Below are 144,179 nucleotides of genomic sequence, written 5' to 3'. Positions count from 1 at the left end.
CTGCATGTTGGGTATAAAAAGGCCAATAGCCCTGCTGCATCTAACAGCAGAGAATACCTTCTGGATTCATTAGCAGATCAGGAGTAATTACATGATACTGCTCAACATCCACTAAGATTCTCAGTGAACTTTCTCCATTTTAAAACTCACCCAGCTTGTGGTATCAGGAAGGCATCTATGGATGCCACATTATAGACCAACTTTTTTTTGTTGATACATTCAAACAAGTAAGAAGCTACATTCCCTCATAGTAATATACTAATGATCTGGAGGTTAAAAAGAAATCAAGAAACACCCCAGTGCAATCTAATATAGAATTCATTCCTGAAAACAACTCATTTTAAGGGAAAACCTTATGTATTGACTACAGTTTCCCAGTTCAAGACTGCATTTACCCAAAAACAAGCAAGTATAAAAGCTGTCATTCTGTTCAGTCCTGATGACTACGCTTTTATGTGTGTTATACACAGGACTGTAGCAAATACTGTTTGTAAAAGCACATCAGCTTCCAGTACCTGGAACAGGGAAATTTGGGAAATTGCTGGGGACTGAGAGCAAGAGTATTCCTCCTGTAGGAATAGTGGTATCTGCTTCACAGTGCAGTCTAAATTCCTTTAATTACTTCAAGTTTGATACAGAAGAACTTATGATCTACTTCATCCTATGCCATGTTTGATATCCCTAAGAATGCTTCATCTTCAACTCTCAGGCTCAATAAACAGGCTTCTTATTTCTAACCTTAATGCAAGATGATAGGTATATGCCCTATATCTCTCTAACTCCCTATTATACAATACATTTGCATAGGTGAAAACATTACTCCTACAAGAATGTAAATACTGAGGTATTTTAAGTTCACCTTATAAATCTTATTTTTACAGAATAGTAACAGGTTGTTCTGAAATTAGTCAGAACTTATGGAATAGAGAAAAAGCTCTTTTCAGCTATTTATAAGAATTCGTAGTCGTCATCTCTGGATTGTGGACTCTCAAAGGTTTTAAAGAAACAGCAGAAATTTTGTCACACCTGATTTACTTTAAAATGGTCATTCTTTTAGGGCAGGCCTTAAGAAACTAACACTAGCACCACTCTTCATGTCTTAACTGGAAGGTCATTTTGCCTAGGTGAGAGTCCTATAAGAACAGGAACATTTGAGAGCTTTTTGTATTATCTGATCTGAATACATTACTCTAAGAACTCATCTCACATTAAGCAGTCATAAAACTAGCACAAGTCACTCAAATTGCCCAATGACACATTCAGAAGGACAGGAGGGCACATCAGGGCCAGGGCTTGGGCATGGTTGTGGAGCTTTCTGGCATACCAGCAAAGCAGCAAGTTACATTAATGCTTTAAAGATGGACACCCTCCTCTCCCTCCCCCTCCCCTCTGCATGTGAATAGGAGAGCTAAAGCTGATCTCTCTAGACAGGAGCACAGCCACTAGAGAATGAACTGTTATGAGCCAGATGATCCCTCTCAATCATATGCTTGCTTTGCAGGATTCATAAAACAAGATTATGGCATTTAAATAACTCTTACGCAACCAGGAATGTGTCCTAGAAGACAGAAAGCTTCATTCACTGATGACCAAATCCAGCATTTCAGCTCCACATGCATCTGTTCAGCTTTAAATTGAAGATAAGCTGAGTTTCTACTTGCAAGAGTGTCAACGTTACAAATATCTGTGATCTAAAATCACTCTGGTGCTGGTAGAAGCAAATTAAATGCAAAAAGCTGGCAGTATAATTAGTTCAGAAAAGCAGTGTGTTCTAGTTTAGAGTTCAGAAATTCTCCCGGATTGAAGGCAGTGCGACACAATTGCGCCACCTGGTGGCCATTCTCGGAGAAGCCCAGTAGGAGAGAGGAGCGCAGAGCGAGAGGCATCCCCCCCCCTCCTCCCTTTCCATTTCCCATAGCTAGCAGTGATATAAAAAAACAACACGCATATGAATATTCTACTTAAGAACTGCTCCAATAATAAAGGATTGCCTTCAGCTGGACACTGGTTTAATAATTGAGCATACCACTTCAAAACAAGAGCCTAAGAGATTTGCACTTTAGAACTGTAGTTTTACTTTCATTCTTCCATTCAGCTTAATTATTCCAACTCACATGCATTTGCTTTGGTTTAATAAGAATGCAACTGAAGTGCTGTGGACCAGAACTTGAACTCAGCTGTCGTCCATCAACCACTGTGTTCAGAGATCTACTTAAATAAATACAAGTTGTGAACCACCTCTGCTAGAGACAGCCTGCATTCTCTTCTCCTAATTGTTTTCTGAGGAATGATACAAAGTATAATTATATACAAAATGGGAAGCTAATGATCCCTCCATGCCTTTAGAAATTCATCCTCTTTATTTTGTGATATCTTCCTTCCCCCCCCCCCCACCCCGGCCTCCCCCGCTTTACAATAGATTTTCTTAGAATCTGAACTCCCTGGTTAGGTAACAGGCTAGAGGCTGTTTATCACTTCATAGAATCATCAGAGAATCATAGAATGACCCAGGTTGGAAGGGACCTCAAGGATCATGTAGTTCCAACCCCCTGCCTGGCAGGGCCACCAAACATACACATTTACTACATCGGGTTGCCCAGGGCCCCGTCCAACCTGGTCTTGAACACCTCCAAGGATGGGGCATCCACAACCTCCCTGGGCAGCCTGTTCCAGGACCTCACCACTCTCCTAGTGAAGAACTTCCCCTTAACATCCAACCTAAGTCTACCCTCATTCAACTTAAAACCATTTCCCCTTGTCCTGCTATTATTGGCACTTTTAAAGAGTTTACCCCCCTCCTGGATATAGGTTCCCTTCAGGTACTGAAAGGCTGCAATGAGGTCACCCCACAGCCTTCTTTTCTCCATTCATATACAAAGACTGCACTCTAGTTTTCACTTTTAGGCCCCCACAAAGTTCACAGTCATTAGCACTAATGAATTTTAAGACTTCTTTATTTCTTAAATCTTTTTAAATGCCCTCTGAATTCTTCACGTTATAACTGAACCTATAATATGATGTAAGAATGATGAGGCTATACACTGATGAAGTAAATGATAAGCACAGGCATAAGGTCTACCAACTATAGCACTTGTATTCATGTAATAAGTTCTAGTAATGCTGTAATTAAAACATTGATTCTAACAAAAGGAACCCAAGTTTGAGTCATTTTTGCTGATACTATCTCATGGAAAGGTGACAAACCTGAGTGTAGCTAGAGGGAAATAAAATTCTAAGTCTTGTCTATACTAGAAACCCAGCAAGGTTTAGCTGATGCCAGAAAACAGGCAATAATAGCAAGAACAGCAACATGAGAATTCCTGAAAAATGTTATGGGAGGCAACCATAAAAGTTAAACAACCCTATGCTACTATCAAAAGACTTCCAAAATAATTTGATTTACAATTGCATGTTTAGCAGCTGGTCAGAATGTGATATATACCAGTCAGACTCAGTAAGCATGCTGTAGCACCTGTGAGGGATAACTAATTCTATTTCTGAATTATTAGCTGAATAAGTTTATGATAGAGAGGAGATGTTAAATGTCTCTAAACATGCTTGTCTTGCCCCAGGATGCTATCTAGAAAAAAAAAACAAAAACAACAAAAAAAAACCAAAAAAAACCATTAAATACAGAATTTGTTCTTAATAAATCATACTTTAATTCTTCCCTAACTTAACATCAAGCTGTGTACCAGAGTGTGCTGACATTAGCAAGCCTCCATGAAGAAACAACAGTCCATTCAATTACAGAATCAGACCTAACACAACTGCAAGTGATGTTAACAATCCCTCAGGACTTTTCTTTGTATTTGTTTGAAAAGTCAGCTGAGCTCAGAACACAAGGAATCAGTCAGAGCAAAGCTAGATTTCATGCTTCTGTTGCTGCAATGCTGTTCTCCTAATTATCAAGGAACAGTAATTGCTATTGTATACAGTTTCTTTGTCAGGAATTAGCTGTAGTACTTAAAATGTTGCCAGTTCAATCCTTCACATGAAGTTTTCCTATGAAAAAGTTAGAACTGGGGTTTTAGAACTGCTCAGACTTGCTGTGTATTTTTCTTCCTGTAAGACTTGTACTGGATGTGAAATTGCAGGGAGTTTTGGAGGAGAATTGGAGAAAAATGGAAAGAACGTTACACTAGAAAGACAACTCCAGAAAGCAGATCAATACTGCACCTGAATACAAATCAGACTACCATAGGAACCATAGTACTCACTTCAATAATTCTGCAGTTTTTCCCTCCAGAAGCTGTTTCTACATAATCTTTGCCACACTATAAGTGGGACTTATAATACCACACATTTGTTTTATCATCATTATTTAACAACTAAGTTACATAATCTTGAAAAAATACACTCACTTTAGATATCATCTGCTAAACAAGTCCTTCTCCCAAAAACCACAGTGTAACACGTTATGTTTCCTGACTAGCAGAAACAATAGTTGCACTTAAAATTATCCTGATAATGCTAGATTTTCAATTTGATGCTGAGGAGAAGAGAAATACAAAATCAATTTTTCATGGAGGTTCATTTAAATGGGAAAGAAAAAAAAGAGGGTTGACTTAATACGACCACAAAAAACAAAAGTTCTTCATCCTCAGCAACAAGCTTAAGTTCAATTAAAATTGAGATAAACAATTAGTAAACATATACGTATTTAAACAGGTTATTGTCTGAGAGGTTAAGAACATGCTATGCCTGTGATATAGGCCTTCCCTACCCCTTGAAGTGTAGCCTCACATCTCTGCCCTTTCCATGTATCTCAGTGATACAATAACATCCATATCTGAAAGCAGAATAGGGAAAAGGATGGAACCACATCCATACAAAGCAAACAGGAAGATGACACTTACCTCAGTTCCTATAAGAAAAAAAACCCTTACGTTTTTCCAGTCTACAAAGTAGGATCTGTCAGTGATAAAGAAGACCTTGTGTCCTACTATGTCTTTGAAGTAGTGATAACCTAGGTCATTATCTGGGTACCAAACACAGAAGAAATTTACTCAGTCACATAGATTACTAGCAACATCAACAAAAGCACCTGAGATGCTCAACTCACTTCAGTAGTATCACTCAGTTATTTTGTTAAGTCATAAATAAAGGCAAGCAACAAAACCAATACTACTATCTAAAAATGGCTGTAATATTGCATATAGCAAGTACTTGCTTACCTCAGTAAAGCAGGCCATATGCTACACATACTGCTTTTACATAAACTTTAGCTGTCCTTGCTATAGCAGCTGCTACTACTAAGAATAAGCAACATAGCATAACCTGTTCTTTAACATACAATAAGCAAACAGAATGCAAGATAAAACTTTCAACACATATAAAAGTTACACTAAAGGTACCACACTTCCAGAACTTTCAAAATAAAAGCATTTTAAAGTAGTAACGTGACCATAAATGAATGTCACAACAAAGGAAATAAGCTTTCTTAATTACATTCAATACATATGTCATATATTCTACGCATCTATGACTGCACTGGTTGACTAACATCTAGAACACAGAAAAGTATATCAGCTACCTTGCTACATCCTTAGAGCATCCTTTTCTCTTTTAAACAACAAGAAAAAACAAAAAGCAAACAGTGAAGCCTACCACCTTATATAGGCATCTTAGCCTACATGATGAGAAGAAAAGGGGCAGGTGAGATAAACCAATTCAGCTGTGCCTCATTGGTATTCCTCATTGAGAGCAGGTGGCAAATTATTACAAATGAAAGGCTATTATAAAAAAGAAAAACAGGTACTGTTAGGGGCCTCTAAGGAGCTTACAGAATTCAGAGGTTTTATGGGTAATTGGTTCTGGACTGTGGTCCTTTGCTAATTCAGATGTGTTTGTTTCTGTGTTCTTTAGTCTTAGAGATGCAGATGTGATAGAAGATGGAAGAAGTTATATTGTGATGGAACAGGTAAGCGTATTGCTTGGTGGATTTTGTACAGGTGAATAAAGTAATGTTTCTAGCTAATGTGTTGTTGGTAGCTCTGCTGTTGAACAGAGTGAATACTCTTTAGGTACTTATGTAAATAGAGCTATACTAGAAGCTTTAACAAATGCTAGGTGTGACTAAGGAAAGACCTGCTTCAGATACAAAAACTTACCTATTCCATCTTATCTATTGTGCACTTGAACTCCTTTAAACTATTCCTTAAGTAGTTTAAACGACAAAGAGGAAATATATTTCAGTGCTGATGTCTGTAGTTTCTCTATGGCATTATGTGTTTCTGTAGAGTTTGTGATTATTATTAGGCTTTTGTTGAAGCTGTCTATGTATACAGTATCCTTGTTATGCTTGTGTTTCTAAAAGCAAAGATAGGGTTGTCTTAAGTGGTGGGTAATGAAACTTTAAACCTTGAAGTTTATGGTGACTCCATGTGATTAAGCAGTACAAATTAACCTAAAGAAATTATCTCTCTGGTGTAAGATACAGCAATTCAAGTTAAAGTGTTGACTTATCTTCAAAGGCAGTGATATCTTTCATCTGACTTGTCATATGACATATGATTTGTGCTGGCTAACTGTAATTTTATAGCAGAATTTTTCTAGTCTTAAATTATTATCTTTATGTCTTGAGATGTTGGGTTTGCTGGGAATTTTGGAGACTTTTTTTCTACTTTCTTCGAAATTCTAGTAAAAATACTTTATGTAATGGATATAATAAATAGTGCATAATTTATTTATTTATTTTTTTAGATCCTTGAATACAGAGGAAGCTTAAGAAAAACAGTCCAAATCCCTGCAGAAAAGGGATTTCAGATACATTTTCACAAGTAGTGTTTCTTGTGTTATGTAGCAGAATTTATATGTGTAACTTTTCTATGAAGTTATTATTTTCTTTGTATTTTATTATTCAGTTCCTGGTTACATAGACTTCATCACAAAAATCATCAAAACTTTTCCTAGATGTAGATTTGTTGTTATTGAGAATGGAGCCTTCTGTCCCTGGTTGCATAATAAGGCATATGCTTTGGATCAGCTGGAGGGAGTTTAACGAAGTGTGTGCTCTGTTTGCCATTATCTGGTGTTCTAAAGTAGTGTAATAAGCTTTGGAGAGTTACTACAACCCAGTAGGGTTTATCATTGGGTGGTGCATGGGTTGAGCAGGCATCTGAGCCCAGTGCAACAAAGCAATTGGAAGATTCTGGGCAGTGTCTATGCAGCCTCCTAAATAAAATAATAGCTGATCTTGCAAGCACTAAATGAACAGTAAAAACCTTTTGGAGCCTTAACCTGTCACGTTATCATGTCCTTGACAATAAAGACAAGAGCTCCCTGAAGAATGAATCCTCTATGTGTTTTCCTTCCCCTTTACTTATTAGTAATAAAAAACAAGCTTTATTACTTTCCAGTATTTGTCTGGGACTACTGACCTCCAGAGTGTGACATCTGTTGCAGGAGAATGCCACTGTAGAGATGGGAAGTGATCCTGCTGCTTTTACTTTTTTTTTTTTTTCTAATAACAGAAGCTCTGATTTTGGGTTTTTTGATGTAAAAGGAAAAAATGAATAAGCTGTCACTAGCAACCCTGGTAGGAATAATAGGAGTTAGAGGCCTTGTGAGAAGTGCGTGCTGTTCTCCTGTGGGTTCCTGAAGGGGGGGGGGGGGGCTGTGCTGTGCTGCCCTGAGGATGCGGGGAGGGTGTGGGTGGGTTTGATACATTGTACGCTCGGTAAAAACTGCGTATTCATTCCTTTGAAGGTCCTATGCTTTTTATCTTCTGTTCCCTTAAACTAAGAAGAAAAATCCCATTGAATGCTTTTCCCTTATCTGCTAGAGGAAAAGGGCGGGGAAGAATAAATCCCGATAGCCATGCTGTAAAGCCTTGGGTTTTGGGTTCGTAAAAGAAGAGGTACGTGGGTGTGCTCCTGTTTGCTTTCGTTCCTCTAGCTCTGGGCGTGGATAACCTTTATTCTGGTACAGTGTTGCTGTGTTAGATCTGGAAGGTCCCCTGACATCACGTGGCTTATCGGGGCTCCTCAGTGAATAGGATCTGGCCCTTCAGAGTCGTCCTGAATGCCCTATTGAGTGGCTGACAGGAAGCCCTGTAGCGATAACAAAGGAAGAAATGATTCAGCAATAGCCGGAAGCCTCCCTTGAGCTCCCATCTGTGCGCCCATCTACTGCTATGCCAGCTGAGCTGCCTTCACATCAAGGGAAAGGCTCTCATTGTTCTGCACTTGGTTCTTCTCTTTCTTGTTCTGTTCTAAATGTCACGTTTCCCAAAGACGGAGTCAAAACCAAAATAAAACAACTGCTAGGGTGACAGAGTCAGAAAGTATTTAATGCTGGCTGAAGCAGAAAATGGATATGTGGAGGCAAAGTGCTGTGTTATAAATGTCAGGGCAATTTCCAAAATTAGTTTAAAGTCCAGGGGATTAGGGTGTTGTTTTACAGAGCTGTGACAGACCATTGCTGTCTCCAGGGTGACTCCACTGTGGACCTATAATAACAAAGCCTCAAATCCTTTTTTAGGTAAGTTTGTAACCTTAACAAAAAGGTACCATTCAAAGTTTAAAATGGTTCTTCCTTTTTGTTACAATACTGAGAGGGCTGGAGTAACTGAGAAAATGTTAGGAAATACTTGTTTTTTTTCTCTTAAAGTAAAAGAAAGTGGCAAAGCCAGTCTCTACATGCTTCTTGCCTGAATTGCTGAGTAGCATTCCTAGCATGGCTGTTAAGCTCTGCTGTATTTGGACAACACAAACATATATACATATATATCAGGGCATTTTGATACTTGTCTGTGTGAACTTGAAACATCAAATGTTCTGATCTAGATACTGATACACACTTATGTGAGTAAACTGCAGCTTTCCATCCCCTTTTGCTTTATAACAGAGAACACAAGTAGCACAAGAGTCACATCTTTGTTTTAATACAGTCTATGATATAGAAATGTACAAATCACCTTATGAAGTCAAGGTTGTTAACTTTGTTAGTTAATTTCCTAATTAATAAACAAGCTTGAGGTATTCCTGAACTTGGGTTCTTTGCTCTGATTAAAAACAAAAGGTAAGTAGTATTTGTTCTTCATTTAAAGACAGGATCCTCTTTCTGAAACTGTTTTTTCTACATTAGGCTCTGAGTACCTCTTGTATGATTTTAGTCCCTTCCAGCTGTTTTGTTTATCTGGGATGTCTGTTTTCAATGATGCTAAACTTCTGAGGGGATTTAACTTGTGGAATTTACTTACTTTTTGTGACAAAGTAGAGGAGCAATGGTGTAGAAAGAATAAAGGGATATTTGCTGACATAGCTTTAAGAAATGGAGTCATCCTTTTCTTAAGGACTTGGGGAAAAAAATTGGCAGACTGCTGCAGAAGAGGTGTGGGGAGTCAGTCCAGGGTCAAAGCACTGGAGGTCAGCCAGGACACTTCAGGTCTCACACCTTCTGCCTTGTGAGAAGGTGACATGGCAATATTTAAAATGAAGACTCGAGTCCTGGTTTTAGGTTTTTGTCTTTGGAAACTGGTAGCAGCCACTTATCACTCCAGGACTGCATCCATTGTAGGACAGGGCTGCCCAGAGGGAGGAGGGCATATGGCAGTACTGTGCTCTCACTAAAGTGGTAGTCTTGTCAGATTTTGACAGAGTTGGTATAGATTAAGTTGTAAGTAGAAATGTTAATCTAGAAGTGAAACTTCATTCACTAAGTTGTTGAGTTTCCAGCAGTGTTATGAAAAGCAATATTTTTATTTATTTATTTATTTTTTTGTCCTGGAGAGCGCTGTGGGCTCCAAAAGCACAGGGTACCGACTGCGGAGCACTCACAGTGGTTTGTTGGGAAGTGCTGCAGAACCACTTCAGTACCTTTCCAGGTGATTTATGGGGGAAAGCATGACTTAAGAACATAAGACCTTAGCTGAGCTGCATGGCTACAGCTGTCATCCTGTGTATAGAATGTAATTCCCTATTATATGGAAAGATAGAAATGCAAGAGTTGATAAAGCTTTAGCAGCACTGAAGAGAGAATCGATCTGGCATTCAGCTGAGTGAGGTGAGGATGTAAAGCACGCAGCCATCTCTTGGGGACCTTCTATTGCTCTCCCTTAGGCTCTGAGAGCTTAAAGCTCCACTTATCCTTTTGCCCCCTTGCTGCCTCCTGTGCGTGGCTGGCCGCGGGCGCTGGAGGGCAGTGCTGGACGTCGGAAAGACAGGCTGCTGGTTGAGCTGCCAGCACTAGCAGAACAGACAAATGCAGCCCTGCGTGCATGCCTTGCATTCCGCACTCTTAATTTTTCATGATAAATCCTATTTTTCTGCGCCCCATTTCTCTCTCATAATAATATGACAGAAGTAATACAATGCCTATTTCTGTGCTTTTGCGTACTTCATCTTTAGGTTTTTTTTAGCAGCCCTATGGATGCCGGGAAGACCCAACCTATTATATTCCATTCACAGTGCAGCCGATTGCAGGAAGCTGCATATTGTGCTTTTTTTCGGGGAAACATGATGTTTTATTTTCCTTATGATTATATCTTTTCATGAACTCAATCTTGAAACTTAAGGCTGCTCTCTGAGTGTTGACCAAAGGGACAGAATGAGTGTCCTATATGAAGGAGATTATTGATCACTGAGAGTCCATGCTTAAGAAAAAAGCAAGTGTTTACTGAAGATTGCTCTTGACATGAACCTCTTCGCTGCCTCAGCGCAAGGGAGTATAAAAAAATCTCCATAAAACACTTCTGTAGCACCCAGCTTTTTTGTTTGGTGGCTCTGAGGAGGCTCAGATTCCTCAGAAAGCATCTTGCTATTTATCTTCTTGCCAGATTAGTTAAGAGACTTGTCTGTTGTTTTCATCACTGCATTTTCTCAGTGACTTTTGTTTGTGTCACAGGGAGATGATCTTTTTCTCTTAGCTACCCTTAATGCTCCCTTTCTTCAGAGTTCCCCGGGGAAGCAGATTCCCCAAGCCCTTATTCAGACAAGAAAGCGAAGTGATTACTGAGGGACTTCATTTGTATTTGTATAGATGGCTCACGTTGCTAAGAATCGCTGTGATTAAGCCATCTCTTCTGGGACTTCATACACTGTGATAAATAACATGCCTCGCTCCTTTCCGTTTGTAAATGCAGTTATTTCAATGCATAAAAGTGTGCTGTGGAAGAAGTGCATTTCCATTTTTCGTTCTCCGATGGAAAAGGTAAACATTACTTGTTTATAGGTTGTTAAACCACAAAAACCAATTGTGAATGTTTTCTTTAGCTTAGTCTCAATGATACTCACCAGCCATAGGAACCAGATAATATTTCTATTTCATACATGGAGAACTGAGGCACAGTGAATTATTATTATTTTTTTTTTCTTTAAATATAAAAGTCGTGGAAGGCATCCAAGAAGCACGTGGCAGAAGCTGGAAGGCAATCAAGTATTCTGAGAGCTATTTGTCTGCTTTGTGGACAATGGTTCTTCACTAAATTGAAAGGATTTTCTTCTACTAGTAATGAAGGTTAAGCAAAACAAGAGGCATTTAGGCTCTTAGCCCCAGCTAGCTAAAAAAGAATGTGGACCCTGCACTTCCTGAAATGTAGACATTAAATCTTTAAAGATTATACTAAAAAATAACCTGATGTAATTGTTGGAAATATCCTCAATAAATTTTGGTCAGGACGGTATCTCTGATAAAAAGCAGTTTTTATTCGCGATTGCAATGGCGGGCGCCCTGATTGCAGAAGCGCACTTATGGACATGATGTTACAGTTTTTATACCTTTTCTCCCAGATGTTTTCCCCTCCCATCTCCCCTTTGGTTGGGTATTACAATTTTACCCGAGGTTTGCATTTGTTAAATTTGTTAGTTCACTTGCTATCTTGTCAGTCGCCATCCTGCTGTTTCTGTCTCCAAGATGTCTCGGTACTCTTATCGTATTGATATGTTGATTGCCTTCAAAAGCTTCTTCCATTCTATCCTAGAGGCCTTTGTTAAACAAAGAGCCCGGGGAGGGGGTGATTCCAGTCCTTCCCGATATCTCTTCAGGCACATCCTAAGGTATGTCACGACTTGTATATTTTGACAATGCGTACAACAAAACACTAAAACATACATTGTTGCTAGTTTATACAGGCATATTGTTAGTTCTATTTCAGACAGCTGGACAGACAGGAGCTGCAGTCTTTGTACTTAATAATTTCTACCTAATAACTACAAACTGCTTCACTTATATAATGAGACCTTGAAATAAAATATTCTTATCTTATTCTAAATGCAGAAACAACATTTGATTCCCACAATCCCCCCTTTTCTTCTTTATACACTGTTGATTTCTGCAAGCTTTGCTTTTTCTTTAAGGTATTATCTTATAGAACTCTTCATCACTTCCGTCATTCCCCATCTCCTCTAATATCATTATTTTCATTACCCATCTCCTTTAATATTATCATTTTATCTGAGTATGGTGGTCGTTTCACTGGTGTTTGTTTTAATTATGCTGTCTCAATTGATCTCTGTACCAGGCCCCTTACACAGGGGATAATACAGCATCCTATGGCCACCAAGACTCTTGCTACTATTATCAAAGAAGTAAATATAGAAACAATCATCCCTTTCCATTTACCAAACCACAAGTCCATCCATCTAGTGATAGAGGTATCTGTTCCTGAATTTTCTGCCAATCCATTCGCAAGGGTAGTAAGTCCCTGCAATGCATGAATTATTGTGCCGTCTGGATCTGTTATTGCGATGAAGGTACAACAGTGGGTTCCCAACATTGCACACACACACAACTTTTCAGCTAGCATCATATCTAGAGCAATCCAATTTTCCCAGGCCATCCTACTCGTGGCATCTAGCTGTTCTGCAATTCTCTTAATTGCACCTTTTGTATCATTTATAAATCGCGGTTAATTATAATAGATGTAGTTAATCCAGTCTACATTCTTGTTGATAGTCACCCACCAAAACAGTAACTCAAATCCTGCAGCATTTTGATTTCTTGCCTTAAGTTTATCAGGGACACCTCTAGGTACCTCAATTGAATCTATATATATATTGCATCATCAAATGATACCCCTAAACTTCTTTTGGTTCTTCCAGAATTTTTCATATTCCTTTTTCAAATGCCAGGGTGAATGCTATAACTAATTGAACAAGTGCACAGGTGCCTCCCCAGTTAGATGGTAGGGTGGACCATAAAACCTTTCCCCCACAGTACCACCAGAGATCTGCCCTGGAGATTCCCAGTCTTGAATAATTTCCTGCTGAATCCTCCATAACATTCAAGACCTCACTGCACAAGGAAAAGTTTCCCATAGGCCTGGTAGCCTTCACACCCTACCGTGAGAGGCAAGCTGTATGGTTACCTACCGCTGTAGAGATTGCAGGAGGGATCTTGACATCTGTATCAGGCATTGGAGGAGACAAGAGGGAGAGAGATCTGCAGTCTCTGTTTCCCCAGGCAGTTTTCTCTTGGTACAAGGCAATCATGCATGTATTCCCTTTGGTTCCTTGGTCCATCCCAGCAGAATGGGCACCACCTGAGCTATGAGCCATCCGGATGCACAAGCATAGCAATTGCTATGGTTGAGACTCTGGACAGTATACTTAATCCATTCTACCCAGGCATTACTGTCCCCATATCCTGTTTTGATTTCAAATGTTTATCTAAGATCTTTTATCTCCTTAGCTGTCACAATTGCAGGGTTTTTAGGAAGATTTTCTAACCCCCTTTTTAAGCTCTTCCCTATCCTGGACAATTTGGATATTTTCACAATGTATCCCACACAGCTATCTGGAATCTCGCTGTTGAATCCTTTCCATGCATATCTACCCCAAGACCAAAAGTGGTATTAATAATGCTATCAGTCTTGTTAATTGTTATTTTTACCGGGTTACACTTCAACCGTTTGCAGTCTGGCTGGACAGCTCCCTTACGTGCTCATGAAGTATCAAATATTCCAGGCGTATATGTCCAGCCTCAATAGGTAGTTGCCCACCATACATCATTCCATACACTACAAGAGAGTCCCTTATTCATATCAAAAACTACCAGTTGGTCCCTCCCCTGCATTATTGCCAAATTTTACATTTTCCAGAACAGGATAACGAATATATATCAGGATAACGAATGGGATACACTCTGTTACAGCAGTAAAAACTTTTTGTTACAACATGGAAAACTTTTTCTGAGCATTAGTTCTATATAGGTTATAATATTCTCCCACTTACGTATATAATTTATTAAAATAATAATTAAAAATATATGCATATAAAAAAAAACTTTTCATGATTTCCTTCTAATTCTTATCTTTTAAAGGTTTTTCTGTGGCAACAGTTCCCACACCTCAGGGCTAGTGGATGCCTTTACCAGTGTGTAGTGAGTCCATCCTTTCTCGTTTGTCCTCACAGCTGTTTCAGTCATTAGAAGTACTTGGAATGGTCCTTCCCAGTCAGGCTGCAGCTTTGTCTCCTTCTCCATCTGGATCAGGATCCAGTCCCCGGCTTGGAATGGGTGAACTGGAAAAATAGTCCCTGGGTCCTGGTCAGTAGCAGTTATTGCATAACCTGCCTTACAGTCCCCTTGTAGCTGTTGGTAAAGCAGGCATCTTTTGCATCTTCTAAGGGCTTGTTCTTCAGGTCCAACTGACCAGCTGCAATGTGCAGCTTCAGTTGTTTCAAAGCAGTCAGGAGATACTGGTTCTCAGGAGTTCCGCTAAGGAAAGATATTTATCAAGTTGTTTGGAGCTTTACGATCAGTCCATAGCTGTGTATCCACAGTCAGCATCATCCTGTCATTCCTGAGAACGTATGGAGCTCCTTGGCAGTTTGTGGCTCAGGGGGTTGGCAGATAGCTTCTTTCCTGGCAGTCCTTAAGGTCCAAAGTCCAGCTGTAATCTCCCAAATATGTCACTTGCTGTTAGAGTTATTTGTGCTTTTCTGTAAACCAAGAAACTCAGCAAACTCACAGTCCATTATACAGTTCTCTTTTGTTGCCGTGGCATCCACGTGCTGCAGTAAAGTTCCACCCTGGGATGGAGGATCCCAGATCTCAGGCTCAGAGCTGACCAGTTCTCAAAAATCATTAAGCTGTTCTCACAACCCTGGGTAACACTGTCCTGATTAACTGAGTCTCTTCTCCCCGTATTGGCCAAAGCAGGCAGAAGAAACATCCTTCAAATCCAGAAAGTAAACACCACCTATTTATTCCTTAACTGGGTTAATAAAGTGCATGGATTTGCCACCACTGAGTGTATGCATTCAACAATTCTATTACTTGCCCTCAAGTCTTGTACCAAACAATTGTACTTTCTATCAGAAAATTTTGCAAAATTGGAGTCCAAACTCCAAAAAGTTATCTATTATTTCTTCTATCCTTCTACAGTTACATATCCTTATGTTATAGGGCACCGCTTTACCCTGACTGGGCAATCTCTTGCTTTTAACTTCTATTCAGGGCTTCATGTGTGGCCCTGATGCCCACACCCCTAAGTGCATCATATTTGATATTGCTGTGACTCCTGGGGTACAACATTGTTTTTCCCCATTTGTGCTAAAGTCTGACTTACAGTTTTTAATCAGTCAATATTGTTGGACCCTTAGCTCCAGTTTTATTAAATTTCTTGCCAGAGCAACCTGGCAGGTACAAGAATTTCTGTATTCCTACTTAGTTTATATTTAATTAATCCAAAAAAAAAAACCGTAAACCTTTTCTTGTTGGGCAGTAGCTTCTATTACTGTTACAAAACCGTCTATGAGTAGTAAGAAGCTCCCATATCCACCAGAAAATAAATCTCTTTATCCTGCTTCCCTAGATGCAATTTCCCGTTGCAGTTTGCACACTGCTTTCCTTTCAGTGGGGCGGAGCCCTCCCTGGGCACTTCAAGCCCCCACTCCCCCCACCTCTCTCTGAGGGGATCTCTGGGTCCTACGGCCCTATTCTGGCACCACAACAGTAACAGCTGTTATTATCACCAATTCCCTTACTATCTGTTTGTCAATCAGTTTTGTTCTGTTTTCATATCGTCAACCTCTTTTCAGTCTTGACATCCCTGTTATACCTTGCCAGTCCTTCCTCCTCCAGCCTGTGTCTGTCCCAAACTCTCACTTTCCAAACTCTCATCATTACATAAACTACTAACATCCTACTTCAGTTTCATCTCCTTCTCTCCAGAGGTGTCCAGTGCTAACACTGGGATTTCAGGTTTCCTACATCTCTGCACATGAAGGCTATTCTCACTTCCATTGCCCCCTCCTCCGCACCTCCCCCTTTTGCTGCTTACAGCAACAGTTTCTGTACCCGGCTCTCTCTCACTCCAAGAGTTCTTGCAAAAGGGGGGGGGAAACAATACAGGGGGTTGCTCTCATACCAGCACAGATAAACTCACTTTCTCTTTAACCCTTTTTCCTTTGTACACGATTTCGCTATTTGTACCTTCAGTTACACTTTGACACACCCTCAATTATACTTCTGTATACCAATAGCAATTACACTTCCTTATACCATCAAAGCAGTTTGTCCCATTCCCTTCAAAACCCACATATCAAACAGTACAATTTTTCAGTTTCCACAAACACCCTTAATACCATATAACTTTCCCTTAGCAATCCATATCATTCAATTCCTTGGGCTGTTCCACCCTTATCTTTATGGCCTTATTTCATTTTTTTTTTTTTTAATTTTTTTTTTCTTGATTCCCAATTTCATCTTTATCCCTATCCTTTTTCCTGGTCTTGGAATCATTTTAACCCGTCCCCCAACTTAGACACTAACCACCAATTATTACATTATTTGATGAGGGTGTTCTTGCTTAGAGTCCCTCCCGGTTCCCCAGCAATATCCCTCCAACATGCCAATATACATCCTAAGAGATTTTCTAAGGTATCTCTTTCCCTTATGTTCATACACACACGAGGAGGGGGAACAATGGTTCAAAAACAAATTTCGTAAAGTTAACATGTTAAAGCGGAGGTAACACAACCCTATTGTTTCTCTAATCTGGATCATTATCACATTTAAACCGCGGTATTTTCTACAACAAAAGCAACAGGTTCTCGATACTAATTGTGGTTTGCCTTTTGTGGGCTTTTTCCCCCACCCGACTCCATATGCACTTCACTAATATGTGCGTTACAATTGCCACAATACTAACAACAATTAATAAGACAAAAACAACGTAACAAATACAAAAACATCGTAACATGTAGAACATAGAGGCCTTTCGCATCGTCCGTCCCCGGCCGTTTCCCTCGCGGGAGGACGAACCGCGGGTCGGGACTCCGCACTCGCCCCGCAGGCAACATATTCTGATTCTTTCTTTGAAAAGGGGTTTTTGTTCTTTACACATAAATTCAAGATCTGACAGACCCAACCTTTATCAGATCCATATTTTGGCCAAAATATTGATTTTCCCTGTAGTGGCTCTCTAGGCCACATTTGTGCACAATATTTTAAACATCTTTTCCCTATCCTTGTCCATGGTTTTGGGATCATTTTTTTTCAATTCTGTAGTATCTTTCCCAAGGGGCTATCTTTGGGCACAGTGTTAGGGACCCTTTTACCCTGTTATACGGAGCTCCTATTACCCATCCCTCCGGAGTGCTACTGTGAACTACCCAGCTCACATGTCACCACACTCCGATTCTCGGATTTTTGGGCCCAATCCCTCGGGAGCACCCGCTCCGTCTCTGGGATTAAATAGGGGTGTACTGCTGGCACTTCGTCAAGTGCGCAGGGTACCGTACACCAACAGCTCCCTCCCGAGACTCTCGCTTTCAGCACCGCAGCCGCTTCGTCCGTCTCCGGCCGTGCCCCTCGCGGGACAACGGAACCGCGGATTGGGACTCCGCACTCACTTCGCACTAGAAGTGCGTCTCAGCCACACACTCTCAAGAGTCTCAACCCAAGATAAGAATTAAATTCCCTTACCTTGATCCGTGCACGAATTTTTCCGGGTCTGCAAGGGTTAACACCTGTGCCAGCCTAGCCCCTTGGCTTTCACAGAGTCCGTCCTTTATGTAACAATCTCGGTTTCCCATCGGCTGTCCTGAGAAGTCACCTCACCACCCAGACAGGACCGCTAAAATCAGCGGAGTGCACTTATCCTGTCCAGTGCAGTGGGGGACACCCCAAGAAGCGATAATGAATCCCGGACGAGCCCCCAAATTGTTGGAAATATCCTCAATAAATTTTGGTCAGGACGGTATCTCTGATAAAAAGCAGTTTTTATTCGCGATTGCAATGGCGGGCGCCCTGATTGCAGAAGCGCACTTATGGACATGATGTTACAGTTTTTATACCTTTTCTCCCAGATGTTTTCCCCTCCCATCTCCCCTTTGGTTGGGTATTACAATTTTACCCGAGGTTTGCATTTGTTAAATTTGTTAGTTCACTTGCTATCTTGTCAGTCGCCATCCTGCTGTTTCTGTCTCCAAGATGTCTCGGTACTCTTATCGTATTGATATGTTGATTGCCTTCAAAAGCTTCTTCCATTCTATCCTAGAGGCCTTTGTTAAACAAAGAGCCCGGGGAGGGGGTGATTCCAGTCCTTCCCGATATCTCTTCAGGCACATCCTAAGGTATGTCACGACTTGTATATTTTGACAATGCGTACAACAAAACACTAAAACATACATTGTTGCTAGTTTATACAGGCATATTGTTAGTTCTATTTCAGACAGCTGGACAGACAGGAGCTGCAGTCTTTGTACTTAATAACTTCTACCTAATAACTACAAACTGCTTCACTTATATAATGAGACCTTGAAATAAAATATTCTTATCTTATTCTAAATGCAGAAACAACATTTGATTCCCACATAATGAAAGAAGAGAAAGTGAAGATAAGGAAATATTACTGTAATGCTGTTTTAATTGGTAACTAGCCCATTTAAAGAATGTGTAAGCTCACTAACGCTAACCTGACAAGACCTTTGGGAGGAACATAACTCTATGAGTTTCTATGAGAAGTACTTTAGCGTTATGATTATGGACTCTCATTATTCTCTTTCTCCATGTATGTGTGGTGGTCCCACCACTACAATATATATATACTGTATACTGAGAGGGAAAGGACCGTAATTACAGGACAGGTGCCCTAGGGCCTTGTGCTTATCAGCAGACACTGAATAAAGCTTCTGATCCTGGCGGTCACACTCCTCCTTTGAACTTACTAGCCAGAGAATGTGCCTTATGATGCTGAAACTGTTTTTGCAAAACATCAAAACTCCCACTTTGGGCATCAAAAAAAACCCAGACTCTGTTGGACTGAAAACAGAAATTCTCTTCTTCCATGATCTGCTTGTTGTCTGATCTTTTGCCAGTGGATCACAGCAAGGGTCATTGTCGGTACATTCCCAATGTGTCCCAATTTTCCTGTTCTCTTTTGAGATGGGAGTAGAGTATTCCTGAGGGCTGCTAACTCATGTTCCTTGTAGCTATGCAGGGAACATTCAGGGCACTGACATTCCTGATATCATCCATCATGCGCACTAAGTTTGTACACTTAATAGCTTGACTAAGGCTAATTTACTTATCTGTCTGCACAAAGCAGTCATGTAAAGTCAGGTGCTTGTTCAAAGTGTACCTTGGTACCTGTGCTGCTACAGGAAAGGAGAGCCAGTATCCAGAAGTGTTTATACCTGTCTGGGGGGTGAATATTTTGGTGATGACAACCTGACTGAAAGATTCTGCAGAGATTCATTTTATGGTTTGGCCTTAAATGGTGAAAGAATGAGATGCATACAGAAAGAAATGCTTATTTTAAGACAAGAAATGTTCAAGTTTGCTCTGGTACTACTAGGGAGTGTTGTGTTTTTTGTTTTTTCCTCTGTCAGTCCTGCAGGAAGTGAGGAAAATATGCCAGTCCTTGTGATTTTCAAAGGCAACTGGCTAATAACTGTGACCATGAAGAACGCATGATGTCTGTGCACTGAGAAAATGCTGAGAAAGCTGAAAGGTTTCCTTCTCATTATTGGGATTAAAGTTTATGACTTTTTACATTTTGGCCCTCTAACCCCTTCCTGTAACAGAAAGGAGGAAAGAGTTCCACTATTCTAGGAAGCTTCAAGATTATAGACAAGTGTGAAGTTCTGAAGGCAAGTGGATGCCATTTCCAAAACTATTTGCTTGTATGGCAGGACTTATTTGTGCTGTTATGACCTACATACGATATTGCAGAAACCGGAGAAATATAATCAAATAGACTCAGTTTGCAGTGTAGCTGGTGGTCTGGCTGTGCTCTTGCCACCAGGAAGTGTCCTGATTAACACTAGCATGTCTTGGACAGGAAGGAGAGAGTAGGGCTGCAGTGTAGTGTTCCATGCTGGAAACACAGGGTGATAATTGTGAGTTACTGACTGAAAAGGTTTGTGATGCTTTCCAAGTCAAATTGATCAAGAGACCAATTAAAGTTACTTCTGTGTTTATGTGAGTTTGCTACCAATTAATTTTTGTTGTTGTCGTTTTTAATGAAACAAGCAAGTCTATTCTGGTAATGTCAGGAGTAACTTACTCTTTGCAATTCCAGCATTGTTTTCTATAAGCCTTTATTTTGATAATTAAAATATAATTGGAAAGCTTATACATAACAGTAATTTTTAAAAGTTTTATTTGGATGTTGAGTACAAGTTGCATCTTGCTTTCCAAGTGATTAGGCAATTATCCTTCTCTAATTATCAAAAACCTCCTTCATATATGCAAATGCTACTCTGAAAGTAATGCCTCCCATTTTATTATGTTGGCCTACAACCTCAGAGGTGGATGTTGGTGGTAAGGCAGGCAGTGGGGGTTGAACTTCTAGGCTAATATTCCACTACATTTTGTTGCTGTGCTACAGATGGCAGCAGTGGGACAGTCTGACAAAATGACATCAGACATGGAAGTATGTGTGAAGTAAAGGTGTATCACTGAATTCCTCCAAGTGGAAAAGAATGACACCCATTGTCATTATTAATGTTCTCTGAAGAGTGATGAAGACCAGACAGTGGATGTGAGCACAGTGAAGTGGTGGGTGGTGTGTCGCAACTGTGGTGACAGTGGATCACCTACACTGATATGAATCTTTATGAGCATGGTATCCAGGTTTTGTTTATGGCTGATAAAAATACACAGCTCATGGTGGTGGCTCCAGAAAAAAGTGTTTTGTAGCTGAGAATTTCCTTTATTAAATGGCGTTACTGTGCTCTTTGTATCTGCTGTAGTTTCCGTGGAAATAAATAGGAGGCATTACTTTCAAAGTGACTGTGTTTATATAGAAGTTTATAACACCTTTTGAGCAGCTACTACTTTGTAGAACTAGAAGGCGGAATACCAAAGGAGGTGGTTAGGAAGCAGGAGGTGCCAGTGGGAGTTCAGAGTTTTAGGAGAGTACTTCATTAGGAGGTTGGGATCCATTAGGAAAAAAAAGGAAGAAATTTAGGTAGAAAACCTGCTTGACTGAGGAACTTTTAGCTGAACTATGATCATGAGAAATGAGGGGGGGAAAAAAATGGAATGAAGAGTCAACTATTCTTTAGGTGTTTAGTGATGAAATTGGAGAAGTAACTGGAGATAAAATTAGTGAGGGATGTTAAAGTTGATAATAGAGATGTTATAGAAATGCTTGTAGTAAAAGGGAGGAAATGTGATTCTTTTTCAGCTTGCAGAGTTGTACAGGAACTGTTCAGTCATGGCCTGAATCATTCATTGAGCACCTGGGGAAAGGACCTGGTCAGCCCCGGGAGCATAGGTGAAGGCAATTCATCTGCATGACCGGAAGGGTTGCAGCCTGGCTGCACCTCTTAGACCTCATTTAAGGGCTGACTGCCACCGGGGAAGGATCTTTTTCTGGGGATCCCTCCTTGGTGAAGCTTTCCTCTGTGGGTCTGGAATCTTCTGATATGGTTGAGCAGTCTTCTTCCCTTCCTTTATGGCACCTTTCTATTGTGCTGGTCCTTCTGTCATCACATCTCTGTGGTAACGCCTTTCCCATTGTATTGATCTGTCCAATTGCTACAGGGGTACTCTTAGGAAACTGTAGGCTTGCTGGCTTGGCACAGGGACCACTTGCAGTCTGTTTCCAAATGTGTGGAAGACAGGAAAGTAACTGAGAGCTGTCAGCAGTTTTCAATTTACCATGGTCAAATCATGCTTGACAAACAAGATCACCTTGTATGGTGAAATGACAGGGCTATGTGGGTGAGGGGAAATTAGTTAATTTTTTTTATTCCAGTTCCCACAGCCTTCTTAGGGTATCAGATATGCTGAATCTTGGGCAGTGAGATTTGGAGACTTAGTCTCTGGTGACTTGAAATAAGCAAAGCACCTCATGAATTATTACTGGAGCTGATATGGAAAAAATATTTCTTGGTGGCCTGGAAAATTCAGTGTGTTCTCAGCATATTTGTGAGTGTTACTGACCTAGGGAAACTGAATGACAAATTAAATGGTCCTGAGAAGCCATGAAAAACTTGTGAACTGGGCCAGTAGAAGCCTCATTAAATGTAATAAGAAGATAACCGAAGTCCTGCTTCTAAGGTGATATGACCCCATCCTTGTGTCTGTACAGGCTGGGAATTAAATGTCTGAGAGATAGTCCTGTGGAGGACCTGTAGGTTACAGTGCATACTAAGTTGCAAGTGAGCCACAACAGTGGCCTCTTTGCAAATTCACTTATAGGTATTACTGATTTTGTGCTGTTATTAATACCGTCACAGGAGGACTGTGGCTAGCAGTCTGAAGGAAGTTAATAGCTTCTTCTGCTCAGTGCTAGTGATCTACCACAGTTACCAGGAGCCCAAAACACATGCTCTGTAGGGAAGTATAGGGGGAGTTCAATTGGTTTAATTTTGCAAAGAGGCAACTAAGGATTAATCTAATGCAAGTTTTGGCTACTCAAGGTTTTTTCTTTCTTAGTGGTAGGTGGCATTATAAGGGTCAGCTGCCATATTTTCTTGCTTGGGTGTCTGTGAAACACTTGTGTTATGGGAAAACTTAGTGCTTACTAGAGAAGTGTTTTGCAAGTCAGTGATGCAGCATGGAAGAAGGTACTTGGAGAGGCTCTGTAGTCTGTATCCAGGTGGTCTTCAAGATTCTGTTAGACAAAGGCATGGCTGGTTGATTTACTATTTGCAGCAGTCTTGGTTTGAGAGGGTGACTGGACTAGAGATATCCAAAGTTTTTCCTCTTATTCCAAAGAAGCCTATCAGTAGTAGCAATATTGTATATCAGCTGCTGGAGGTTCTCACATTTTCATTATCTACCTCCAAAGTGTGTTTTGTATGGTTGTAACAAAGGTGGATTTGTAGCTAAGCTGGTATTACAGGACTGTGGCTTCCATTGCTTGAGTAACCTTAAGGATTACCAACCCATTTGCTGTTTGTATAGATCTTTTTAATCAGCCTCAGGGAACAGGTGTTGGGGCTGGAGCTGAGCTGTGGGAGGCATTGGAAACAAGACAAAAGAAACAATCCACGAACTTGGTGTTCTGTTTAATTCCCATGCTTGGGAGATTGTTCTATCTAGGGTAGCTCTATTCTACCTGGTTAAGCCCTTGTAGCTCTTGTAGCTCCACAACAGCATAAACCACAGAGTTTTTCTGAAATGCGGGTAAAAATATGGGGGCTTTTCTTGTGCTAAGCAGTGAACTTTCTCAGCAATGCTGCAAGGAAAGGGAACATTATTTTTTCAGTATAAAAAGGAGTTCAGCTTATTTTTCTTAGCAAAATTAAAGCTTTAACCTCTCTCTTGCAAGTTCTCCTATTCAAAACCAGTAGAGCCAGACTGTGCACAGTGTCATGATAAAAGTGCTCCAGTGATCTTGGAAAAACAGGCCTTCTAAATAGTCTGGCATGTCCGAGACCTACATCCATACTGGGTCAGCCCGAGGACAAAGAGGATAAAAACATTGCTGAAAGCCTTTTCTCCCTGTCTCAGCTTCTAGTATAGCTGTGTTCGTTCGGGCCAAAGAATCTATTGGATTTCATCCAGACTTCTCTTGTTCTTGAGGCTGGATTTACTGGAGTTTAAATAACAACAAAATGTGAACTGATTTTTGTCAGTCCGACTGCTCTTTTGGGCTTGGAATCTTTTGTCCATTTTTACTCAGTGTTTTCCAAGAATGATACAACCACAGATCTGGTAGGCCAGATCTGCTAAAGACAAAGAGTATGGGACTCAGATCCCAGGATGGAAAAACTGCTGGCTTGTGGTCTGTGCTGAAGATCCAGCTTGGTGTTCTTTCACAAATGTCAGTAACTTTGGTTGGTGGTGGTTTATATGTTCAGTCCACTGCTCCTAGGCTCTTTCCCAGAGCATTCTCTGCCATGTGAACTGTTAAACAGCGTTATGAGCTATCAGCATAGCCCTAGTGTGTTCTGGCCTTTCTCTGTGAGCTAGTTCTAACAGGAGTGTGTGGCTCCAATCTCTAGCACAGGGAAGACTCCTAGATGACACTGAGGAGTAGGGCTTGATCAGAGGCGAGAAAAAGCAATTTGCCTCTTACTCAGGTGCCAGTCTGACTAACCAGCCAAGGACTAATTGGTGGGATGCTCCAGATCCTCCTGCCTGCTGACACCCCCTGGTGTTAATTTTTTTTTTTTTTTTTTTTCAAGTAACAGCTGCTACTTGGTTGAGTCTCCTTGTGCCCCACAGCCAATGAGATGAAGCAGTGTGATTTTCTGGGATATGTGCATATTAAGGGGTGTAAAGGTGGTAGCCAATGGCTGGACAGAAATGTATGTGGAAATGTTCACAATATTAACCTGTAAAAGCTGAGGTGACAATTACTTTCTGAGCAAATTGTGAGCATATTACAAGAGTTTGAGCATCACAGTTCCTCTCCCCTCCAACAAAATGGATGAACTGTTCAGAGCAGAGACTATGTTACAAAGGTGGCTCCTGAGAATATTCAGGTATGGGGAAAGATCTCAAAATTCCCCTTATTTGAACTTTTCCAAAATTAATACTCTCTCTCTTTGTCACTAATGTTCTTTCTTCCAGTACTGATACTGTCTGAAGCAACGCAAAGGGAAGATGTTCATTTGAATACCCATGTTTTAAGAACATCCTGATACTTGGAGTGAATTATGGCCTTTACAGTGTCTGAAACATCTATCAGAAGTATGGAATTGCTGGAAATTGTCTTATTAAGGAAAGAAAAATTTTTTATTTTTTTACAACAGTGGATGCTTCCTAGTGTATATTAAAAGGGATAAATTCAGATGGAAAACTGTGGGTTGTTGAGACTTCTTTAGTCAGCGTATGAAATGGTGCCTTGGCAGAGGATCCAAAGGCTCTAACAGTTTCTTTGGCAGAGTTTTATCAGTGTGAATTATTCATGGTCTTTACTCATCAGCCTGGTGTTCCTTGTCCTGAGAATTCTGCTTTATATCTATAAAGCAGATTCTGAGGAGACAATTTCCTGGAAGGTACAGAATTTCTATAGAATGATGGCTGTTAGAACTAGGGGAGAACTTGAAAAGTGGAGAGAAAATGGGGGTGGGAAAGGTCTGGTCTTTGCTTGATTTTTTTCCTGGAAAAAAAAGCACCATTTCTAATATTCATCTAGCACCAAATATGGCTGATAGTGAGTTAAGTGGTGAGGAACCTCTATGGTCAAGAAAAGGGAAAAATATGGGAATATTTACTGTACAGGAAAGAAAGGGCAAGTTCAAACACTGTCTGCTGCAACAGAAATACCACTGTATATTTTGCTTTATCTTGTATTTATCAGGAGTTGTCTAAAATATGACACAATGGAACTATGTGGACTCCAAAGCAATGTACAAAACTTCAACAGAAGGCTAAGAAAAGTTTTCTTGCCTTTTTAGTAGAGTAAAATTTCATTCACTGTCACATGTTAGTGCATATTTGGCAGCTCTTGCCTGCTTTTTCACTGGCTTGAGTGAAATGTTGAGGTTGGGGGCTGGGGATCCATGACTGTGAGATTGCTGGCTCTGGTTTCTGTGTACCAGCAGAGCACTGTTCACAAGCCTTTTCCCAGCTCCCTCCCCCTCAGTATGGAAAGGAGTGAATGGCTTCTGTGTTCTGTAAACACAGCAGAAGTCATAAAAATATACGGTACTAATATTAGCTCCTGCTTCTGGGCCCTTTCTGTCTCCATATGATTGTGTAACAGCAAGGAAAATGCTGTTTGGTCACATCTGTATGAAGAGGAACTTGTTGGTAGGTGTTATGTTTGTTTCTCTGTCTTTCCAGCAGTACAAAAAGCCGTAACAAATTTCTGCTCACAATTTTACCTGAGCGGTCAGAAAAAAAACACAACAAAGACCCATCTGCTTGTGACTAGATATGACTGTTCTATACGTAATTGTTTCCATACAGTCCTCACTGAGAAATGTGACTGCAGTGGTAAATCTAATGGCATCTAAACATTTAATAGCACAGACCTGCCTTGTCCCACGCTGGTAGAGAAAATAGGTTTTATTCTATAAAAGCAATGACAGTAATTCATACTCTTTCTAGAACACTTAATGAGCTTTTCCTAGAAAGGTATTCAGTAGCCTCTAAGTAATATGTTAATAAATGGGAGTCAGGTCTATAAAACTGAGCTCTGGTTTTCCATGGCGGTCACTTACTTCCAGGCTCTGGGCTCAGTTTCCTCAGGGCTGGCATGCAGTGAGGATGTCTGTTTCTGTGAAGGAGCAGACAGCTTGGTCTGTGTGCAGGAGGTGTGTTTCTGCCTATGTTACCATGTTTTTGCTTAGATTCTGGTAAACATATACTCTGTGTGTCAACAATGTAAAAACACAGGAAGCTGTTGCTGCTGTTAAGTTGTACCCTCCCCCACGGTTTGAAGACAGAAGTGTCTTATTTGACCTCTTTGAGACCATGAAGTGTGAAAGTACTAACTTGCTACAATCAATTTAAAAGCATTCTGTTACCTCACTGGAAATTGTAGTGTCAAAGCAGGCTGTTAGAAAGAACCATACCCCAGAATGGCAATTAACATTTCAAACCCTTTATTTCAGAGTCTTCACTGCCTGATATTTTATTGTTGTGAGGTTTGTTTTGTCTTGTTTCCTTTGTGCAGTTGTGAGGATGGCATCCTCCTTCCACTGCAGTCTATGGTGGAGTACACAGTTGGTGTCAGTAGTAGGTTTATGGGCCAGTGTCATGTCTGTATGAGCACTTCTGCAAACAAACTAGGTCATTCTCCATTTTGTTACTCTGCTGCTTCTCTAGAGTCATCTAGAAGGAATGGCTTAGCTTAACTTTTACCTTTTGCCAGATTATATCCATTTTATTTGGCCCTTAAATTTCTTTTGCACTCATCTTGGTCCATCTCACAACCTCTGGCTTCCTTCTTAATTCTACATTTGTTTTGTGACAGATTTCAGATTCAGACCATTGCACATCAGAGACTCATCTCTCCATCTCCTCAAAATCTATCTATCTATATTTTTTAATTAAAATAGCATGCAAGAAAGGAGGGAAAATAATACTTTATGTAAGCCAAACTTCAGTTCTCCCTGATTCTCTTTCCTAGATGGTGATGTCAGCAGAAGATTGAGGATTGGGAACACACATCAGATTTCAGTAGCTGGCCTGAAGTTACCCCACAGAGATGCAGTGCATACCCTTCTCATTCTCTGCCAACTAAATTCTTAAGAACTTAATAGATACACACACACACACAGTCCAAAGAAGTCAAGACTTCTGCTAAACTGAAGTGGATGTGGCCTTGTGAACAGGGGGCACAATGTACAGCTGTGTCCTATGGCAGGGAGTGTTACTACTCTGCCTGCTCAGAATCAAGGATGTGGTCACATCCCCCAGTACTGTCACAGCTACAACTCCGCACTGCCTAATCTAGATTTGATTTTCATCTGCTTTAGTTATCTGTCTAGTTTCTCCAGCTTTGCACTCTGCCCGAACACTATGAACTCCTGAGGCGTTTCCTTCCTATCTTCTCAGGCCATCAAACAAGATGAGCATTGCTGCTGTGGATCCTCTTGCACACCTGTGTGCTTTAAAGGTTTGAAATGTCTGAGGGTCAGTGGGGAGTCTTGGTTTCTTTGGAAATTGAATGAGTCTCAAGTTTTTTTTTGAATAATGATGAATGAATTGCAATTAGGCTTAATGTAAAATGGAAGCAGTGGTGTGCTGCTTTTTTTCCCTTAGATTTCTATATGCTTATTATAATATATAAGAAATATAATAAAAATTATATTGTTATATATGTTCTAATTCCTGCTGTATTTGTGTTAGATAAGATGGTCACTTTTGACTTAACCTTTCCATGGGAACCATCTGTCATCTATTCCCACCATTAGTGGGATGGAGTAATTCACTGTGTGATCCAGACCTGGCTGTGACCTTCGTGGAGCCACCCAGTGGCAGTAGTAATTAATGCCGTGTTGCCGGGCAACACTTCCACCGTTAACTGGGTTGAGACCATAAGTACTGTCATGTGAATTGCTAAACAGCCATAACATGGTAGCTTAACTGTGGCCTCTGCTTTGGCAAGACCTCCAGCCTTGCCACTGAGGAAAAACGACATCCTGTTTTCATCTGTCCTCTGGACAGCTGTTAAATTCCCTCAGCAACTTTGGTCTACAGTGTGCACCAGAGAGAAGTGCCCTAGGAATTGCAGTCTGTCCCTGACATGAATGTGGATAATGAGTATGGTTAGGTGATGATGAGGGAAAAGATGTCAGGCCCAAGTGGCAGAAGCTCATGCTGAACCCTGGAAATGTTTGTTTTATGGTTTAATGTTTAGATAAGGGGTACAGAATAGGGGGAGAAAAAGTGGTGAAGCAGGGTTAGCATCTTTCAAAATTCCCAGAAGAGACAGGCTAACATTTTAATGTGTTTAATTCTTCCTTGACCTGTTTGGTATGGCTGTGCAGTACAACTGTGCGCATGGACCTGTGGGGAGCTGTAGGGGGAATACTGAGGGTGAAGGATTACTTGAGGTTGTAGAGGAGTGTGTTTTCTCAGGGATGTTTACGGAAGACAACTTTCTGGGTAACTGAGTTTTGCCGCAGGTTAGGGCTCTGGAATCCCTGCCCTCATTGCCCCTGGAGGTGACATCTTGAGCTGACGATGACACTTCAACCAGAGAAGTTTCTCTGCTTTGTGCAGGAATTGAAAATCTCAGTTTTAAATATGGCAGTTTAGTCATTGGTTGCTGAAGTTGGCCAAGTGACATCTACCCCTGTGTTGATGTGTTTATTACATGAGAGGAAAAGAAGAAATGAAGGTGAATCTGTTCTCAGAGGTTAGTGGGGTTAAGGGAGTTATTACCTTTAATGAGAAAGTATCTTCTTGCCTGTAGTCCAGAATACTCATTCCTCTGGTGTTCTTAAATTACAGTTTGGTGTCTATCCTCAGGGGCCGAAGTGTTTGCTTTTACTTTTAGCTATTTTCTTAACGCTTACTGCACTAAATACTTAAGACAGCTCCTACCTGTTTGCTTCAAGGCACATCTCATTTGATTGGTGAGAATTTCATGCACCCTAAGAGCATGTCTTGGCTGCTGGTCTTTCACAGAAATCTGTACTACATTCAACATGATCCACAGCAGCTGGCCACAGTTAGCATAAACTGTTTTTGTTATAATAATCATAATTAATGTTATTACAAGAGAGAGCTGCTAATCAATTTTGATTTTTAAGCCAAGTCACAGTGTAACAAGTGGTCTCACTAATGTAATATTAAATAAGTCAGCTCCTGAAACTTTATACTGAGATGTATTTTTGTGTTCTCCTTTTCCAGTGTGTAGTTTGTTTCACCATGAGAAATCAACTGTTTTCCAGCTGAAGCTTCAGAACTCTCATTGCCTTTTTCATAAGGAACTTATTCTGTAGTCCTGGCAATATTTTGGTTTGTATTTATGACTGATGTTCTTACAGTTTTGTTTTGTTTTTTTTTAAATTTGGGTTTCTGTACTTCATTGAAGTTGTGCTTTGCAGACTGCTGCTGTGTAACACCTAACAATTTCAGACTGATTAATTTTAGTGAAGGATAAAGTGATCCTATTGGTATGTTGTTTTTCTGAGGTACTGCTGGCAAAAGCTATGTAAATATAGCACAGGACTGCACTGTTTATGGCAAACTAAACTTCAGCATTTGTCAGCAACATGCCCTGTTTTCAATTAAAATAGAAGGGTTTCATGCTTCTGTGAATTGGGTTAATAATTAACAAAAACTAACCGGCAGAAGTAGCTGGGCTGGATTGAATGTATGTGGCAGAAGGCTCCGCAGCAGGAAGGAGGCAACCTTTGGAAGTGTTAGCTCTGCAGAGACTTGGAAGCTAGATAATTTTTTTAGCAGTGACTTGTGGTTTAAACCATGTCAGTTTTGTTGTTCCTTCTACCTACAGTGTGTCTCTCCAAGATCATAGCTGTGTATGATAGCACCCAGGCTGAAATGTGCTATGTTCTTGCACTGATGTCCCAAACCAGGAAATTTTAGGGAATTCATGGACCATGGGGGAAGAGCTTTATAAAGCCTTTGACTGGTGGAACCATGATTAAAAATTCTATGTTTCTAAGCTTTATTTCACTTCTATTTTCACCTTTCTAGCTTGTGTTTAATGTAGGTAGCCTCTGTAAAAAGGCAGACTAGGATGACCCACAGGTTTTGGGGGTAGACTGAGCTAAAACAGTTGGCATCTTTGAGCTAGAGTGTGAGCTTAAAAGGAAGGAGAGTTCTCTAGCTGATGGTACATCAGTTGAGGGCAAGATATGTGTAATGGGTTGTCTTGGATTTTCTGTCTTCTAACGGATTCTCCTTGACCGGCCCCTGCATGTTGCTTTCTGTATTTAAAACATAAAAAAGCTTATGTTCTTCATTATCAAGGGCAGTGGAAATTCTTCAGAAATCTGGGACTAGAAAAGCAAAGCAGATGAAGTCAGTGGGTGGTCTGTGTTCACTGTGATGTCTAATCGAGTGTCTGGAAACTGAATTTATTGTAATCACTTCTGGTTTATAAGCATATATCAGGGTGGGAAGGGAGTAGGGGAAAGAGGAATGTAACAACTATTACTTTACTGAGACAATATGTTCCTACATGAACTGACTTTAAAAAAGAAAGTAAAGATGTTTCCAGAAAGGAAACAAGAAATAGTGTATTGTTAGGAATCCTATTATTTATAATTTTGCATCACAGCCCAACCCCAGTGCTTTTTGTGTCACTGTATTTAATTTCATCCTTATTCTTGCTTTTGTTTCTTATTTAAACTCATATGTTATGTATGTTTGGTTGCTTTAAAAAATGCTGACCAATGGTAGGTCAGAAGTTAATGGAAATTTAATCTCATTGTTGGGGAGGATGGGTGGCCTTTCCTTCTTTTTTTTGGAGGAAGTGCCTTTATTGCTGCACACCCCCAGCAGCACAGTGGGCTGCAGGGAGGACAGTTAGATGCAGCAATTCTTTGCATGCTCCCAGGCAGGTGTTCCTAGTGGATATGCCCTATAATCAACACTAAATCTTTTGTTTTCCTTTTATTTTAGGAAGGACAAGGAAACCATTATTTTTAAAGGAGAGTGGAGAAAGCCATTTTGTATTTAATGTGTACCTCTGTACAGGGGTGCCATCGCTTTCCCTGCACAGCAAATGTAGCACTGGTGTCTCTTTGACCCCTTCAGTTCCCAATATGTGGATAGGGATTCTCCAGAGGGAGATTTCCCTCCCTTCTGCCCCGATGTTCCATGGAGGTGTGTTACCTGGAGATGCTAGTTGAAAACATTCCTATTTTATTCAACTGCTCAACCTGATGGGTCTTGTGTGCTGGACACCTTTCCTTGCAAGGCTGGAGCCAGGCCTGGTGGTGCGTTCCCTTCTTGCTGGGTAGGTTGTGGGCAGTGCTGCACTTTCTGTCATGTGCAGCTTGGGGTGAAGAGGGGGGAAGGTTCCACAGTATACAGTGCAAATACAGTCTGAGGTCTGCAGGGCAAGATCTGCTGTGCAGACTCCTTATAATTCCACATCTGCAAATGCCTGCTGTACTATATTACTCTCCAGATAGTTATGGCCTTCTGCATAGCTGGTTTTGTGTTGCTTGGCCACTGGCAGAGCAAGCATTCAGCTTAGTGTAGTTGTGATTAGAGATTTTTGCTCTATGGCTGTGGGTATTGCTTATGTTACTGACAGTTGAATCTGACTGCCTTGCAAAAATCATGATGTAGGAAGTTCCTCAGATAATGTAACATTGTTTCCTGTTTGTTCCAAAGCAAGAGCCAGGATTTTTTTGCTGCATACTCCTCTTTCCTTTTGTTTACTGGACAAAGCTGAATTGAATCAACAAATGTGACTACTTCACAGATGGGTGAGGCTTGTTGCAGGCCTGACCTGTTACAGGACCCATTATATTATTCAGCTCCCTCCTGAGATTGTCTCAGGCATGTTAACATGCTTTTTAAAGTATATTTTTGAATATCAAAGTTCCACTGCAAGGTGCAAGGCTGCTCAGAAACATACAATGCAGTGTTTACGAAGCTGAGCAAACATTTCCAGCTGCCCATCAGCAAGTGGGAAAGACCAAGTCCCAGTTTTGAGACCATTCCTTCTGGGGCCTAGAGTGATGCAGAAGCAACTTCCAATTGCTTTGTGCTATCTTGTATACATGCAGGGCTGTGCCTGCAACCTGTGCTTTTTCACATTAGTCCTGCTGCATTTTAAAAAGCTCTTAAGAAGCACAAGAGAAGATATTTGCTGTCTGGAGAGCTGTTCCATTTCCCCTCTGTGGAAGCAGTGGCAGATAAGGTAGGAGCAATCCATACTTTGGAAGTAGGAGACAGGTCATTATTGCTGAACAATAGTAAATTGAATTCTAAATATAAACTTCATTTTCTTTGTAAAGGTTAAATGCCTATTACATATTCCTGCTAACATAGGATTTCAAGACTCAAATGTTTTTTTAAACCGTGCTGTGAATGAATTATATGCTGAGCTTTATGCTGTGGACTATGTAACAGCTAATTCAACGTGTCCCACTGCTTCTCAGGAGAGAACGAATCTATATGAAACCTTACATATAAATCTCCTTACCTCAGGTGCAAGGAGTTTTCTTTAATAAAAACAACTAGTAAGGATCTGTACTTTTTATGTCATACTATTGCATCTTAGAGTACCTTCCACAGTTTGAACGACTCCTTCCTTGCATAATTTCAGTTTTTAGCACTCTTTGTATCATCAAAAGGATAAAGAAGAGCCATAAGATGAATGAAGACTAAAGAAAAGCTACTTGCTGGGCTGTACAGTTTTTCCTACCTTGTGTGTTGCCACTGACTATAACAAATTTAGTTGTGCTCAAATACGTACTCAGGATAAATGCCAAAACTGTGGACTTAATCTAAGATGTATCTATGTTTGTTTCTTTTATATATAGTAGATGTTTAGTTAATTGAAGAATTAAGTGACTTTGCTTTCCACTGCTGTGGGTCTCTATTGAATTTGGAACAAGCTCAGACAGCCTGGAAGCATCCAGCCTTTGCTGGATCATAAAGCAAAGACCCTCCCTAGGAACAAAAATGGCCTTTCTTTCCAATACTACAGTGAGATTAATGACAGTGTCACTAGGGTGTTTTTTTCTCCCGTTGTTCTGTAAATCTTACATCTATTAGACTTAACTGCCTTTTAAAGAAAACAAACTCAAACTCAGGCTGCCTGAGCTCTCATGGGGCACCATTTTAGGGGCAGGATTTGGTTCACCTTTCACTGCACTGTGGATTTTGGGTGGGAGGTGCACACAGGATCAGGCAAACTGGCAGAGCTACTGGGGTTAGCATTTGCAGGAGAAAGGGGCCACCCATCAGCTGATGCTGCTGATGTAGTGATGGATTAGTGAACAGAGAAAGGTCTGCATTGTGCTAAAAATGGAAGGATTAGCAGCTGCCCTTGTTGGCTCAGGTCAGAGGGAGGGAGAGGATGCTGTATGAGGCAATCTAGTGTTGCACTGGTCTGTTCTAAATTCACTGTCAGCATCCACTGCTGTTACTTTTAAGATACCTTAAGAATACTTGCGATATTCTTAAATACCTGCAAAGAGATTTGTGGGTTAGTGTAAGTGTCTTAGGTCTAATCATATATACTTATAAACAAAAAACATCCCACAAGGCTACTAAGATGCTTCATAGTACTGTAGAAAAAAAGTGATTCTGAGCTACTTGCCATTGGCCAGTATGCAATTGCTCTTGGCAAAAATTCCAGGTGTATTTTGATTTAAGGAGAAAGGATAAACAAAACAATTAACCAATCTGAGCCAAAACTTAAGAGCCCCATTTCTTAACATGGAGCGCTTAAATGTGGAACAGCATCCTTTGTATTTCTTTAGTCCTATGTAGGTTAAGCTCCTATGATCATAACCAGGTTATTTGCTTCAATATGGAGCCAAGAATGAAATGCTTAAGTTGTTTGCTCAACTGTTTCAGTAAGGCACAAGACAGCTTACTCATCTGGAGAATTTTATTTAAAATTACCACAGGCACTAAAAGACTTCTGAATGTAGTTTGATATAAAAGAAAACAAACAAACCTGCAGAGAATAGTTAAAACATAGAAGTACTGTTTAAAACATCCTCCCTCTTGTTTGAGACCAGACCGAATTCCTCATGTTGCCTCAGGGAACTCACCATGTGGGGTCTGCTCAGCCACATATATTTTGAACAATGACAGAGAAACTTTTGAAGACAAGAGTAGGAGTACTTGTAGCTTACTTGTCAGAACCATAATTTGTTTTGTTTTGTGTCACATAACTATCTGAAATATTTAGGATATCTGCCTGAGATCGGAAGAAGTGGCATTGTGGGTACATAGGGGAGTGCTGCTGAAGAAAACTGATGAGAAAAATTAGCTGGTATGAAAACATTTCTTTGCTTGTCCTCTGAGTGTTGCCAGAGATTCTAGGATGGAAAGAAGAATTTGGTTAAAGATCACTTCCAGTTTTCTTCTCTACCAGAAATGGTAGTCATCTTCTGATGACACTTTTGAAGCCCTGACAGGGCTGAGATCTTATGCATTTTCTTTCACCTTCAGAACTGTGATTCTGAAGAGAATTCTTAAGTAGTTTGATGGCAACAATTGAAATTTTTCAGAAGCTGATCAGTTCCTTCCTCTGAACACAGGTGGCAGCTGTTAGGATCGTTAAAACAGTGAATGGAAAGTAGAATGTTCTGAATTCATATCTAAGCATTTCACATAGCTGACCTAAGTATTAATGTGTATGAATCTTCAGTTTACTTTTGGTGTATGCCAGCCCTCCAAGTATAATTACTTTTAGTTAGTGAGTCATTTCCCTTGTTTGTGTAGGCCATTCAACAGCAAAAGAAAAGATATCTCAAACTGAAATTTCCATTTTTATCAAACGGGTTTCTGATTGAAGGATACCTAGCAACATTAACAGTGGCAATGACTGTCCTCTCTTAGAATTTTTCATTTAAAATAGATTATTTTCCAAACATTACAAATTAAGTTCCTTGAGAATAAACACACATTTAAAGAAAACAAAATTGTGCTGCCTAAAAGGTCAATTTTGCTTATGTCCCAAGAGCTGATAAAGCACTGATGTAGGTGTCCTGCTTTTACTTTTGAGCTTGGTGTTCATGTTTTTCTGATTGGTGTTTATGTCCTAAGCCTCTGACAGAACCCAGCCTTCATTTTGTTTGGCATTTAGCCTTGATGGCCTCTGAAGCTCCCAGCTATGAACAGGAAGTTTTGAAACAGAACCTTGAATCCCTATCTCTACTTGTTCAATGCAAAAGCCTTCTAAGAAGTTCATATCAGCACACATGGGCCTTCCTTTTCGTTACTTCTCATTTGTAAGTCTTTCAGAAAGCTGTGGAGAAGCCCTTTCCTGCCTGAGCATCTGCTTTCAGACTCCTGCATTTGTGATGCATCTGCGGTCTGTATGGATACTTATGCTGTTGGTTCGTGCAACAAACAAGTGTACCAACAGTGGGCATGGGAAAGTTCTCTGTACTCCAAAAGACTGCTTCCTCTGGGAGTGGTATACAACTAATGCCTGTGGGGTAGAAAGACATTTAAGAATTTTCTAGCTTGGGGCCATAGTGTGAGTGTAAATAGATTTCCTCCAGGCTGCCTGAGATGAGCAGTACATGAACTAAAGGTAGAACCTTTGACAAAAAAAAAGCGGTAAAGAATGACAGAGGAAGGAAATATAGAAAATATTCTAGGGACCTAATAGAGTTTGTGCTCCCCTCCAGTTGTAACAAAAGTAATCCTCTCTTTGATATATATGCTAAACTGGAACTTTAAAGATGATGTAGTAAAACAGATGGGTACTTCATTGAATGGCAGTGCTTTAATGCTCTTTGTTTATCAACATATCACCATATCAACATCTGCACCTTTCATACACGGAGTAAGGCAAAAAGATAAAACAGAAAGCCTGTATTATAATTACAGACAATGAGTGCGCAGTCTTTTTTTGTTACCAAAGACTTGAGGCTGGAGACTGTCCTCCACTATTTGGTCTATATCTCAACACTGACATTCTTTAGAGAGCTTAGTTCAAATGCTGTTTGAGTTCTAGAGATGGTAGCTAGCACTAATGAACAGTGCTACTGGAAGAATCTGGCACAAATTCAGGTATGCAGGAACTTAAGACTGTTTATCTGAAAGCTTGTATCCCCTTCACTTGTGTTCTGAGTAGCCTTGGCTGGCAACCAATCAACAAAGCAGAATTTTTCACCAGTAGAATGCTAGAGGCAGCGATATGTTTTGCAGACAGGGAGGAAACAAGATGTCATTGCTGAGCCAGGAGGAGAGGAAACTGCTGCTGTGATGAAGGAATACAATCAAGTCACATATTTTTCAAGATAACAGCACAAATGCAAACCTAGGCATCTCTGCAACCTGAGAAATGCTGAAGAGTTTCTCTCTGGCCAATTTTATTACTGCTTGCCTATTTTCCTAGGACTCTATTCTTCTTGTGTTTGCTTGCCTCCCAGCAAGTCTACAGACAGAACAAAGTTATTGCTAATGGCTAGAATTTGTTTGGCTTCAGATGCCAGTAAAGGACACAGTGGTAGAAAGCTGGACTCACAAAGCATGGGAATCAATATAGCCTTCATTTCTCAGTAAGAGGACAGATTTGAGAAGTACACACTGCTTGAAAAAGGAGGCAAAGTGTAAGAAAAGACAGAAACATTGGTGCTTGAGAAATGGAATTAAAGCATTAAAGTCTATCTTGGCTCAGCTGTTGACTTGTTGTGTGGCCTTGGACAGCCTGGTTTATAAACCAGGGTGGGGAAACTAGCAAAGGGACATCAGAGGATTAAAAGATGTTTACGAAAAGCTTTGTACTCACATCATTTTATCTTTTCAAAGTGTTTATTAATTTTGAGCTAATTGCTTACTCCAGTGAAGCAGCATTAAAGTTTTCTCAACTGGATTTGCTTCTTTAAAAAAATAATAATCCTATATAGACCTAAGATACAACACTTCCCACAAGTTCTGTTTAGTTACAAAAGTTTTAATATCACCTCCTGGGTATTAAGCATAGAAAAAGATTGGAATCCCAAGGGGAGAGAAAGCCCTTAAGGGATAGTTGTCCCATGAAGACTTCCACATGACTGTATTTGTAAACTGTGCAGTCAAGCAAATATTTGATTGAGAAATAAACTTCATGTATGCCTACTAAGTCTTTGTCATTTTGGTTAACAACTTAATGACATCTGTGGCACAGAGAGCCAAAGAGTATTCTGCAACAGGTATTTCTGGCTTTTCCTATATAGGAATAGAGCTGAGAGAGGGTACTAGTAGATAGTACAGCCCTCAGGCATTACTGCTTTTCTTTTGAGAGATGTGTTAACCATCACTACAGTATGAAACAATTGGCTGTTGCTGATCTAAGAGTTTATGCTGAATGATTCTGTTGCACCCACTTGTCTGCATGGCCTGGTTGTGTTCCCTGGGAGACAGATGGCTGAACCACCCTGGTGCGAAGACCAGATGAAAAAAAGAAAACAACTTGAAGTTGTGGTGTTCACTGGTACTACAGTGAACAAAATGCAATAGGTCAAGGGGCTGAATACAGTGCAGAAATAAAAGTGTATTGTCATAAATATGCACAATAAACATTCAAGAGAAACAGATTCCTTCATAAAGAAGAAGTCTTTGAAGACGTTATGAGTAGTTATATAAACAGTCTACAGTAAAGATGATGGCATGGACATGGGAGAACAGTCATTGCACATACAAACTTAAAGAGAACCTCTATAGCTGTGAAACATATTCTTCTGTTTGTTTAAATGGTTTATGTTTTCAGGAGCTCTGGGGGTCCACTACTGTCAAATCTGAACAGAGCTGCTAGTATTTTCCATTGCTAATTTCATTGTATTACTGTTTGCTTTTGCAGGGCAGTTCTTGAATATTCAAGCAGTCATGTGATATGTTTTTAGATGGCTGGAGCCCTTAATAGTTTCATAGCAGCTTTACATTTCATTAACTGTATAACAGCAAATCCATTTTCTTTAAGCCTAAGAGCAAACTAGCAGGGCTAGGGAGGCCAGATCAATGGGGGAGAAAAGTACACCTAGGTTACTTTTTTTGGATTTGTCAGGATTGCAACACATCAGACTCATTTGCTTTGGTTTGGGACCCACATTCAGTGTTGATGAATAGATACAAACAATCTGATCTCCAGGGATGGCTAAAAAGCACAACAAACTAGAGACACAAGCGAGATCTGTGAGACAAGCAGCAACTTTGTAAACTAGGTTCCTGATACCAAATACTGACCTTGAGGCACTTAATCCTGGAAACACCGGCCAAATGTCACAAAATCATGCTTCTTTCAGAAAATGGAGCCTATACTTTTAAAACTCTAATGTGTAGTGATGGGACCTATAAAGAATCCCAGATATTTCTACTGTAACATTAATGAGCAAATCACTTAATACTGGAGAAGACTGTCTTAATTTTTGTCTCATTGCCCTTTCTTCCACAATCAAGGTAGAGAGGCTTGAGATGAAATGATGACTAGAGGAAGAACGCTCTCTGCTTCTGTGTCTACAGCCAAAACTTTCGTAGGAGAAAGTACCTCTTGTTCTTGACTCTCATTCCTGCAAGTAAGGTGTCCTTTCCCTAGAAATGTTTTTCAGTTGGTTTGAAGTGTTTCCCTCAGGCACTTTTACTTAGTGCCTGTGTATAAATGGACGAAATATGTTCTTAGGTTGTTAATTCAAGTTGCTGTGGGCATGAAGGGTATGAGATCTTCACAGTTCAGTGGTTCTGAAACACAGATTGAAAGATTATTATGAGGGAAATGTGGCACTTGCATTCAAGAGCACTGTTGAGTCTGTGTATCAGCTAATGCAGGGGTATCTCAAACTTCTAATACCTTTTCCCTGTTCTCAATTCATTAAACGAGGAGAAAGATTAAATAAGACTAAAGTGGAGCATAACATTCCCATTGGATGTATGTACTGGATTTCTGTAACCTGAGCTGTCCCTGGACTGTTTCTTCCTGCCCAACAGGCGCCAGTAAGGTTTAAAAATCTGCTTCAGAACATCCTGCCAATACATTGGCATTTCTCAGATTTCAGAAGATCAATTTCAATGACTGTGGATCCATAAGAGAGCTACAGGATTTAATGAGACAGAATTTAGATGTGCATTTATTTACTTAATCAGCATATCCCACAAAGAGCTGCTGAACCTCAGTCTTGCATGCAAACTGCCAAATGGTTTCTGCCACTGCTGCCAGCCTGATTGGCACTCACCCTACTGTGGAGGAAGAAACCTAGCCAGTGTCTGTGCTGGAGAGAGATTCTAACAACAATAACTATTCCTATCTGCTGTATAACCAGTGGTACTAGATGCTGTAATAGCTGGGCTTAATAATCCAATTAAATGAAAAACCTATTTGGGTGTGCATATGTTTGGCTTAGCATTCAGCACTAAAAACAAAGATAATTGTTTTTCTTTGTTTGTAGTTATCAGTAAAAGCTCTAGCTCAACAATATATTTGCATTATGTATAGGTGATGTATAGTACCAGCTCAGTAATATTTGCAATATCTTTGTCTTAGCAAAGCTCTCAAGAAGAAATTTCAGGTGTGATGTTCTCAAGGTCTTCCTATCTCAGCAGGACAAGGCAGAGCAATTCACGAACAGTAAACTATGACCTTTACAGAGAAGAAAGAAACTGAGATGTAAGCCAGAACCTGTCACAAGATAGTAACGTGAGCATTACTTCTTTAGCTCTCCTGTGAAAGCAAAAGTGCTCAAGGAAGGTGCTGTCATAGTGACTGGAACACCTGAAGGTGAAAAATCCCGAATCCTTCCTTTTCCTGCCTTGTATTTATCTCCTGATGACCATTACTAGAGAAAGCCAGCAAGGGCAGGGATATGTTACACCATGACAAGAAAAAAAAAATAAATGCAGAAACAAACCCTCACCTGGATAGTGTTCCTTTCAGAGCTGGTATCACCTTGACAAACTTGTATGCAGTTTCTGTCTATTTAGCATACTAGAAGCTAGTGCATAGCTAATACATATAACCAGAAGCTATTTTCCTCAAATGTTTTATTTCCCTGAAGCATATACCTCAGGTGGCTCTACTCTGTTTCAGCATGAAGACTGCCTGTGATAAAATGAGCTGCCACACCCACATTCCTGTTATTATATAACTTCTTTTCCCCTCAAATATTCCCTCCTTTTCTACCCTTTGTGTTCCATTTGGGTAAGTAGTTAGTATTTAAATATCTGCCTTCTATTTGTTTCTTTCCTGATAGAGATCTTGGGAAGCAGGTTTTAGAGTACGTAGCTATTATCTGATGAGAGGTGCTGATGATTGGGATGATAAAGCAGATTGAAGATGAACAACTCAGCAACACGCAAGATGTGTAGATGCTTCAGCCATGAGCTTTAAAAGAAACGGATGGATGTAGAGACTGGAGAAACAGGGATACTTCAGATTTCAGGGCATGGGTATTGAGCTGAGTTTAGAGGGTGCTTTGAGGCAAGGTCAGGGACTATAAATCAGAAACAAAGAACTGAAGAAGCTGTTGAACTGAAAAGCATAAGGGCAGCAAAAAGGACTAAGAGTGTGAAACAGGTTGTATGTGGTCAGTAACAAGCTTAGGTTTGGAAAAACAAAGTTTTAAGGATGATGAGTTGTGTATGGGAGGAAAATAAAGGTATAAAGGTGATTGAGGCTGAATATTCAGACTGGGAAATGTTAGGAAGTTCTGAAGAAGGAGCAGGGGGTATATTTGATGTCATAAACACTCTAGAATGGAAGATAGAGACTGATAGGCAAGAGAAACAGGGCTGGGCTTTGGAACATTTTAGCTGGTAGTATGTGAATGTAACATATGCTATAGTATTATACAGTCAATAAGTGTACAGAGGCTAGACTTATACAGATGTTTGATTAAGTAAAATTATTGCAGTGAAAGATAATAATAAATGAAAATACTCACTGATTCTGAAAGCTCACAGTAAAAGTCCACAGAGGAGCAATCTCCAGGGAGATATCCTTCCTTAGTGGCAGTCAGACCTTAAATGGGGTCTAGGAGTGGTGCAGCCAAGCTCCACCCCTTCCAGTACCACAGCTGAATTGCCTTCACCTGTGTTCCCACAGCTGACTCATTGCTTGCCACAGGTGGTCAATCAGGGGTTCAGGCTGTGATCACAGCCCCCACACAAAACGCTAGTTAAACTACACTTATATTTTATGTATTCAGCAACTGAAATAAGAAGAGGTAGCAAAAATCCCTTGTGTAGTTGGGTAGACCATCTTCATTCCCTAGTTCATGCATAGACAATCCAAGGAAATTATAGAAGTTAATCTCAGCTTCACTGGAAATAATGTTTCAGGCAAATGTGCTCCAGTAGTTCAATTAGATAAATCCTTCCAGAAAAATGAAAACAAAACTTAGGCCTTGTAACAGGAAAAGTAAAATTTACTGATATGCTGCATTGAAATTACTATGTCTAAATAGTAACTAAATGGTAACCTATGTTCAGGTTACCCTTCAGTCTCTTATGGAGATGCCAGCTACTAGCCAACGTCATTAGCTAAGAGCATATTATCATTTAATAGGAAGTCTGCCTAATTTGCAGCATATTTCACTGTTTTTTAGGAGAGCACTGTTGCTTAGGGAAGAATGGTTTGTGGTTAAGTCCATTACCATTTGCCTTACTCACGACTGCAAGCCTGTCTCCATGTGAAAGTTGGTGTCTTTGCTGCCTGTAACCCAGCTTCTGAACTCTTGTTGGGAGAGAACTGCTGAGGTAAATATCCTGGTAAGTATGCAGGTGAGCACATTGTCTCACTGCTTGCACTCAGCCTATGACCAGTGTGGTCTTCCCTTTTTTACTTAAGTTGTAGTTTATTCACCTCAGGTTTGTTTACTCCTAGCAAGTTGGCTTATTACTTGTTAGTTCTTTGCTTATGGATTGATTGCATTTAGGTTAAAGTAGGTTTGCTGGAAAATTATACCCAATTAGTAATCTTCACATAATTAACTGATTTGCTAACACCGAGTTTGCTACCTGATCACAAAATTTGACATACAAGAATATTTTTATATTATGTAGGTTCCGATTATGAGCAGAGGAGCTTCACAGAATCACAGAGCTTCAAGGAAGTTCAAAATGTACATGACTCTGGAACGCATTTGGCTGAGCTATGGAATAGCCTGCCATGTTTCTGGAATAAAGAAATAGGCTTTATGTTTTAAGTGGGGAGAAAATGAATAATTCAACAACAAGGGTCAATTTGTCCTGCCAAGAAAAATCTACTAGAAAGGAAGTACACAGAGTTATAATTATTTGCATTGTAGATAATAATATCAATTATAGTTTCCAGCTGGAATCAAGTTTCCATACTTCTGGCTTCTGTACAATCACAGGGTAACAGTTTCAGTCACAACAAGTTTGAGCCAAATAAAGACAAAGCTCAATTAGTGAAACAATATAAATTTGCTGAAGCATGCGGTTGGACAATTAGAGACTGCTGTTTGGATACAGTTACATATGGCAGTTTGGTGACAATCAGCAGCACTAACAGCACTTATAGTTGATGTCATTTTGCAAACAAAGAGTTGTAACCCATTGCAAAAAACAGTTCTAAGCAATGGGATTGCCTTGGGAAATATCCAATGGGAAATATCTGCCCAGGATTAAGCATAAAGGTACAAGTGAAATTGCCATCTGATTACTTTCTCATAAACTGTGGTATCAGCTCCTTTCAAGAGCCTCAGCTTCTGGAATTAGAGCTGGCATAAAAATTGGGTGGTAGCTCTGCCCTTTCCCCTGGGGGAACTACCTGCACCCAGTGCCAGCAGGGTTGGGGCAGCCAGGTGCATGCGGGTGGGAGCAGCCTTCAGCTGCTCTCCAGGAGAGATTGAGGATTGGGCTGATTTGTAGCATGGGCACAGGCACAAGCAGGTGAGGCAGTCACACCTGCTGCCTACTGGGAAACTGCCTGGCATGGAGCCCTGAACACCATTCTGGTGCTGCTGAATTTTAAGGTGAATGCCCTTCAGAGGGAGCAGCAATCCTGGCTTTCTAAGGTTTACTCCTATTCTGCTTTCCTTTTCCTAGTTTTCCATAGTTTCCTCTGTCTTTCCCCACTCCTTTTCTCTTCCTTTGAAAGTACTTCTGGTTCCTCCCACCTCTGAGTTTCAAAATTGCGTTTTGTCCAAGCTGAAGAGCTTTGTGCTGCCTCTGTTCCAGATGGAGGACTTTCTTTTCCATAGGACTCAGTGGTGAGGCCCTCACAAAATCTAGGAGGAACAAATCAGATTGAAAACAGCAACCCCCCCTTTTCATTGGTGAAAATACTGAAACAGGCACATCAGCTTGCTTGGGAGGGATGTCAAGTGTTCATGCATGTCACTGATCTCCACAGAGATGACAAAGGTCTTAGCCCATCTTATACAACTGATTTGAAAGAATATGTGTAATTCAAATGGCTCTGATGGTCTCACCAATCTGCACGGATGGTTAATGACAGTTCTCAAATCCTAAGAAAACACAAGCATGTGTCACTCAGTGGTGGAACAGATGAAGGTAAAATGGGGAGTGGGGAAAAAAAGAAATAACAGTACATACAACTGTGGTCAGCTCTCTAGAGTAGTTGTCTTCATTGTCTTAGGAAGACAGCTTTTTGTTTCTTTGTTTTCCTGAGGCAACATCCACAAACCCTTACAGGTGGCAGCAGCAGAGCCAACCAAGGGCTTGCCTTCCTCTTGTGCTACCTGACTGCTGGTAGCAAGAACATTGGCTCACAGGACACTGAATCCTCTTCATGTACTCTGTTGATGATACATGCAAAAGCTTCTTTTCTAGGACAGTATTTCATCATTATGGACTGCTATTTTAATAATTGAGTGTCAGGTGGATAGAAACACCTTATGTTTTCCTTTTCCATCTGGTAGGAGAAGACATAACCTTCTCTTCCACTTCCTACCCTTTAGGAATAGGAAACATCTATTTCTTCTGCTACCTAAAGGACACAGTGAGAGGCCTGTCCTTATGTTACCTAGTCCAATTGTGGTCATCCCAACAGGTGGATGACCTATTTTTATCTCCCATTAATGCACCCTCTGGGGAGGCTGGTGATCTGACTACCTTGCCCCTCTCAAGGGAATCATGCATGCTCCCACTTTCAGATTAGATCTCAAGACTTGGACTGAAGAGTTTACTGGCAGGGTTAACACAACAGGACTGACTGGATTTGGCATATACACACCCTTTATCTCTGTTGTGACAGCAGCTAATTAAAGTGACTCAGAAAACAGCTTCTCCAAAATGAAGTCATGTTTATTTGCCAAAGGAGCACCCACAGAAGTGCTCAGAATGTCCAAGAGCCTTGTAGCTTCCCTTGACCTGCTTGTGGGTCCTGCCCTAGGTGGGCAGGGAGGCTGTCTGCTATGCTACCTGTCTGCCAAAAGCTCCTCTCTCCTCTGCTGGTGCTTGCCAAGACAGCACCTTTAATCTCCAAACTCCTCCTTAATTTTAAGAAGCAGAGGCACTGACTTCATGAAAGGAATGGGCCTCTTTTCTCTGGTCAGACTCACATAGCTTCTTTCTTAATCAACTCCCATTGACAGTTTGATTGCGTTTTCACTTCTGGTGCTCAGCAAGAAGAAGACATGGCAGACAAAATGAGATATATGCAGTATATGTCCAACAGTCTGCATTTTTGTCACACAACTGAGATATGGCAGGAAGAAGAGGATGCTTCCCTTTCTTAAGAGGATGTGGAAAAGCATATTCTAGAGCCATGCAATCAATAAAATCTCCTGAAATGAGATCTCCTTCCACTTATGTTCACTTAAATGTCATTGAGCCAGATGGACTCTGTCTCTATGCAGTCCTTTAGAAAGATCTGCAAAAGGTCTGCCAGAGCAGCACAGCTATGCAGGAGGAACTCCTAGTGAGCGAGTGCCATTTCCACTCACACAGCACAGGTTCCAAGGGGGCTGCAACAGGAAGAGCAGTGCTAAATTACAGTCACCAAGGGGTGCGGAAGTACTCAGGACTGTTTGTAAGATGAATATCAACCTCCTGTATTTATGATTTCTCTAAAAGATGTTAGTGTTAGTGGTGGATGTTTGACCGCCATAATTTTGCCTATTAGCGAGCACAGGAACCGAAGAGAAACATCCACTCCCTGATTAGGAATATAGGGTCCCATCCCTAATTGTTGCACAAATAAAACTAATTGTAGTACAAAAAAGGCAGTGCCCAAAAGAAAACATACAATTTCCTGTATGATTTCTTCTCCACGTGAAGAAATTAGGACTGAAACTTAATGTGGTTATTGCTGAAACTGCTTTGATGATTGGAACTTCCACCCATGGTGAAGCAAGCAGGTCAGAGGCTATGACTTAAAATAAACATTCCTGAGCTGAAGAAAAGGAAGACTAATTATCTTCCACTTGCAGTTCCTGTGTAATCCTGTGAGGCACAGGGACACAAATCTGGAGAACCAAAATTTAGAAATATTTCTGGATTTAGTAAAGGAAGCAGTAAGATTTACATTTTCTGCCCTTCTTATTTGGTGTGATGACTGAAGGAAGAAGATCAGAATAAATAGCTAGACAAAGATATCTCCATTCACAGGAGAAGAAACACTACAGGCCAATAGCATGGCACTGGTGATGCTGCATTTGAATTCCCAAGACTAATTTCATGTATACGTTACTTCATGTTAAAGAAATAATAAATTATAAATTATTACAAATGCATTTTCTTTATTCTTCTAAACTTACTCCTCAGGTAGTTGGCTCATAAGTGTGTGGAAGGAATGCTTTACCCATATTAAAAGTATTACCTTAGTCATTAAAAACTATTAGTTTGCATAATTTCCCTTTACAAATATTTTTCTTTTTCTTTTCTTTTTTTTCTTTTAATTTTTATTTTTTCTTTTTAACCATTTTTGGCATATTTTTATTGCTTACCCTTTTTTGTTGTTGTTTGTTTTTTAACTGTTAATGACAGGTTTCAAAAACAAACATTATTATTATTATTATTATTATTATTATTATTATTATTATTATTATTATTATTGTATTCTAGTCAGTAATAAATGCAGTTCATTTACCTCCTCTCCATTTTTAATTTCACTGCCTGCAGTTTTGGGCATAGAGTATACGACAGCTTTCATTTGAGTATCTCAGCTATTTCTGTGTACTTTATTTAGCTGTTAGTTCTGTATGCATGCTATTAAAATACTTAAAATTTCTTCTGTCACTCACAGTCACCACTCTCCTCAAGATACAGTACAGCACTGGGGTAGTCTTTGCATCATTTTTTTTTCTAATACTTTCACTGGATGACTGAAAATCCCTAATTTATTGAGATGATAGGGGTTGTACAGGATCTCCTCAAGCCCTTTTGGAAACTAAGGCTCTCTGGGGAAGGTGGTGCCACTGAGAGAAGAAGAGTTTAAAATGTGGAATAAAAATATAAGAATAATTACTTTTGGCTACCCTATACCTAGAAGACCTAGAAGAGGTTATATACATTTATTTGTAGACAGCAGCTACTCTGTGCTGGGGTTGCAGTGTCTGACTGAAACCTCTCAGGATTCTTTGGGATTGAGGAAAAGGGAGGGTATTACAGGACCACAGGCTTGTTTCAATCTCAGTTTGTGAAGCAAGGCTTAGAGGTTTCAGTTTCTTTGAAATGAAATTTTTAGGTGTTGGAATATGATGTGCTAATGTATTTTTTGTGGCTTGCTTTATCCAACTAAAATGTCACTAAAATTTGAACTCTAAGGTAGTGCTCCTGAATATTAGCCCTTAGCTCTCTACTTCTGGAGAAATATCTTCTCACACTGTAGGGTTTTTTGTTTTGTTTTGGTTGTTGAGTTTTTGTAATTCAGGATTTTTTTGTCATTATAAATCCCTTATGAAGTGGCCTGCATTTTTGTATCCCTGTTTCTGAGCAGCTGTACAAGTATTCATTGCCCAAATATTATGTGTTGCTGTACAGCAAAGATATTTTGATTTTAGACCTTTGTGGTAGCAAGGTTCGACTAGATGATCTTGTAAGTCCTTTCCAATCTTGCGACTGCATGATTCTATGATTCTTTGGATTGAGTTGCTTCTGTACAGTAGAAGCCTTATGCTTAGACAAGAGAAACTGAAAGTATAAGGTGGAGACACAGTGAGTGGAGCTTTTTGCAAATGCTCTTTCCTTTACTAGTAATGAGATATACTCAGTGTATGTGTGTGAGAATGAGCATGTATGTTCATAAGTCTGTTTGTATTTACACATTATAAATTATTAATATGTTAAATAATTCTTTTCTTGCTACTGTGTGAATCTCCAAATGAGAACAGTATGATTTCTATTCTAACAGGATTTATTGCCACTGTGAAACTGCTAATAGTAATTGGAGGAAGATGCTGTTCTACTCTTTACAGATGTCCTTTACAGCCTGCAGTGTATTAAAGTTGTTATGGTTGTGGCTATGGTCCCATAGTAAAATCATGTACTTATTCACTTAATATTAATATACAAGGCAGACAGTAAGGGATTTTAAAAGATTTATTTCCTTCCTTGTGTGAGGAAACTTATTTGTCAATCATTAACAATAATAAAAAAATCAAAGTAATAAAACATTATGTAATAATAGACTTGAATAGTTAATCTGACCGGATGTGTCTGATGAAACACACTCTTACTCTTATGAATAAATGTTTTCTGTTTGCCTGAAAGACATTCCAGTTTGGCTTGTTGAGTTTTTGTTTGTTTGTTTGTTTTGTTGCGTTTTTGTAATCCCATTGTCTTTGTGGGAAAAAGTACTGTGAAAGTACTTGGGAAACATAATGTAAATAGTTACATATCTTTTTTTCTTTGTTGCTATAGAAGTAAGCAATTTTAACTAATTGTTATATATAAAGATAGGCTAGTAAATAGTCAGTATGTCCCTAGGCATTACTTACACATACTCTGTGTGAGAAAGTAGCCAAAAATCTTGTTCGTTTTAGTGGTCTTTCAGTGATGGTGTGTCAAGACCATCATGTGAAAGCTGCTCTTCATTGCCTCACATCTGTTATGAGAAATATTACTTTTCTAATAAATTTAACTTCTAGACTAAGGATTATGATGTCAGTAATAGCTTTTGTTTGTTCATTTATCTGTTTATTCATTCATTTTCAGAAGTTCCCCACCATGATACCGCTAAATATTTTTGAGCTAGTAGTACTGGAAGAAGTAACACAGACTAAGTTCACATATTTTCCATCTCTTGACTTTAAAGACTGCATTGCCTGGACAGGCAGATCACATCTTGGAAGCAGTTCTTCATGCCTGTTAAGTAACAGGTTTGTATGTTGTAAGTATATCCATGTTGTAATGATCTTAGTCTTACACTTCATTATGATGTTCTTGGTGATGGAATTCAGTGCGTTTTAGATATTAATCTAGCATGTTAGAAAAGATTCCTCTGCAGTGAGATTTTGCATCTTCCAATTGTCCTGGCCTGCATGTCTGTTGTATTAATGATTTCCAAAGCCCCACTTATGTTCCTTGCCAGTGTATGGATTTTGACAAGTATGGGAGGAATTCAGGAGGTACAAGAAACATGGCAATATATGAACCCCATTGTTGTTTGTGTAGTGTTCTTAAATTTATGTTTATGAGATTATTGTAGATTGTCTTCCCTGTAGAGTAGGGAAGCATCTGCAGGGCAGGGAGAGCAGTTAGTCTGTCTCTGTGAGATATGAATAAAGTTGAATTCCTACAGCTCCAGATCAGTAAAGAGGCTCTTCTGATCTTCAGGTGCCTATCAGACCTTACAGGTAGTATTTCCTTTTCCAATAAAACTATAGTTATTACTGACATGCCTAGTTCTTTCTGTCAATGGGCGTGTCATAGGTAGGATCTAGCCACATGCCACAGGAGTGTTTGTTCTACACATATTTTGTTTCTAGGTTTAAACATTAACGACAAAACATGTTTATGCCCTGCTGTCTTTATATGAACTTGAAAATATATTACCAAATATGTATTACAACCTTTATGAAATACTAAGATGTATCATTACTTACACCACCCTTGTCCCTCCCTGCATTTCAACTGCACCAGTGATGGTAGGAAAAAGCATGTGCTGAGAGGACAAAAGTGCTTTTGGCCATTTTGTGGCTCCAGCTCTTACTCCAGAAGGAGAGAATATGGTTTATGCTTTTGGTAGTGCTTGACTGTACTGACAAGAAACATTCAGCTGTAAGCACTTTTGAATATAATTTAATTTGTGACTTCTTAGTTTACCATAAAAATAAGTCCAATTCAGGGATGGTGGAATGAACCAGCAGCCTCACCCCACAACTTGTGCTGTGCTACAAAGACATATTGGGGAGAAAATACTGACAACAGTGAATCCTTTAGGGGCCTTGTATACCCCAGTGAGTCAGGCGTATGTGCTGTAATAAAATGTGGAGGCATCAGGCAATGGGAACTGCCCACTTTGACATTCACTGCTGTCCTTCATGTGCCAATATCCTCATAAATATTTCCCACGGTTGAGTGAGGTATTAATACCTGCAGAGAAGAGGAGCAAGACATTGTGGGAAAATGTGTCATGTCACATACCTTGGCACATCTGAGGTAATACTTATGCCTCAGATAACAGCAACTAGCACAGGGGAAGTGGGTTGAGCATGTAAAATAATCACTGTACCCTGAGGTTCTCAAACACTCCTGTGATTAGTTATGCCCACTGTTGAATCAGGCAAGGATTAGAGAAGAGGTGTTGCTGGCACATCTACAAAAAAAGAAGAAAAAAATAAATAAAAATCAACCAACTGTGTTCACAATAAAAATAGCAAACTGAAACTCTTCCAAAAAAGATGGGTGTGCGAATAATTCTTGCTGAAGGAAGGTATAGCGCTATTTACATTGCTGCAGTTAAGCAAGACTTCACCTCCTGAAGCACAAATATTGAGATTTTTAAGGAAAGCATGTGCAGGATGTCTAAGAACAAGGACGGTATCTTTAGATCTGAATACACTGACTCAGGCTCTGTTAACTTTGTAAATCAGAAGGTAATGAAGTAATTTAAATGTCCTGGTTCAATACTCAGTAGCAGAGATTAGCAAGACAACTGCCTTAGAACATTTGGTCTCTGTCTAATTCACTCTGTGTTTTGGTTGGAAATAGATGCAGATACATAATAACTACTGAGAGTCAAAATGTCAAAATAATTTGGCAAAACTTGTATCCTACATTCCTCCAAACTGAGAAAATCTGGAGGAAGATTTGATATTACCTTCAGTAGAGACTAATTGTAACAAGCTGGGTGTTACAAGCTGGATAAGGAGCCTGGCTAATCAAGCGTGGGGAAACTTGTAGCAAAACCTCTCAGCAGAGCAGACTCAAGTGGAAGCTGGAGGTTATATGAAGTGAATGCTAAAGGAGATTGCATTTGTAAATGGTCAGTTGTGTTGAATATGTGCAGGCAGAAAAAACATTTTGATGTGTCTCTATCTACTATTTATTGGGTATAATATCCAAATCAGTACTACAGGAAACAACTCATACATTAGGATGCTTGAAATAGTTACTGACTCCATAGGTTAGTTCTACCAAGTGGCTTATAGAACTGCCATCAGGACCCGTTCTGTTCCCTGGGAGTTGTGGGGCTGGTACCTAACAACGTAAGTGTCTGAGAGATTAAAACCTACATACAGTAAGGCTTCCAGACATGTAGAGCTAGTCAGCAGTCTCCATTATCTGTAGTCCAACATCTGTGCCCTGCTTCAATGGCACTGACTACACTGCTACACTGTATCAGATGCTTCCAATTATCCTGTACTGAATATAGAAATCTTTCTAAGAAAATGAGAAGATATAAAAATAAACAACAGTGGTTTTTTTTGTTTTGTTTTGTTTTCTTGTTTTTTTTTAAATTAACTAATCAGCTGAATTATGCCCCTTGGAAGGAGGAAAACAAAAAGAACATGGCAGGCAAGCTTGAACAGTCCTTTTGGATCCTACATCAGTCCTCAGTGGTGGACAGGAAATGAATACATTTTTGCTTACACAGATTATTAAGAGGGATGGGTGAGGATTTGACATCCCCCAAATGCAGATCCTAGTAGAGACTGAGAAAGGCAAGTTATTAGGCAAGAAGGACCAGTGGCTTCTGGTCTGTAGTACTTTATCTATTTATTTATTTTGTTTATTTGTTTAATATACACTCCTGTCTTGCAGGAAATAGGTTGTGTCAGTTAAATGAGCACTGAAATCACAACACTACTCCAGTGCACTACTGAAGGCATGGCACAGGTGCTTTGTTATTTTGCTATGGTAAAGCTGCCTAAGACAACTGAAGAGCATGACCTACATTTCATCAAATTATGATGCATCCAGGTTTTGTTTCCCTTAACCACTACAACTTAATATGTGTTATGTAATTAAGAACTTGAACTGAATTGGATGTTGAAACTTGAGGCTTTCAAATTCAACAAAACTACTACCTTTATGCTCTATTTGTCTATGCCCTTGTAAGACTTCTGGACCATTTCCTTTACTATATGAATGGGCATAAAGATGTCAGACATATGAAACTTCTGCTCCTTTCAGGAGAATCAGTGCATGAATAGTGGAATGAGACCCAGAGAGAAGTCCTTGCTGAAAAAAACTGCAGTACAAGGCAAAGCATGAATTGGAGCTGTGAAAAGATGGCTAGGAAAGATGCAAATTCTAAAGGGAAAAAATGATTCATCAGTTTTTTTCTTCACAGAATGACTTCCTTTTTTTTTTTTTTTTTTTTTTTTTTTTTGTATTTTAAAATGTCACAGTCCAGAAATTATTAAAAATTGTTACAAAGTTCTCTATCTGATAATGTAGCCATGTAATCATATTAAATAACCGTGCTGGCTTAGCAAGCTGAAAAGTATTTTTTTAAAAACTTGAGGTTTCAGAGAACCATAATTCACACTGACTGAAATACAGCTCTATTTCTTTTTGAACGGAGCCTTTCTCACAAGATTCCTGGCACTGCTTGGGTCCAGCTGGATCAGAAATAAATAAAGAAAAAACCCAAACAAATAGCCTCTCTGAATGCAGTGTTTCTTCCTTGGCCACAGTGTCGATTAGGAAGTCAGCAAGGATGTGCATGTGTGTGGGTAGCTAGATGGATGTGAGATTACTCCAATTATTACCATAGATTTAGCTGCCACCTTTGTGACAAGGTCTCTAAAAACCTATTTCAAACCTCTCCCACTTCATATATAATGCTAGATGTATCACTGGTGTCTTACACAATGAAATCTCCTTTATCTGCCTTCCTCTTTCATCCCACCTGGGCTCTTGCCAGGTTACATAGCTTTGTAATAGCCCTGATATCCATTCTGAGAGAAACAAACTTGAATCATCCTATGACTTGTTTTTAATCTTGATTATTGCATGTTCTTTATGTCTTTGTATGAGAAATACATTTATACAGTCCATGAAGCCTGGGGTTGCACAAGTAGTCATGTTAATTAAAGCTACTAACAGCATCCTATCCTCTCACTCATAATGAGAATCAAGTACAATGAAATTTCCAGTTCACTGCTTTATTTTTCGTAGGATCATAGAATGGCTTGAGACAGAAGAGTCTTTAAAGTTATCTAGTTTCAGCTCCCTGACATGGAGTCAAGGTCTCTCTGAATGCCATTCCATCTCTCATGTGTATCAGCTGCACCAAGAAGCTTGTCACCCGCAAACTTGCTGAGGGCACACTTGGTCCTACTGACCATTTAACTGATGAAGGCATTAAAAAGCATTAGTTCTATACTGACCCCTGAGAGACATCACTCATTACTGGACATTGAGCCATTGACCACCACCATTTGGGTATGATCTTGAAACCAGTTTCTTATTCATCGAACAGTGCACCCATCAAATTAATATATGATTTCCAATTTGGAGAGAAGGATGTTGTGGGAGACCATGTCAAATGTTTAACCAAAGTTCAGAAAGATGATGTCTGTGGCTCTTCTTCTGTACACTGATGCAGTTACTCCATCACACAAGGCCACTAGGTAGGTCAGGCAGGACTTGCCCTTGGTGAAGCCATGGTGATTGTCCCATATCACCTCCCTTTCTTCCATTTGACTTAGCAGAGCTTCCAGGAAGATCTATTCCATGACCTTCCCTGGCACAGAGGTTAGACTGACAGGTCAGTAGTTCCCTGGATTGTTCTTTCTGTTTTTAAAATTGGGTACAACATTGCCTTTTTTCCAGTCATTGGGAACTCCACCTGACTGTCATAAGTTTTCAAATATTGTTGAGAGTAGCTTGACAACTACATCAGCTGAATCCCTCAGGACTCTGGAACTCTCTTTCTATAAATGTAGGAAGAGATAAACCTTAGTGTTTACAGTCAACTGCAGGTTTTGCATAGGGCTGGGGAACTAGACCTGGATGCTGGGCTGTGAATGGAGCCATTCTTCTCTCACAAATTCCCTGCAGCAGCAGGGACACAGAAGTGCACTGGGCTCAGGCACCACACTTCTAGATTAAGCTGATCCTCTTCTTTTCTTGAGGCATCTCTTCTAGAAGGCTTGGTTTAGCCACGAGTTAAGCACATGAGGAACACATGACCTTCTCAAAGTGGAGAACTTTTATTGTACAATGATCTCGGTTAGCAACACAGGAAAGTTGCCCTGAGAATAATTAGAGCCTCACTGTTTGTTCTATAATGGAACAATGTTTGAAAGAGGGAAAAGAATACGATAGAGAATTGTTACTTTTTTGAACTAAATTTTTTAGGACCATTCCCATGTCCTTGGCTTGAACATTTACCATGGTATAATGTGAAGATGCTCAGTTGTTCTCACAAGCAGAGCCAAGGGAGGAATTTGCTGTTTTCCTACCAGCTCATTTTCTTCTGTGGGCAGACACTCCCTTCAGTGAATGAGACAAGAAATTATGTTGTAGCATCATAATTTGAAAAGGCAAGGTCAAATATCATGCTGTTTGTATAATCCTCTCTTACTCGTCCAATGTGACTGTAAGCATCTGGATGTCATTTTCTGCCTGTCTACTGATTAGACAGGTTCTGCAAAGGAGAGTGACTCTGATGCTGTAATAATATTGACCTGGAAAATTGGTCTGTAGAGCTTCCGTATGAAATTCTAAAGCCTTCGTACAAACATTAATGAAAAGAATTTCACAACCTTCTGTCAGACAGGTAGATGTTACTGTCATCATTTGATGTCTGCAACAACCAAAAGAGAGATTATGTGAGTTGCTCAAAGTGAAGTGACGGGGCTGAGTACAGTACCCAGCTTGTTATGCCATGAGCAGATAAAATGTAGCAAATTCTCAATCCATTTAATTTTACTAACAAAAAAATGTTAGTGTAAAGATGAGAAACATCAAAATAATATAATCTGAGTGGTGACACTGACAACTAGTAGTTTTTTAGTAGGAATTGTGTGAGAATGTTTCAGAAAAGTCACGAGAGATACAATGGATGATGTGTCAGTGCAGTACCCCTGTCTAAGCAGAGGCATTGAGACACTAAGCTTTTGTTTCTGCATCCTGTATTTATCTTCTGGTGAAAGTCAGTGCTGCTCAGCGCAAGGGAGCACAACTCTGAATGCTGCTTGATCCTTACTGTTGTTGGAAGAGCCTTAAAAAGAAGCCTGTGTTCAGGATTTGACTACTGACAAACTCAGTGAGACTGGCACCAACCTTGATGGTATTTAGGTGAAAATATAGCAAAAGATGGCTGGTTCATCCACATATGAACCTTCCTGTAACAGAATTAAGTGATTATTTCAGTCCCATGTGACAGCCACCATATTTTCTCATTCTCACCTAGAAGGAAATGGATGAAGTTCCTGCAGATGCTAGGCAACTTGTATCTCAAGGGATTAAAATGACAGCCTGTTCTATAAATCCTTAAGGATTAACAACACATATGTTAAAGCATTAAATCATAGCAAAAGAAAAAGAGGAGCTTGTTTTTGTCTTGGAGCATTATCGCATCAGACAGTAAAGACATGGAATGTATGTATACTAAATAAAGTTGGGAAAATGTGTAAGAGTAGAATAAAAATTCACTGCTTTTACCTTCTTTCATTAATCAGGCCATTGTATTGTTGTGTACTTACACTAAAGAGTCCAAGTACTTGGCTTTTTATTTCAGAAATGGTTTGTGTTCTTGTCTTAGTTAATGCTTGAAAACTGTATTAAGGCAGTGCATTGTACCAACAGCAGCTAAGCTCCTGCTAAATTTTAGATGATGACCTGTTTAAGCTATTCCATTTAAAAATAATGAAAAAGCATTTCCCTTGAATTGCAGTGCTGCAAACGGAAATTGTTCGTGTTAGCTTTGAAACAATCTTGTCATAAATTTCCTTTTATGATCTTGTCTTTGTCTAATTCACTGTATACCCCAAAGATTAATTGATTTTGAACTCTTAACAATTGACACACCACAGAAGAAATATGTAGGTATTTGATAGGGGTGGGATATTGAATTCAGCTGCTAGCTAACAAGTGTCAAAGTTTTTTGAGTTTTTTAAAGAAATGAACCATACTGGGTGGATGCCAAAATAAGCTTCTCTGTGTCCTCATCATGGGTGTACATGGATAAAACTCTTCAGCTGTAAGAACAGCTGTTTCTTTTTGAATTTAGCTAAACATCTGGGAAGTTGAATTTTAAGCAAAACCTTGATTGATTTGCTGGTTTGGCTGTTTGGGGTGTTGAAGAACTCTTATACTCTTGTGTCTGAGTACCAGTACTGAAGTACTTTGTCAAGATCCTTGCACTTTGACTATTTCCATCTGAGATTCAAAGCACTTCTAAGTGATTGAGATTATATTCAGACTGTGAGATAAATGTATTCATGGAACATCAACATCCTGTTTTATTGACTGTCCCAATTGTCCATCTCCGTGTTTTGACATTCAAAACATAGTGGCTATTATTACAGGCGCAGTTCACTTTTAATGTATGGTGAAACAGGTCATTACAGTAAATTATATATTCTCACTGTACGTGGTCAGACATCGCTCTACTGGATGGCTCTAGAGAGTTACTGTCCCATTTCTGCTTGTGCTGTGCTGCTGTACTGCTTCTGCAAGCAACTTAGTTATTCCTGCTTGTGGAAACAGCAATGTATCATCAAAATCTCTTGGTGAAATGATCTGCATATTAATATTTCTTATGGAAAGTATTGAAAATCTCCAAGAACTATAAAGCCATAATGAAAGTCATAGATTGCTGAAACTCAGTCCACAGCCAAAGAAATATTTCTCCCAAAAAGCTAGTTTGTTTGTGCCAGAATCTTGCATAAGTGGACTCTCTTTTTGAGGACTCTGGTCTTTAACCACTCTGATGCAATCAAATCATTACTTGAATGTGAGCTTTCATGGACTCATATTCATATACAACATATAAATGCTCTGATGCAAACAATTTTACTGAGTAATTACCATCATTTCTATAACCTTTCTGAATCAAAAACTGTTTAGGCCAATATCTGGAAAAAGCAATAATTTATCTTTCTGAGAATGTATTATTTCTTATTTTTAGTTTGTGAAATAAATACAGACAGAAACTCTCCACTGAATAGACTTTCTGGCTTTCAAACCCATAAGAGCGCTCTGCTGCAATTACAGGAGTTGATATTCCTTTTTGTTTTCCTGTACATCAGCACATTGACATTTCATCAGTGACATGCATTTTCCGTGTGACTTTAATTATTAAAATCTGCCTACGTATGACTACGTCAGTGTTATCTTCCCTCAGAACTATTATCATGCCTTGAAATGCTTGCAACTGTGAAAACTCATAGCCAGATGTTTCCTAATGGACAGTGTGTGCTATGGTCAGTTACATGTGAACAGCATAAATAAGAACTTTCAAAACAAAACATGTTTTGTGCTCACGTTGCTCTGTATAGTGATTGTCCCCACCAGAAGCAGTTTCCTGGCAGAAGATAAGGGTACAGTAGCACAAAACCCAGCCCTCCTTCTGGAGTGTTTTTATATACATTTTTTGGAACACTACCCAAAATTGCTCTGGGAAATCATAAAGTAACATGCAGAGAAGGATCCTTGCAAATGCTTGGTATGGGATATCAGTGCAATTGTGGTACCATTAATTCTTTATGCCAGGTTTCAAGTTTGGGACTGAATGAAGTCACTTGTTGAGAAGTTGAGCATATTTATCAGGGCAGAAAGATACTTTTCTAGGACTCTGTTTTCTTGGCAGAGTAAAACTGAGGGACTGCATATATTCAGGTACCATTTGATTAATTAGAAACATTTTTATTCAGAATCTCAGCTATCTGTTTCTGAAAAACTGAAAAAAACAGGAGTGGCAATTTCCATCTAAGAGATATATTTTGTTAAGCAGTTTGCATTTTTGTGCTTTAGGTATGCACAAATATATTATTATTAAAGAAAAAGAACTTTAGAATCCATTTTGGCCATCTTTATTTATGATTTTGGTTTCTATGATTGTCTTAGCTTCTGTATTTATCACAGAAGAATAACAGTGTCAGTGTAATACAGGGGATGCTCCACTGATGATCAGCATTTTTCTGTTAATCATTACTTACCTTTTCTTACAGGAAAAAGGAGAAAGCATGTGCAATGTTGGTACTGTGGTGTTCAAAAACGTTGCAAAATGCTGTCTCAAGGTATTCCCTTGCATGTACCAGAGTATTACATACTTCTTTGGGTTCTTCCTCGAATATGGAGGCTCTGGATTCTTTTTTTTTTCATTAGAAATGAAAGATAACTATTTTCTGTCTTCTTTATTCTGGGCAGCATGTAATTAAGAAAACATCAGAAAAGCAATCATTATGCTTCCAAACATATTAAGTATATATATATATTTGGATAAATATAATTCACTTTTGGATTTTGTTACTTGCTTTTTAGTACGAAGAAGGCAAAGAAACTCATGAAAATGCAAGCTAAAGAATGAGAATTTGTCTGCATGAAATAATTTATATACTAACTTCATTACACAGTAATACAAAACATCAAGACAGCAATATTTCCCTGCTTCACTACACAGTGCATAGAAAAATGTAGCTTTGTATTAGAGATCTTGCATTCACTGCCATCTGAATCTTTTGCTTCCCCATTGTTCTGCTCATCTCTATTTAAAATACTGTTCTGATTCTGATCTCAGAGTACTATAAATCCCAAAATAAGTCTAACAACTTCAAAGAAGTTTCTTCTTTACATAGTTATAACTAAGATATGAATCTGGCCCATAGGCACATTCATTTTATAGCAAGTTAAAACATGTACCTTAACTACTGGCAAATCCTTAAGATTAACAGACATACACGTGCAGTTAGAATAGCAGCTACAGTGATTTTTTTTTTCCATCCAGAGCTATTTTTGGTTCCTTTCCCTTTGACACACATTCCTGGTAACAGTTAAAAGCAGCTCTTTTAGTACTGAATTGATGCTGATAACTGAGCTCTTTATCAAGTACGTTTTCTGCTTGGATGCTAGTTGTTTTATGTGGAGTAGTTACATATGGTCTGTTTACTTGCAGTGCATAAATCATCAGAGATGGGGTGCGAGATTCTGCATAGGAAAATGATTCTGTGGGTTCATTCATATTTGCTGCTTGGCTGTCAAAAAATGTGACAGAGAAACAAGGACTGCTCATACCGTTGTGGGCTCAGAATGATCCCTGTCCCTTTTTGTATGAAGTCTGCTTCTAGGAAAAAGCATCTCACAAAGTTGTTCACAGCTTTCCTCTCCTAAAAGACCAAAAGCTGATGCTGCAGCACAATGCAATGATGGTGACAACTGTAGCAGAGAGCATTAATGGGGTTTACCTTGACCTAGGTGTGGAAAGCAAGGCCTACTGGACAAGGTCTTCTGCCAGTGTCTGAGTGGATTGTCATGTTGGAGTTGTAGGTCCTATTTCTGTGTTGACAAGGCGCTAGCCCTTGTAGGTTGATATGGGCTTGGTATCTGTGCTTTGTCTGTGGGCAGAATGTACCCCAGTGTTGAGAGGAGATCTGGATGACCTTGTCTTTCCCAAACTGCTGTGGTGGGTCTTCATCTCCACTGTCTCAATTTATGTAAACTAGCAAGTGCCTCTGAGTCTAATTGATTTTCTCTAGCAACTCCAGAAAGATGTATTAATGATTTTTGGGGGTCAGTTTTGGGATTCCTCTTCACACACAAACTGCAGTAGAGAGTAGAATTTCCTTGGATGCATATAGGCTAACTCCCCTGATGTGAATTTCTAGATGCAGGTAACAAAAGGTTCTTAGTGGAAAGTCCCTGAGATATTGACTCATTTCCTCTTTTTTTCATCAGGGTCCAGATTTTCTGACTTTCAGAGTGCATAGCCAGGAATACTTATTTAATTTAACATTCCTGTGCCTGGGCAAAATGCCAGGAGAAAAAGAATTTGTTTTATCAGTGGGAGGGGTTGGCAGATGGTGGCACGGCTTTGGGCATTTGCCAATGGTTGACAATATCATTTGTTTATTTTTCTTTAACTGTGCACTCTGCCTACACATGGGATTATGATAATGGGGCAAATACTCATGAATAATGATGAAGGAGATCAGCTTCTAAGATCCCCATTAGGATGGAAGGGTGTTAAACTTACAGCCTACAGTCATCTGCCTTGACTCCATGTAGACTGTTAACCCTATGCACACATTCTTTTAAAGTATTAAACTGATGCCCAGGAAAAGTTTCCCTTCAAGGGTAGTATGAATTATTAAAGTTTATATCCTTGGGATTTAAGTATATGCTTGTTTCCTAAAGTAGGACTTTGCTAAGTTTCATTCTTTTCAACTGAGTTGTTGGACTGCTATCTACTCTTCAGAGAAAAAATGCAGCCAGAAAGTCAGGATTTCCTCTGAGATGATCTCCTTCATCCAGTCACTGGGTTTCCAAGCAGGCTACAATTGCATTTGGAAATGGCCAAAAATAGGCGAAAAAGGTGCTATTTTCAGAATGTTAGGTGGAGTTAATGCTACAAGTATAGTCACCAGTGAATGAAAAAGACTTGATGTTATTCAAGTTATGTTTTGACAAACATACACTGCTAAGGAAGAGTAAAGGTATCGTATTGTTAAGAATTTATTAAAGAGTATGTTCATGTAATAAAAACTAGACTAGCTATATACATGGTACAATATGCAAAGGAAAATCTTGTGTGTTATGAGTAAAGATCACACAGCTGGGCTTTTAAGTCAGCAACTAGACAGTGTGTCTAAACCATATACTTTAAGTAAAGAGAGAACAGTTATTTCTCCTGCTATGACATTGTTTGAAGTTGTACCTGTGCTTGCAAGTTTCTGACACTTGAGGAGACCAGTACACATATAACAGCACTTCACAGCCAGAATCCTGACTTTGGTCAAAACAAGTCTCATGCAGTGGCATAGGTTTGGGCAATGGTGGCTGGAAAGATGCCTGACAGAAAATGTCCAGGGGCTGCTGGCCAACAGCTGGCTGAATATGAGTCAGAAGCATGCCTAGGTAGGGAGGAAGGCCAATAGCATCCTAGCAATAGTTTACATCAGAAAGTGTGACCAGCGGGACTAGGGAAGAGATCGTCCCCCTATACTTGGCAGTGGTGAGTCTGCAACATGAATATTGTGTTCAGTTTGGGGCCTCTCACTACAGAAAGGATATTGAGTTGCATTGGAATGCATTAAGACAAAAGCAATGAAGCTGGTAAAGGGACAAGTAAGCAAGAATTACGAGGACTGACTGAGAGAGCTGGCTTCAAGTTGAACCAGGGAAAGACAGATTAGATAGTAAGAAGTTATTCACGAAGAGAGTGGTCAAGCATTGGAATGAGCTGCTCAGGAGAGTGGTGATATTTAAGAGATGTGTGGATACGGCCATAAGATACATGGTTTAGTGGTGGACTTATTAGTGTTAAGTGGTGTTTGGGCTTGATGATCTTCAAGGTCTTTTCCAATCTAAGTCATTCTATGATTCTTATATGGTGCAGCAGTTTCCCGGAAAAAAAAAAAAAAGGTTGCTACTGGTGTTTATTAAAATGTCATCAATGCTTTCATCAGAAATATAGTTCCATAAATTAGCCACTTGTATGTACTGTTTTTGGGATGCTTTCTTGTGTAAAGTTGATAATTAGAAAAATTTGCAAAGGGTAAGTTTCACCCTAGCTTTGAATGTGCAGAGGCTCTTGTGTTTTACTTTTATATATGACAGCCAGTGCTTCAATCTCAGAAACTTTAGATGATTGCTTTTGAGCACGTGCTCAGATCATAATTCCTTTAATAATCTAGCCAACACATACAGTACAGTATGTAACTAACAGTGTCTTGTGCAGCTAAACCTTGTATTTCCTTTGTGGTAGTCAATATTCTCGATTTAAGGGCCAAGGATTCTGGTTAGATTACAAATTCTACTCAAGTAAATCTTCTGATGCTCCATCATACAGTCAGGTGATGGTTGTTCTGCGTCACTGGAGATGTTATACAACAACAGTGTTCAGACCAGCACTAAGAGAGAAGGGTACTTGTTCTAGAGCTCCAAAGTGGCAATTGGCCATTGGAAAGAAAAACAACTTAGATGACTTCAAGCTAAACATCTCAAGTCAATTCAACAGCTGAAAATACTCTTTATTCCAGAAAAAGATTCTTATATATAATTTTCCCATGGAAAACCACAGCTTTATAGGAACTACATTTAATTTGGAAAGTCACCGCAGTGAGTTATTCTTGATAACTTCTAATCATTTAAACCATTTTGCTAAGTGTGGTATTATTATTTACTCTGACATACAAACAATACAGTGCTGTGTCCTTTGCTCTGTGTTTTACCTGTGCTGTTCTCCTTTCCCTTTCTCAATGTGAATTACTTTGCATTGGCCCTAAAATGTTGACTAGACAAACAGATCATCTAACCTCACCCAGCCAGTCATTTTTCAGCTAATTACCTTGTGTGGTTCCAGCCTCCAAGCAATTTTCATGTAAACATGTTTCAGGAAATATGTTTCATTGTAGATAATTCCCTTGCCACTCTCAAGTTCAGACAGGTGTTTTCTTTGTTTTTGCAAAGGTTCTATTCTCTGTCATTACTCTTTGTAAGTCTTTTTTTTTTTTTTAACTGCTTTGATCTATTCACTAACTTCAAACTGTCCTTTCTAAGTAAAAGTTGACTCCTGTATGTTTTCACTGATTGATTTTCATGTTATAATAATGTTTGTAAACACAGCTTAGTTTCATTCAGTTTTTCATCTGTGCTCAAATAAATGAGATTTCTGCCACAAATAAGACCCACAAATCTTTCTTTCCCACAAGGAAAAGTACAGATAATCCCATGGCAACAGCTGTCAGGTAAAAGCCCAGCCTAAATCTCACTGAGGATGCATGCACTCCAGGATGAACTGGTCCACAGGAGGCTCAGCTTCTGCAGGTTACATTGCAGTGAAGACTCAGATGTTTCAGAAGAATGCGAAAGGTGTCCATTCCAAATGCCAGCTTCCACCATGTGCAAGGGAGAGAAGTGAGTTCAGGTGAAGCAAAATCTAGACTGTAAAGTCTTCATTCTAACTCTTATCTCCAGCTTTTACCTTTCCAACCTTTCATTCCCAGCTGTGGCTAATCTTGGCTCAATGTTGAAATAGTATTTGTTTAAGGTATCTATGTATACAAGAATTATTCAGTATTCTCCAGCAGATACAGTTGGTCATGATCCTGATTTTTTGTAAGTAGTTCAAAGACTTCCACAATCCTAGTGGAGAAGCAGGGCCTCTAGGTATTCATATCTTATGAATAAGAGTAAGCAAATATGCTGTCTAAAAATGATTTAAAAGATCACAACAAATAACAGTGTGGTACAGTAGTACATTGTGGTTACCAGCGAACTCTTCTCTCCTTACATACTGACATACTGAAAACCAGGGTGACATGTTATCCCACTTCTAAATTGATTGGATTTTAGGGTTTGATTAGTCTAAAATCCCTTTAAAAGAACTTAAGTGGGGGGGGGGGGGGGGGAAGCAAGCATCTAAAGGGAAGTTGTCAAACTAAAATATTTCTGACTTTTATTGCATACGGTGAGAAGCATAGAGAAAAGATACAAAAATAGATGAGAGAAATAATGGTACTTATCTAAGGTCTTTCGTACCTGTAACTGGTCTGCATTTGTATTCATGAACCTATACAAATGTCATTATGATCCTTGAAATGAGCTAGTTGTTTTCTTCTGTTCATAAGATATATATATACACATATATACTTATTTCTTAAGGTCTATTCTCTTAGGAGAATTCACTATCATAACTGATATTAGTAACACCTTCATCAGCCACAAGTGGGAAATCAATTAAATCCTTCATATAAATTCTGTTGGTTTCAGACAGGAGAACAGCACAGATGCTGTAAGTTTCTAGGACCCAGCTGTCAAATAGTGTGTGTAGAAAGCTATGATTTAGAATTTCCTCTCTAAGGCTTCCCAGCAGTGAGCCTAAATGCAGAGTGTGGGTTAGGGAACCCTCATTCTCCCTGGGGAGATGAAACAAACATGCCCAGAAGACAGAAAAGAATCTGTTCTCATCTTATTTCCAGCCTGCTTTCAAACCGGATGAGATTTCCATACTGAGAACCTTGTATTCAGAGGACAATGACTTTGTGCTACTCTGATCCTAATTTTATTTCCAAGCTGTAGGGTTTTGTCCACCTCAGGGAATAATGCAAATCAGATTCAGGACGAGTGTGGAAGAGTATTTGTGCAACACCGTTGCCTTCATTGTTAGAGATTCTTGGTTTACTCAGTCAGCAAATCATTCACAGCCTTCATTGGAATTTCTGCCTCTTAGAACAAAGATAAATAAATAAAAAGTACACATTTCCAAGAAACAGAAGTTGCATAGACATGATTTGACTTGACAGTAAAATAGTGCTGACCTGCCAGTACCATCAGGGCCTGATGGACTAAAGCTTTAATTCCATAGATCACAAGGCAGACAAGTGCATACGCTTCCATCACTGTCTTCAGCTTAGTTCATATGGGGATGCATTTACCTTGTCTTCTATTTCTATCTTAGTGCTTTATAGAGAATGTTGGAGTATGCTCTTATATCCTTGCTATGAAGTGTAGAGAGACATTTTCCAAGTAAGCATAATAACTGCCTTCTCAATGTACAATACATGTACTGCCAGCACTGCTGGTACAGGGGGAATAGCTGTAGTGTTCCCACTGCTGTGATGGTTGACAGATATCAGAAAGCACTCTTACTTTTCTGTGTCTTCTACCTACACCACACAAATGAACCATTTCCAGCAACTTCTGTTTGTTAGTAAACTTATAGAAAATACTGACATACATAAATTCATTCACAGTTAGGATTTAATTTAATTCTCTTTCCTAGACTTCTGAACCAATCAGGATTTAGCCAACTGTTTACTTCCACCTCAGCTTGCAGAAATGAAAGCAGAGTAAAAACAGACCCGGCTCAGTGTAATCTGTAATATTACTCCCTTCCATTTTCTCTCTTTTCTCATGAAATCTTGTTCCTCAGGGCCCACAAATCTGGGACAAATTGGCTGATGATGTTTTCCAATTGTTTGTTGATGGAGAAGGGTGTAAACTGATCCATGTAACTGGAAAAGTTCTAAAATATCTCTCCTATGACACACAAAGCCATGCTTTGTCCTCACGAAATTAGATTGTTCTCATAAAGGCTTAACAATACAGAGAAATGTTAAAAGAATGTGTGTTTTATTAATATCATAGTGTAGTAATGCAAGGTGATAGCAACTGAGAATTGCTTGAATTTCCTCCAGATGTTGCTTAAAAAGATCTGATTTTTGACAGACATTTGAAAATAAAATATAGAGCATGACGACAAAGGACTTGTAAAATATAACACTATGTTACAAAGTTCTCATCAAGGTGCTAAGGCTCATTGAAGTTACTTGGTGCAATAGAGGAAAGTTTGTGCCCCTACTAAGGGAAGTGAGCTCATCTGTAATACCAGCTGCCAGAAAGTGCCACAGGGGAGAGAGAATATAGTAATCTGGAAAATCACTCTGATCAGACACTGTACTATAAGAAGGAAATAAATTGCATTGTATACAGAGCTGTAAGTAACTGACCTTCATGACCTTCACTGCCAACTGATCTCTGATTTAAATGAACTGTGCTGCACACGTCATTGTTGAAATATTATTTTGATAAAACAAAGCAAAAGGAGATGGTTTAGGTTTAAGCTTGAAACAGGAGAGTTACACAGTTTGCTAGAAATCCAGAACTCTCTTTTAATTCCTTTTGCTCTTTCTATTTTTAAATTCCATGAAATGTGTAGAGCACCTTGCACCTGGCACTCCTGGAATTGACACTATTAAAGTCTTCACTTGTGGTTCTGACAAAAAACTACTCTACGTGCTGCACCCCAAAGTCCCCATTAAGATTTACAACAACTGAATTTAAAATAGGATTGTCTCTCTAGTGAAGAAAACCATTTGCAAATAGCATTTTAGTTTTCTTTCTCAACTATTACTTTAAAATTCTCATTTATGGAGCTGGTGATGAATTTCCCCACAGATCTCATTCTCACGTTTTGCATTTTCAGGCTCTTCTCACTGTGTGGTCAATGGAGCTGAAAGACACACACTAGGTGAATGTGTCCTTACATCTAAATTTGTGTTTGAGTTTATATTCAACTACCAGCTATACAAGTCTAATACATACCTTGTGCTGAATCAGGCTGTTTCCTCCCCACCAGATGTCCTGCACCCTTCTCCTGCAGATATTTCTCTGCTTCCCAGTTGCTATGTAGCCCAAGTGTTTGTGTCTGGGTTGTTCCTGCACAGATAATGAAGATGTTTCAGTTAAGAGCTGAGAGGCATTTCAGTGTCCTAATTTAAACCATCCTCACTATGTTTGTCAGAGGAGGTGGCCACTCTTGTGAAATAAAGACAATTTCTCTTCCTCAGTTTCCTGTAGGAAGGAAGGGCTGTGCATGGATGAGGCAAGCTGGAGTCTAAAGCTTTCCGTTTGCTGACGGAATGGGCAAGAAGTCAGATACAACGTGATCTTCACGAAGGTCCGTCACAATCAAAGTTAGATCAGTTAGATTGTGATTCAGAAATGTGTTTATGAATGTCCTCTGCTTTGGACACTTGTCTGATTCAAGTTTAATTCTGACACCTACCTGTGTGCTTAAAGCCAGGTGTAATCTTGTGTATCTGAATAGGGAGCATGGCTGTTTTTCTTGGTTTCAGCTGGGAGAGTTGTCTTCCTCGAGGCTGGTATGGTGCTGTGTTTTAGATTTAGGATGAGAATAACGTTGATATCACACTAATGTTTTGGCCATTGCAGAACAGTGCTGCACAGATCCAAGGATGTTCCACTTTCTCTTGCTGCCCTGACAAGTGTAGAAGCTGGGTGTGCACAAGAAGCTGAGAGGAGCAGAGCCAGGAAAGCTGACCCAGACTGAATGAAAGGAGACCCCATACCTTATAATGTCATTGAACAGTAAAATAGGGGGAGTTGACCATGGGGTTGCCACTGATTGAAGACTGGCTGGGAATCAGTTGGGCGGAGGTGAGCAATTGCATTGTGCATCACTTGTTCTGTATACTCTTCTTCCTATCTTTTTTTTTTTTTTTTTAAATTTTTTTTTTATTATTATTTTCCTATTTTTTCTTATTAAATTGTCCTTGTCTCAACCTACAACTTCTCACATTTTACCTTTCTCATACTCTTCCTCCCATCCCACTAGGAGGGAGAATAGAGCAAAAGGCTGTGTGGTTCTGAGCTGCCTGCTGGGTTAAACCACAGCAGTCATTTTCGCACTGAGTGTGAAGGGTGAAAGATTGAGATAACAGCAGATCTGACCACAGTATGTTAAAACAAATTTGTTGTAAGAATTATGTTAATTTATTATTTGCCAATCACATTGTTGATTTATTCTTTTCACAGTGTTGATGTACTTGCTCCTAACGCTGATTTTCTTAAACCTTTTAGAGGGCAGGTAAGTGAGATATCTGGGATCCCTGGAAATTAGCATTGACAAAGCAAATAGGAAAAGAAGGACAACCCCTTAGACTTTTGAGGTGACTATTATTATCAGTGAAAAAAATATCCTAAGGTAGGAAGATGTTCTATGTCAACTAGATGACCATGGATAAAGAGATCCAGTACCTGAGGGAATGAGCCACACTGGAGGTGATGTATGATGACCTGGGCAGTGAGCATTTATCACAAGATCCAGATAGTGTCAAGAGCATTTGATGCATGTAGAATAAATTTGTATAGAGGACAGTGTTGTCCTATGCCATCACACTGTCTGTAATGGCCCTGAAAAAGAGAGAGGAACTGACAGCACATGAATTGGCTAGCCAACTCTGTCAGTATGAAGAAAGCCTCTCTTCCTCTTCATGGGCCTGCATGTTGACTGCTGAGAAACAGTAACTCAAAGAAAGAGAATGTCTTTTCTCCTATCTGTACAGGCAGAATCTCAGCTACTAGGAGTAAGCATTCTTTTCAAGAGAGCTGCAATCAGATGATGTGAACACCACCTCATATGTTATTGATTTGTGGATGACTTTAGGCAAATCAGGTGATGTTTATGCCTTTCTTTACTCTCTGAGACTCTTTTAGTCAACTGAATTTCCTTGAGCTCCTTGGATGAAAGTTTATGTAAGAACAAGATGAAATACTGTATTGTGACATAATTCAGTGAGAGGAAAATATTTCTTCTGCTTAACTTTTTGTGATATGCTCAATATTACGCTTTATTCTTTTTGAAATTTGAGTTTTATTAAAGTCACTGAGATCTCAAAGGACCTTTTTTAATTCTGTTTTTGAAATAGCTTATAGTAACAGAAATAACATTCTGCTTCTGCTATAAAAGGATTGGTTTCAAACCCTGTTTAAGTAAATCCTGTGATGTACCATGCTAGACAGTCAGGTGATGGCTGTTTTTCATCACTGAAGATGCTGCATAAGCACAGCGCTGCTCATGATTTTAACACCACGATACAAGGGATGAACAAGAGTCTTCTTTTTCTTGATCTAAAACACATGACATTGTGTGATACAATGATCCATCTCAACTTCTTGCAAGATGCTTTTGAGCCTGTTTCCACATATTTATTGGCAGCACTGATTTTGACCTCTGTACTTCCAAAACATTTTGAGACAAAAACAGTGAGTGAATATGTTAACTTTTCACTTGAACTTAGATCACATTCTAATGTGATCAAATGTCAATCAAATGACAGGGTTAAATAAACTTCATAGGGTTAGTGGGCTCAGTATGAAAAAATGACATCTGAGATAAAACTGAATACAGATAAAGTAATGGTAAATATCTCTTTTATCTTTTTTTCTGGTTTATGAAAGAGCAAATTCTTTTGATTTTTCTCTTTTCTTCCTCTGCAGAATAATATTTTTCACAAATTTCCAGAAATGTTGAATGTAATCCAAATGGCCACCTTGTTCACTATTTAGACATATGTCTTACATATATGAGTGGGATCTCCCTGGGGACTAACGCTTGACATTATCACATTCCTGAAGAAGAATGGCTACTAGGAGACACAGAAGTGTCAGATGCCAAGGAATGAGCATTACATGCTAGCACCCTAGTAGTATATAGTAGTATATATGTTTTTGTTTACCCCCTTAGCCTTTGTCCTTTTTGACATGCTGTGCCTTCCAGCCCATTTGTCCTTGGGTTCCTCCATCCCAATCTCTCTCTCTTCCTGGCAGTTAGACCACCCTACTGCAGCTTTGGCCACCCCTCCAACCTTCAATTTCTGTCCTGAAACACATGAATACTGGAAGGTCATTATCATATCCAGTGTATTGCAAATGAAAACAAAACAATCCTGCCGTCGTCTTTGGACATCTCCATCTGCAGGAAAATGTGATTCCTAAACCACAAGGCTGGTCAGGTCTATGTGCCTGCAGTTGGTTGGTTATCTAAGTACAGTTAGAAGACAAAATCCTTGAGGCACAGCCTAACCCTAGGCTATCATTTATATTATTAGCCTGAGTCAGCACAAAGGTCATAGCAGCAGGCGTAATAGTAGCCCACAAAAATTAAGAACTGCTATGTTGTTAAGCTCTTTCCAAGGTACAGGTTTCAATAGTAAAGAGTGTATGGAATTCTGTGACATACTGAAAGAAGGGGAATAAGTCACGTTAAGGGTTATTAATGTTGTATGGGAAATTGGTAATCACAGCCTGAACCTCTGATTAATCAGCTGAGGCAAGTGTTGGGTCAGCTGTGGGAGCACAGGTGAGAGTAATTTAGCTGTGCTCCCGGAAGGGGTGGAGCTTGACTCCACCTCCTCTATGACCTCATTTAAGGGCTGACCACCAGCAAGGTAGCATCTCTTGGAGATTGCCCCAGCTTTTTCAGCCAAGGCATCAATATTGGTGAGTTTTGCTTTACAAATAACTTTTTGAATATTTGCCATCATCTTTGTTACCATCTTCATATCATTCAACCTTACAAATGTGTATGGAGAAAATTATTCAAAAATTTAAATAATCCAGGTGCTCAAAGTTGAGTATAGACAAAATATACATTGTCCCAATAGAGTCACTGGATCATTTTGGCTTTCTTTTTCCTTCCTACAAGTGTGTAAATAACCAGATATCTGAACAATTTAAAAAGATGAATCCTTTTGAAGGCTTCTGGATATGCTTACCGCATCCAGACTGCACAAGGACGATCTGGTTAGAAATGCTGTCACTTGTATAAACCTCCTTAAAAAGGTCTGCCAAGTCACCACAGAGAGGCCATCAGGAAGACTGTGAAGATTATGGCCATCTCCTGTTTCATGCAAACTCTGTAGCACTGTTAAAACTGCAAAAGTAATACATTGCTTTCAAAATTAAACAGAAACAAAAAAAGCCCTTAACTGATCTGGGAGCTTTTAATAACAGCTCTTTTAGAGATATCAGATGAATAAAGAGTTAAACAGAGAGAATAAAAAGATGTGATTTCCATAAAGATACTAACCAAGAAAAGCTAAAAATGGATGCTATTTGTATTGAAGTCAGTGAAAGATCATTCACCGATTTTTTTACAAAAACTTTTGTGCCCACATATTCTATGCCTGACTTCAGCATTTGAAAAATACACACACACAGCAAATGTTATAGTCAATACTCACAATTCTGATTAAACTGTGACAGATTTTGACAAGAAGTAAAACCAACACATAAGATCTGAGATTACCAACAAACATGGATGATTTTATTTAATAAAACCCAATATAGATCATTGGTTTTTGAAACTGTAATTGCTTAATATTTTGATAAGGCTCTATGTAATCAGAAGCCAGAGATCTAGCCATAAATTGCACATATGATATCTCAGAATTATCGGCATAAGCACAAGAACACTTACCTTTTAGAGATGGGAAGATAGACTGTAATGGGGTTGCAAATTCTTTTTCTGTGGAGTGGAAGAATCATCTGAGACCTCATGTTATTTCTCTTGCATTGAGCAGTTTAATATTTCAAAAAGAGGTTGTTCAAAGGTTCCGGTATCCCAAAGACCTCATTCGTTGGCTTATTGGTAACATTTCTAAAACATTTTAAAGGTTTAAATATATATATATATATATATATATATATATATATTCTCAGGATGACAAAAAAGGAATAAAATTTCATCATTTTACAGTCATAAAAAGACACAAACAGATAAACACATAAACGAAATGAAAAACCCAGTAGTTCTTATGAGGGCATTTATGTTTTCCTTTTATGGGCCTAGTTCAACTGTCTTGCACTACTGGAGCTAGCTATTGTAAATGCCATTCGTGAGAAAAACATCAGAAAGTGCTGAGAATGCAGTACCCGTCTTTCATTTCTGGGTTGTTTCCTTTTGAAACGAAATAAATGCTAAAGGTAAAATGCCCACTTGAGCCTCACCACTTTTGTAAACATTCCTAAATGAAGTGCTAAGGATTGTTTACACAAGCTGTGCCAGCTGCTTAATGGTTAAATACTTTACCTTTCTTCATACAAGCAGCAGGGAAGGAGACATATAGGGGAGGAAAATGCAATTACTAACAACATAATTGATCATCCGAAGACCATCTGGAAAATCTGCCTGCCCAGGGACATACTGCTGGTGGAGTGTGTTTAACACTTAACACCCAACACTAGGTTCTGTTCATGCAATTGACAGACTTAGGGGAAAAATATCTGGCACCAGCTTGGCCTTCCCCACTGCTCAAACACATGAACCTACCTTTTCAGAATTGTTTTTTTACCTGAAGTAAGCTAAATGTACTGACCAGCTATATTTTGCAACAAATTACCCAGATAAGTTAACTATTTCTTACTTACATTGACTAGTGTAAATTTAAACATATGACCAGTGGTACAGTTTCAAAGGATGGCTCATGCTCCTACATTTACAAGTACTGAAAGGCCTTGTTTAATCAGCAGCTTCAGCAAAACTGGTAAAGTAACATTTCTCTGGATCACATTTAGTTGCTTTTTGTTTTATTTTTCTTAGAGCACAGGTCTTAAAAACAGGAAAACCAGTGGGAAAAATCCATGATTCAACTGGTATTTAACAGAGGACATAGTGATTATAGCCAAATATAGAGTCCTGTGAAACCATACCCGTTAGTAGATAATTACTGCCCAAAACAGATGACACCTCAACAGGAACATCATCCATTTTAAAACCTATTTTGTTCAAACATGCATTTAGCCTTACCTACAGATTGCATTACCAAGCATACACAAGTGCAGTAAATACTCAGCCAACCAGCACTGATCTCAATAAAGCTAGAGTTTTATTGAAAGATTGTAAGGTACTGCTACATGAAAGAATTTTCCAATACAGTAACGCTGAATGAAAAGAGAATCATGAAGCCTTTGGGATATGTTTTATTTTTCCATTGTATTTGGCTCCTTTCAGAACATAAACAAAGGGTTCACAGGGCTGTTTCGCTGCCTCCTGCTTCTTCAGGCAAAAAGATTTCTGTTTGCTTTAACGTGAGGTATACGTGTTCATTGTTGTCATTAAGAAGAGGTTTGTGTTTTGACACAAACACTGCAGAGGAATCTGCAAGGGATCAAAAGGAGGGAGGCTTCATACTACCATAGGCAGGACATGAAGCATTTCATTCACTTTGGTGTTGACTTGGCGGTTCTGGGCCAAATCCTGACCATGCTGATGGTCAGTGGATGGAAAAGTTGCTACTGGATTCCAGAGCCAGAATTCACCTCCAAAACTGACCAGGATTCCTGTGTGGGGGTACACTCTTTTCATTCCTGACATTAAAATACTGTGGTATCATTTTCAATCATGGCTAAAATTACCTTGGATGTGGTCCTGTGCAACCTGCAGGTGCTCAGCTTTGAAAATTGTCTGCTCCTCCCATATGCAGCTACAAAATATCATAGAGAAAGCCCTGTTCCTCATTCCCTCCCTTTCTACCTTTCATTCCAAATGTCAGCAAAACCTTCTTAGGTCTCCCTTGAAACAGAAAGTTTCCAAATCATGCTGCAAACTAAAGAGATGTATTTCACAATCACTGGAAGGACTTAAGTGTTCTGATTCTGACAGTATTTGCAAAGAACTCTGCATGTAAATCAGTGGATGAGCAACTCCCTATGACTACTGAAGGGGAGACTAGGTTGACACTAGACTGACTCAAGTGAACAGTCAATCCTTCTCTCGGGCATATTTTAAATACCGATGCTCAGATGCCCATGCAGGACCTGATGTGAAAACAAGCATCTTCCAGTGGTCAGGCCCAGGGTTCTCTCTGTTTTGAGAAAACACAAGCTAATCTGCACACAGATAATCGATGAATATAGCAAAGTGTAAGTGCTTTAGCATGGTTGTGCAGGCAATCTAATGCAAGGGCCATTGCTGCTGAATGGCTCAGCATATTTTACCTTTTGTGCCTCCTGTGTTGAAGTTTCTGGTCTCTAAGTCCTCCTGTGATCATGAAAATCCACTTTAAAACATAACAAGAAATGCCATAAACATATAAGGTTATAAACTAAACCTAAACCACAATAAAAAAAAGTAGGCCCCAGACTAATAAGTTGCAAGTACAGTGCTCTGTGTGCGTGGGAAGGACAGATAATTGAGGGCTCTGTTATGATTTTGAACCCGTGCTGGATACTTGCGGTACATTTTCTCTTTCAAAGAGTATGTGAGAGGTGCCAGCCTTCCAATAAAACACTAAATATTTAAAAACAACAACACCCCTCATCTGGCGGCTGTATTTCAAAGAACAAGCATCAGTTCATTGTCTGGCTTCTGCCGTCATCTTGTATGTGGAGAAAGCCAAAGACTCCAAATAATTTTGTTGCCTCAGGCATCAACAATAAACAATGTATATTTGATGTGTTGGCCTAATTTCTGTCCATTGAATCTGCCATTTTAAGTCTGTTTGCACGCTATTTTTATTTATTTATTTATTACATTTGAGGTCTTTGTACGCCCTGTGATCTTCCTCTGCCCCTTTCTCAAGTCTTACAGTTTCACATTTAGGATGATATTCTGAGGAACAGATGACCAAAATACACTTTCACACTAAAAGACCAGACCATTGTAGAAATGGTTTTTGCAGAATTCTGCAACCTGGTGAACATGGCTATTGCTGTGCTTTTTAATCACATTAGCAAATGTTTGGTCCTGAAAGCAGGGGAAAGGAAATATAATTATACTGACAGTGGAGACAGAGAATACTTATTGATTAGAGTTTCTAAAGTTCTTTTGGTAGATTTTTGCTCTGAAGATTGTTGTCCTGAAGGGAGGCTGTAAACCTATTTTTGAAGATCAGTAGGTTTTAAGAAGGGCTGTTATACTTCAGATAATTGCTTTACCCTTTCTCATATGATATCAGCTCTTCTAACACTTACGGTACCAACATTTGTTTGTGACTCCTATTGCACTCAGAGTAGCCATTGATTCAGATGACAGATTTGCTCTTTGGTCCCTACAAAGCTGTATTTTCAGAAGACTATATTACTTCTTTTTCCTCTCAGTTTCTCTGAGCTCCTCACCCTGGGGCTTCACTTTGCAACCCAGACTCAACACAACCAAAGAACCAACTCTTCTTAGAAGAAAGAGTAATATGCAGTCTAAGGCAGCATTAAGCATAATGTAGTAATTTATTAATGGAAAAAAAGCTTGTGATTAATGTACAGAGAATATTTAATTGCTGAACCTTGGTAAAGGTATGACAGGTATGGAATTCTCAGAAGTAATAATTGGAAAGCTTTAACACACAAAGCAAACTGTTGAATGTGATTTGCTATTTAATTTACAAGCTGTAGCAAGTGCCACAGAGTCGAGGCTTCATCCTCAGATTATGTACATATATGTACATGAGGGCAGCTGGCCACATAAGTGTGCAAATCACGAAATCTAAAATGCTTAGAAGGAAGTAGCTGAGCGACTACAGTAGGAAATGCCACTAGGACTACCTCAAGGAGGTGAAATTTACAGCTAGAAGGAGGCTATGGGGCAGAGGAGTGGGTTAAATCTCACAGCTGGGGAGAGGCTGCAGGTCAGCCAGCTGGTGGATGCAGTCCTGGCCTCTCCACCCAGGTGCTTTCAACAGACCTACTCTCAACTTGCTCACTAAAACAGCATCCCCACATGCCACAGGGAAGAGAGAAAAACCAGCATGTGAACTCAGAAAACACCTCAGCCAGGAGACAGTCACTGCTCTGCAAAGCTTTATCAAGACTAAACTGAGGCCTTGGGCACATATTCTGGGGCAGCTGTGGTCATAGCAAAACAGCTGTAGTTTACCATCTTATTGTTTTCCCTCCTATACCTTCTCCACTCATTACAGTGGACCCTCTGCCACTGATGACTGCCCCAGCTGGGAGACACATGGAGTTGTCTTCACAAGCTGCTCCAATCATGGAGGTTTGTTTGGACCTACAGATACTCTTATATCCCCTAACAAGAAAACATTTAAGCAGGTTCCTCCCACTGAATTTAACAGAATTACTCCCATGCCTAAATTTAAAGCACTTCAGGATGACTCTTAGCAGTTCTCTGAGTGCTGCGTGAGCTGCCTGTGACAGGGCAAGGCTTTGAACCTCTTTCTTTTGAAACTGAGTTAGGCTGTCTTAACCACAAGACCACAGGTATTTTTTGAGTCTGCTCATTAATGTCTGAAATATATTGTAAGATCTGATGATTTGAAAATGCCATAGAAGTAACTGTAATAGTAGCTTGTTTTCCAGCTTTCTAGAGAAACTCTTCCTGGAGTTAATAGGATCTTCAATTCCAGATCAGGTGGATTTTCTCTGCTTCATTAAACAGTTGTGATACTGCTGCTGATTCAACTTGAAAAATTTAAATACACGAAAAGTAGTGGGGGGAAAAAGAAAACAAATACCTCTATCTGCAAGTAAAGATATAAAAGAAAGCATCAATGCACCTTCTTGTACTTGTGGATAAATTTAGGCTACAAAGAAAAATGGCTAAATTAAAACATATGTGTATCTAACATTCTTTAGAAAGGAGCAGCAAGAAGCAGACTGTAAATGAGAGAGAGAACAATGCATCCCGTCTCCTTGTGAAGGCCATAGCGCTCTTCAGAAAGTCCTGTATAGGCACAGGGCAACTGGTGTTTCCTACTATATGGAGGCCTAAGACAGTGAGTGAAGAGTTAGAGTGATTTTGGTTGAACATAGGCTTCTTGAATCTGGGTTTGTGAACAAGTCCAGATCTGTATGCGTTTAATCAATGATGACTGGGCAAACAGCTGTAACAGATGGAGCAGGCACCGCTCCTGTTATTTCTTTAAAGTGATTTCCCTGCTCTACCTTTTCTTTTGCTTGTGTTAAACTCCCAGTAATTGCTTTCCATCTGGGGACATAATTCTTCTGCATCTGATAACACTGACTGTTGGGGTGTATTCCAGACAAATCTTTCTGCTTGTGTACCATTTGGACAGGGAAGTGAGAGCCAGGTAAAATCTTCTATTTCTGTGTACAGTAAGTAAATAAATAATTGCCACTGTCTTTAAGTTTCTGTTTAAGCATTGATACTGGTGTGTTTTGTGCTCAGTTTTCTTGAGAGTGAGAGCTTCATAGCCAGGTAAAAGGACCCAAGAGAGACTAAAATAAATGTATAATCCAATTTCTATTAATTTTAAAATATATTTAATAATAAATGTATAATGTGCAAAAATAATCTTGTGATCTCCAGGGGTGTCCCATCCCTGAAAGCCTTTAAGGTCAGGTTGAATGGGGCCCTGGGCATCCTGATCAGGCGGGCAGCAGCTCTGCCAATGGCAAGGGGCTGAAACTGGATGTGCTTTAAGGTGCTTGAACCTTAATACAAGCCACTCTGTGATTCTACAAAAATCAACCTGAATTTATGAAAATATTACATGAAATGACAGTATTGCTCAGTTACTCACTTCTTTCTAAGTCATGAGGGAGGAACTGCTGGGACATTGTTTTTCCAAAGTGATAAAGCCTGGGAGTTCCTCAGGCTGTCCTTAATCCAGACAAAAGACACTCTTTGTATACCCAGTGTCCAAGCAGGGACTAGGTAGACCTATTTCTCTTGGTAGTGTACACCAAAATCTCCCCCATAACCACATACAGAAAGGAAGATCCATCACTGACAGTTCTATTATCAAGGTGAGAAGTAAGATGTTGATTCTTGTGCAACAATGGTTGCCCCATCAGTGTGAATATTTTAATTACATGCTAACAGAACCAAATCAAGTTCTGTACCTGACTCATTTCTAGTCACTTAATTTATATGTTGCAGCTTCCAAATGAACTTAAATACTCAGTGACCTTTCTCACTGAGAAACAGGAGACATGCTTCCTTTCCCTGTCATTCCAACCTCATTTGTCCACAGCAGGCTGTAAAGCAGCTGGTTTTGAGGGACATAAGATAATAAAGGAATGCAGGGTCACTGTATCATTGTTCTGCTTACAAAAAACAAACATACAAACAAACAAACAAAACAACCAAAAAATCCAGATGTGTTATCTGGAAAACTGTAAACATTCTAACAACGAATAATAGATTTAACAATGAATAATAGATTCATCATATTTGCAAATCTTCTAGCAAGAGACCAGACTTGCAGTTCTGACTCACAAAATCTGGTGCTCATCCTGTCCAAATAAGACACAGGGCCTGGCCTGAGATGTGTGACAGAGAAGGATGGCAGCAGATGAACACCAACAGCGAGACATTTGCTTTCCTTCCTGCAATCTTGGGAAGCATATGTGTAGTTAAAACCAAAGCTCTGTGACACTAAGGGTTGTGAAACCATTAACAGGGCTCATTGCAGGGCCCATCTGTTCACCCTGGCCTTTGCAGGGGCTGAGAGCGGCTGCTTTGTTGTTTTTGAAGTGTGAATGACGCACGTTTCCATAGGGAATCCAGAGCTTTTGGGTTGCTCCATCGGTATTGCTGTGAATCTCATCTTAATCTTTCAAATACGCAGTGAGGTGAAGTGACAGGCATAGTATCTCACACAGCAGAAAGCAAATCAGCAACTCAGCTCCAATCAATTGACCTTAGAATCAAGGACAGCCACCATGTGACAAACAGGATGAGTGAACTACTGGTGTTCAGCTGTACTCTGTAAAACAAAAAACAACAAACTAAGTTTTAATTACTACTTCTCCAGCCTAAAGCTGGTGATGTGCCATGTCTTGACTCAGTGGCCAGTCTGTGCAGCAGGCATGCTCCCACTGTGGGGCATGAAAACACAGAACACACACACAGCTATGGACCCCCATCCCAGTAAGCCCACACTTTGACTATGTTCTACCACAGGCTTCTTAATACTGGCGCAGAAAATCGCTCTATTTTTCTTTTCAAAGAGTTTGTTTCACTCAGGCACCCGATTCCTCCCCGAGACGTCCCATCTCTCCTCTCCTTTCTCCCCGGGGCAGCCTCACTCTATGGGCCATTTCCTCCCATAGCCCGGGTCGCAGCCATCGCCCCGGCTCTCCGGCCCAGCCCACGGGCCGCCACCCGCGGAGTTCCGCTGGGGGAGGAAGCAGGCACCAACCCGGCCGACTTCACCTGGGGGCGGGGCGGCTGCGGGGCTGGCTCTGGGAGGAGCCGGTCCGAAGGGGCGGCTCGGCCGGAGCGGGGCGGGCGTGGAACGGGGCAGCGGGGATGGGAGCTTGAGAATAGGCGAGTCCGCGTCCGAGAGCGCGGCGGGCGGCGGTCCCGGCGGGGCTGAGCCCGCCATGGAGCCGGTGACCAAGTGGAGTCCGAAGCAAGTGGTGGACTGGACCAAAGGTAAGAGTATCCGCGCCGCCCAGCCCGGCACGGCCCGCGAGGACTTTAGGACTTTCTGTTGCCGGCGGAGCAGGGCCGCCTGCCCTTGTGGGAGCCGCAGCTGCTCTCGCTCTGCCGGCAGCCGGGTGGCCTCGTGGCGGTGGCAGCCCCTGTCCCACTGCTATGGGCTATGGGCGCTTCTCTCCGGGCTGGGCGCAGGGAGGGAGGATGCGGGCGGGCTGCTCGCCGTACGGGCGTTTCAGCGGAGCCTTCTCCTGCTCCGTCCCCTGCTGTGGCCGCGCAGCTGCTCTGCTTACAGGGCAGTGCCAGCTCCTCTCCTTCGGGCGAGGAGTTAAGTAAGTCCCTGGTTTCCAGGTAGCAGCCACCCGCTGGTCGGAAACATTTCGATTTTATACGCTAAGCGAAAACTTTATAAACTGATTCAAGGCGAGATCCGCGAATCCCGCAGAACGGTGGTGGGATTAAGCTTCGGGGCTGCTGCTCGGGAAGTTGAATACCGGCCCCTGCAGCTCTCCCACCCCATCTCTTTGCTCCTGTGCTTTTATTCTCTCCGTATCTACGCTTACTGTTTAGTTTTTGAGGTCTTTCCCCGACGTTCCCCCTGATTTGCAGAGTTTGCAAAGTTTGTTGTGCTCCGGGAAGCAGAGAAAGGAAGAAGTTGGCTGTTACAGCGGTGCCCGCCGGGTGCTGCTGCTGCTGCTGCCATCTCCGGGCTTCCCTGGGGGGAGTCTGCACTGAGATGGTGGTGTGTTTTTTTGTGTGAGGGCAGTTCAGATAGCCGTTTTGTCAAATCTGGTTGGACTCTGCGAGTGCTTTCTGAATAGCGATCGGAGGTTTGCACTCTCAGTTCCTGCTCTACGGTCTGTAAATGTCGGGGAACGTAGCAGTGAATTCGGTGAGGGACTTGAGACTTACGAACTAGGCTGCTGTTCTCTTGTAGGACCGGGTTTTAGTGCGGTCGTCTTCCATTAAGTGTTTTCTCTCGGTTTGAATCTGATGTGAAGTTATGAATGCTTTGTGAGTTGGAAGCTTCCCTGAATTAGGAGCGGCACTCGCTTGCAGCAGCCATTGCTTCAACGTCTCAGGACCATAACGCTGATTAGACCACATGCCTGCGGTCAACGCTTGGCAGGAGTCGGGCTCAGGACTGAGTCAAATTGGGAAGTCAGGCTCACTTTGTCTGCAGTGCGGGATGGGTCCTCCCGGTCCTCTTGAGTGTCACCGTGCGGCTGCCCCAGAAGTTCCCTGTGTATTGTGTGCCAACGCGCTGTGAAGTTATGCGTTAACACACGAATAACTTCTGTGGAAAGATTCTTTCTTCTGTTGGTATTGGTTGAAACAGGAGTGCATTGTTACACTGAAATAAGCCTTTTGCTTTGGCATGTGGAATATTTATACAATGCCGTTCCCTGATCGTGTTTTTTCTCTTGGGCACTGAAAGTTTGTTAACTCGCCAGATTAAAGAGTAAACCTGCTAATCATTTTTAAAGGCTTTATTACACTCATGCACGCTTGGCTTGCTTTCTTGCATAATTTATTTTACTTGCAGGTTCCTTGAACAGGTAACTCTTTAGCCGGACCCTCAATTAGTGTTATGCAGAATAATTTGAGGCCTGACTTTAGTAGGAAGGTGTATCTCCTGACTAATGCTAACACGTGTCCTTTGAAATTCAAAGGAATAAATTAAAGGCTGACAGTGACTTTTGTTTCTGCTGTTGTTTTTCGGTTTCCAGGTAAGCATTTGACCTCTTGGTGCACGGCGTCATTTTACGTCACTCCCTGCCTGACAGCACTGTCATAAAGACACGAGATGTGGAAAACTTTATGGCTGTGTTTTCATCTCCGCACATGGGGATTAACACTTCAGTGGCTACCTAATAGTCTTGTTAACACTGTTTCTTGGCTTATTTTTAATCCAAAATGCTTATCCACTCCAGCTCACAACCACTGCATTTTCCGCAGATATCAGTAGTCTGTATTTTACCTTAGGAGCATTATCTTTAATTCTCATGGTTGGTTTTATAAATACACTAGATGCTTGGAAGGGAGCTTATGCCAGTTACTTGACTCTTGCTATATAGGACTCCACACGGGAGGGTAAAACTGTGATCTGTGCTGAACTGTTCAAGCTCTGGAGAAGAAGTTTGGCTGGTGATATTTGTTGTCTGTAGTTAGTACTGTTGTGCTATGGAGATGTATTATAGGAGAATGACATGAATAACGGTGGTGGGAGATAGGTTTTGCATGATGCGTGTATACTGTACAGTGGCAGAGACATTTTGGAAGAACATGGAGAAGCAAAAATAAGTCCTGCTTGGGACATTTTAATGCTCAGTGTAAAACTAAGAATTTTTCTCCAATAACTATTTTTCTATTTCAGATATGTTTACAATCAAACATCTGATAATTGATATAGATAGATAGATAGATAGATAATCATGCATATTTATTATATGTTGTATTAAAATTTATTTTCACATTAAAAAAAAACCAACAATGCTTATTCCAATCAAAAGGCACGTAGAAACTTTCCCCCTTCTCATGAAGCACGTCCCAAAAGTAAGTTATGTATCTTCTCCAGGGCAGTTAGCTAATTGACTTATGGTGAACTGGGCTTCCTGCAGACAAAACTTGTGCTTTTTTTTTTAACAGAGCAACCCTTTACCTTGAAGAGTCTCTTTATGATTTTTGAGCTATTTGCTTCTATGCAGATCCTGTCAATAACCTTTGTCTATAATTTAGAATAGAGCATATATAGAAATAATGTTGGAATTGTGAATATTTCTAGATTTTTGTAAGCAGGTCTTAAAAAGTGCTTTGTTTATTGTTGTCAACAATAGCTGATAGAAAAAGCAGTTGCTTGCCTGCTCTTGTTAATTCACTCTAGAATGCTGCTTTTTTTCCTGGCAAAGCATACTATACTTATATTGACAGTAGCAGACTGTGCAGCTAAGGGTAACATCAAGGCTACTGCTGAAGAGTCGTGCTTTTACTCACTAGCAGCTTTGTAGGTGAAGCATTTCTTAAGCTCTGACCAAGAATATGATAGATCTTCAGCATCAGTGTTTGTAAACTGATATTCATATAGGTGTTTCTGTTCAGAAGAAGTGATGATGTATTTACCTGATTTTTTTATTTTTATTTTTATTTTAACAGTGTGATGTGGCCTTGAGCAGTTGTTGGTTTCTGTCTTTAGCAGTGAGAATGTACTTTTTGATCGGGTCATTACGTTGAACTGACTTCTTTGCAGGGTGTACGTAGAGTGGATGGCATGCAGTGTTTTCTTGAAACTGACTGAACAGGGATGATAGATTCTCTTTTATTAATTAATCCTTGCTGGGACATAAACCAACTCTTTCCTGGTAGCATTTGACTTACGGCCTTGTTCCTGGGTGAGCTAAGATGCTTACAGGCTCAGACTTCTTTCTCACAACCTTCTTGTGTGTGCCCTCAAGACTGAATTATCTGCTGGAACTCACAAAGGAGTCACAGAATGGCTTGGGTTGGAAGGGACCTCCAAGATCATCTAGTTCTATCCCCCAGTGCAGGCAAGGCTGTCAACCACTATATCATACACTAGATCGGGCTGCCCAGGGCCTTGCTCTCTCTGGCCTTGAACACCTCCAAGAATGGGGCATCTACAACTTCTCAAGTAATTTGGGTTATGGTGGGGTGGACTGACAGCTGTAGAAGTTGCTGCACATCTTCAGGACTGCTGCTGGTGTTCATCTGATGATGGGTTTGTAGTTTCCTGTGTTCTGGCCATCCTGGGTGAAGAAACTGGCAAGAACCTATTTTGTTACATAAAGCCATGCATGTGAAGAAATGTCCAGTACAGAAGTGGCATAACTTTTCTGGAAGAGAACAATTTGAAGAAAACATTATAACGTTATAATGTGGAGACATGTTCTGTAGTCTCAGGACTGGCTACTAAAAACATTGCAGCTAGGGTCACCCCACAGGATATGGGAGAGGAACAAAAACTGCATAAGGGGAAGATTCTTCCATATGAAAAATGTCGCCACCCTACTTGGCAACATTGTTGTATCATCTCTTTGTTTTCCACCTCTTCCCCCTGCCCCCAGGCCTAACATACTTACGTGACTTATGACTTCAAGCCAAATTTTACATGGTAAAGACAGTTTGACACGCTTGTGGTTAGATGCCTTCTTGTTGTGAGTCTCCATTACAATCTGGCCTTTGTTACTGTAGCTGTGTGCTCAGCTAGCTCTGGATCAAGCTGGCGCTTTAGTCCTTTTATCGCACCCCTGGTTCACTTATTCCATTACCAAATAGTTCATGGATGTCATTTATTCCAGCGGCTGTTATGTCACAAAACACTCTTGATTTCCATTCCTGGTAAAACTTGAGGGCAACTATTTTTATTTATAGGTATGCTGGAAGAAGGAGGAGGAATCTGTTAATTTATTAGTAGTTAGCATTTAATCAAGAGGGCCTCGTGTTCTTTTTTTAGAATTATCTTGCTTACCCAGAGAGATTTCAACAAGGTCAGCTGTGTTAACTGTGTACTGGGTGCTACAAACCATAACTGGGTTTCAGAAACAGTTGTAGCACATAACACTCAATTTCTTTTTCCTTAAGTATTCTGAATTGGATACTATTGTGTTGAAAGTATTTTGAAAATATCTAACACTAATAAACCTTAACTTCTCTGTTTGCTTGGTTACTAAAAATATTTGTAAATAGTTTTTATTATGTAGATGAGAAAGTGATGTTGAATGTACACCCTCTTTTCAGGTATTTCAGCTCAAATTCTGAACGTAGCTGACCTCTAATGTTTCATTAGCAGAAGGTGAAAACACTAAATAAATATATTTAGCATTTGTCTGATGGTTGAAACTTAAAAGCAAAAAGCTGCACAACCAGTTTGTTCTAGTGCTAGCTTCAAATTATTCATTCATTGTTGCTAAGTGAATGTGTATGAAAAAAGTATACCGGTCGACCTCTGTGTTCACATGTTCATGTTTTTTTTTTTTTTTTTTTTTAATTTTTTTTTGTTGTTTTTGTTGCTTATGGGTTCTGTGATTTTTTTTTTTTCCAATTTGTTTATTTTTTTCCCCTCACAATCTGCTCTGTTTGCTTTGCCATTAAGGGTCTGTTCAAACTATTTTAACCAAACATCAGAGGTCTAAAAGCAGAGGGCTGTCACCATAGTGTCTTGAAAAGGAACATTTTAAATGCTAAGATCTTGACGGGCATTACTGTAAAGTTGACTGTAACTTTTAGAAATGTAATGCAGCTGTGACAAAGAATTTTAGGATACGGGACAGTTAGTGGGCAGGAGGCATATATGTTTAGGTAGTACCTTGATATAGGTAGAGCTGTTAAAAGGCAAGATGTTTGTTCTGTATTAACCAACTAGAGATGTATTGTTAGCAGAAGAAATTTCTCTTAACTGCTTAGTAGTAGCAGTTCGCTGTTGCATCAGTAGTATTTTTTTCTTCTTTCTTGCATGCTTTTTCTACAGTGGTCAGAAGTATTTTTTCTTCCATTGTTTGAGACTTCTGTAGACACTCTCATCTTTTATGAAGTGTGTCAGATATTCATAATTCTAGTTGCTATGAGTTTGTTCCTCATGTTTCTGCCTGGGACTCTGTTTTCAGCTTGTAAGGCCTTTTGGCTAAGTATCATGCCTCTCTCTGTTTGTACACTGTCTTCCACACCATAAAAGCAAATGGAAGACAAAATACAGAGCACTAGATAAAATTTGTGTTGAAATTTGTCATGATGTTTTATTATAAGAGAATCTGACAAAAGGCTGTTACCCAGCAGATGTAACTAGATGAATTGCAGTTATGAGTGATGTGGCCTACAGCCTGTCAACAAGTGTTTAGAAGCATGTTTCTTTTATTTATTTATTTATTTTTTTCCTTTGAGGAGGGAGGGGTGGTATTTGTTCTTTCATTTGAATTCTTAAATCTAAACTTCTGGATTGCCTGATTTAAGTCATGTTCTAACAGATGAGTTCCTTCCAGGCATCATAGAATAAAATCTACGTTGCAGGAAAGTTTCACAGCAAAAATATGTGAATACTTATGTCCTAACAGCATCTCTGTGGATAAATGGAGAAAATTGATTACCATTGCATTTTTTTTTTCCATACCTGTAGTGTTATTAGTCCTATTTGTATCTTGCATCTTCCTGCCAACATTACTTAGGTTTCACCTCCCTGGTGATTTGTTATTTTTGGCAACATCTCTTGGCTCTATCCTCCAGATACCCCAAATATGAAAGTCTTGTCAAAAAGAGGAGGTAGTGAGATTCTGATGTTTTCAAGGCTAACCTAGAGAAGGGAAGGAGAGGATTGGTAAGAGCTAACAGAGCTGGAGCCTCTCCAACAATCTCCTATATATTCACAGTAGTTCTTCAGGACCCTTTTTTTTTTTGGTCTCAGACTTGGTCTCAGATCTTAATGTTTCTTCACAAGCTTGCAATAAGAGGTAGGAAATTCAAAGAAAAATGCTTTTTGACTCTGGATCTTTGTCTGATTTTAGGCAGGGTATATATTTTGTCATTTGGGCTCTCATTTCTACAGTGAGATGACTTGTGAGTGTCTGAGGTGTCATTCATATCCCTGGGCCATGCTTGCTTGCTTTGCATAAGGAGATTGTCTGTGGATTTCCATATGCCTGCCTCCATCTTTTCAGTGGATCTACAGTAACATTTCACAGCTTGGAGGATTTGCAAGAAGGAGGTGCATTGAATCTGCCTGTTCTTTTTTAAAATAGTTTTAAAAATAGTAAGATAGTAGTTTACCTATTAAAGTAGATTTTTATGGTATTATGAAACAGATGTTTTTGATCAAATATTACAAATGGATAAAATCAAGCATTTGTGTTTTGGTTTGGTGAGACCAAATCACTGATCTTTGTAACTTTGGCCCACAGACATTCATTCAGTGTCTGACTGACTTCTACTGTAATAATGCATTAGTATTGAGCTTGAGTACTTTCTCTTACTTGTTTCTCATAGCCTTTTGCATCTCGGTCACTGTAGTACCAAAATCTATTCAGCTTTTGGACTGTTTGTAATATTAGTAGTTAGGTGCAAGGAAACTAAGCATCTGCTGTGGTGTTACAATCAAAGCTCTGTGGTGCATATATGAACTTATCTTTCTTTTTGATCAAAGGAGAGATCTCCATTTAGGACTTAATTGGTGCTCATCAAGGGCTAAGGCTTTTGCTAAAGGAATGTTGATACACACTTCTAGGCTAATGTGATCCTGATGTCTCTGTCTTGTGCATGCAAAATGAAGGTTGCTTAGGTTGTCATCCTTTTATCTTTAATGTTAATGATATCTTTTCTTATCTCACCGAGTCTTGTATGACTGGAATGAAGTTTGCTGGGTGAATGCTTTATGAACAGCTCAGTAATAAGCCTATTCTGTCATTAAATAAAAGATAACTTTTCAGATACAGATGCTTTCCCAGCCCAAACAGAAGTGCAGGGCTTAAGGTGTTGCTTCCTTTGTTTGTGTTGTAAATTTACTGGTCAATGAGGCAAGGCTTCTGTTGAGTTTCTTGCCTTTGTGCCTCGCAAAAGACCCCTGTGTAACCAAGGGGGATTTCTGCCTGCTGTTGCCCATTGTCCTGAGCTGAAGTCCTTGGCAGGGTGTTTCCTCCTCCATGAACTAAGTGTGGTGAGAGGGCTGTGTCCTCACTGTGATAGCCAAAAGGCAGCCCTTTAGTTATGGCCAGATGTACAAAGTAGGATGAAGACCTGCTGGCCTCATTGTCGGGGTCGCAGTATCATGGCTTCAGTATTGAGGAAGCAGAATGATGTACTGAGTGGATACTAGTGCTGTGCTGCTGAGGAAGCTTGTGTTTCGGTTGAGGATAGGAGGGAGATGAGAACAATAAGAGCTGAAGCCCTATTTTTGTCCTGCTGTGCAGGAGGCTCCCTAGGAAGGAGGGCTGTGAGTGCAAGTTCAGACATGCCTGAGGAATGTGGACTGAAAAGCACGTGAAGGTCCAGGATGCAGCTGTGCCCATAGGAGTACTGCAAAGCCTAACTGGAGTGTTTTCTCATCTCCCTTGCTTCCTCAGCACTTGTAGCAGGGATTTCTAGTCAGTGCTTGGCTAGCCGTCCTCTACAAGGTGCAAGATTGTTGCTAGCTTCACTAGTGGGGTCCCCAAGGGATTGAGGCAAAAGATAATTTAGTAATTTTTGGCATTCCTAATGCAAGCTATAATGGAAACTGTGGTTGAAGGAGGAATCAAAAGATAAATGTTTTATAAATTCAGCGATCTTGTACTCTGAGGGGGCAGATGTGTGTTTGATGCAATGGTGCGAAAGCTGGAGCATTAAAATGGACTGGTCCGAGTGCAGTGCTTCCACAGTGGGTACTTGCTGGCAGCAGGGGAGTGGGGAATCTGTTTTGATGGTTGCAGTTAGGACAGTTTTATGCTGCTTCCATGTTTTGCTGCTTTATTAGGTCCTGTGTACCAGGATGTTCCTAGCTAATTATAGTACTTTTATAAAGATTTTAAAAGTATTAAGATGACTGAAACTGATCCTTGAGAAATGAAGTATCTATGCGTAATAAGTGTACTCTGTGCCTTGTGCACTTCTTGATTTAAGTGTTATGTATCATTATGGTAGTACCTCTGGTGCTTCAGCCTTAATCTTCCTGTATGCCTCAGTTGGGAGCTGCTGTGTTACTCTCTTTTTAAAGGTAGGGAGTTAAAATTGTGAGGAGTTCAAGTATGTCTGTGTTATGTGGTGCAGTTTTAACTAACGTAAAGTTGGCTATCTATGTACAAGAAACAGCATTAGCATTGTTGTCTTTGCTGTTTTGTCTCTGAATGCAGACCAAGTGCTAGGTCCTGTACTTTGGCCACAACAACACCAGACAACATTACAGGCTTGGGGCAGAGTGGCTGGGAGATTTGGGAAGAAACTGACCTGGTGGTGGTGATTGGTGCTCAGCTGAACATGAGCCAGCAGTGTGCCCAGGTGGCTAAGGAGGCTGACGGCATCCTGGCTTGTATCAGAAATAGTGTTGCCAGCAGGAGCAAGGAGTGGCCATCCCTCTGTACTCAGCATTGGTGGGACTGCACCATGAATACTGTGTTCAGAGTACTTGCTACAAGAAAAAATTTGATGTGATAGAACATGTCTAGAGAAAGGCAATGAAGCTGTGAGGGGTATAGAACACAAGTCTTATGGGGAGCAACTGAGGGAGATGGGATTGTTTAGTCTTGAAAAGAGAAGGGTTGGGGAGACCTCATTGTTCTCTACAGCTACCTGAAGGGAGGTTGTGCGAGGTAGGGGTTGGCCTCTTCTCGTGTAACTGGAGATAGAACGGTCTAGGTTGCTCTAGGCTATGTTGAATACTGCAGAGGTCCCTATAGAGTGTAATCGTGAAAATGAAAGCATGTTGATCTTCCATCTAGGTCCATCCTGCGGTGTCTGCTGCAGAACAGTGAACCTTGCAGGCCCTGGTTCAATCCTAGTTTCTCCTTTCTTCGTAGTCACTCAAGCTGTTGTTGTGCAGAAAGTGACAACAGAACAGGTGGAGGCAAGGTCAGTTAGAAAAGTTGTGTGCATAACAGAAGAGATCATGGCTTCATTTAGGGTTGTTGAAATACTCCTAATCACTAGGCATTTGTTGTGGTTTAACCTGGCAGGTAGCTGAACTCTACACATCATTTGCTCACCCACCTCCTGCCAGTGCAGTGGGGGAGAAAAGTGGAGGAAAAAACCCACAAATTAGAACTCATGAGTTGAGATAAAATCTATTTACTGAGACAGAAAATGAAGGGAAAAAAAAAAAAAAGAAAAAAAAAAAAAGAGTAGTAATGATAATATGTTTGTCTGCATGTGTTTGTATGCACATGTACAAAACAAGTGATATACAAGCAGTTGCTTGCCACCCACCAACCAGTGCTCAGCCAGTCACCAAGTAGCAGCTGGCTGACCAGTTCTCCACTGCTTTTAAAAGGTTTTTTTTGTTTTGTTTTTTTTTGGCATGATGACATATGGTATAGGATATTCCTTTGGCCAGTTTAGGCCAGCTGTCCTGGTTCTGTATCCTCCCAACACCTTGTGCCCCCTAAACCCCCTCATGAGCACAGTGTGAGAAACTGATATGTCCATGGCTCCATACAGCACTGCTTAGCAATAATTGGTGTGTTATGTTGTTTTGGCTTTAGGAGAATGACAGCATCATATCAGATACTACAAAGGAAAAATCATCTCTGTCCCAACTAAAACCAGGACAGCATCTGATGTCTGGAAAGTTTTTGATTGTCTAATAGGATCTGTATATGGCAGAGCTGTGATTAGATTGTGTGCTATTCATTGTCTGCTGAGAAAATTGTTACTTACAACACTGAGTTCTTAAAATATTGCGTGAGACAGTAGTAAGAGATAGACGTGTGGTGATCATTGGCCTCGTTTGTCCTTCCTGCTTTGCTTAACACCCTTCTGCCCATTGTCTTTGCTGGGTGGACTACCTTGTACAGCTGTGTAAAAAGATGAGTAGCAGCTCATGTTGCTACATGCGGGAGTGGCTTATAACAATTGTAATTGACTCATGTGTAGCTGATACTTTTTAGATCTTTGTGGTATAATTAGAAACATTTGGAACAGACTTCTGGAGCTAGTTCAGATTCTTTTTATAGAAGAAAAACACAACTTTTGTGCTGCTAGCCATGATGGGAAGCCAACTGCAAAATGATGGTTCCCATTGATGCTAGTGGAAGTCAGTATTTGATAAAGTAGCTTGACTGAGGGTTTTGGGAGGCTTCTTAGACCACATGATAGGGTGTAGATGCTGAGCTGGTGAGAATCTTGGATGTATAGAATTGTCTCTTCAGCAAGGCAATTGAAAACTGGGTGCTGTGAGGTAGCCATAGGGCCACTAGCCATGCTGTATGTGTGCTTTTAGCATTGTAAGTTTTATCCTGGCATCTCAAGATAGAGTAATTGAAGAGGATTTTCAGCTCCCAGCAGAGGAGTCACATGCCAGACATATCTAGAGACTCTTGTTCAGCTGTCATTTGCAGAAGTACTAATTTCCCAAATTGTGAGCTTGTACGTATGTGTACAGGTTTCACTTAAACTAATGTGAGTTTGGTTGCTGAAAAATACAGAACAAACGGTATGATTTCTAACCCATGTGTAATTGAGCATAATGCATGTAAATTTATAGGCCAATAACATCCTCACTCTTCAAAAAAATTAAGCATGGGTTGAAGTAATAGTTGGAAACTCAATGATTACTTTACTGAAATATATTTTTGCCATTCAGTATTCTTAATTATCACTAGGTATTCTAAAAAAAAAAATAAAAAAAAAAATAAAAAAATCCTCTAAAAATTACTTTTTTATTTTGCAGACTGCTTAAAGCACTCGCCCAAGTATCTTTGTTAGCTCTGCCCATGAATGCCCCCCCCCCACTGAAGCTGCTTCCAGCACCTAGAAATCATGCACACCCTGAAAGCAGCCCCAGTGAGGTTGTATTCTGTAAGAGATCTTTGGAAACAAACAGAAGATCCCCATCAAAACAACAAACAACATAAGCAATGACATCCAATTTGTCTAAAGTGCTGAAAGAAGCAGAATCTTATTACCACCCTACTAAGAGGGTGTAGTGTCTGCTCACGCTCTTGTCTCATAATCAAAAGCTGCTGCGTGATGATGCCAGGTGCAGTGGCTTACACAGATGTATGGCTCTCTTCTGCTCTCCTCTGCTCCACTTCACTTTGGAGAGTGAGGCTTCTGGTCAGTTTGGAAATATTTTGGGCTTGTGATTCAGAGTCCTTGGCCAGCTTTGCTGTTCTTTATCTTAGTTATCTTTGGCTTACTTACCATTATATTTTACAATTGGGTTTCTTACATTTAGGGTGTTGCACTTGAACTCCAGTGAGTTCTCTGCTATTTTGGGAACCAGCATCATCACTGCATATGTAACTAGGGCTCTGAGACAGCGTGGAATAGTGCAAATGTGTCAAGCAGCTGGTTGTTTGAAGCAATTACTTTAAATGGTTAAATAAATATTAAAAAATATGGGGAAGTGGAGGGGTTTTGTGATTGTTTAATTGATAAATCTTGCTTTTTGACACAATCTTTTTTAAAAAAAAAATAGTTGAGATGCTTTAGCAATGTTTTTTAAAGTGCCTATTGTATAGGGTGCTTCAAGGCTGGTCTCTCCTGTCACTGCAACAATGTTATCAGTGTGTTTCGCTTCTTCAAAGTCTTTTGTGTCTAGCTTGTTGCATCTGCCTTCTTGTTCCCTTCACTCTCTCTGCTCCCTTCATTGTTACTTTGTACGTACACCGCTAGCAGCTTTTGCTCTTGCAGCTCTGCATGGTCTAACATTTGTCTTGCCCTACTTGGCATATCTTTCTTTGCACATTCCTTAGATGCCAGTTGCTACTTTAAGTAAGATTTTTGAAGCCTTCTCTGGTCATTTTTCATTCCTGCGAAGCTCTCCTCAAAGTCAAAATCTGTGATGGCATCAATCTTTGCAGGCACAGCATGATGGCACTGTGAAATGACTGCTGTCAGCAGGCTGGGGTGTTCTTTCTTGTTTTGGTGTTATTTGGTATGTTTCAAGATCACTTTGGATATGGATTGGGATTTTTGCTCTTTAATCTTGATGCTCTTTGTGTCCGGGCTCATGCAAACAATGACTTCTAAAGAGAATAATTGACATAATTGAAGTGGGGAGTAATGTAGGCATGCAAGCAAGGACAGTGTATCCTAGGACAACCCAGCAGTGACTGCTGGGGATTTGTCCATAATGAAGAGGTAAATGCAGTGTTAGCATTTTTGCTAATGTCATGCAGTTTTGTGACATTAATGTGATTAGCTGGTGCTGATGACTGGTGATTCTCAGGTGTCTGTACTTCTGCCTTCCTGGTGACTGTGAGTGTAGTGTACGAGTCATCAGGGTTTCATAACTGTGTAGGAGATGGTCATGTCCATTTGGCAGCTGCATCAGTTGGTGCCTTACAAGCCGCTCCTTGACTAGCTCCTATGGGTGTAGCAGTAATCACAGTATTTGCCAGAGTGCACGCACACAAGAGAGATGAAGGTGAGTAATGGACTTTGTTGTAATCAGCCAGAACAGTTCCACATGGTGGTGCGAGAAGGCAGCCAAACTAAATTAAAGGGATCACCCTGTTTCTTCTTGGCGGCCAAGAGGCAGTCAGTTTTGCAATGCTGGTTCTTGTTTCCACTGTGGGAACAGACAGCAGAGCGTTAATTAACAGAGTTCAAGAAAAGGAGCTCTTGTGACTAATGAACTACTCCTTCAACCACAAAAAACCCTGAAACATTAAAACAGCAAGCTCTTAATTGCATGCTGGAGATGAAGGCCCTAGGGCAGGGGGTTGTTGCACCGTATTAACCACATACAATTATCAGACATGTAGGTTTCATGTGCTAGAGATACAAACAAGTAGTGTGCAGTGTGCTGTTACTACTTTAAGAAAATAAATTGGCTTTGGGCTTGACTTGTTGAAGTATGGTATTTATTTTTAGGGTCAACAGAGGCCTTTTTTGTACTTGCTAGGGAGGTACAAAAGTTATTCCTACTGTAAAGGTGTTGACCTAGTTTTCCTGGAAGGGACAAGCCATAGAGGCAGCCACTTTACAGTACTTCCAAGGGACAGTATTTTTTTGTTGCCTGCAGTCAGTGTGTGGTTACTCTGCTTAATATTGCATGTGATTGTATACTGTGAACATCTTAGTTTTTCCATTTTATTTCTTTGAAAACGTATTTGTGCTGTTTGCAACAGCAAACAAGTTATTCAGAAGCTTGATGATGGGATGCATAAGATGTGCTGTTGCTTTGCTAGGGAGTTATGCTATATAGTAGCTTCCATAGGGATGGGGAGTGTGATGTACTGAGGATCTGCTCTTTCTCCCTGAGCTTACTGGGCCTAGCTTTGGGATCCTCACTTTGGGAGTGGGATGTGCACTGCTGCTCTTGGCTCTTTTAGGCAAGTTGAGTGTTTTTGGTGTCTGTGGCTCTCATTCCAACATCTTTCACCATGGTTGGTATGTATACATGTGAGAGGGGATACAGTAGATGAAGCTTAGTGTCTGCAGGCAAAGGTGTTGATGAGAGTTTTACATCTATTTGAGTAAAAAACAAACAAACAAAAAACATTGGGGTTAAAATGTGTGATCTGGGTGGGATTTCTCAAGAAAGTAGCTTGGGGTTATGAAGACTTTCATGCTATCCTGTTCATGTGCCCATAATGCTTCTCTGTAGATTGCTTGCTTTTGAGTTATTGATACTTATGTCAATTGAAAATAAATACTGTGATAGAAAAACAATGAGAAAAGGTTTTGTGCTTACTGTTGTTGAGCCAGTGTGGTTATTCAAAGGTCAATCAGATGGTCTCTGTTGGGCAAATTTCTCAACTGGAAATTTTGAATAGCAATTTTCTGGTGAAAGTGCGCTGTTCATATCCATCCCTTTACCTGATTGCATCATTCTTCTGATCATGCTTTTACCATAACCTATATTTTTTCCTTCTCCCATAAAGGTGTGTTGCCAGCCTTTTTTTTCCCCCTCTAATAATCTTCCCTCTTGTGATTGTATTGTCCTTTATTCCTGCACTTTCTGTGGTTTTCTGTCTCAGATAGTATTTTGTCACATCATCCTTAACTTGGGTAGGGTTCAGCTTCACTATTTCCTGTTTTATGAAAACTGTCAGAGGATTCTGGATTTCTGTCCTCCATAAAGAAGATATAGAAGTGAGAGCAAAGAAAATTTGAGGAGTTATTAGTCTTTGGATTGGGAACCTTCATTGTTTTCCAGCTTATGGTAGGCAATAGACAGAAGTTCCTGGGAGCCTGTGGTGATGACTGACTGAAAATAAATTGACCCTTCACAGCTTTCTGCTTATGCATCTCTGCTACTTGTACTGAGGGCACTGCTGTAGTCGACAACAATTTCTGGAAGTTTTGACAGGGAGCACATGGGGCTGGTGTCATCTTCTCAGTAGGAGTCTTAGTTCGGTAATGTTAAGCCATATTTGAATAGAGAGAAACTATCTGAGACTGCTTTTTGGTTGTTGTTGCTTTTCCCACAACTTCTTAAAGTTGTTCACATCTTCATTCTGGGTGGGAAAAAAACCGTCTTCTCCCTTTCCCTCCTCTCTTCTCACTTCCTTCTTCTGTTCTCTGCTCTTTGTGATACCTAATGTTTAACTTGGGTGTAAGTAAGGTCACTACAGTACCTGAAAGTGAAGAACAAAGATGAACAGTAATCAAATAGGCTTCCATAAATTTGTTTTAAGTGAAGGTCCATCACTGCATGGTTCACAAACAGGAGTACTCTCCCGAGTTAAAATCAGTCCACCAGGTTGTTCATTCTTCCCTTATAAAATAGCATTCAAAAGTATTGCTCCTGAGTACAGAATACCTCATTCTTCTCATCTAGTGTTGGTCACAGGCCTAAAAAGTTATTCAATTTCCCATAAAACCCTGCATGTACTTCTACTGATTATCTCTACTGTCTGTGCTGATTTGGAAAGTACACTGAAGTTCTGTAATAGGCAGTGGGAAACATAAGGTCTCTGAGGATTGTTAACAGATATCTCACATTAGTGTCCAGCCATACCCTTGTGGTTATGTTCCTGGGGAAGCTAGAGCACTGTCTGTGTTCTGGAAAATGCAGTATGATCTGATTCATCTACATAAGCATACATGAGAGTCTCAGTGGACTTTCAGTGCAGCCATGAGGAATGAGGATGAGCAACTGGATTTAATGTGAAGCAGGAACACAAACTTGTCACTGTGATGCAGAAGTTTATAGGTGACCTTCTGATCACTGCTGCTAATAGAACAGTAGAACTATGAGTTATTTTTAGCACTTAATGTAATGTTTGAAACTCAAGATCAGGGTCTGTGTGTTAAAGATTCGACATATGCTGCTCTAAAAGGTCTAAATTGTGTCAGACTTAAAGAATGCAAGCAATCTGTGGGATTAGTTCGTCTCTCTCAAACATGGGACTGAATGCCTCAAGTCTGTATGCCACTCACTCTGTTATCAGTGAGGCTGGTAAATAGTATTTTATTAATTTAACTGTTTTGCCTTGTGAAGAGGGAACTTCTTCTTTCAGATAGCTTTCAATTTTTGACATTTTGAGAAGTCTGATCTTGGGATGGTGCTGATGTAATGTTAGCCCATTAACAACAGCAGCATACAATTTACAATTGAAATTATAGGAATTTATAAATTCCTCTCTAAATTGTATGGGAGTGCTTTGATGTCTGGAGATGTTATGAAGATTATTTTAAAATCTGGTTGTGAATTACATTCAAGCATAATAATAGCAAATTAAGGTGAGGCAGAAAAGTAGAGTCCAGGGAAACTACCTCTTGGTATGTTGGAATTTGTATACCTGCTTCTTGGAAAACAGAAGCAAGGAGATGTTTTAAAAGGGGGGAGCAATATGCTGATGGACATACCTGTCTTCTTTCATTCAAGTCCATGATGCCAAATACAGTCCTGCAACATCTCTCGAGTTCCTTCCAAATGGCATCTATGTATTTTCTAAAATCTTTGCCTTGCTCTGTAATAATTCACTGCCATGCTGTGTACTTGTGTCTTATCATGGTGTATGTTGTTCCACAACACAGAGCTGCTGCTTGCAGCATTTCTGTGGTGTTCCGGTTTACCTCCCTGAAGATGTTCAAGCACTGCCTGATCACCTGATGGGCCTGCTTATCACCTCTAGTTTGGCTCTCTGTCACTTGGAAGGTTCTTTGGTAGCTGTGTGGTGGCATTATGCACATGCAAAACAAGAGAATCAGGGACATTTTTCACTCAGGGTGGTGATGCACTGGGACTGGTTGTTTGTGGATGCCCCATACCTGGAGGCATTTAAGGCCAGGCTGGATGTGGCTCTGGACAGCCTGGTCTGGTGGCTGGATTGCCTACCCCACAGCAGGGGGGTTGAAACTTTGAGGTTCTTTTTAATCCAGACCATTCTAAATTCTGTGACACTGGGGAGAGGTGGTATGGGTGATGGGAAGACTGGGGCTAAAGAATCAGTCTTCAGCCATACGGAATGACTATCCTAATTCCATAATTTCCTCAGCTTCCTGAGCTTCTGCCTCTAAGGGCTTAAATGATTCCATATCCTGTTGTGGGTGAAGCTACAGTATGAATTTCATTGAAATAATAAAATGAAAGTAAGTTATTTCCATTAAAAAAGTCTGGTTCTTGTAATCTTGTGGGTGACTTTATAGCTAGCACTGGGACTGTGTTTTAAGTTTAATGTAATTATACTTCCATAAGTAACATGGTAAAGTATTTAAAGGCTTGTTTTGGGTAAAAGTTCTCCTGTATTAAGTGTGTTAGAATAATGGTATAAAAACAAAATGAAAAAACAAATTCCAACGCATCCAACCATGCTGAAAGTTTAGGGAAATATATTTCCTTGTGGGTTTCATTGATTTAGTGAAAAATGTCTCTTCTGAAATGAAATGAGTTTCTGAGGTGAGAGTGTGGACTTGTTGCTGAGAGTCAGAGTGCTGGGCTATATTGGAGCTGGAGTGGTGACTGGGTTCTTGCCCCAGTTCTTGTTGCCATCTAGTTGCAGAAGAGATGAGTGCTATGAAATGCTCATGGATGATTCATTTCAGAGGCACTCAGTCCAAATATTGTGTATAGGCAAGAGCATGTGACAAAAAAGGTAGATTCCCTACAAAGCCTGGCACTGTGTGGAGCTGTGCAGAGGTCAGTGAAAGAGCGCAATGGCCCTACTCTGCAAGAAGCTGCAAATTCACTTTTGAGTATAACTTGAAAATGTGTTGGTTGACATGTTTTGTTATGTACTTAGCATGAAGAAAAAAGAGAGTTAAAACAGGCTCTAATGGGATGAGGAAAAAGTCACAGTGGAATCATAAACTTTCCTCCACTTCTTGCTTTTGATTCTTCTGCTTGCTTTTGTTTCCTGATGGAGGAAGACTCAGTGGTTCTTTGAGCCTCTGTGTATTGGGAAGCAACATCTGAGCATTCAAAATGAGTTTTTCAAGCCTTAGATGGAACAGAGCCTCTGTGCTTAAACTTCTGTAAATGTTTCATTGCCAAATCTCTGATGCAGTATTTATGGACAGCACTTTATGTCACCAACAGATTCTAAGATGGATTCGTTTATTCTGATGTACTTGGAACTTGTTGTTTGAGTGGAGTAATGAGGCAGCTGATGTATGTTAAGTAACTTCCATTGATTTAGTAATACACATTGGTTGCAAGCAACAAAATAGGATAGAAAGAATTTTCCAGAGTGTAGGATAGATCTGACAGTATTTTTAGATTAAAAAAAAGTATCCTCTCACATATTTCCCTTGGTGCAGACACTTAGAGTGTCATCTTTCTTTCTTCTAATGCGTCCATGTGACTTAAAGGCCCTGTTGAGTGACTGTTCTTATACCATGCTAAAGACTCCATATTTGTGTTGTATTAGGCTGACACTGCTAATTGTATCTTTACAAGGAGGATGGTTTTATTGGATTGTTACAAACCCTAATCTTCTACAGTATGGGGAGCCATCATATTTTAAGCTTTGTGGATTTAAAAACCCTTTTTTGGGGGGGATGGAAAAGTTGATAGGCAGGTATAATCCAAAAAGCTTATTTGGAAAAAGCAGCAAAATATGGATAATGCATGTGAAAGTGCTTCCATAGCAATCGAGAGCTATTCTAAACCTAATTTAATTACAGCTATTTTAAACGCAACCAACAGACAAATAGGCGTGCATTTGCATGCATTGGTATACTGGGCAGAGAAATGTTTTCTTGTTTCTGTCTGGAATGCATAGTACTACAAAGTAGTATATATAGTCTAGGTGCTACATGGGCTTATATAATAAAGCTCCAGAAGCGTTTGGTTACAGCTACAGTATACTGCCATTTTGTTTGGGTTTTTGTTTTGTTTTTGTTTTTTGCCTTGCTCACGCTTTAATATATATAAATACCTGAGAATGAGTGCAAGTTGCATCTTGCCACAAGTAGGATACTGCTTTTACTATGAAGTCAAGGAGGATGTTGTCAGTAGTGTCCCTGAAGACAACTTGTGGTATTGGCTCGGAAACTATTTGGGTTTGTCTACCTAGGGCATGTGTGTTCTCTGTTTTAATATGTTTTCCATATAACTGCTGAATGTTGACTTTCATAGCATATTTTGTTGAAACTTAGAGTGCCAGGTCTATCTGCAGAGAACATATGGGTAAGCTCTGCTTTCCTCTTGTTTATGTAGTTTGCCAAACAAAATCTGTTTCAGCATAGAAAGAATGCCTTTGCCAAATGTAGCTGGTCAGTAAGTGATGTAGTTTGTTCTTAAAAAAGGAGGAACAAGGTGTGAGACATGTTGTGTTGTGCATCTCAAGAAACTTTTCAGATGCATAACTGTGGTGTAGGCAGAGAATATACACCAAAGTGAGCAGGAAAATACGATGTACATCATGCTTTTCTTTTTTGCTCATCTGTCTTCCAACTTTCTCTGGTCAGCAGTCCCCTTCTGGTGGTGGTTGGGATTAATGAAGAGCTAGAGCTGAGATGCTGCCAGCTGTTTGAGGTCTGAATGTGAGCCTTAATTACTGTTCTCATTCTTCTTTCCTGGAAACTGGTTCTTCAAGATGAGCATTTGCTGTTGCACTGCTGTAGAGCCTGGCTGCCTGGGGCCGAATGGTAAATCCTTAACAAGAGAATCTCTGATCCCTTCCTTTTTCTTCTCAGTTGAGCCAAAATTTCAACCTTAGGGGCCCAACAGTACTTAATGGCCTAATACTGTGAGGTGAAGCCAGTCCCATAACCTCAGGAAGGTCACTGAGATGAGCTAGTGTGATGGTAGTGAAACCTGATGAGGCTGTGGCCTAGTGCATGCAATAGGGACCAACAGCTGCATGTGTATCTTCAGTCCAGCTTTGCTCCTGAAAAACGTAACTGTATGTGTATTCCGACCCCATCTGCCTTCAAATTATTGGGAGTATAATGCAATAGACTTTAGTTATTTTTTTCTTGGTATTGTCTAATTCATGTCTAGAGGGAATAACCTGCTGGATGGAAAAAACCTGTATTTTCTCACTCTGTAGCTGTGGTATGGTGATTTATTTTTTTTAGTATGTTGAAGTATGACATGATTGGCTTATGTGTGCTTTTATGTCTTCTATAGGGAGAGATTTTTCTGGTTAAACCTGTATTTCATCTGGATTTTTTTTTTTTCTCCAGAAACATGACAAGCCAGCACAATTCATTGTTCAATTTCTATAGCATTATATTTTAATCTTGTCTTTAATTTATAGCCTTAAAGCAGTGTTGTAATAAGAAAGCCTAAATGGAAAATAGGAGAAATGATTTTTTTTTTTTTTTCCCTTTCTTCTGAGTCCTTTTTTTATGCCTTTTCTTTTTAAGGAGAGCCATGAAAAAACTTGGCTTTAAGTTCTATCTTTGCAAGTACATACCACTTTTAGAGTTTTAGTTATCATCTACTATAGAATTGCTTTCACCTCAGTTTCTTGTATGCTACCAGCTATTTGTGTCAAGTTATTGCATTCCTGGCACAAGTTCACTCATTTTTAAACTCAAGATGCAGTTTCTGATGTCATTCACTCTTACAGTTTCCTGCTTACTGTTCATGTCTCCAGTTGAACTACAACCTATGAGGACAGCTGTGCGATTTAATGTGGCATATGTCCTAGTATTACCTGAATTTAAAAGAAGTATAATTTTGACTTTGGGGAGAAATTTTGTGCTGCTATTTTACTAACATGAATACTAGCTTTAAATAGGCAAGGGGTAACAGCTCTGTTAAGTTTTTGGGTGAAAGTAATTAAAAGGAAGCTGCTCTTTATGTTTGGTGCTATGTGTAGTGCAATTACAGAAGCGCTATATCCTGTGCTATCTGAATGCCCCATTTTGTGCCAATGCCAGGAAGGAATGCGTTTTAGAGGACTGCACAAAAGACAATATTGTGTGTTCCCTTCAGTAGGTTCCCTCTAGTCTTCAGCCATTTCTTTTTGTCCTTCAGAGTCAGATGAGACTTCTGTGGCATTTTCTTTAACAAGCCTGTTCACCTTCCCCTGAACTCCTACGGATTTTGATCACTCACTGCATAGTGTTGTGTGAAGAGTCACTCTTCATCGCTTACTTGGACCTGTTACATACTAGCTTCATTCTCTCTCCCTAATTCCTGCACTGAAAGTTGAGTCTCTTTCTGTGTTATTTTGCCACTTGTGGTTTTATAGGTCTCATGTCTTTTCTTTTTCAAAGACTCTGGTCTTACCACCCATGTCTGCTTAGTTTCCCGAAAATACTCTGTGAGGGAAGACTTAAGAAGGTAACATTGGCTTTTGTAAGAGATGTCTTGCTCTGTGATCTTGCTAGTTAAGCAAGTGTGTGGACAAAGACTGTTTTCACTCTTTCTTAGTCTTTCATATTGCGATTTTCACTGTGAAGTGTTGAAGCGTGTAGCTACCTTTCAGTGTCCAGTCTGGAGCATGATAACTGCTTGCTGGAAGGGTTTCAGTCATTGATTTTGTAGAGAGGGCTGAAAATAGTGTTGATAGGCTTCCTACTGTGTTTTCCAAGATTGTCTGCATTGGAATGACTAAGGCTTAAAAGTGGTCTCTGTAGCCCTTCTGATTAGGATGGTTTACAACTCAAATTTTTCCACAAGTTCCTGTGTTACAAGGCAAAGCTTTCCGGTTTGAATTTGAGGGATGCTAAGGGGTTTATGGATGGATTGGAATGGAATGAATTAATTTACTTTAAGGTATTTTGAACACGTCTAAGCAGTCGTTTTTTGCAGGCAAAATGCATTCACTGGAAATGCTGAAAATAGGAACATGCTGCACAAGTCTTTCTGTGCAAGTATCAGGCATGGGTGATTACAGAGGGGACAGTAGAGCATTCATGATCAAAGCTGAATGTATTACCCTTCTGTCTGTCCTGTTGTGACCTTTGTGAGGGAGTTGCCCTTTGCATCCCTGCTGGCGGGGAGAGGCCAGCAATTCATCTGGTTCCATCCCTGCTTAGCAGAGTGGGGAAGACAGGAAGCTTTGAAGCTATTGTTGCTGTTCCAAGTGATGTCTGTTCTCAGCAAACCTACGCCCAACTCCTGGTGAGACAACAGGCATGTCTGCTTGGTTAAGGTGCAGGTGATTAAACAGAACGGTGGAAGAAATGCTTTTTATTGATTATGTGAGGAGAACTTACTTTATGAATGAGTTATTTTATGAAGGAGAAGTGATGCTGATAATAAGAACCCTCACGTTAATCAGTTCTGGTGGTGTCCCCCCTCCTGCCCCACACCCTCAAGCCATCAGTACGTTAGATGGTGATAGTGCTATGAGTGATTGTGGAACTCATAAGATTAAGGACTGAAAGAGGAAGAGGTTTTACTTTTGTACATTAGACAGTATTTCGGGGTTTTTCTTTTCCTTGATAATCTAAAGTCTCTGAGCTGTGTCCCCTGTTAGTGGCTCACACAAAATGATAGCTAGACTTTTGTTTTGAAAACTTATGGAAAGATAAATGCTTGAAATCATAGCAGAGAAACATCTGGGGATATAGGTGCTAGAAATCAGTTCTTACTTAGAGCTCAGTTTATTACTAAGCTAGGTTTCTATTGACTGCTCTAGAATTATCTTTTTTTATATTAATGGACCTTTAATTTCTTGGTGAAGTCATCACCAAGTGAAGTCTGTAATAATGCAGGAAGAAAATGGCATCCATGATGTTAGAATGGGGTGGGAAATGTTCCCATATTCTAGAAAATGATGTGTTAAGTGTGTTTTCTTTCTCTTTCACCCTTGTTCTACTGAGTTCTAGCTTTTCTCAACTGTCATGCAGACATTTCATCTGCCTTAATTTCATCTTCATTTAATTTCATTCTCAGGTGATGGTTCACCTGCTTATGATGAACTGACATATTCCTTTTTTTTTTTAATGTTCATTTTCTGTATTGATAACATCCTACTTATTCTTTAATTAATTCCAGTCCTGAAATAGTTAAAGGAAATAAAGAGAGGAAGCTATCACAATGAGTTATAAAGGGATATGGAACATTAAATGATGATATAATGGAGTATGTCAGAGACTCTTACATAATTGATGAACTTTCAAAACTGGGGAGAATGGATTTATGTGTGCAAGGATTCTTTTGAGACTAAAATTGGCAACTGAGGAGACCTTGGAAGGAGAACTAACATGAACTAGAGGAAGAGTAACTTTCTTAGTGAGAATGGTCAAACTCTTGTGACTCTTGAATGTGTGTATTTTTGAGGCAGTGAAGCAAACTGATTTTGGCAGTCCCTCTTTGGCAGTGTTTTAAGGTCCTCAGGAGCCCCTGTTGAGCTGAGAGGCACAGCTAAACCCTGTAGCTACCATGATACACCAACTTCTGTGAATTTAGTAAAAAAAAAGTCACTCAATGAAGAAGAGGTTGGCTACGTGTTAATAAAGCTCTATTTCCCTGAGATGATGAGTAGTTAATTCCCATGGCTGGTGCAGTGAGGAAGGCAAGGTCTTGCCCTTTCTCTGTTCAAATGACTTGTGTTCTGCCTGCTTCTTTATGTCAGCTTGGACATTTTGAATTATTCTTAAGATATATTCTAAAGCAAATGATCCCAATCATGGTTTAGTTTTCCTCACTCCCTTGCCCAGTGTGTCTGCACCTCTTTTCACCACAGCTGTGTTTGAGTATATAGGTCTCTGGCCTCACAAAGGAAGAAATTATGGGAGAATGGGGCAGGGAGGGGAGGAGGAGGAAAAATAAGGCGGATCAGCTGGTCCTGAACCTGTGGCTGTAATATGTTAGTTAACTGATTTTTATTCATTTGTTGTGGGCAGGTTAGTTGCCAGTGTCCAGCACAGAAGGTGAGTGGGAAACACGACAATCCTCAGTGACTGTGCTGGTACAGTCTGTAGTATTTTGGTAGTCAGATGTGTCATTGCTGAATGGTTGATTTCTATCACCAGTAGAAATGTTAATTCTCTCCAAATAGTAAGCTGATAGTTATGGCTTGGATCCAAACTCCTCTTTCTACCCCTCTCAAAGTTATTTTGAATAAGAATTGAGAGTAAAAAATAACTTTCTCTAATCTTGGAAACAGAGTGAGATTGCTATCAGTGTAGATCTGTAAATGTAAGACACATTCTAGTGTTTTTGCTTGAATGCAGGGTATTGAATATCTTTCAGAATGCTCTGCACAGTTGTGGAAGGTTATTTTAGACAGAAAAGTCTAGACAGTTCTTAAGATCTATTGCACATCTCTACACCTGCCAAAACTTGGGAGGGAGTTTTGTGCAAATTATGTTACTGCTCCTCAGAGTCTTTTCATAATACAAATAGCATTTATTTATTTAAATTCGAAGTCACTGTTAGTAATGTGATAAAACTTGGTTACCATTGCAACTGGTACTTCTATTTCCATTTTCCGTCATTCTGTAGTAGTAAATGGAAAAGATCTTATTGTTCATGCATGGGTTTTCATTTACGTGCATGAAACAATACAAAGATTTCTCTTCAACGTGCAGTTGAGATGTGCTTTTTAAACACATGTAGAGCATCCAATGAATAGTTGGAGATTTCAACAAGGCTTTTGAGTAGGCAAAGAAGATAAAAGTAGATGTCTCTTCCAAGGCTAGAGTCTTAATTGTATTTTTGAAGAAATAAATACTAGAAACTATTTTCTTGCTTGAGACTGCTATGTTGCCCTGATTTATTGTGATATGTCTGAATTTAAATCAGTAAACGTACTAAATTTATTTCTCAGCTACCTTTTTGAGAACCGAATAATTGAGAAAATAAGTCCTGAACTGTTGCAAAATGTGACAGAAAGCAGCTTGACTTGCAGCACGTTTTGTCTTGCCTGTATAATCTGTAACCGGCTACTATATTCTGTCTACATAAGAACATGGAAACATCCTGTGCTACTTAGATGTTGCTGTTTTGAGCTACCTACTGAGAACACCAACTAGGGAAGTGTCACTCTGAGTGATGTGGACTCCTTCTGGAGCTTTTAATTCATTTAGGTTTCTTTGAAGCTATCTAGACTTTGTCCGTCATGTTAGGTCTAGATTAGGCACTGATAAACAGAGAAAATACAAGGACAAATATGTTTGGAAGAAGAGGAAAAATAAGAAATGTGTTGAAGTTGAAATTTCAATACTGACTTATAAACTTAAGTATTATTTAGTTAATTTTGCGGCATGGATTTGAGTCATTTTTCCTCTATTCTCCTTTCTTTCTCAGGGAAATGGAATTATTATTATTATTATTATTTGAATGTTTATGTATTTCATTGATAGAAAGTTGTACAGTTCCATAAATGTGGTTGCAATCCCAATTAAAATGTTTAAGACTTTTTCCATGTGTTTCTTAGAGAAAGTAATAAGGCTAATATTAGTAAGCTCATCTTAAACCATTAGTGAATGCTTGCCATAAGTGTGTGGGTTTGTCTTCACTTCCTGCGTTTTATAGTTTTGATCACTTAATCTTAAATACATTTGTCTGAGCAGCTGTGCCCTTGTATTGACTATTTTGAATTAACATTACAATGATTTTTAAAATTATTTTGCTTTGCAAAACAGTTCTATTGTGTGATCACAAAAGTATTGCTTTTAAGTACATCAATGAAAAATACTTCTTAGAAGAAGCAAAGTTGTAATAGAACTTTGAGAACAGACAAGCATGAATTAAAAGGAAAAGAAAGCAAGCAAACCAAAAAATCCCATAGACAAGCTGAAAGACATAACTGTATTCCTTGGGGGTTATATACATTTTTAAAGTCTCATGTTTTAGCACAGAACATCAAGTCAACATACACTAAGGCTAGAAGGCAAAAGCGTGTCCACGAAACTTGAAAAGTAAAAAATTTATTGCATGCTAACAAGTGTTTTATTCTAGGTGTTTGTGCAATATATAATGGGAACTATGGGCTTTCAGTGGCAAATGATGGGAAACAGTGGTCTGCAAGACAGCATTAAAAATTGGGAATGCCAAACATGTGTTCTGTATGTCAGCCTTGGTTGAGAATTTGCTTTAAAAAAATAAATTGTTAAACAATGAAGGCTAGATCGTTTTATTATTTTTCCTGGGAAAAGAGTTTGTGTAGCCTAAGGGAGAAATTGGTGCCTGTGGGAAACAGAACGCTGGGCTCAGTTTTCAGGATTTATGAGGCCTTGCCAAGACAGATGGAAAGAAAGAGTGCATCCCAAACAACTGTAGCTCTGGGATACTGCACTCATCTTGTATGCAGGATTTCACATTCATAATTATGTTTAAAATTTAAGCTGTAGACACCAGTAGCTCTGCACGTGAAGGAGTCAAGCCAGTCCAGCCAGATTTTGATGTGTTACAATAATTAAGCTTGCATGAGATATATAAAGGGGTGAATGTTAAGTGCCAGGCTGTCCATCCTTATTAATTTCTTGGTGAGTGTTATAAAGGCAAGTGATGTGTGCTAAGCATGCACCAATGAGAGCTCTAATCTTCTGTGAGCAGACAGTGCATGGTAGTAGTAATGGCTTGTCTTGCCCTTAGGAAACGAACAGTTTAGATGTGAGCCCTGGGGCCCCCTATGTGATTTGTCTTGACTGCTTTCTTGGCATGTGCTGGAGTACTTGCTTTCCAGGCTGCTACTACTACACCCTAATGGGTTGAACTGAGTACTTGTCTCCTGTTTCTTGTTTCCTTGCAGTTCAGAATGCTATTGGTGTTTCTCATCTTCAGCAGTCCATCTCGTTGGCTTCCTCTTCAGCCAACCCAGTAGATAAATGTCCTTTTTATAGTTGCAAGTTCAGGTTTTTAAAACTGATTTGCGAAGTTATGTAGTTATTGTAGATGTTACAAAATAGATGCCAAATATGTAATCTGAATCTTGTTTGTGTCAGCTATTTTTAGTAAATGTGATACATTTCTACCAAACAAATCTAATTGGATCTGTTCCTTTTGCTCTTGTTAGTATGCTGGAACAGAACAGTACTTTGTCTTTAAAATAACACAGCCACCCAAATGTTTTCCCCTAGACTGCTGTATGCAGTATCTTTAAGAACAGTCAAAACAAGCAGTATATATGAAGAAACACATTTAACACATGCAATTGAGTTAAAGGGAAGAGAAATCCTTTCTCTAATCAGTTTAACCAACAAAAGAACGAGAGGTACAGTAGAGAAAGCAGGATCATGCAATCATAATTTAAAGCAAGGATATTGATGTGACAGATAAAATGCTCTTAACTGTTGAAAAAAGACTTTGTAGCTACAAAAATAAATTAAATTTCTTATTGATGTATGCTGCTCACTTACCAAGGGGGAAAGCGCGATTGATTCAAGAAACTGCAGGGGCTCATAGATCAAGCGAGTAGTGAGACTTGAGGCAAACATCATGTTGGTTGCTTTGCCTTTGATTTGTTCCATTTTCCTCTCATCATTCAGCTGTTTTATTTAGAAGTGGATGTGGGACTGTGGGTTTTTGTTCTGTTTGTTTAGCTCGTGTTGGGCAAGATGTTGGGTTCTTTCTTGCCTCATACTTTTTCTTTTTTTCTGGTTAACTATTTTTTATCAGTGCTTTTCTTCATGGTTAGGGTTATATTAAGGTCTGAATCTATTCATGTCTCTTGCTAGCTTTGCTCGTGCTGACACTGAAGAGACTTTATTATCTTTTTAGAGTAAACGGGTCATGGATTGACTTAGGTGACCCCAAGATCCTCAAAATCTGCATACTCCATCTCTGCGCCCTGTTGGAGCAACTTTTAATCTTTGATCTCGCTGCAAGTTTCTTTCATAATTTGACACTAAGTATTATCTACAATTCCATTATGCCTTTTTTTTTTTTTTTTTTTTTTTTTAATAATGGTGTGAGGAGGGGAAACAAAATACAGAAATTGTAATCACATCCCCTTATCTTTCTCTATTGTGCTTTGTTAGGTCTGGATGATTGCCTGCAGCAGTACGTCCACAAATTTGAACGAGAGAAGATCAATGGTGAACAGCTATTACAGATTTCTCACCAGGATCTTGAAGATATGGGTATCACACGGATTGGACACCAGGAACTGGTTTTAGAAGCTGTGGATCTCCTGTGTGCACTGGTTAGTTAAACTGTGAACAGATAAAGAATTTCTTTAAATGCTTTTCTGGTTGAATATCTAAAGCAAGTCTAATGAAATCAGAATGCCTTTCACACTTGCTTTCTTTACGCCTTATTACAAAAGAAAGCAGTAAGTGTTTAATTCCTGCTGCTTTGTGTTATAGCTCTTTGACTTTTTCCTGATTGAGCTGTGTTTCTAAAGAGAAGCACTGACTGAGTAGTGTGGTGAGATCTTGTGTCTTCTGGTAGTGAACTGTGATTAAAATTACTATTGAGTAGGGTGAATTTGTTTTAAAGGATGGAACATGTGCTGTCAAATTGACAGATATTAGTGATTTCACACATCAACTGAAATGAGGACAGGGCGAGATTTTGTAGTCTACATGCAAAGTAAAGAAAATGCTCTTGAAGTAAGGGATGTTTTGATTACTAAGTAACTGTGCAAGTTCAACTCATTGGATTTGGAACGTAAGCTGTTCCTCTCTCTCACCCATGATATATTACTGTGCAGATGCTTTTAAAACAAACACAGTCTGAAATGAATAAGTATATTTCAGATTGTTTTGCTATGCAGCATCACTGCTGCAGGCATTATTTAAAAGCTGTAGTTTGGACACAGTCTTGAATATGTGTTTGATGTAGTGCAGTGAGTGAGCACCAGAGATATTATATACAATGACATCAGCTGGAGGGGTGGCAGAAGCTGTCCTGTGATTTCTTGGCCAGTATTGGCCTGCCCTCTGTTTGTCAGGCACATCTAGCAGCAAAAAAAGCATGTTCTTCTAAAAATGGAGTCTTTATTGCCTGAATGACACACGCTTTGTGTGCAGCAGGGAAGTGCTATGGACATCATTTCTACTGATAAAATCTAAGATATTGCATAGTCTATACTGAAGGAAGCGTGTTTAATAAAATAACGGTGCATAAACTGAAACAATTCCCAAAAAGTTGCTCTTGATAAGCAGTTTTTATTTATTTATTTTTGAACATTTAAAGGAAAGCTGTAATAAAGGAACTGAGTTAGACTGCATGTGATTCATGTGGCAATGGATAATCTAACAGGCAAGTGAAGGAGTCTGGTGAATTACTAAGTGTACTGTGTGCAGTCCTGACTGATATAATGGATGTGGCAGCCCTCAAAGGCACTTTCTTCTTCTTTTTTTCTTAAAATATTAGAATAAAATGAACAAAGCTGGATGACTGCCAGAACCTAAAGCTGTGTTTTATCTCCTACAATTTCCTTCTAATTTCCTTAGTAGACAAAAGTTTTGACCTCTGTCTCATTTCTGGAAATCCTTTGTGAAATGCAGTTGAAGTTAATGCATTAGACAGAGTTTACATATTGCAGCTGAAATATCCTTGTTTCCTTTTAAGAAGAGGAGGAAGAATTTCTCTATTTAAGCTATGCCCTTTGTCACCTTCTGCATACCCTTTCGCTTCAGTTTTTGGGATAATGGTAGAAAATCAGTGTTGATTTTTTTTTTTTTTTTTTTTTTTTTTTTTTTTGTTCCTAAGAGATGATGTGTCTTGGATTCTAGAGGCAGACAATTTTTTTCTTTTTAACATTGCTGTCTCTTTTCTTTCTGTATGAGAGAACAGGGGTTTTTGTATTCCACTGGTTATTACTTCTTTGAGAGTGGTTTGGAGGTATTAATTTGAGTTTGATTTTTTTTGTGTGTGTGTATGTGGTGACATTTCCTCATTTTTGTGAACTTTCATTAGAACCAAAGGCACTCAGGAACTCAGCTTTTCTTTTCACCATGGTTTTGGCTTATAGTATAAATATGTAGCACTGACTGGGCTAGCCAATGGTAAGACTTTGAATGTTGTCTGTTTTGGTGATAGGTAGAAGCATTGTGGGTGTTCTGGACATTTCTCACCTGTGGAGTTCTCAAGAAAAAAATTACCTTTTTTCTTTCTCCTATGGTAATTCTTCTCAAGCATTCACTTTTTCCAAACTCACTAGGTTGATGGGGGAAAGAATAATATAAAGGTAGTGTGTTCCTTGAGGAAGTACACCAAATACACTTAGATTTTATAGGGATAGAGCCCCCTTTGTGAGTGCTACCCTGTCAAGCTGACAATGTCTGCAAGTTGTGATGTTTACTGCTGCAGTATAGCTTAAAAAAACTCAATAAATCTTTCTCAACGGCTTTAGTTTTTAGAGCATTTCCTAACCTTTCCTTAGCAGCAACATATGCCACAAAGCCAAAACTGAAGAGGCAGCAGGAAAGAGAAAAAGCAGGGATAAGAAATGAAGATTTCTTGTGAGCGCACATTTCTGGTGCACTTGAGTTGGTGCAGTAAGATTTTTCTGAACAGTTGTTGAAGACCTATTTGAAGACTTAAGGAATTTAGATAACGTGTAAAAAGAACTGAACTTCCAGAAGGAGAGAAAAGTAAACAGAACCAAGACACATCAGCATGAATGCCTCCATCTTTTGGTGGTGGCACTTTTTGCCTGAGTGAGAAACAGAATGGGTGAAAGATTGAGTTGTTTGTTGATTGAACTGCTTGGTGGGAAAGGAACGAATATACATAAATATGCTTTTTAAACTCACATAAAACCACAAAAGGAGGGGCAGGAATCTTGGAAAATAAGCTTTCTCAGCCCATTTGAATAAGTGGGACAAAAAGGAATGATGGTGAAACTGAATGTTTACTCACTGTTCCCTGATGAGTTGCCTTGCCTGTTTGGACTTAATAAACATAAAATAAAGCAAACATTAATGGGAAATTAAATGCAAATGGAATTACTTTTAATGTGCTCTTTGGATTAGATTTCTGGATCTTTAACTACATTGTCCTATAGGAGCTAGGTTTTTTTGCTTCAAATTTAGTTTTTTTTTCTTGAGATTAGAATGAAGATTGAATGAGGATATTAATTTTAATTAATTAAAAAAACAAAACCAAGCAACAAAAACTACTAAAAACATACCACAACATACTTTTTTTCCCCCTTAGCTTTGTACCTTTTAGTAATACCATTAAGAGTAATGCTAGCACATTAGCAATGCAACAATGTATAACCTCATACCAGGAGGTCATCCTACCAAGTAATGTGTTGTATAAGCTATTGAACAGGCATTCAGCCTGTTTTTATTCACTTTTTTCCCAAACTAGTTTTTAGCTGGATCATCCAGCAAATCTTGCTCTTCTCACTGAAGCATGTGAAGATGACTGTGAAAGGGAAGGTGAATATTGCCCCTTGGCAACAGCAGAGCACTAGGTCAGCCCAGGTCAGCTGGGACTTGACTGCAGTGCTCTTTTGACTTTGGTTAACCACACTTTATTTTTTTTCTTTTATTTCAGTGCTTCAACCTTGAACAATTATTTGGTCAGTGTACTATTTCTCATTAAATATAATGGGGTTTGGAAAGAGCATGCTTTTGTGCTCATGCTCTCATGTGCACTTGCTCTCTTGTGCACCTGTGCATGCTCTCTTGCTTGTCATAGTCCCATGTGCAGCTGCCCAGGTTAATGAGTAGCAGGCTGGGAATGTTTGACATAAGGTGTTCTTGACCGTTGGCTTCAGCTTCTGTTTTGATTAGAGTAACTTTGATATTTTAAATTAGGAATGAAAGGAAAATATAACCTGCTGTGGTTCATGGACAATATCTAGAACCTTTTGATTACTAAAATAATAACCTGTTAAATAATATAACATGTCATTTAGAATGCTTCAGAAAAGCCTGAGTTTTACATGTCAGCTGTGTGTTGCTGTGAAGGCTTGTAAGGCTGTTGGTGTGCTGCTATAGTATCAGCGTTCCTGTCTGTCCTGAAGTGAGACTCCAGCTCTATGAGCACAATACAATAAAGAAGGGAATGGTTTTATTAAGTGGTTTGCTGCAAACCAACCCTTCAACAGACTGGACAACCAAGAGTGACACTGCAAATGAAGAAGAAATAACTGGTTATTTGTGGAGTGGTCAAGATAGTGTCAGCTTGGATAGGATCACAGCCAGAGCACGTACAATTTTTTACTACTGCTTGTTTTCTCACATTGTCAGTGAATAGAAAAATGTGCACAATGGCAAAGTTATATCTGTTGAAGGAGCATAATGTTTTCTGTGTGTTAGAGAGAACAGATCATCTCCTTTGGAACGGAGGTGGTTTGAGTTGTGATGACCCCTTTGTTCTTGAAATGTTCATTCCTCAGGACAGATCTGAAGTTGAAGAATTTGATATCCTGTATTGATGAGCTGTAATGCTCACTGTTGTGCTGAGTGGGCATAGTTCTTAGCCAGAACATTTCCTAAAGCATGAATTGGTTTTACAGACGTCTCAGTTTCCCTCTGTAGTATCTCTGGAAGAAGCTGTAGGAAGGATTTGTGCAGCAACTGCAGTTCGGCCATGGTGTACCTCATAAGAGACTGCTGAGCAGACCAGCTGCAGTCATAAGGTGGAGGCTCTGTATCTCTAGATAAAAGCGTTGTGTTGCTGAAGTCCGCCTGGAAATTGAGATTGACTTGGTGGAGTTATGTTAAAAACTATCTGGACTGGAAAAGTCACGCTGGGCTGATGACCCACTGCATAAATAAGATGAAAGAGGTTTGGTGAGGAGAATGTAAATATTTTAGAACAAAGATGAAATCTAATCTGATATATCAGCAAGTATACTGTTAAGTGCTGAGGCTATCTCTAATCACAGACATCTACAAAGCAGTGAGCAAAACTTCTTCACCTGAGTGAAAGAATTTTGGAGATGCTTAAATGTAAAAAGACTTGAGTCTCAAGATCTGAACAGAAGTTGTTTGATTAAGTTGTTTTACTACTCTAGAGGGGAGAAGAAAAATAGAAGTTGTATTTTCTGTCCACTTCTGGAAGGAGAGAGGCCAGCATCCTTTACTTCCTGTGTTAAGGGGGAAATTTTTGGCACATAGCTATTTTCAAATTTGTGTGGTCACAAGAATGTGTGGCCAAACTTTTTGGTGAGAAAGCATTCCTCCAAAAATAAAGTTATTTGCAGTGTCCTGGAACAGAGGAGGGGAAAAATAAGTGACTACAAGAAATGAATTTGAACAGTATTCTTGTGTATTTTGTTAAAATTAGAAGGTGGTAAGTTTACACATGGTAGTAAGCAAGTACTTTAACATTGTTTATTAATCTGTATCTTTCCCAGTCTGTGATCCTGGAAAATTTAAGGATATCCTCTGCTGTTGCAACAATGTTTTGTTTTTGTTTGTTTTATTGGATATATCCTCTGGACCCCTGCTTCTGTGTGGGAGTACTTCCTTGCCAAGAGCCTTCAGGGAAGGGAGGAGGGTATGTGGATGACATCCCAGTGAGTTCAAGTTACATAGGAAATATAGGTATTTTAAAGGTAATTTCGTTCAAATCTCTCTTTGCACAGATGTATTTTTGAGCAAGGATTTTGTTTAATCTATTAACTTTCTAAAACACTCCAGCTTGTATTATGAGCCTTTGATCATGGCAAGAATGGGGCCATAAGCCAGCAGCGTGTCCTAGCAACAAAGTAGTCAGCAACATCCTGAGAGCAAGGCCAGGAGTTAGTACCTGTCACTTATTTTCCCCTGTACCTCTGAGTACAGAGGAGACATTGACTATACTAAAGCAGTTCAGCGGAGGGCCACCAGGTTGGTCAGGGCAATCAGACAGTGCATGAATTTGCTCAAGAGATTTTTGAGATTTTGAAGGCTTGATTGGATAAAAACTCATAGCAACCTGGGGTATGCTCACAGCTGAGGCCATTGTGGGCAGGAGGTTGGACTGAGACTTCCAGAGCTCTGTGCCAGCCTGGGTGATGCTCTGGTCTGAAATGGAGGAGCTGGGAGTTCCTTGAAACTTGGACTTGTATGAAATTAATGTTGGCTGTATCTGGGTAAAGGGCAGCATTTGTTACACCTTTGGAGTGACACAATAAATATGTTGCTTAAAACAATTGTTTTAATGTTAAGAAGTTGTGATACGATTACATTTGGATTTGTAAAGTTGGAGTTGCTGGTAGGACTTGAGGACCTGATTGGTTTAAAAACTTTTATAAAGATGTTGTTGAATGAAAATATAACATGTAAAAATGGATTTACATACTAAGTTTAGTGTTGATTCAGTCCTCAAACCTGCAAACAACTGCTGTGCTGTAATCATGGAACATGGTTACTGAAAGCTTGTGATTCAAATATTTATTCTAGCTTTTGACTATGAAATTACATTTACTTCCTGTGGATGTTTTTATCTCTTGCCAATTTAAACTGTCTTTAGTTGTGAATGAAGTGTTGCTTCACTGTTTATATATCACAGTATAAAAACATTTTAAGAGAAAACAGTATTTATTTTCCTTCAACAAAAAGAAAATCAAATCAACCAAGTTACTCAAACTACACTTGGAGTGTAAATGCCATCTGACTTTGTAGCTTCATTCTGATGGAATTATGTCCTTGAACTCATTCATTTCAATAAAACTGAGAAGGTCTGGCTCCCACAAAACCCTTTAGTGCCTGTAATGCAGAATGGATTTTTGAAAGTGATCGTGTATTTAAGATTTGCCAATATAAGAAAGACAGTGGTGAGCTACAAAAATGTTGCATGTTAGGAAGGTGAGTAAAGAACTGTTTCTTCCAGTAAAAAGCTTAGGTGTACCAAATAAAGGTAGCTCTAGGATTACCTCTTCCATCTCAAATCAAGCTAAACTTGCATTCTGGAAAATTCCTGGAAACACTATACGTCCTGAAGAAATGTAATCTTGCAACCCTTTGGCAAGGCATGCTAAGGATTAACTGAAATTCATATGGTTTAGAAATGTGTAAAAACAACTTAAATGTTAGGGATGTATCATCATAGAGTTATAGAATGGCCTGGATTGAAAAGGACCTCAAAGATGATCCAGTTTCAACCCCCCTGCCTTAGGCAGGGTTGCCATCTGCTAGACCAGGCTGCCCAGAGCTGCATCCAGCCTGGCCTTGAATGCTTCCAGGGATGGGGCATCCACAACCTCATTTCATTTGACTGAAACACAACCTGTTTCAGTGCTTTACCACCCTCTGAGTGAAAAACTTCCTTCTAATATCTAACCTAAATCTCCCGTCTTAGTTTAAGACCATTCCCCCCACCCCTATCAGATCTTGTAAGATCTCATTTCTTCATTTGAAGACCACTTTGCTTCAGCAAATGCCTGATTAGACTTGATGAGAACATTCTTAAACATTTCATTTAACCATTTTTTTTCCCTTCCACTCTGAAATAAAGGGGCATGTCCTTTGACCTTTGAACCTGGATGAGTTTGCATATGTGTAATAAGAAATAGGGAAATTTATTGAATTTGATATTTCTTGCAGAACTATGGACTTGAAACAGACAATATGAAGAGCTTGGTTCTCAAGCTGCGCGCATCATCCAACAACCTACAAAATTACATCTGTACCCGTAGGAAAAGCTCAAATTATGATGGGAATACTTCACGCAAGCCTCCCAATGAATTCCTTACTTCTGTGGTAGAGCTTATTGGTGCTGCTAAGGCCCTGCTTGCTTGGTTGGACAGGTAAGAATAAAATCCTTGTATTTACATTTGCTGCTCTAACTTTTCTCCTTGCAGTGCCAGTTCTAGATGTCTAGGTCTAAAGATGTTCTTGATCTCACTCACCCTTCTTTTGCTTTGTCAAAAGGCTTCTGATGAATGAATTTAATCACCTAAGACATCTAATCTTGTGCTTCCATTTTTGTCAAAACCAACAAACTGGTAACATTGCTTCTAACCTGATAGTTAGAAAAGTGAGAGGTTTTTTGTTTTTTGTTTTTTTTTTTGAGGGGAACAACCAATTTTCAGAACTAGTTTCTCAAACATGTGTGACCTCCTCTCTTTAGTCTTCCCACCTTCTATGTCAGCTGTCATTGGCAAGTCCCTCAAAAGAAAAGAGAGAATCTGCTGAAACTGTGACCTTAGCTCTGTGATTTGAAGAACTGAACAGCAGGAGAGACTTTCCTTTGACTATTTCTTCTTTTCTGGCTGTTTTGTGACAGCTGCATCAGAAGCAAACAGGCAACAGAACTGGTAGTGTCCTAGCTGCAATGCTGGGTAAGATGTGGAGATATGAATTCTCAGGCCCCTAGCCATCTTTCTTGAGAAGGAAGGTTAAGAGGAGAGCTACATGAGGACTGTCAGCATGGAGAGCTTTTACCCTTGAACATTTCTGCAGTGATGTTAACAACTTGTGCCTCTCACCTAATCTTCCCATTTTACCGTGTTGCTTGAACCTTGCCCTACATTTCTTCTGCAACTCTCTATCAGCAAAGTGACTGGCATGTCCATTTTCAAACTAGCTGGGACTACTCCTGAGTCCATTAAATTCTCTGGAGGGTCTGAGGTGAGTGATTCCATATAATAAGTCTTTTATGAAGTGCAGATTTTCTGAACTTGTTTGTATGAAGGCCATTTTTCTTAAAGTAAACAATTACACAAGGTGAACTTTGCATACTATTTTTCATTGAATGATAATAATATGTTTTATAGACTGAATTTTGCTGAAATTGCACACCACAGTGCTAGCCATACCCCAGGGATGACATGAAAATACAGAGTCAAGAATACTTACATTGTGGAACTGTCTTTGCACTTCTGTAGCTCTGACTCATGCTGTTGCTCAGTGCTGTGGTAGAACAGGAGTCTGGTCTCTGCAATCTAAGAGGAATTTTCTCTTGTTACAGGACTCCATTTACAGGTATCGCTGACTTTTCATCAATGAAAAACAGAATAATTCAGCTCTGCTTGGATCTTACTACTACTGTTCAGAAGGTCAGCTGATTTCTTTTCCTCCCTGCTTTCCAAAAGGGAAGGTGGGTGTTTGGGGAAGTAATGTATGCTGTATACTGAGTACTAATTGGAGTGCAGATGTGGGGCTTACTTCGCTTGAACAGTTCCATGAAGGCCAGTTTCAGTTGTCCATTTTTTCTGAGATGATTTGGTTTTGTTCATTTAATTTCTGATTATGGAATTTTTTGGCTGTATCATAAATGACTATCATTTTAAAGGTTACATGTTTTCTTCATCTTCAGTAGGAAGAGTTGTTAGTTTGTAAAATAGTTGGTCTGCATTTGAGGATTATCAAATTCCAAATAACATGTTGAAAATACATGGCGTGTGTGTATAAATGTATACTAAAATACATCATAAAATATTACTTCATTGGTTGTTATGCCTACACATGCTGACTTCTTAGGTTTTGTCCCACATATAGTGTTTTAACCTATTCCTATCAGATAGGAGATGCTCCATATAACAGAAGGAGTTGCCACCTTCATGATAAAAATTCCACTATTCAGGCTTCTGTGACAGTAGTTGGAGATGACAGTATTTTGTTTCAAAACTTTCTGTTTATCAGTATAAGGAGCACTTATTGGTAATAGATAAAAGGACACTTAGCAACTGTGGGAGTCTTGGCAAATTGCATCATTTTTTAATCTGAATAATATTGCCTGTCTTGTGAAGCAGTTGGCATAGTGTCAGCAGAGTTTAACTCTAGAAGTTAAACACTATGTGCACTCTTCAACTCCTGCAGAGTTTGCTCTTAGCTGTTTAGTCCATGGCTGTATATTATATGGACTCTGTAGAGTCATGTCCTGAGAAGTAGGCGATTCCCTCTCTGTTTCTGGGGAGATTATCATAGAATCACAAAATGTCTTGGGTTGAAATTGTCATTAAAGCCCATTCAGTTCCAGCCCCCTACCATGCGCAGTTGCCACCCACTAGATCTGGCAGCCCAGGGCCCCATCCAACCTGGCCTAAAATGCCCCCAGACTGGGCATTTTAGTGTGCACACACAATTTCTGGCCTGTGCCAACACCTCACCACCCTCCTGAGTGAAAAGTTTCCCCCTAATATGTATCTCCAGCCTTTGAGTTTATAACCATTCCTCCTGGTCTTATTGCTATTAGGCACTGTAAAAAAGTCAGTCTCCCTACTGATTATGAGCTGCTTTTAAGTACTGATGCCAAAGGATAGAAAGGTCTTGTGAGATATCAGACTGTGATGACACCCAGTTCTATCAGCTGGATAGAACCAATCATGGTACCTGATTTGATTACTGAAACTTCAAAGGCACACCAGCCTCACCTACTGTTGAATGCCCTTCTTGATTGGGCACTTTGTGTGCAGTTGCAGCAAGTTAGTGATTTACAGATACAGATTTGCAGATTGTATAGTAGAACAGTAAGCACTTCTAGCAGTAGATGGTGTTCACCCAAGAGTGCTACAGGAACTGAGATACGAGATTGCTGGACTGTATTAATAAAACTGCTAAAAATGGTATCTTATCTGTCAATGAAATCAGCCTTTGATGGCAATGGAATGGAAGTTGGCACATACAACTCTACCTTTTAGTAAGCGTCAGAGTGTTTCTCTGCCAATTTAGCAGGAGCTCTAAGAAAGAATGGAATTGCTGTGTATGAGGGGGAAAAAAAGCAACATAAATGCAGAAAGAAGAAATCTTATTTTGTACTGGCACATTGCAAATGTATTAGTATGATCTGAAGGAGTCCACCCATGTGTGGAAAAGAGATGATGAGATAACAAAACAAAACAACCCAAACTGATGTAAGTTTTTTAAACGTATGAAGAATATGTCCTCAGTGATCATCAGGACACTGTTATGAGTTGCTTTGAAAGCATGAAAGACAACTACTGAACTATTTTATGGTAACCCTATTGTGTCCATATCTGGAGGATTATAAGCTTTTTTTGAAATCCTGTCTTAAAAAGCACAAAACAGAACTAGGAAGGAACAGAAGGATTGAAAATGATCAGAAATAGGAAGCAGCTTCAGTTCACAGCTCCTCAGTGCATATTTTGGGTGCTGTGTGATAGTTCTGCAGGTTGAGATGTCATGGCAAACATGTAAGTTTTAAATCTTGTTTCATTATTTACTTGTTGTTTTAAGTCTTTAATCTGAGGATGTAATAACATTCTCTAGTTCAGCTGTTCTTGCAGAAAACCTCTTGCCCAAGGAGGCTGTGGATGACCCATCCCTGGAGGCATTCAAGTCCAGGCTGTATGTGGCTCTGGGTAGCCTGATCTGGTAGTTGGTATCCCTGAACATAGCATGGGGGTTGCAACTTGATGATCGTTGTGGTCCTTTTCAAGCTGGGCCATTCTATGATTCCATCCTGTGGAAACAAGGAAGACTTATGTAGTCCGTTACATACATTAGTTTCAGTCAAAAGACTTTTGTACCTAGGTTTTGTAAATAATGCTTTGTTTGCAGACCTGATGAATGAGTGTATTTTTAAAAATAGTTTTTCTCGCCTTTTAAAATCTACTTTATAACTATTTATTATCTAGAGCAGGGAAATGGCTGAATCAGCATTCAGCAGCTCATTGCAAGTTTGTATGCCTTCTGGGTATGTTTTCTGGAAGTCCAGCTTTATTGTGCAGTGTTCTGTTTTTCTGGTAAAGTCTGTTGCTGTAATTAAATCCTGTGTTCTTGGTTTTAAGGGTTTATTATTGCTTTTTACCATGGCCAGAAAATAGTTGTTTAATAGTACATTTGAGCTGTACTGATTAATCCCTGCAGCATGAATGATTCTACTTCAGTTCAAGGTTAAGGTGTCAGTTTTGCAGAATCTTGAGAGATGATGTGTTTATGCACTTATTGGTTAACATAGTATATTATTTATTTATTTGTTTGTTTGTTTGTTTTTAGGACTGCACTGTGGCTGACATGGAAGATAAAGTTCAGACTGTAGTAAGTACTAATTTCTACTGAAAACTCAGCTGCTCGCTTTCACATTTATTTTAGTGGTTTCTGCTCCAATTGTACTGACAACAACATCCAAACCCAGCACATCATGCAATGTTATGGAGCATTTTAGTAATGCTCTTTACTGTACAGAAAATCAATGTGATTTTTTACTAGACTAGCACGCGTAATGGTGCAAAGTTGAGTCTTTCTTGAAGTTCATTGCACAAACATTCTTCAAGAGAATTTAGACCTCATATTTTAAAGGAAGGGGTAGTACTCTGGAATCATTAGATTCTATACACTGGCTAGATAAACCGGTGTAATTAACACCTGTAATCATCATGAGATTTTATGCCTTAGTAAGTAGATACTGTGCCTTATTAAGCTTCTCTGTCTTTAAGAAAAAATACAAAAAAAAAAAAAAAAAAAAAAAAAAAATTAAAAAAAAAACCAAAAAAACCAAACCTGCCTGATGCAGAACTGAGATGTTGTGTCTAAATGTACTTGTGCTTGAAAGAGCAGAGTTTTCAAAATGAATTGAAGCAGCCTTATGACCGAATGAGAAGCGCAATGGAATGCTTTTTATATTTTGTAACGGTTAATCATCGCTTCCTGCTTTTGACATGAACCAGGCTGTGCTCTTTGATAAGGCCTTCCTCTTGTTCATAGATGTTTAGGAATTTAGTAGCAAAAGAACTAAAAATAATTTTTTCTGTAAATAATGAGACCACGTAAAAGGGAGTTTTTTTTCTTCTCTCTTTTTCCGTTGATGCACACCCAGTATGGAGTGGCTATTGTTGCTTGGAATTCCCTTGTTTGAGCAGTTCCTCGTATTCACACTTAAGCATTGTTTTGATTTATTTTATTGCTGCTCTATAAATCTGTTGTAAAACAAAAGAAGAAACATTTATTGTTTCTAAGGTCCATTATAATTCAAAAGATCTGGAAGACTGCCTCCTTCTCCCTAAATTACTTACGCCTGCTTTGCCTGAAAAATTCAAACCTTTGTGCAAGGTGATTCACCTTGGTTTTCCGAAATGGTATATAAATAAGTATGGAGTTGTGTCCTAATCTTCCCTCTCTGTTAAGCTTTTGTAGCATGCTTTTAATTGCAGCATTGTTTTAGCTAGCATCAAGACCTAAAACACACTGTGGGGCATTAGAGTAACTTGTAGGTATAGGGAGCACTCAGATTTTCTGTGATAGTTCACATGATTAATTAGCCATTCTGTTACTTAACAGTTATAAAAGACAAAGCTGTTTCACCTTTGACTTTACTGACACACACGGAAGGTCAGAATATGCCTTTAGCTATAAAGCTGGCTTCAAAACAGTTATGTTTTGGTCAAAAGGAAATATGAACCTTGTCTTCTTAAGCATTCCAGAAGAGGTCAGCTCAGAGGCACGGTGGAAGAAGTAATGCTGAAACACTGAAATGCTAGATGTCCTACAGTATACTGTAAAGCTTTCCACAGATAAGTTAGTGGCCAGCACTTTCTTTTTAATGATGCACTGACAAATTTATTCTCATAACAGAAATAAAGAAAGATGTAAAAAATGGTCAGTTGTTCCCACAGGAATCATCAAAATGTTTCATTATTTTAATGGATTACTCTCCGATAAAAATGAACATAACTTTTTTTTTTCTGTGTTTTACATGTTTATTTTCTTTTTAAACAGAGGAGGTGTACTGGCATCTGTTAGTGGTGATGAGGTGACACTAACAAAAGTAAATCATCTACACTAGGTTACCACAGGGAGGTAAACATGCTGCAGGTTAGATATGTACAAATGAATCTTTAGTTTTAGTGATTCTTGACAATGCTTTGTTATTGGACCAATGTTTAGGAATAATTTACTTTCTTTTATTTTGAAAACTGTAGAAGCAGCAGCCAGGAGAGAAGTGTAATAACTGTTTCTTGTATGTTCTCATTACAGTCCAAGACTTTAAATGGAATTTGTGATAAAGCTATCCGATCGACTACAGATCCATTGATGAGCCAGTGTGCATGTCTGGAGGAAGTTCACTTAACCAACATTAGACCTGGAGAAGGCCTGGTAAGAACCAACCCTGACATCCCTAGTGTTTCATAGTTATTCTTGCAAGGCACCACATAGTTGTGTAGAGTGATATACTTCAGAACTGCTAGTTTCCTATAGGAAATAGAAGCAGGAAAAGGAACTTCGGAGATTGTCAAGTTGTGTTGGGGTGGCGGATGGAGATGTATATGCAAGTTAATAGCTCCCAAATTTTGGATGGTGAAGTGCTGAATTAATGTCTTAATGAGAATGTGGGGGAATTTACAGATGCTCAGGAAGTTGATCATTTTACTTCTGGAAATCATATTAACCAGATGTTTTTGTTTGGAGATGAAAGCAAAAGGGGGGTGGGAACATTAGGTAGGGAAAACATGATGAAAAATGGTGTTTGTGTTTCTGAAATATGTATCCTATGTGTATTTTTAGCAAGACTAAAGAATGTGAGAATTTCTGAGATTTGCTGTTAAGGAGAACAAGGGAAATCCTTTTAACAGTTCAGTGACTATGTGACATTACTGTGGGTAGTTCAGTTGGTAAATTCCACTCGGCTAAGTGCTGGTTGTGAGAAAATGAATTTGAAATTTTATTGTTTTTTCTGACTGGGAAATACTCAGTTTAGAATGTTTGGGAGGAAATTTAGATGCCCAAGTGCATGTGTGTTATCCTGCTCTTTCTGAAAAGGCAGAAGAGATGAGCACTAATATAGCCTTACACTGTAATGGTGATACTTAGTTTAACGTACACCACTGGATTTGACTGAATCAGTCATGATTTTGTGAGACTTGGAGGAGCTGTTTGTTTGGTTTTTTATTGCTCAAGCTACAGTGAAGCTTAAACTAAAGCAAGAAGTGAGGAGATAGGCACACAGAACTTGCGAGAGGACGGGAAAATAAGTTTAGTGTTTTCTTATGCTAATAAACAAACTTCGGACAGATAAGCTTCACATGATTCCTGAACAGCACTACAGTTTTGTTGCTAAATATGAGTACTTCTAACAACAGCCACTAGTAGGAGTATTAGAGAGATGTAGTTTTGTTTCTAAGTGGTGAAACCAATATAATGGCCACTTCATGTGGGGACATCTATGTATTTATTAGTTAATAGACTGTTGATGACTTTTATTTCATATGGTCAACACCTATTTCATGTGTGTCTGTTCTTACCTTTACAATTTGTTAACAAATATAACCATGAATACTAGTGCCAGGGCTTTTATTGCTTTTATTTTATTAGCATTGTGATTACAAGACAGTTTGTATTTTCACTTGCTGAGAGAAGTTGTAGAAGAGAACATATATTTGTACCCCACCTGTGTAGATGTGCTTTGTAAGGAGTGCTAGTGACCGTTTAGTAGAGCTTTCAATTCTCTAATGCAGACAGGACAGTAAGGAAGAAATTTAGTTCAAGATTGAAGACTGAGAAGGCAGCAAATTTGGTAGTTTGGTGTTACCAACCAACCACTATTTGTAAATTGGATTACTTGTGCTAGTTTTTCTAAGCAATTACTAATATTACAATTACAGCAAAAGTGATCTGTGACGAAACTGCAAATGCTGTGATACTAGTGATAATGGATTGCATGGTTTTCTTGGGAGAATGTGTGAAGTCTTAATTTTTTGAGTCTGTTGCCAACAGTTAATTAATCAGGTATGTTACACAAGGTTGTTTTATCTTTAAATTTGTTTTTCATTTTCTGCTTTCATTTAGGGTATGTACATCAAGTCAACTTATGACGGATTACATGTAATTACTGGCACTACAGAAAATGTAAGTGAAGTAAATGTAGATTAACTCAGGCTATCTGAATGTAGCTTTGATTTTTATTTTTTTTTCCACTGTGTTTTCCTGCTTTTCCTGTTACTTCCATGATATAACTGCTTTACATGCTGTGTGGTGCATCATTTGTTTATCAAGAACTTGTAAATATTTTTATCTGCGTGTTTCACTGTTAGCCTAATTACACCAGTTCCTGCAAGTAGGTGAGGTACTTCAAACGCTTGGCATCAATACAATTACTTAAATAAGCTACTGTTCTGAGAGCTTTTGGTGTCCTAACAAAGACATGGAGGTATGCATTTGCTCTCTGCTGGCAAAAGATCTGTCTTAGTGAGAATGCTTAGGTGATACTGTCTTAAATTCAGTAATGAATAATGGAATTAACGAACTGTCCAATGTCTAAATTACTTTGCAAAGTAGGAAATGAAATATTTAAGAGTGATCTGCTGGAAGGAAATGATCAAGCATGATAGACAACAGTGGTTGTTTTTGCTGCAGATGGCTGCTTGTTTTATACTTGCACTGTAGCTGAAACTTTAGTAAAATCTCTTAAGGAAGTCTGCTGCAGTGTTCTCATCACTGCCTCCCAAAGAGCAGGTACTGAAAGAAAGGGTAGCTGAGGAGCTTGGCCTTTTTTTTTCTTTTTTTTTCTTTTTTCTTTTTTTCTTCTTTTTTTTTTTTTTTCAACTAGGAGAGAACCAGTTGTTCTGGCTGTACCTTGCCAAGTCTAGGGGTCTGGAAGGAGTGGATGGAAACATGTACTTGCAGTTCAGAGTGAAAACTGAAAACTTTTATAGCTGCCAGCTTGTAATACTATTGGCTTGGCCTGACTGTGTAAAGGATCTGAAATACTTTGAATACTCTGAATACAAAGTCTACTTTGACAGCAATTTTAACATTTGATAAGTGTGAAAGAATGTGATGACTGATACCAGGCTCCCTGTGCATGCGTGGTTAATTTTCTAGAGGCTGCAAATGGGGCTATATTATTTCTGTAGCTATTTCTATAGCTTTGAGTGTTGACCTAAACTTTAGCTTTATGAGCAGTCATTCTTCCTTTGGGGAAGCTCTTTCCTTTGTTGCAAAAAACTTGAGAAGTAATTGAGGGAACTGTACCCAACTGTTGCCTTTCTGGTGGCATGGTGTCATCTAGGTAAAGCTGGGTCTTAGCTGATTTTTTTTTGTTATGTTTGTGATGATATTTTAGCAGCTATCCCCCAAAACTGATTTGTTGGGATGCTGAAGCATTGTACACCAAAAATGACAGTACTGTTTCACATGGAAACAACTGGGAAAGTCCATGCATTTGCTACCAGTCAGATGAGGATTCCTGAGTTGTGCCACCCTACTTGTGACTTTCTGCCCCATGTTGGCCTAGTTCTAAACTTTGTTTTCATCCTCCAGTCTTGCAGTGCAATGGCAGTACTGACTGCTGTGTGGTGCTTGTGTGAGTCTCCCACAGCCAGGGTGTCAGTCATCCAAAGGACAGCTTGAAATGAGTTTTGTTTTTTCCACAACTTAACTGTGGCTCAGAATTTTTCATGGTCTTGGTTGAATCATCTTATACATGGCCTTCCACAGAAGCATTTCCCTTCAGAGGAAGCAAGAAGACAATAAAAAAAATGGTGTTAATCATGATAACTGTGGGCTCTGGTAAATTCTATCACATCATCTCCCATTACGTGGTTTGTTGCTACCATTCCTTTTAATTAAAATAATAACAACAATAATAATAAAAATGACTTCAGCTCTGAAGTTGTGGTAACAATAAGTGAGTCTGTTACCCAGCTGCTTCACTCATTCATCATGGGGGGGAACGGGTGTGCCACCAGTTGGTTATTTCTTGGGTAGGGGAAATGGGAGTAGGCTGCAGAAGCCATAGAGAGTGTCAGGCTGGCATGCTTGTGTATTTCAGTGTTGCCAAGGCTGTTCATAATTTCTGTGTCACGGAAAGAGATTGGTTTTAGCAGCTGCAGCAAAAGGTGGTGCATGGCACCAGCCCTAGATAAATCTGAGTAAATATTGACACATTTATCTGTTCATTGCTAATCAGTATCTAGGACTTGCTTTTTGTTTCAAGAAAAATGTCTTTTAAGGTGTTTTTCAAATATCTGTTTAAATGCACTTGGTTGTGTATAGACATATATTTTATCTGTTGATTTTGATGATGCAGGCAGATAATTTAACATTGAAGTTAACAGCTCTTAAATAAGAAAATAGCAAAGAAAAGCAGAACAGTCCTCTTTTGTGAGTTGGAAAGCTCCTAGTCCTCTGGCTTCTACATTCAAAATATTAATGAATTGTTATGTTTTGAAATCAATATAAATTTCAGTACTGCATTTAAGATGAATCCTATTTTAGAACAGAAGTAATCTCTTGTAATTCTCTCACAATCATAAAAAGGTTTGAGTTCGAAGGGACCTTTAAGATTATTTAGACTCAATCCCCCTGTTATAGACAGAGATATCTCCCACTAGACCATATTGCTCAAAACCCATCATCAGTGCATTCAGGGAACCTCTTTGATTGCTGGTGCCCTGTTGTGTTGTCCTTTATCAGATACTGGAGTGTTTGAAGTCCCTCATAAGAACCATATTTTGTGACCTTGAAGCTGCTCATTTCTGCATCATCCATGTGATCTTTCTGATTGGGTGGTCTTGTAGCAGGCTCCCCTGTGATGTCTTCTCCTCATGCCTTCCCTTTAACCCTAATCCATATACTCTCTGTCAGGTTCTCATCCATCCCCAGTTGGAGCACCATGTACTCCAACTGGTCACTGATGTAGAGGACTACACTACTTTCCCTTGCTTGTCTTTCTTAATGAGCTTACATCTGTCTATTGCTACATTCCAGTCATGGGAGCCATCCCATGTGTCTAAGTGATGTCAATGATGACATTAACCCAGTATGTACATCCATGTCTGTAAAACTTCTTGCTTGGTCTCTGTGTGATAGTGCACTGGTGTTTGAGTTTGGCTCCCATTGAGGCTGATTTACCAATTGTTCCCTTATTCACCACTTCAGGTGCTGTCTTCCTGGCCTGTGATCTAATTCCAGGCTTATGGTATCCATTAGCATCATCAGCCTCGAAGTGGGATGAGTTGAGGATCCTCTCACCTCCCCTCTCCCCCAGCAACTGTAGTTAAAAGCCCTCCTGACTAAATTGTAAAGCTTGTTGCCAAAGATGCTTCTCCCTTCCTCTGAAGATAAACTTCGTCTGCACCCAGATCCCATTTCTCAAAGCTGGTTCCATGGCATAAGTAGCGGAAGCCTTGTTTGTGGTACCACTCCCTTTAGTACTTATTGATTTTCTTAATTCTATCAGGCCCTTTCCCTTTCCACCCCTTTCACTGTGAGAATTGTGATCGAAAAGCTATTTGTGTTCCTAAGTACTTCACAGCCTTTGCCAGCTCCTTGTAGTCCCTCTTTGTATTCACAGCTGTGTCGCTGGTGTTTATGTGAAACAGCAGTAGTGGGTTGTAGTTACTGGGATGTACAGGGTCTAGCAACCTCTCTGTCACCGTCACATGCTTGATGTGGGCCCTTGGCAAGCAGCAGATAGCAGGTCAGGACCACAGATAGGTGCTTCTGCCCCCCACACCAAGGAAAGAATCACCCACCATTATCACCTGCTGCTTTTTCTTAGTTGCAGTGGTTGATATGCAATGGGAAACTGGTCTGGCTACCTTACTCAAACCTTACCTGTTACAGGTTCTTTTTCCTTCTCAGTCTACAGGACTGCTTTATGGATCAGGCTTTTTTTTTTTCCTATTACTCTTTCTTATGGCAGTTATCTATTTATCATCTCTGTTGGCTTCTCCTCTAGCTGGATGTGCTAGTGGGAGAGTTTGGGGCTTTTGGCCCTGGGCTGTGGATTCAGTGCAGGTTGCACATTGACTCCCACTGTCTATCTCCACTTCCACCTCTTTATTAGTACACAGTCTTTTGACTGTCTCCTGCAGCTCAGATAATACTGTCTGGAACTAAAGTACAAACTGGAGACCAAAGGGAAATGAAGGCAGTTCTATGAATGAAGTACAGTTAGTTGTGTGACCAATGTAGACAATGTTTTTTCCCTTAGTATTAAAAAAAATAATAATAAAATTAAAAAGGTCCTAAGATGAATTTAGAATTCTTAAGTCATCAATGGATGTAATGTATCTGTGTGGAAATTTTCAGTGATATTCTGCATTGCATATACAACCTTTAACTTAGTAACTTAGTCTTGTGAGAATTGTTATGAGAGACAAGGGAGCCTGCTGAAGCACATAACTCCTGTTTTCTCCTATATAGTCTCCCGCTGATAGATCTCAGAAGATTCATGCTGGTGATGAGGTGATCCAGGTTAACCAACAAACTGTGGTAAGTAACAGAAAGTCCTTGCACGCTTTTTCTTACAGTTTTTCTCCTAAAACTGTCCTATAAGAAAAAGTGATTTGCAACTTTTTTTTCTTCATTTTGGCTTTTTTGTATCTTTTTTTAGGCTTACTGAAAATCAGAGTTTGACTTAACAGGGGGATTGTTTATTTGTTCACTTTCTGAAAGGTAATATCAAATTGAAGATGCCATTATTCTTTTAAAGGTTGGGTGGCAACTTAAAAATCTGGTGGCAAAGTTGCGAGAGAATCCTGCAGGAGTTAGGCTGCTTCTCAAGAAACGTCCAACTGGCTCTTTCCACTTCACCCCCGCTCCACTGAAGAACCTGCGCTGGAAGCCTCCCTTGGTGCAGGTAATAGGCTTCTGATAGACCTGTGATACCTGGCTGTGAATTAATTTTTAAATCTTAAAAAAGAGAAATACTGGAAATGCTTCCAGTTACTTATGTTTGAACATAGGTTAAGGCAGTTTATGTGCACTGGTTGTCCTCTTCTGATTTCTAGATAAAAGGGAAAACTTTCTTAGCCAGTTAATGTCCTTTTTGATACCCAAAGGGACTGGGTGTGTTGAGCTTTTTAATCAGCATGTCACTGTTCTTATCTCAGGTGAAACTTCTGATATGTATGGAATTCCTTAGTACGGAATCTTAAATACTTCTACTATTTAGTGTAGTTATTTTTTTGTTGTTGAAATAGCGTTGACTATTCAGATTATTCATTCTCTTCTTAGTCTGGTGAAGACTGGGGAAAGAGTGAGATTTTTCTTTTAAGAAGATGTTTAAACTACTTCTTTAAATACCAGTTGGTTGTTGGACAATTTTCTGGTTCAGTAATAAGCAGACAGCAAAAGTGGTGTTCGTAACTCTTTAATAACCATTTCTTAAACTATCCATTCCCCAAAATGGTTAAGAAAGCGTAGGACTTGAATTCTTTTGGAAGAAAATATACAAGTTGAATCTGAACTGATCACTTGAAATAAAGAAAACCAGAGAGAATTTCCATTCCTACTTCTGTTCTGACACGTCTCCCCACAGTTTAAGGAGAGCTTACCAACCTGTGTGTATCATTGGATACCTTAAGTCCCAGTGTATGCAGACTCTTCTTTCAGTCCCCTCCACTGTCCTTTCTCTAATGTATGTATTCTGTTTATGTGTCATGATGTCTGTCATGTAATCAGAGCTGGGGGAAAAAAAAAGTGTAGGAATGTGAAAGAGAGCACCTTTGCTCTCCTAAAGATAGACAAGGTCCTGACAAGATTCTGGGGACATTGGAGTGAGTCACAAAGATCAAATGCTAAACTTGCTTATATGTGCAGAAACAAATATATTTTTCCTTTCCTTTATCAATTGATGAAATTGTGGCTGAACTTTACTGTATTCCTGCCAGTGTCCAGGAGGCAGGCATTAGATTGTATGGAATAAAAGTAGTATGTACGGACTTTGTAAGTTCTACAGATCATGTGCATATTTAACAAATTACATTATTTTAATGGATCCAAAAATAAAAGGTCTTGTCTATTTCATTTTCTGTCTGTGGAATTTACATGAGAAATAGAACTGAAGGGAGCAAAATACTCTCTAAGCAATGCATTTTACTTGTGCTAGGATTTATGTAGAACTGTAGTACAAACCAAAATGAGGAGCAAAAGAAAATGCTAAATTGTACTTCAAAAAAACAAACAAAAAAACAATTATACAAGTATGAAATGATACTATTGATAGTTTAATTATATACTTTGTAGATAATAAATGCCCAGGTGTCTGATAGTTATCTAACATTTCAGACCAGTCCTCCACCAACTTCAACCCAGTCTCCAGAAAGCACCATGGACACGTCAGTGAAAAAGGAGAAGCCAGCCATTTTGGATCTGTATATACCACCTCCACCAGCTGTTCCATATTCTCCTCGGTATGTAAATAAACATGCACTGGATGAACTGAACAAAACCTCCTTTATTATATTTATTTCTGAATTGGTTTCACCAAATCATATAATAGCATCATAGAATGGACTGGATTGAAAAGGACCGTAATGATCTCAAAATCACAGAATTGCAAAATAGTAGGGGCTGGAAGGGACCTCCAGAGACTGAGTCCTACCCTCCTTCCAAAGCAGGTTCCGACACCAGGTCACACAAATAGGCGTCCAGGCGGGTCTTGAATATCTCCAGAGAAGGAGACTCCACAACTCCCTTGGGCAGCCTGTTCCAATGCTCCATCACCCTCACTGTAAAGAAGTTCTTGCGCATATCTATGTGGAACTTCCTCTACTCCCGTTTCTGGCCATTTCCCCTTGTCCTGTCTCCACACACTGCTGAAAAGAGTCTGGCCTCACCACTTTGTTCCCCACACCTTAGATATCCTGGGTCAAGGTACCCTCTCAGTCTCCTTTTCTCAAGGCCAAACAGACCCAGTTCACTTAGTCTTTTCTTCATAGGGTATCATCTAGTTTCAACCTCCCTGCTAAGGGCAGAGTTGCCAACCACTAGACCAGGCTGCCCAGAGCCACATCCAGCCTAGTTTGCAGTTAGAGCTCTGTAAAAATTGGTTTGATGAAAATGCAGATCACGTACTATGCAGATCATTTAGTTGCTTAAATACCTAAGATTATTTAAGCTTATGCTTAAGTGTGTAAACTACCAGTAATGTAATAGTAGCTTTTTATTGTTGGAAGTCTGTTGTGACTTCTGTAGATCAGTTATTTCCAGAACATAAATGGATGTTGTCCCTTGTTTTGTTGTGGAGTTATGTTTTTACTTTTGTTTAAATCCAACTGTGTGTACAAAATCATTTTTCTGTCATTTTTTCCACTGCTGTGTTTAGCAAGTTTAGTAACTATTAAGATAATTAGGATTGAAAAGAACTTGTTCTAAACTGTTAAACTTGCAAATTATGTAACACAGGAATGTTCCCACTGAAGAGAAGGGAGAGTCAGTTCACTCCACCTCATTTTTTCCCCCATGGTGTAAACTATAAAAATGCAGATCTGTGTGTACAAAGGGGGAAGGTTATGGTATGGCTAACAGTTGTTTATTCTTAAGTCCTCATTGACTTAATGCCAGAGCCCTGCCAGCTGACCTGAGAAAGCAGTGTACAAAAGGGTTTCCAGGCGGAGAATGCTTCCTGACCTGCCCTGACACTATGTACACATAGATTCTGCACAGAACTTGGCTGACCTTTTGCTACAAGACTTGTATGGGAGGAGTGCTTGTCTCCTGTCATGTAAGGCCTGACAGGGTTTGTACTACTGTAGACTTCAGGGCAGTACTGGGCAGAGGAAGGTTGCCTGCAAACTAAGGGTCTGAAGTTGGACTGACCCTGACTTGCTTTTTCCCCATGTTTCATGTTTATGCATGCTCAATTCTTAATTTAAAAAAAAAATAATTAAAATCTTAGTGGAAAAAACAAGAGTATAGATTCAGCTTGGATTGTTTTTGTCTCTTAAATCACACAATCACAGAGTTGTATCATTACATTTTAAACATGATGGTGAATTAGGTGCATATGATCAGTTTGTTTACTTATATTTTTTCCTAAGGAGTCGCACAATTACATCTAGCTACAAACACCCTTGGATCTGAATCCTGTTGGCAGGGAAGGATATAGCAATGTGAGCTGAGAAACTTGTCCTGGTTGATGCAGGGAAAGGTAGTGGCTCATGTGGACTGTCATTGGACTTCAACCTTTAAGTAAAGTAAAGTATGGGAAGTTACGGCAGCCAGTAATAGGGAAAAGGACAATAGTCTCACTGCGTTTCGTTCTTTAACTTCACCTCTATATGTTTTGCTGCTCTTCTGAAATTGCAATACGTTTGTGTGGTCACTTTTGCCCTGTGCCTCCACCATCCTCTTTTCCTCCTTTCATGGCGTAGACCTTTTCTGGTGCATTACTTACTTCTGGCACTGAGGAGAGAGCAGTGACTGTTCATCCTCCCTAGGGTGCGTTCTCCACATGGTGGTGTTGTAGGAGAGCTGTCTGCTTACACGTGGTGGTGGTGATGTAACACTTACGTGTAATTTCTGGTCTGTGAATCTCTATAAATAGCTTCCTCCTATTCACTGAGATCTAACATTGGAAAAAATGTCAACAATGGGCTGTGTACGTACTTAGAGATCAGCTGAATATTTTTTGCCAAACTTGGCCTGTTGCTTCAAGCAAGACTAGTGTATACAGGAAAGGGGATAGAAAAAAAAAAAAAAGAAAAAAAAAAGAGGAAAATCCTAAGTTAGAGGGTGTCTTCTAAAAATGTTAAACAGGACTGGTTCTGAAAATGGAGGATTCTCAGGAAAGATAGGAAGGGGAGTCCTGCAGAAATAGCTCAAAATTATTTATATATGCTATGAATTTATTACTCAGATTCTCAAGGGGTTTCCACTTCTGTATGAAAGACTAGGTGAATGTCCAGTGTCAGTTATTGGCCCCTTAAGGCCAAATAGGAAGGCATAGTCCCTCCAATGGAGACACTGGATCTTACCACTACTGCTAGGATAAACCTGTGGATGCAGTCCTCTGCCAGAGCTGTTTACTGACCAGATAGTAAACTGTGAGCTTTGTTACCCTTAGGGCCTAAAGATCTCATTCTCAAAAGTCTTTCTAGGGCTAGTGCCTAAAGGAACCTCTAATCTTCTCTGTTAAATTACTGTCTTGTTAAAAGTGAATTAGCATGAAGAGGATAACTTTCTGTCTTCTAGGTGAATATGTTTAATGAAGACTTTCATCATTTGACCTATTTTATTTTTTTTCTTCAGCATGTTTGCAGCACAGTGCCCATTATCAGGGGCATGATTGTGGGCTAGAAAATGTCTTTCAAACTTACTCGTGCTTGCAGAGTAAATTCCTTTTAAGTTGCTAATTGAAGCAAACTGTTCTTTCAGAGATGAAAAGGGGAATTTTCTATACGGAGGAGGCAGCAAACCCAGTCACCCATTACTTGGATCCAAAGGTGCTGAGTCTCCCAATTCTTTTCTGGATCAGGAAAGTCGAAGGAGAAGGTTTACTATTGCTGATTCTGATCAGCTGCCTGGATATCATATGGAAGCAAATATACTGCCAGCCAAGATGAGAGAAAAAACACAGTCATACGGTGAGTTCATTACTCTTTCACTATTGATATTCTGATAAATGCTTCAGTTGATGGATGTTCAGGGCAGTCAGCACAAAGTGTGAATAAGACTTAAATTCTACACCTAGAATAATTTCACTTAAATGTTATTCCTTTAAGGAATGTCATTCAACTGGGCACTGATGCCATTCCTTGTCTGTTTCCACATGTATAGTGGTTATAACTTGTGGTCACTATGTCCATTGCCACTGTAAACAGACAAGAGCGTAGCTAGCTGTTTAATCTCAGCAGAATGCTTTCTTATATTCCACTGGTTGAACTATCTTGAAATATTTATTTATGCAATTTGATCTGCTTATTTTGCTGTATCTTTCTCCCTTTGCTTAACTCTGAAAAGTATAAATTTAAACATGGGCTCTCCAAACTTAATGTAACTCCTCATAACTTTCACTCTGTTGCCTTCAGGAAAACCTCGTCCCTTATCAATGCCTGCTGATGGGAGTTGGATAGGAGCTGCGGAGCCCTTCTCGAGGCCACGAGCACCAGGAAGAAAAGGCAAGATTTTAGGTCCTAACCTCTTTCTAGATCCCTCTCTAAAATCTTGTTGGGGTGAACTGCCTAAATTAGGATTGAAAGATTAGCATTTGCATACCATTGAATTGATCCAGAATGACAGTTCGTTTCAACAGGAATGCCAGATGGTAGTTGTGAAATTTGAGCTTGTACGGTGCTGGGGCACAAACTTTGTTTTTTTGATCTTAACATTTTGTGAATGTGAAATGTAGTTTGGTAGCGACTACTTCATACATGTGCTTATCTCCTTACATCACAGGTTTACTATTTCTCTTTTACACACCTTTCCCTTTCTTCTGCAAGGGAGGATCTTACTGATTTTATGAAAAACTGCCTTTTTTGATCACTCTTTGTTTGGTTATGTATGGAAACTGTTATAGAAGCAATTATTTTTCTCAGAAGTGTAGGGCCTTCTAGGAGTTACTTTTTGCTGCTGTTAGAAAACAACATTCTGAAGATGCCACTGAGGAGGCGAGACACAAAAGCTGATGTCAGATTAGACGGCTTTTTTTTCTTTCCTGTCATGCCCTTCTCTTCCCTCCTACTCACTCCTTTGTATCTGAAATACAACAAATTATTATAATGGGAAATAAGACCTTAGTTTATTCTTGAAATCAATTATGAAAACAAATGTGTACTTCCAGGAAAAAATAGAAGTGAAATTCTGTTTTTACAAAAGTGAAGACGCTAACAAGAAGCGTGAATGCTGAAGGATATTAGAAACACACTAAGTAGCTAGTCTCTCAGGATGATCACCACATTGCAGGGCTGTTATTTTGCAGTGCTTTTTTTTTTTTACCTACCTTTTTTCATTACTCGCATGTTAACTCTCAGAGTGAACCTAGGTGTCTCTATCAGCAGTGATGTTTAGGAATCTAGGAAAGAATTTGGGTTGGGGTGGGAAGAGCAAGCATCACAAGGAAATGCTTACACTTCTATCTGCAAGATTAATTTCCATTGTTCAAAGTAATGTTTGTAGCTTTTAAGATAGTTGCAGGCATATAAATATGGATTCAACCTTGGCCTACAGCATCTTGAATGAAATATCACAAAGAGAATTTCTAGGTCTGGCTTTCAGTTCATGTGAAGATAATCTACATTGGCTCTTACAGTGTGTGACTGTTAAACCCCAAATTCTCTCATTCAATATTAGTCAATGTAGTTAATGTGCTAAATGCTTTCAAAACAAAACAAAACAAACAAACAAAAAACAAAAACACTTTAAATGTCATTTATTGACTGCTGTTCGTGTCCAGGAGTGTTATTAAAGGTAAGAAGAATCTGGGAAGTGTTAGTGTCTCTAAGGACCGTTATAAATGTAAAACAATATGAATGGAGTAGTAGTTGTTTTGAAACCAGCAATAATTGCGTTTCTTCTTTTCTGTTCCCACAGGTGAAGATGTCCTCTGCAGGTACTTCAGTAATGAACGGATACCCCCAATCATTGAAGAAAGTCCCTCCACACAACACCCCCTTTCAAGACCCATGTCTGAGAAGCAGTTAGTAAGGGGAACGGATTATATTCGAGGCAGCAGGTGTTTTATGAATACAGACCTCCACAACAGTGCAACAATTCCTTTTCAAGACGAAGGTGCTAAGAAGTCCTCTGTTACATCATCCACAAAATCTTCTTCTGCAGAACCCTCACTACTGGTCAGTTGGATAACAAGGCTTAAATTGTTGACTCACTGACTGTTGATTACAGGATGGTTACTCAAGTGCCTTTGTTCATCAGTCAGACTTCTCTGCTTTACAGCTTAACTGATGCATAGCAACTAATGCAGTGTTCTTTTCCTGGAGAATCTAATATTCTTGCCTTTTTGTGATTTTTTTTTTGATGCATCAGAAGGTTGTGTAGTGCAAGGAGAAAAGAAAGATTAAGTTCTTCTTAATGGCCAAAAGTTGGGGATTTGTTCCCTGGGAAATGAGTAAAATTTTGGTGATATAGAGACCACGTGGGACTTGAAATCTGCATTACTATTCAGAGGAAACCTTTGTATTATGGTGAAGTCCAGTGGCACTTCATTTGTCTGAATGCTCAGAGGCTGATGTGACTGGCTAGATGTTGTAATATGTAGGGGTCAGTGAAAGCTGTGTTACTTTCCTGACCAGGAAAGGCCAGGAGGCAAAGACAGGTTTGGTACAACTTAGCAATATGTTGCAAGATCTTATTGCATGAAACCAAGCCTGTGAGGATGAAGAAGTAGCACTGCTATTCTTTCTCTGATATCCAAGATCTGAGGAAAGTCTTAGGAAGAGGGATCTCTTATCTAGAGATGTTTTCAAGTTGAACTAGTTTAACTGCAAATCTGTCCAACCTGATTTATCTTACACGTTATTGAAAACGCAGCATAAATAAAGTGTGCAGAACAGCTGAAGTGCTCATCCATAAAGACGTATGGATTGTTACAATATGCCATGAAGATACATCTATAGAGGTGGTAAAAGAATATATATTTTTTTCCTTAATTGTCTAAGAATGATTTGCTGTTAACCAAAGTGATCTTTTAAAGACAGTCCTGTTGGACTCAGGAGAATTTTACAGTGGTTCAGTTTTTGAAAGATGTGTTAGCTTTTATGAAAAGTATGTGCTATGATAAATTAAAATTGTAAGATATCTTGCTATTTTAATTATAGCTCATTTTTTCCCCTCCAGAATTTTAAAGTAGCGTTGGGTTTTTTGGGAGAAAAATAAAACTTGTTTAACAAAAGAAGAGGATGTTAAAGAGGTATTGTTTAAAATTGAATGTACATAAGATTGTTTGTATGCAAACAGTTGTGTTTAATTTAAATGTTAAATATAGTTGTATATATTTTTCACTCAAACAGAGTTTGTACCTTCCTGTCTGCGGTACTATGCATGAGTTAGTCAAATGAAAGAAAGTCTTTGATATTCTCCACTAATTTTAAGACTATTTTCATAGACGTTATATTGCCAACAGCTTTTCTTCCTTTGGTCTTACTAAAGAAAAGTCAAATTTGTAATTAATATTTGGTGGGGAAAGAGGGAACTTAAACAGTAGTTTGCACTCTGAACTGGGGCAGGAATTGTACCTGATAACATGAGTATTAGAAACATACCATAATTCTGGCTATGCAGATGTAACCTTTCTCCTGCCACATGTTCTTGAAATTGTTCTACAGCCTTGCAGAGGCACAGTGTTAAATTCAGTTCTGAATTAATTACATTTGATTATTTCTCACTGGTGATTTAAGTGAGGGCTGGTTTGGACCTTTTTGATCCTCGAAGACTGTAGTATGGTAGTCTTGTGCAACTCTTCTCTTCCTCTGACATGGCATTTGTAGTAGGGACACAGACAAACACAGTTGCAGTGCTGTTGAATCCTAGACCAGTTTTAGTCCTGCCTCTGAGAAGAGTGCTCAAACTTCCATGTTTTATGCACTCTGTTGTCCAGCCCTGAATTCACTGAACTGTGAAATAAGTGATACTAATCTAGTTCAAATAACATGCATGTCTGGGGAAGGATGCAACTTAGTGTATACTTTCGTGTATGTTGATATGGAAGAAAACATAGAAGTACTTGGTATCCTAGGATCCTCCTCAGCATATTTTCAAAACACTGAAAAACTCAAGTTTGATACCTTTGTTCATTTGGGTTATCTTGCAGTTTGATCTGAGAGCAGTGGGAGGAGCTTGATCTAATTTAAGAATAGCTTTAATTCAGTTCATCTCTGAGAAATGAAGGAATTCACAGGCATTTAGGCAGTGACACTTTTCAAAATATTTTGCTGCCTAAATACAAGCTTAAAAATGTCAACAAACAAAGGAAAACTCAACTGTATATTCTCCTCTTCATGCTCTAGTGTTCTGATCATGCTGAGTTGAAGTACTGAATGTGACCTTTTGTCAGTCATCAAGGGTATCCAACAGCTGACTGTCTACAGCAAGAGTTGTCTTCCCATGTTCACAAGAGGCAATGGATACTTTTCTGGAAATTACTAGAAGTTTTATTATTGTTTCCACTGCAAGTTATCCAAGATCGTTGAGCACTGTGAAGTAGTTCTCACTTAAGTCATGTATGTTTTCCAATTAAAAAAGCAAATAATGCCTGGTGGGCTTTTTTGTATGTTTGTTTTCTCTCCTCTTGAATGTTATGCATCACTATTGATGGACCTTGGGCTGTTAGAGTGTATGTACACAGAATAAATGTAGCAGAGCCCCCATAAGCCAGCTTTTATTGCAAAAGCTACATCCTTGCTCCAGTGAATTTATGCTGTGCTCTACTAAGTTACCATGTCATCCTGATATTTTCGTATGCAAATACTGCTTAGTGCACGCTGTATGCTGCAAACCCTTTTATGTAGTGTATGATATGTAGGAGTCTTTCTCTGGGAAGATGGCACTTTTTTGGCTTTGGAAGAGAGGTATTTTTCCTCTTAGATAACCCAATTGCAAAAGCTCAAATATATATTCTCAGTAATAATAAGCTATTTTGAGTTATGGTATGAGTCGTAGCTATTGGTTGTGTGTGTGCCCTTCATACCTCCTGATTCTCTCCTTCATCCATCTCTTGTAAAGTTTTAATACAGCTACTTCATATATGGGAAGAGACAGTCCAGCAGAGTGGCATAAAACATGGCCATCATCCAAACGTTTGAAAGCATGTGGGGGGGAAGGAATAAGTGCAGTTGAAAGACTTATGGGAGCATTATGGGAGCAAACTCTATTCTTACTAGTATCTGCAAAGGAAACGATGAGTATCAGTGTAGGAAGACCAAGTGAAATGCAAGGAACAGTAAAAAGCATGTGTTTAAGAGCAAGCTTTACTTTTCTGTGATAAATACTCTACTTGAAATGGTTTGTTTTCCTATGTGACCTGTTTTCCATAGTAAAGAATAAAAATTAAAACACTTGATCTTCTCTATCTTTGTGCATACTGTGAAATATTAAGAAACTGATGTTTAGCAAATAGCAATGTGACACAGATCTTTTAGTACTATCATTATCATTTTGGAGAAATGCTGTTGTTAGTTTGGGAGAATGGTTTAAAATACGACCAAGACTTGTAGCAATGAATGTTGTAATATTCCAGAATGTGATTGTTTTTCTTCTTTGCAGCAATGGCTCCTGTTAGAAGATCTGGTATATACAGAAGTGTTTAAAACTCAACTTTTTCAGATAACTCCTGCACTTTAATCTCATTTAGAAATGGTGAAATCTGTTCTGTATTTTATAATAAATTTTCCTACTCACCACTTTGAACCACATTAATTGAAAAGTGAGGTGAAACATCTGAAAAGTCTTAATTCCAAAAGACTCTTGGCCCAAGAAATTCAACTTGTAAGATTGTGATCACTTAAGTCTGTTCTCTGTGCAATGAATATAGAGGGTGCTCTGTAGTTTTGGAGAAGGAAAAAAAAAAAAAAAAAGACACAGCAAGGAGTAATTGCTGGCTCAATCTCAGGAAAAAAAAAAAAAAAGGTATGTAACAGGTTAAATACTGTTGTTATGCAGAAACTTGGCTTGTCTCTTGGTAATGAAGATAAGCATGTGTATGTGTGATAATAAAAGCTATGCCTAGGTTCACTTTGCTAATGAGTGCAATATGTGTATCCAGATACATATTTAGTACAGTACAACACACACAGTATTCTGCTCTGAGTGTTCTGGTATGGTGGCAGAATGACACGATTCATTGAGAAAAAAAAATAATAAAAAAAAAAAAAATATACACACACACACACATATATACATATTTATATAATATTTATATAAAAGTATTTATATATAAAAACACCACAAATGAAAATATTTGGTACTTCTGCTATGTGTACAGTGATACAGTGTTTCAGGAATGTACACTTCAAAAGTGTTGAGCGGGCTTCAGTTTTAGCCTGCAGAGTATTTGCAGGCCAATATCCTGGGTGTTCCCATATATAAACATTATGAGAAAATATTATTCTAGATAGCCATGTGCAAGAGGAAATAAGATATAAAAATTAATACTAATGGCTTGTGGAGGGGGTTCAGGGCAATTCTTAAAGCCACAAGTTTCCTCTGCTACTTTGGATAGTCAAATTAACCTGTGTCTGGATTCTGGATGACCAGTAGAGGTGGAAAGAGTATTGAGTTTATACTAATTGGTGAATGGATTCTATTTTCCTTCTCCTAAGCAGGTGGTTTTAAAAAGTCTGTATAAGCTGAGTGTTCATTGAGCTGAAAGAAGAAGAAAAAAATCTAAACTTTTCCAAGCCAGGAAACAGATGGCAAAGCTGACTTCCTTCTGAGTTGGAAAGGGTAAAGAATTTTCTCTGTATGAAAACTATTTGTGTACAAATCTTATTTCCTGTTATACCACAGGTGGTCTTCACAAACTGCTCTGTACATGTACCCACATCCTAAATAGACTAAGTTAAACCTTTTCATCAGGCTCTAAGTAGGATCTTGATGCTACACCTTGTAGCATGAATTAGAAAGGCTTATGCCTTGTGGGTCCTTTGAAATAAACTAATCTTGTTGGGCTGTGGAACTGAGAAGATCATGTGTATATGGAGCACCTGCTTTTAAGATCTGGGCCGTTGCATACTGATTCTTGTATTGCAAGTCATAAATTTTTTTAAAGGTCAAGAGCTCTTAAAGCTTTGAACTAAAATGCAGAAAGAGCAGTCCGAAAAAGACTCAGCTCAGAGAAGGAAGGAAGAAGGGCTAAATTGAATATGTGGATGGGTGTCCTTGTCAAACACACTGTCAGTAGCATAGCAGCAGCTCTATGGAGAAGACAGCCCACACAAGTTTCTTCTTCGCCTGTTTGTTTCTCCTACTACATCCGTGTGGTGCTGGAGTATGAGGCAAGGGCAGTTACTCATGAGTATATATATATATATATATATATATATATATATATATGCACACACACATAAAGCTTCTCATGTGACACTTGAGCTGTTAGATGCATGACATAAACAGTCAAGAGCCACTGTCTACATATTTTCCCAAATTCTGCTGCCTATGTTGCTGCAGCATGAGTTTAAAATAGTAAGCCCTGTCTATCCTATACCTGCACAGTGTGAACCCAGCTCTCTTGTGTGTGTAGCCAGTGGTTTTGCTGCCTTTTGTGGTAGTTGGTAACTGCCAGCAGCATTGTATCATCTCCTGCTGGGCCTCACGTGGCAGTCCAAAAGATTAACTATGTTGGATTTCACTGGACTTGGTCCAGAAGCAGTAGGTCAGATTTGCAAATCATATTGTTGGGTCAGTGTAACTTTACAAAATTGTGATTTTTTACAAAATTATATGTGTGAAATATGGAACAGGCAGAGGTTGACTGTTGCATATATTTTGCCAGTAAGAAGAAAAACGAGAAATAAATACTCTGTGAGGGGGAAAATCCAGACCCTTGGGTGTCCTCCAGTTCCTGATGGTGGGAGAGATGTGTTTGTTTTAGCAAGACAAGGGATGGTTGTAAACATTTATTTTTAAGCCTCCTTGTGTGGCCACCTCAGTTGTTACTTAGGATAATGTAAACCACTGGCTTTCCCCCTGAAATAGAATTAATCTTATGCACATTTTTGGGAGAGGCCAAAGGTATCTTTTGGTGCTTATATGTTTTGTTAATCTGAGTATAGAGATGGAAGAATTAACCACAGTACAAATGAGGTACAGAGCTGGTTTTTGGGAACAATCCCTGGTTCAATTTGCAACTGCAGTTCCTGCTCATTTCTTGGCCTCTGGTGAGGATGGAAGCTCCCTTTGCACTGTGGCAACTAGGCCACAGCCAAAAGGAATCAGAGGTACCATCTCCATTGTACAGTGCCGCTGTAAGCAAGATGACTTGGATGCTTGTTATTTTTCTTGTAGCAAGTGAACTGTATCTCAGAATGGATGGTTCAGTATAGGAGCTGCTGGGTCCAGCAGAGATGCCAACGATGCAGTGGACTGTGTTTGCTACTTGTCCCTGAGTCTTTGAAGCTCTGGCAGAGCCTTATGACCTTTGCTTAGAGGCTTTTTGGTTTGGAAAATAATTACTAAAAGCTACAGAAAATGCCATAGCCTTTATTGATACTACATGTGTTTAATGGACTTTTCCAATTAGCTATGTGCTTTTTAGTGCTACTTATTTCCCTCTTCTTTCTGCCGCTAGCTACTTCCAGTGCAAATATTTCTAAAGAAGTCTTCACTTGTTTTCAGTGAAAGTTAATGTATGTGGTCACAGCCCATAAATCTATCTGTAAGTAGGTAAAAAGAGCTACTGAAAAGAAACCCCCTCTTCTGTGCTATGGAACATTGCAATCAATACTGAATAATAATGAAACTAAGGATTTTCACCCCTCTGAAATGATCAACCAAACTTTAGCACCTGCATCTTCAGTGGTTGTTTTGTTGCAAGGTCAGTAGTTCAGATGTTGTAGATTCTTGTAGAACAACTGGGGGGGATCTTCAACATCTCTCTACAAAACATGAACAAGGGCTTACACATAGGGTGGTTGTTGCTGAGACGGTCTGCCCCAAGCTGAAAGAATGAATGAATGAATACAAACATATTTTGTATTTCTCTTCAAATTTATTTATTTATTTTGGGAGTTGGTATAACTGAGTATGTATGAAAAATAACTGATTTCCAGAATTCATTATTTTCCTTCCATCTTCCTGTCTACCCTTCTTTTCCTTAAGTAAAGGCCAAGGGACTTTACAGGAACTTATCGCACAAACTTTGAATATTTGTAACATGATTGAGTTTGTTTCATTGTTTGAGCTCTCTGGTAAAAATAGCGCTGCCTGCAAGGCAGTATTTCCAAGCTCTTGGTTCATCTAATAATTCCTCTCTGCTTACTCAGCTGCCAGCTTAGACTCTGCTTTGAAGCTCTGTCCACCACCCCTAGCAGTAGCTGGCCCTCAAACTATAAACAAACTGGCCTTTTATCACTGGAGAGCAAATAAGGTCTGCTTTTTCTCTTAGCTCTTGAGTTTTGTAACCCTGGATTTGCAAGTCATATTGGGAAGATGGGTGGGGACCTGCTGTACGGGCCCTCTCCCTTTTCCAGCCTGTTCCTCTCCCACTGCCTATTGATTTCCTTGGCAGCATGTAGAGCAGAAGTGGTAAGCAGGAGCCTACCAACTGCAGCAGTAGATTCTCTCCTCCCTCTCAGGAGCTGAGAATGGACTTGGCTCAGTTCCCGAAGTACAGGTCTAGAAAGCTTTTGTTTGCAGAAGAAACAGGAGTTGCAAACATGTAGGATCAAATCCATCTAATTATTTCCCAGTGGGGAGTGCTTGCATGGGATGCTGCCAAAACATGTCTTGGCATTAACCCTTGAAGAAGCAGTGGTGGTCTCAGTGGTGCACTCCTGCTGTCATGCAGGAGCTGCTCTGTGAAGCTTTGTTCAGGAATGGGTTTGATTTTTCACTAGCAGGTGGTCAGGTAGGGGATTTCCTTCCATCTCCCTTACTGCTTTTCCATGTGGCGGGAGTCACATAACCCTCATCCCTGCATACCGGTAAGAGAATGAAGATGGAATGATGGGCTGGGTCATACATCTGGTGTCCTACTGTGACAGTGTGATCCTTGGTGATGTGATTGGTCCCAATAAACTGCAATAGATTTGACAACCTATGGTTTTGGCTTTTTGTACAGGAGGGCATTAATTCAACTAGCATTAGGCAGAAGGTCCTTTGTCGAAGGAGAGGAGACAAGGAAGCTGGGGTTGGATGAGCAGCAAGATGTTGCAAGGTGAGGCACAAACACCAGGGGGTACTCTTGTGAGTGAATCTGGCCACAGGAAAGTGCTTGGGTTGCTTCTGAATAAAGTTTGCAGTTGTGCTCACAATGAATATGGGCTGCGTGTGGGGGAATCTTCTAGCAGGATGTGGGAGAGTCTCAAATTTCAGTATCATGATTCATTTCCCCAGTGGTTTACCAAAGGAGGGAGTATGGTTGGAAGCTGCCATGAAAAATACTACAAGAAATGGCAGGGAACAAAAAAACCACCACCAGAGTTTCAGAAATCCTGAACTAGCTCTTCTGACTGACATGTGAAGTCTCCCCAGCTTCACTCCTGCAAATGTGGATTTCACTGTCTCTAGGGAAATATTTGGCACATTTTCAAATTTCAGAAGATTTTGGGACACTCTGGTCTCACACAGTGCTTGCTGCTTGGGTAGCTGGGTAAGATGGGAAATGTTTTGGCAAGGGTGGATGAATCTGACAGCACTGGTTCGGGATAGGAGCTGTAGGATGCAAGTTGCACCAGCCTAACAAGTTTGACACAAGCTCTTCAGGTTGCATATGTATAATGTCTGCATCCTAAGATGAAGCAAAATTCAGTTGTGATGAAAATAAAAGTATGGCTCACAAACCATTGGTGGAAAAATATATGCATGGTTTCTGGTGGCATTCTGTTATTACTACCTACCTTGCAACCTTCAATCCTTCTATCTTTGCTGAAGCACAGTAGTCTGTGGTGGCATGGGTGCTGCATGTGGATTCAGACAACAACTAACTGTGTGTCTCCTGCAGAGCACCTTGGGCTGGTTCTACATGCTCATGCTGCTTTTGTTCTCTAGGACAAACAAGCACTTCTCCTGGAAAGTTAATAGGGCAGATCGGGAAGGAGCAAGTCAGCACAAGGTCTGATTCTTCTTTTTTTGTGTCAAATCTGATCTGTTTGGTTTAACAGGGCCGTTCTTGATTTATGGCTACAGGGCTGAAATAAAAGTAGGATCTTGTTGACAGAGAGGAATCAAGTGAACTTCTGAATAAATGAGAAAGGGAAATTAGAGAAGCAAAAACAGATACTATTTCTTCATCCTTGAGCACCACACTAAGTACATTCATTTTGTTTATGTGTGTTCATTTGTTCTCAGCCTATATCTGGGAATTTTTAGTGGTATTCTCCTGTGAGTTACTAAATAGTGAGAGCATCTTGAACCTTCAAAATGTAGCTGCAGTTAAGTCTGTGAAATGCCTAGGAACAAAACAGGTGCTTACTGTGTTGCGGTATCTGAGAAAGCAACATCTGGCCTTTCTGTTCCTTCCCAGCCCTTCCAGCTTAAAACCAACGCACATCACATCAGGTGGCTTTCGAAATGATGAGTTTGCCACTAGATCCTCTTGTCATTGCCCTGCTCACTGCAACTTTTGAGAACGATTTTTTAGATAGGTATATAAAGGCTGGAGATGCTGGAGTATGTAAACACAAGTGAATCTAGCTGTTAATAGGTCTGAGAACTGGAACTCTTTTGTATTCTAACAGATACAGTGCTGTATTTTAGATGGAAGGTTATTCTTCAAATAGAAGTTGTTTTGATATGTACTTGGACTATTAATTATGCTTGCGATTCAGAAATGCACAAAGCGCCATTTGTGTGCATCTTCAGCAGAGTTCATGTGGAAACACTGAATCATCCAAATCATCTGAATGATGCATACTATTCAGGGGCTGTTTTCTTCAGCAGGCAGCTGGTGATCTCTCTTCCTGTATTCATGGGGCAGTTTTGAGGGGGTGGCAAGAAAAGGAAGAGGGGAAGTAGTCCTAGGTGCCCAGGCAGCCCTCTTGGTTCACATATGCAAACTTTACGAGTGATCTCTTGACTTGTGGTAAGTTAAAACTGTATTCAGAGGATTGAAGTAACAATGTACATTATGAGCAATTTATACAAGTTGTTTTGTTTTAAAGTAATGATGTTTTATACATTTTTCAGGTGTGATCTGCTTAGTGTAAGTTATGTTTCAAGCAGTGCTTCCTGAGGAGGATGTGGGAGTCATGCAAAGGCAGGAGGAGATCCCTCAGATGGGGTGGATTCTGTGTCTGCTGTTCTCATCTAACAGTCAGGAGATTTGGCACTGGCCAGGAAATGGAAACCCAGCCTCTGTCTTGTGCAGCCTTAATTTTATGTGTTCAGCAACCTAATCTTGGTGGTAGATTGTTTAATACAGAAAAAGGTAATGAGAGAGAATAATGAGACAAACAGAGTGATAATTGAGTGAATAGTTTTTGTTTGTTTTGTTTTTAATGTAGTA

The 144,179-nt window shown here is 39.5% G+C and overlaps 1 protein-coding gene across 4 annotated transcripts; it reads left to right on the top strand.

Moving 5' to 3' along the window:
- The first annotated feature begins 78,463 nt into the window (after nt 1-78,463).
- CNKSR3 (CNKSR family member 3) lies at nt 78,464-137,418 on the top strand. 4 transcript variants are annotated; one of them, XM_085541522.1, is made up of 14 exons: nt 78,464-78,601; nt 106,523-106,686; nt 111,808-112,008; nt 113,981-114,183; nt 115,347-115,434; nt 118,337-118,378; nt 120,314-120,433; nt 122,123-122,182; nt 126,485-126,553; nt 126,774-126,920; nt 128,351-128,475; nt 131,441-131,649; nt 132,094-132,183; nt 133,595-137,418. In XM_085541522.1, exons 1-14 carry the CDS (start codon nt 78,550-78,552, stop codon nt 133,891-133,893), a joined length of 1,869 nt encoding a protein of 622 aa, XP_085397648.1. In that variant the 5' UTR covers nt 78,464-78,549; the 3' UTR covers nt 133,894-137,418. The 4 variants fall into 4 exon arrangements, with proteins under 4 accessions (XP_085397648.1, XP_085397647.1, XP_015713688.3 ...); XM_085541521.1 differs by having other exon boundaries at nt 132,094-132,195; nt 133,595-137,078; XM_015858202.3 differs by lacking the exon at nt 111,808-112,008.
- The last annotated feature ends 6,761 nt before the right edge of the window (nt 137,419-144,179 follow it).

This window comes from Coturnix japonica, chromosome 3 (genome assembly GCF_054131305.1).
Source record: "Coturnix japonica strain WE chromosome 3, WE-NBRP24, whole genome shotgun sequence".
Lineage (NCBI taxonomy): Eukaryota > Metazoa > Chordata > Aves > Galliformes > Phasianidae > Coturnix > Coturnix japonica.
Note: the sequence above shows the minus strand (reverse complement) of the source record. Positions and strands in the feature narration are given on the sequence as shown.

Excerpts from the sequence above, each read along its gene's own strand:
- CNKSR3 (XM_085541521.1), top strand. The coding sequence starts at position 78,550 with ATGGAGCCGGTGACCAAGTGGAGTCCGAAGCAAGTGGTGGACTGGACC. Across the intron at positions 115,435-118,336 it reads TTACTACTACTGTTCAGAAG|GACTGCACTGTGGCTGACAT; the intron begins GTCAGCTGATTT and ends GTTTGTTTTTAG. Across the intron at positions 120,434-122,122 it reads TTAGACCTGGAGAAGGCCTG|GGTATGTACATCAAGTCAAC; the intron begins GTAAGAACCAAC and ends GCTTTCATTTAG.